Source organism: Euleptes europaea, chromosome 13 (assembly GCF_029931775.1).
Source record: "Euleptes europaea isolate rEulEur1 chromosome 13, rEulEur1.hap1, whole genome shotgun sequence".
NCBI lineage: Eukaryota > Metazoa > Chordata > Lepidosauria > Squamata > Sphaerodactylidae > Euleptes > Euleptes europaea.
The window spans coordinates 41,987,970-42,099,768 of NC_079324.1; the positions used below are offsets into that span (position 1 = coordinate 41,987,970).

General features: G+C 45.1%; 2 protein-coding genes across 3 annotated transcripts; both read right to left on the bottom strand.

The window, feature by feature from the left end:
* Positions 1 to 273: 273 nt before the first annotated feature.
* On the bottom strand, positions 274 to 12,954 carry MLEC (malectin). Its single transcript, XM_056859465.1, has 5 exons — positions 12,621 to 12,954; positions 4,552 to 4,730; positions 3,455 to 3,631; positions 1,507 to 1,564; positions 274 to 612 (listed from the first exon to the last, which is right to left on the bottom strand). Exons 1-5 carry the CDS (start codon positions 12,835 to 12,837, stop codon positions 383 to 385), a joined length of 861 nt encoding a protein of 286 aa, XP_056715443.1. The 5' UTR covers positions 12,838 to 12,954; the 3' UTR covers positions 274 to 382.
* A 6,989-nt stretch (positions 12,955 to 19,943) lies between these two features.
* CABP1 (calcium binding protein 1) lies at positions 19,944 to 59,307 on the bottom strand. 2 transcript variants are annotated; one of them, XM_056859650.1, is made up of 8 exons: positions 59,209 to 59,307; positions 40,749 to 41,024; positions 31,951 to 32,127; positions 29,503 to 29,533; positions 26,806 to 26,949; positions 24,739 to 24,848; positions 24,158 to 24,305; positions 19,944 to 20,500 (listed from the first exon to the last, which is right to left on the bottom strand). In XM_056859650.1, exons 2-8 carry the CDS (start codon positions 40,791 to 40,793, stop codon positions 20,475 to 20,477), a joined length of 681 nt encoding a protein of 226 aa, XP_056715628.1. In that variant the 5' UTR covers positions 40,794 to 41,024; positions 59,209 to 59,307; the 3' UTR covers positions 19,944 to 20,474. The 2 variants fall into 2 exon arrangements, with proteins under 2 accessions (XP_056715628.1, XP_056715627.1); XM_056859649.1 differs by having other exon boundaries at positions 31,951 to 32,130.
* Between the last annotated feature and the right edge of the window lie 52,492 nt (positions 59,308 to 111,799).

Here is a 111,799-nt window from a genome sequence, read left to right on the forward strand (position 1 = left end):
TTAAAAGCCAGCATTAGAACCTCTGCCTTCCCTAGTTAGTATTTCCCCTCTTTTTGACTTCTTCTTCCTTTCCTCAGTGTGGAGGGGCTGAAGTTCAGCAACATGTTTTAACCAGAAGTATCCAGTCTTTGCATCAAGATTCTCTGGACAAGAAAGGTGGCTTCTTGTGGTACAGCTGCGCAGAATCCAGAGCCTTGCTGCTGAGGGAGAGAGGGAAGATGGACACCTTCCTCAAAGACTGTGATACAAACTCACCCTGGATGAGTACCTGGTACTCCTTAACAACCCTTTATTTTCCTTAAATTATGAGAAACGTGGAGAAACCAAAACACCTGCTGTGTCTGGTTTGGCTCTTTCCCTTCCAGCCTTGCTGTTTTGTCTCTCACAATCTGCACAGGCAGAAGAGGGTAGGAATGAAGACACCAAAGGCCACTAAGATAGGGAACATGAGGCTGCTGTTGTCCGAGGCATAGGGGTTTGGTGTGCGGGGGCCTGACTGGACCCGGTTCTTATTGGTCTGCTTTTTAGTGATGGAGCCTTCCTCATACTCCTCTTCATCTTCCTCCTCCTCTTTTTTCTCCAAGCCCGGGTGGGGCTGCAGCTTTGGAACATCTGTGGACGAAAAGAAATGCCAGGATCTGTACCACACATATCCAAGCAGAAGCAGTTCTTCATGCTAGGGAGAAACAATATCACATTTGTAAACATGTATACCATACAGGTACATTCATGAGGGAGTCTGGACAAACAGCAACACCCTGTTGAGCAAACGTGATGGCACACCCAGTTTTGCCTCTGTATAATGTCTACGCAGACCCCAAACTATGTCTGCTAATGAAGAGCTTTCATACTCAACTATAAAACTTGATTCTTGCAGCTGTAATCAAACTGATGAATGCCAAACCAACACACACTATACCATTTGCCTTAAGTGCAAAGGTTTTAGCTTCATTGTCACAAAATATGAAATGGGGGTATATGTGTGCAGATGTGCACATAAAGAAGCCAAAGATTGTTGTGCAGGACCAGTCTTGCAATTTCAGAGGAGCTAATACAAGAAGGGCAACCCGAACAAACAAAACCAGCCTGTGGCTTCTGTACTTATCAGGCAAGAAAAAGAATACAGGAGACAGAACAGCAGGGTCCTGTAATGACCAGTTGCTTGGGGGAGGGGGAGAATAAGGACCAACTTAAAGGGCAAAGTTAGTAGGGCTAATAGAATCCTGTGATCATCAGTTGCCCAACAATGCAATTAACTGGAAATAACAGATGCAAGAAGTAATGGGGAGGACTTGTCGACAAGCTTGACATGATGCAGGACTGTCCTTGGATTGCCTGTGCATTCAGGACGCTGAATGGGGCACAGGAGGGAGTGGGGCCTAAGACAGGGACACTCTCCTTAATGACCAACCTTTCGAGTTCTCCCTTATAGCTGTTTGTGATGACACTCAGGGTAGCTGGGGACCTGGAGAAAGGCTAAAATCAGAGCCATTAAAGGGAACTCACCATCTACTGTTCCCCGGAGGACGTACAGTGCACAGACTTTTGGATTATCATAGTACCCCTGGAGAAATAGAAAGCAGAGATTAGCTTTATTACTAAACATCAGCTTACACAGATCGCCTGTTATATCCCCTTGTACGTGGTACAAGTAAACTTGCACAAGCGCAATTAAATCAAGAGGAAATGCAACTGCCTAGCCCCTTCCTGCAATTCAATGTAACCTGGCTAAAGGCAAAGCAAAACTGTGTATCAGTTCTCCATTGTATGCATAGTCTGTCAAAAGGTCTTCGTTTTATGTGAAGACCTAACCTTTCAGAGGTTCTCACTTTTCTGTGGGGCAAAGTTCAGGTTTGGACAAGGCCCTTGGCAAGATGCAAGCAGCAGGCCTCTCTCCTCTACCACTTATTAGCTCACTAGCACAAGAGGCAGCTCCTCCCTTCTTACAGGAAAAAGGGCAGGCAGTGGCAGCTCTGGTTACCAACCATTACCTAAGCAGGCCCATGGTGATGGAACAGAAGCAGCTGCCCACCTCCTTTCCCCCTGCCCCTTTAATCAATGGAAGCAATTGCTCCTGGCAGTCAACACTGTTTGCTCAGCTCAGGAAGTCAAGCAAGCAACCTTACCTTTTCCCTCTGCTACATAAGAAAGCAGCCGGAGAAGGAAGTGGCAGCATCATTTGCTGAGGCAGGGAAGAGAGGCTACTTCCAGGTGGAGGGCAATCTCTCCAGTGCTTGAAGTGAGACGGGCTTGCAGATAGTTGATAGCAACTCACCCACTCAGGCAAAGGAGCATTAAGGTCCTGCCACCTGCTTGCCTGCCTGCCTCTCAGTAGTGAAAGCTGCCCTAGCCACCAACACTGCTCGCACAGATGGGCAAACAGTGACATCCTCTAGCAAGCTTAAGGGGAAGGAACTAGAGCCATCCACTGCCACCAGTCACAACGTATGTACCAACACAGAAGGGTTAAACCTCTTCAGGAGATCTGACCTCAGCCAACGCTGAGAGGGAAGGCAAGGGGCAATAGCTATGGCTGTGCCAGGGATCAGCAGTGGGATTATTACAGTCCAGGAGCTGTTCAACAAATACTGACACTGGCTTTGATTTATCATAATGGAAATAGAACCAAACCTGAAACATTTACATGCAAGAAGTGCAAGTACCTCCCAAATTTCAGAACATCGCTGTTTGATAAGATTGTAATACTATTTCAGATGGTGGAAAGGAAGGCTCAAGCTCTACTATGAATCATGGAAAAGCAGGGAAATTGCTTTAATGGATTTTCATTAGGATTCACATTGAACAATTTCAATATTACTCTGTTAGAAAGATGAACTCTGATCTTCCAAAACCAGAAGTCACAGGATTGGCAAGAAAGGAAGATTAGCGATGAGTAGCATAACAGCCATCATGAATACAGGCAAGCATATGCAGAGAGGGTAGGGTTGTGTTATACTTGGAAGCACAGCGTGCAATATATTGTACCCTTGATGCAGGATTTGTGTCAAAGGATGCAACATCCAGTATCTGCAGTGGACCATAAGTTATACTGTCCCTATCAACAGTGCCCCCAAGTGCAGGATCCCCCCTAGAAACGAATGAAAGCCATTTACTTCCTTACCTTTCAGGGATATTAATGAGGGCTAAATTTGTTTCCAGCCTCTGTGTTGATTTCAGTTTCCCTCCCCACAATTGAGAATCAAGCCTGCTCCTGCATAAGCTTCATTCTGGTTTCTCTTTTTAGACTACCCTGCACAATGCAGTGGTGTGGACTTAGTAATAGTAAGTAATGAGCAAGCCTGGTCTATCTGTACCTCGCATACCTCATAAACTGCCTCAGAAATATCTACTAAACATATGGTATATAGACATATGTGAAAAACAAACAAAACCCTCCCAACAATTCTGCATTAGATAGGTAAAAAAGGACAATCTTCAAGCCAGAGTCTGTTACCTTGACAAACTCTATGTTGAGCTTCCCTGTGAATGTAGAAACTTCTCCCTGAACACTCAGCTTCCCTTTCTTGATGCTGATAGGAATAACCTCATCATGGGCTGTGCTATGCCCAACTCTGTCGAAGATGTCCAGGTCCTTCACTACCACATGCCCATTCACACGCACATCAAAAACCTTTTGAATGGAGAAAAAACAATCAGAGAAGAGAGGAATTAGGCTTGTTGTTGTTACAGAGAACCGATTGTCAACTGACAGCACTATGGATGGAATAACCAGCAACAGATAACTGGCTTATTTGTTTATTTCTAACTCTCCTTTTGACCTATAAAGCTCTCCAGTGTGGCTTATATAAAATGATGAAATAAAATTAATTTGGAGATGCTTACTCACCCTCTGACATTGGAATACCATGAGGTGGCTGGCATCCCAACCAAACCATAGTTCTTATTAAGCCTTTCTAATTGTTCCCATCCCATTTCATCCTGCATCATTCTCCCCTTCCTGCTGACAAATGGACATGCAATTGCCTGCCTCTGTGCTCTTTATCTTCCTTCCTCTTCAAGGACTGCTTGTCTTTTTAACGTCCAAAGGCAGAAAGGGAGAAACCAGCAAAACAACTAACCTGTCAACTTTTGCTGATTTAGTAGTATTCAGGTTTTCAAGTTAGTGTAGGGGTTAGAGTGCTGGACTAGGACCGAGGAGACCTGGTTCAAATTCCTGCTCAGACTTTCACTGGTGACTGGCCAGAGTTTCCTTGGGCCAGTCACTTGCTCTCAGCCCAGCCTAACTCTCAGGGTTGTTGCGAGGATAAAACAGAGGAGGGGAGAGCCATGTATGCCTCTGTCAGCTCCCAGGGGAAAGGACAGGATAAAAATGTGATAGCCATTACACAAGCTACTCAAGAGGAATGGAAGCAGACATCTTTTTGTGATGCTTGTTGAAAAATTCTGAGTAACAAAAAACCTGTCTGCTGTCCCACCAAGACAGACTAACCTAAAAGAGATTCTGCCTTCTGAATTTCATAACTCAGGTTTTGGTGAGAGCATGCCAAGATATGGCCAACAGAGTCCCATGGGGAGAGCAAGCCTACTTACCTTCTGCTGGGACTGTGCAAAATAGACTTCAGCAAACTTCAACACGAGCACATAATCACCCTCCTCCTTGATGGGAACCTCATATCCAAAAGTTTCCTCATTATAGCGTTCTGTCTGGTATAGAATCTGATCCTCTGGATTGGATCGCAAGATCGGAAGCTTCATGCCATAGTCGGAGGCTGTATTAAAAAAGAAAGAAAACACATTAAACTCTAGCAGCACCTTAACCCGGTGAACCTGGTGACCCAGAGACCACCATGCCACTCATACAACTACCCAATCACCTGTCCTCCCCAACAATTCTATGACTCCCTCTTACAAAAATGATTAAAGTCCTAAAGGGACTTTTTGTAACTTTGCTGGTTCTATACCAAATAAAGGTTGTCTGTCTGTACTAAGGGAGGAGACTGTCCTAATCAGAGACTTCCCATGGTTTATAAATGTTATGATTTAATGCCTGTACCTGGCATTACTGTTGCCAACCAGCAGCTTTGTTATTCTTACAAAAAAGTCCTTGTAAATTTCAAGAAACTAAATAACTCAAGGCCTAGGAGTCCAAAGCCAATCTCCAACGGAAGTGGCTGTCTACTGTATTTCTGCATGAGTCACTGCTCTGACCTGGACTCCTTCCACTAGGAGCAGAAACAGATGAGTGAGGGTACACAGCTCTTACTCTTTCATATTCCAAGCCTACGGGAGAAAGAGCACAGCATGCCTGAATTATAACTTAGAAGTAGTGTGCCTTAGCTCCCAAAAGTTGGAGAATCCTGGAATACGGCTTTCTAGAAGGGAGAAACTGACGTGAGATGCCATGGATAACTATAGCCTATGGGCAAAACAGCTATTAATGGAAATCAAACGGAAAAGGAATACTTCAACAGTAAGCCAAGCACAAAACTCCCAAAGAGAACCCACATAAATGAACAAGAGGAAATTAAAACCAGTCCTAGCCCTCTTGGTGCACACAGATGTGAGCGCAGTAAGGCTGCACACCAGAGCTCCCTGCCCCTCCCCACATATTCTTGTTACTTAAGGCTAAAAATGCAAAGATGGGGGGATAGGTGTGGGATCACTGGCAGAATGCAGCAGATAAAGAACAACCCAATTAATCTCCTGAATGCTGAGAGAGATCTGCGCTCCTGCCAGTTTACAGGTTAGCAAGACAGCATAGCCCAATTTACATCTACAATTACAAGGAGAGAGAAAACTGCAGAGAAACAGAATTTATGGTCACAGAGTAGTCACAAGGAATGGAGACCCAGGCAAAAAACCCGTGCAACCCCTTTAATGGGGCAGATGCACTCAAACGGATGCAGACACCACAAGTTGTATCCAGTTCATTTACAATCTAGCAGTGGAGTTTGATCTGAGAACCGGGTTTGATTCCAATTTCCCCCACATGAGCGGGGGAAGCTAATCTGGTGAACTGGATTTGTTTCCCCACTCCTACACATGAAGCCAGATGGGTGACCCTGGGCAAGTCACAGATCTTAGAGCTCTCTCAGCCCCACCTACCTAACAGGGTGTCTGTTGTGGGGAAGGGAAGGTGATTGTAAGCCAGTTTGAGTCTCCCTTAAGTGGTAGAGGAAGTCGGCATATAAAAACCAACTCTTCTTCCACATTTTTCCAGGCCTTCACATCTCTGCATGAAACTTGCTAGTAACTACAGAAATGAGTAACAAGTGAGATCTACCTAGTTAGCACTTTAATTTAAATCCAGGTTCAGGAGCCACACAGCAATCACCTTCCCTGAGCAGCCGTGCGTGGATCATGTCTGTGAAATGGAAATGCAACTTGAACCCTCATAAAGTTGTTGCAAGGAAAAATGAAATAAATGTTATTGCCAAGGCCTAGGGACAACCAGTTTGAAGCTGAATAAGTGATGACTACACACAACCATCTTCCCAGCCCCAAACACATCCCAGATGTGAATGGAAAACTCAAACCTTCTGCGGCACAGCTAATGGGAAGTGACTCTCCAAGGAAAAGACGGAATCAGATTCAAACCTTGCAGGTGGCTGCTTCCTCCTTCAACAGAAGATGCTCAACCAACCAGCACCTCGGAGAAAGTCCAGCATGGGTCACTAAGAACATGTAGCTCTAGCCATGAGGACAAAAGGCAAGGCTTTGGCTTATCCCACAGAGAACTATTAGTACAGAACAATGTTTACGTTTATTATTCATCTGAAAAAGTGGATACAGGAGAAAATAATATCAGGATATCAAACAGTTGCCAGGCTTGTAATTCAAATTCTGGTTCTGGGAAATTCAGAACACACCCCTGTTCTGAACACAAAAATAGAATTCTTGGCTGGCACAGGAAGGTCAACATCTAGAGTCTGGGTCTTTTCTCCATAAAGCTAGAGTAGATTGAGCACAAGTTTGTTCCCAATGAAAAGTACACAAGGACATACAATTGCATGCTGTCCAAGCCTGTTTCTCCAGAGTCACCTTTCAAGACTTTTATTTCACTACTAGGAGAGAGGAAAAGCTTTTCCTTCTTCAATTACCATCTTATAGAACCTGAAGCATGCAGCAGTAAGCTAGGAGTATTCTAGCCTGCACAAAACACCCTTTAATTCCTGGTAAGGCCCAGATTTTGCAAGCTGAAATCAACCTAGACAAGCCTCCCTGAGGATCTTGGTCCTATTACTACCAACATTTCTTCTAGCAGTACTCCTGTGGCTTTAAGAGCTGTGTGATAAGCAGAAATTCTGTCTGCCAGGAAAAGCTTTACCTGATGCATTATTTGTTATTCGGCTGTTAAAACATTTAGGAGAACTGTCAAGAAAGGACAGTCCTTGGTGAAGATTGGGAAAAGGGACCAATGGAGCATTGGAGTGGAATGCACTTTTACTGAACACTGTGCCTTCAGGCTCTTGAAGTGACAGGCAGTATCTCCAAATGCATTCCTGGAAACTCTTAACATGAAGAAAGCACAGTCACATTAGTAACACAAAGTCAGCCTTACTACCACACTATTATATGCAGATTAATGTACCGAAATTTGTGCAGTCAACATTTGATTTCCTAAGAATCCTGGCTTTTGATAAAAAGTGACAGCAAGTTTCTAGCCCTCGTGGTTGCACAGGAAAATTTGAAGATGTAAAGGAAGATTATCACTAGAGAGATGAAAGCCCGGGGGGAAACCCCCCTCCCCAGACTCCCCTCAATTTTTTCCACCAGAAGTTTTGAGGAACAATTTAAAAATTCCCATGAAACTTTTTAAGTGGCATGCTTAAGAAGAAGAGTTGGTTTTTACATGCTGACTTTCTCTACCACATAAGGGAGACTCAAACTGGCTTACAATCACCTTCCCTTCCCCACAACAGACACCCTGTGAGGTGAGTGAGGCTGAGAGAGCTGTGACTTGCCCAAGGTCACCCAGCTGGCTTCCTGTGTAGGAGTGGGAAAACAAATCCAGTTCACCAGATTAGCCTCCGCCGCTCATGTGGAGGAGTGGGGAATCAAACCCAGTTCTCCAGATCAGACTCCACCGCTCCAAGGTTTAATCAAAATGCTTTCTAAAAGTTCAAAGTATGAACATTTTTAGGTAGGATGATCTATCACATTAGATAATGGTAACTCCTTCATATGCTGTATATAACTCTCAAAATCCAAGATAACATTTTCTGAACCTTCATGAGATGAGTATGCAGGGATGTCTTCATTTGTGGATTGCTGCTTGCCTTCCTCTGATGACTTTGATCTAGGATTTCCATGAAATTAGAAGCCGGTACCCTGGATCTGTTGTCTTCTTGACTTCTTCCCCCTCCCCCACTGTCTACTATTTCACCTCTCCTCAATGGACTGTGATACAGGCACTAAGCTACAGGAAAACAAGCAGTTTATTGCCCTGCCTTGCCAGAGGATAAAAGTCAGAAGGGGAAAGATGGCAAAAACCTGGTACTAGACAGCAATAAACCCTCAAATAACAGAAACTGAACATCTGTGTGCTTAGGTAGAGCTGCCAAGTTTCTGTGCCCTATGCTCTCGATCTAGTATATGTGCAATTTTGTTGTAACAAAACTAAGGCATCTATACTTCAAATCTCATAAATATGCCGCATAGTACAATTGTATATGCCAATGATGCACCTTAACAGTTCTAAAGTAGTAGAATAATTTCAGGGTTGATCAGAAAGTAGATATTAATAGTGCAATGGTCCCCATAACTTCTGCCCCTCTCCAGGAAAAAAAAAAAAAGATGTGTGGAAAACCATTTCCCTACCACGGCTTCAACATTTCAAGAAAATTCATATAAGTTAGGAAACATCTGCATAAATTAGCAAGATTCTGGATAAGAAATATGGATTTCCTTTTACGCTGTTATATAAATGTTAACATTGTACATATATTATTACGGCAATCTTTACAACAGTAAACTTTACAACAGCAACACATTTTACAACAGCAACATATTGTAAAGCAAACTTTACAACAGTCCTAAAATATGGGGCAGTAATATCTACATACAGGAGAAATGGGTGGGGGGAGTCTGAAAGTGAGTGTGTGGCTTGCCCAAAGCCACTTGGGAAGTTCACAGCAGAGGTGAGATTCAAACACACTTTCCTAGTTCGCTGCTCAGTTTGTTTGCTACTACATTTCACTCTCTCTGATGCAACATCATCAAACCTTGATATGGGAAGGTAAAGAGCTTCTGCAACACGATCACAAGAACAGAAGAATACAGCTTTTCAGCAAAAGCCTTTTTGACTTAAAAGCCATGGCTACAAGTTGTTGGAGAATTTTAACTCCTTACTGACAGGCACTATTTGTGGTGGCACTGCCGTTTCTGCTGCTTACACCTACGTCAGGCATAGATAGCTCTCTGACAGTTAGCAGACCCGGAAGCCCACAGCCAACTAAAATATGTGGATGAGAGAATTGGGGAGAACTTCAGACAAGAAAGAAAGCAACCTGTACAGGCACTTTGGTTAAATTAGCACATTGGGAACAACAAATAGCTGGAGCCAAAGACAGTGAAACTAAGGGGTTTATTTCAAGGCAATCAACTGAGTAATGCTAAACATATCCCCCATCCCCCAGAGTCAGCAATGTAATAAGGGTAGAAAACTGAAAGGAGAAAGAATAGTATTTGAGGCACTTTGTAAAGACTGGCTAAGACTCAGCAGGTTCAGTCAGATCCTGAGCAAAGAAAGCTCCCAAGAAAAACATTGAATTGAAAGAAAACAACACCCTCCATTATCCTATAAACCAGAATGTCAAAAACCTCTGACAGAATGTCTGCTAGTAAGTTACAAAGGGGATGCATGCACATCACCCCAACTCTGTATTGTGTACCAACCAAATGGGGACAGACCGCATGCCCAAATTTCAAGTCCTTACATTTACTGATGTCCATTTATAATAGTTCTTGGGACTCCAGAGAAAAAGTCCAACAGTAGCAAGAACTGCAAACATAGCACATGGGGCAAGTGCTGTGGAAATCAACATGCTGGAAACAGTGGAGCAGGGAATAAGAAAGCACAAAACATTCCAGGATGAATACGAAGGGAAAGTAGAACAAGGAAAAAAGTAAAGGGTGACAGGTAACAGGCCAGATGTGATAGCCTTAATACAGTTTAATGCCAATAAATAAGGCTATGAATGAATACATTTTAATCACCTTCCTATTGGCCAAGGGAAGAATGTACTGGTGCTAAAATGTCCATTTGTACAGCAATGAGAATCAGAAGTCATGGTGCAATGACATAAAAGGGATGGTGACAGCATTTCTAGTTAACATATGCCCTAATTTTGCGAAAACGGGAACATGGGACTGGAGGGATTTTCTAAGAGCATCATTTTTTTTTTTTTTGCGCAAGTCACACCTGACTTATGGTGACCCCATGGGGTTTTCAAGGCAAGAGACATTCAGAAGAAGTGTTAGTTTTTATACCCCACTTTTCTCTACCTTTAAGGAGTCCCAACGTGGCTTACAATCACCTTCACTTCCCCTCCCCACAACAGACACCTTGTGAGATAGGTGGGGCTGAGAGTATGGAGAGAACTGTGACTAGCTCAAGGTCACCCAGCAGGCTTCATGTGTAGAAGTGGAGAAACAAACCCGGTTCTAAAGAACAGAGTCCGCTGCTCCTAATCACCACACCATGCTGGCGAGGTTTGCCATTACCTGGACTTTCTGGATGGTCTCCCATCCAAATACTAACCAGGGCTGACGCTGCTTGGCAGCTGAGATCCGACGAGATCAGGCTAGTTTCATACTAAAATAATTTTCTTTTACTTGATGTATTTACTGTCTTTTCATTCAAAGATGTATAGGTATTACCATTCAATAAAAATAAGGCCAAGGCCAATGGTGTAAGAAATATATATATATTATTAGCTAAAAATTCCCTATACCTTTTGCCAATAGGCTTCTTCAGAGGAATCTATTAGTCTTTCAGCGTTCTTTCAACAAGAGTAGTAGCCTATTAGCAAAACACACAGGGAATTTTTAGCTGAGTAATATTTTTTTTTAACTTTACTTGCAACACTGGTCTTGACCTTATTTTTTATCTCTTAGTGACTGGTGCAGTCCTTTTATTTTCTCCTCAGATATTATTGTTAATTATTATAACACTGCCCTGACCTGGATGGCCCAGGCTAGCCTGATCTCGTCAGATCTCAGAAGCTAAGCAGGGTCAGCCTTGGTTAGTATTTGGATGGGAGACCACCAAGGAATACCAGGGTTGCTGTGCAGAGGAAGGCACTGGCAAACCACCTCTGTTAGTCTCTTGCCATGAAAGCCCCAAAAGGGGTCGCCATAAGTCGGCTGCGACTTGAAGGCACTTTACACACACACATTATAACACTATGCTATCACAGATTGTGAAACTATTTTTAGCCAAAACTTCATTATGAGCAAGGCAGGCATTGCCCAATGGCTGCTTCTAATACATGCACCAAGCACATGGCATCTGACAGGAAGAAGACTGGAATAAAAAAGAAAGCATGCCTTTGTTCCTGCTGCACTAGAAAGAATTTAAGTGGATGCCTGAGAAGAGACCGAACTGGTGGTGGTGGCTGTGTGTCAAGAATCTAACTACCACTCTACTGATAGACCAAAAGACCGCCTGACCTATTTTAACTTTCTGTTGTCAAAAATAGCTTGCCAGATGCCTCCAGAAAGCTCACATATAGGGCATCCTCTGATTTGCATGCAGAAGCTGATATTCAGAGACATTTATTTATTTTATTTTCAGCCTGCCTTTCTCACTGAGATCCAAAGCAGAATACAAAAGACAGAAAACAATTCAATCTTGCAGCATAAGACATTCAATGGCTATTAGGGCTACAGAATTTAAACAAAGCAAACAAAACATCTTGCCTCTACACCTGGAACTTCCATTTAGCTAGCATGGCCTTCATCAATGCATCTTCATCCATTCATTTGTTTGATCATTTTAGCAACCATCTAAGATGAGGTCATCCCCATATCTGGCAGCAGTGAGTTCAGCAAGTTAACTTTATGTTATACACTTAAGTACTCTTTTTTCCCTCTGTTTAGGGGCTGCTGCCAACACATTTCATTGGGTGACCAAGTGTTCTAATGTTTAGTAACTACCCCTCTTCCTCAGTCTTCAACCATGTTGTATAAATCTATGCTTCCAATGAATGCCTACTTCACAAACACACCTCCCCAGCACCTGCAAACAAAAATTCCTGTCAGCTACCACTGGAAATGCCCTGACGTGGATGGCCCAGGCTAGCCTGATCTCGTTAGATCTCGTAAGCTAAGCAGGGTCAGCCCTGGTTAGTATTTGGATGGGAGACCACCAAGGAAGTCCAGGGTTGATGTGCAAAGGAAGGCACTGGCAAACTACCTCTGTTAGTCTCTTGCTATGAAAACCCCCCAAAAGGGTCGTCATAAGTCGGCTGCGACTTGAGGGCACTTTACACACACACACCACTGGAAACAAACCTAATTCTCCCCCATAAATCCGCTGACATTTAAAGTCACCCAAGCGGTGGGCCACCCCCTCTTCTCGTGGCACGGAGTCCCACGAGCTAACCACGCGAGGTGGTGGACAGAGGGTCCAAGCAACGGCCTGCCTGAGAGCTCACCTCGTCCCACCCGACCCTCGAGCGGGTCCTTGCGGAAGTGAATGCCGTGGACATCTAGATGGGCCTCGCCACCCGCGTTCACGGCCCAGATCACCTTCTCCGCCAGGCCGGCCCCTTCTGCGGCGTGAGGAGGCGGCGGCAACAGCAGCGGGAGGAGGAGGAGGGCGGCCAGAAGCGGCGGCCCACCGGCCCCGGCCGCCACCGTGGCCGCCACCATCTCCGGCTCTTTCCTCGCCCCTCAGCGCGGCAGCGGTCCCGCCCCGCCGCCCCTTCCGCACATGCCGCCCGCCTCACACCGACACCTCCGTGGTCTCAACCGCAGCAAGTGGGCAGCCGAACCCACTGGCTGTGCCGGCTGCCCACGGCGTCAGCCAATCACCGCGCCACGCCGCGCGGCCTCGCCACCCCGTTGGCTGCCGGAGTTCCTCTATTTGCGTATAGGCACGGCCGCCGGCCCACAGACACGCACGGCAAAGGAACAAGTTGCGTTGAGAACGCAAAGTGCAAGCGAACTGTCTGAGGGAGGATGGCGCGGCCGGCGAGCTCTAAGGAAGTGGGAAGGACCATTTGAACAAGGAGGGTTTTTTTTTTAAAGTCCCCCCACACACACAACTCAGCGCACACTTCCCGCCTTTCTCTTCACATTAGAGCGGATGGCATATTCCACCTTTTGAGGTGATGTCATCCATTTATGATGGAGGGGGGAATAATTCGGCTTTTACCCTATCTTCTATCTGGAGTGGTTGATCTAGGTGTCACATTGTTATTGCAATATATGAGCAAAGGTTACTTTCTTCCTTGCGATACTTCGCATGGAATGAAATTAACCCCGTCGGTTTTCCCTCCTCCCACCTTTCTGATGCGTATTGGTAGAGCCCATGACTGACTGCCCAATCAGAAAAGTCCAGCGCAGCTAGTGTGTGCGGTGCATTATGGGGAGAGTGGTGGCCGGAAGTTAGTTCTTGAGCCGTTGGAGGTCTGGTGGTTGTCGAGGTAACGGACGGTGTCTTCAAAGTAGGGGCGGGGCTAGCTCCCGAGAGCGGGAAGAAGAAATCTGCGCTAATGCTGAGTTCGTCCTCGTAGCTTCTGAGCACACGCAGAATGTCGTTCCTTCACAGCACGAAGTACACTTTTTGTCTTGCAAGCTGCCCAACCTTTAAGAGCAAGTTCATTAGAGTTCTTCTGTGTCGCTTTGCCATAACATAACTCTCAGAAGACCAAAAAAAATAAGCGATTGGTTCTTAGGCACTTTCACACAGCCCAAATCATGCACTTTCAATCCACTTTGAAGGTGGGTTTTACTGTGAACTGGCAAAATCCACTTGCAAACGATCGTTAAGGTGCACTCAAAGTGGATTGAAAGTGCATTATTTGAGCTGTGTGAAATAGTTTTATTTTAACGTTCCCCACACATACTTGCCAATTCGCCTTGGTGAAGCTACTGCCAGCCTCTCGGGAGGAACCTGCCTTTCTCTCCCACCCGCCCATTGTTAACAGCAGTTGGAGAGTTTGGGCAAATTTAACGGGATTTAAATTCTTTGGCGATTGCACAAAATGTAGGGACGCCACACTATGTTCCTGGTTCCTTTTAAATAAGTCTCCAGCTGGAGCCTGAAGTTCTCCCGGAATTACAACTAAGCTCCAGGGTACAGAGTTTAGTTTCTCTGGAGAGAGTGGCAGATTCCAAGGGTGGTCTCTATAGTATTACAGGTTCCAGGTGAAATCCCTCCCCAAATCCCCCCTCCATAGGCACCACCACCAAATCTCCAGGAATTTCCCACATGAGTTGGCAACCCTAACTTGGCAGCCCCAGTTCCAGCAGCCTTCAACCCCCCTTGCTTTTTCAAGCATACAAAATAGTTTATAAAGAACAAGATTAAATTATGATAAATAACATGTAGATGTATTTATTTAAAACAGAAACCTCCCTTTCTCCAAAAAAACAAGGACCCAAGGTGGATAACGGAATAAAACCATATATGACAAAGAGTTTAAAATATCACACTGTTAAAACTGTCAGCATAAATAACATTCATAAGAAACCCTTCCCCCTAAAGATCAACAGGCTTCATAAGTCATCAAGAGACGACAGAGGCTCACTTTAAAAGTTCTGCCTTAAGTCCTTCTGAAATTGCAGGAGACATGGGCATAACTAATTTCTTCTGGAAGGCTGTTCTGTAGGATTGGAATGAAAATAAAATGGGCAGAAATAGAACACAGCCTCTCAGGGTTTGGGATAACCATGAGGAACTGCTGTGCTGAGTGAACTTGCTGCATGGGCTCATAGTAGCAATAAATAATAGTTGTTAACTCAAAATACCTCTACATACAGATTTAAGAGTTAAGAAAAAATCATAAAGTAAGCAGTCCAACTTAAACAAAAGCAACACAAACAACTAAGTCCTCACCTGGCTCTTATGGGAAAAGATAATCCCACAGCTGTGGCAATACCATCAAAAAGGAGCCTCAATGGTAGTCTTGTTTGTGGCACATTGTGGCCTCAACCTTTGCAGTGTTAATTTAATTTTCAGTGGTTTTATATGCTCTTCACTACATAGGATAGATCTTCAAAAGAGGGGTGAAAGTTCTTACTCAATTAGCCGAAAAAGAAAAAAGGCTTCCCTGCCTTGTTGCCTGGAGGTGATGACAACTAGCCCTATGTGACCAGCCAAGCAGCTAAAAGCCTGCAAGCAGTTTGTATCTGGCAGTAGTTAATTTTGTTTCGTTAAATTCATATCCTCTCTTCTGTCCACAAGGGCCCTCAAAATAACTAAAAAACTTAATCAGAAGCGACCAAATCATTACAGTTTAAAAAAAATACAAAATGAGCACAACTATAATAGCTAGATGACACAAAGATTCAGGATTAGACTCGTCTAGGAAGAAGACCTTGTTCAGCCTTTTGAAATTCAGCCAGAAGTTTTCATGGAAAAGTCTTTTGTGGGGAGGAGATTCTGCAGCACAGGGGCCATCACAGCCCTGTACTATAATCCTATCTTGACACATGCCATCATTTATGCCAGGCTCCAGGTGTCTGGAGCAGGGCCTTATGAAACAAGAGAGTTGAACCTGAGTAGGAAGCCATGGTATTGGCAGCAAGGCCAATTGTTTCTGATTGTATGAAAGAGTTGTGAGTAAACAGGGGAAAGCCCCTGAGATGGACCAGAGGGCTGGCTTAGTCACAGAAGCAATTGGGACTTCTTACTAGGGCACTGAACTTCTGGGATCCCTTCCCCAGTAATGCAAAACTATAACCGAGACAGAAAAAAACACCTGTAGGTAGAAGAGGTGGCTGCCATACCATACACTAATTTTCACAAGCAGACTAAACTAATTGTGTCAGGTATTTAAATGCTGCTCTGTATAAGGAAAGGAAAACCTAATCCCCCCTTTTCAGACAATAGTATATACCCTTGAATAACAAAGGGGGCATTTCCCCTCTCCCCCTCCAAAGTTTCCTGCCACAGATGGTGAAATAAAATAACCATATAGCAAACTGGCCAACAATTAAAGTAGATACATGATGATAACAAGAATGAAATGTTATGGCTACTTTGTCATAGGGCTTGTAGGACCCTACATTGCTTATACTCATGGTGCCTCATTTATGTATTGCACAAAATCTTTGCTTCTTTCTTTTGCTCTTATGTGACTCATATCCCTGCCTTTAGCCACACTGATCTAGCACCATCACTTCCATCTGCAATCCTTTTCCTTCTTCAAACAGATGGATATGCACTGACTTCTGAACATGCAAAAAGTGCCTGTCCTGTGGAAATGGCAAGGAGCAGATGGCAGAACTCCCCATCTCAGGCATCTCTGTTTTTAGGAATTGGGCAATCTGCCCCCCTCCAGCCTTTATCCCTATGGAAATATCTCTCAACTTTGTTTAGAATCTTTAAAATTTATCTGAGCATTTCCATCCTGCTGCTTGTGCTGGCATTCAATACTTAGCATGCTGGCTCAGATTTGTAGTAAGGGCATTGTGCCTTCAGAGCCATAAGCACACCTGGCTCTGGTGCCCTTAGTCTGAGAAGGGAGTGAAGATTCTCTTGCTTGGCCTTTGTGTTTGGTTTATTAGTATGTCTATAGTTGCATCAAGGTAACATCATTTAGTAGGGACAGGCCCCTCTCAAGGAGCTTATTCCGTTTTGACAGAGCATGGCAGGAAGAATACAAGGATAAGAGGGGGCAATTGTGAGCTTAGACTTATTCCAATTTCAGAGATCCTTTCCCTTTTTTGTTTCTTTCTCCAGACAGTAACTTATTCAGCAGGTTCTCTAAAGCCCCCAAAGAACATTGCCATTTAAACGTCACCTCAGTAAAATAATTCAGAACAAGAGCATTCACAAGGGCCAAATAATCTATAATAAAACTCAATTGGGACAGGAGGGGGAATTCTCTTCTGCCACTTTTTAGAGCAACTGAATTTGTGCAGCTATTTGCATAATACAAGCTTGGGCACCAGGCAAAGCTATGCAATTATGATTCTTGCTCAGTTGTGGTCATTTTGGATTTTGGAGGAAGTGAAAGGAGTGGGAGTGACTGTCTTGATGTTTATAAAACATGACTGCATCCCCTCCAGCAAGAACAACCAGCAAAGTTGCAGTCGGTTCCCAGTTCCCCTTTTTCAGTTCCTAGTTCTTTATTTTCCATTCTATCCCCAAATAACGATGACAGGTAAACAGTTCTATCCCCCGCCCCCAAATAAGCTAAAGACCAGATCAAATCTTACAGTCACAGATGCTGCTGGGGCAGTTTGCCAACTGTAACCTCCAGAGTCTGTGGCTGTGTGATTTGGTCAGTTCAAAGCCTGTTTTTTGTGCAAAGTGCCCCCAAAGCAGGGTGTCCCTATAGCCCAGGCTAGCCCGATCATATCAGATCACAGAAGCTAAGCAGGGACAGCCCTGGTTAGTGTTTGGATGGGAGATGACCAAGGAATACCAGGGTTGTTCAGCCGAGGAAGGCAATGGCAAACCACCTCCTTTTCCAGAAGAGTCATTGTGCATCAGGGGAGTTGGGAGAGGCCTGATCATGTTATCTAAAATGTCAGAGAAGAAAGTTGGGACACAGTTGCAACCTCCCACTTCTCCAATTGCTGATGGCTCTATTTCACCTGGCATCCCCAGAAGGCAAGAAGCAGGTCTAGTTATATACTGGAAATTGAAGAGAGTTGGACCATATCGCTTGATGAGTTTGAAGCAGGGACAGACTTTGAGCCCAAAGAGCCAAAAGAGCCTGATTTACTTGCTATGCTGTTTGGTTGAATTTAGTTGCTCTTTCTCCAGTTGTGGCCATATTTTCAGAATAGAAACCTAAGAAGAGAACAATTTTGTTCTCTGTACCAGATGCAGTGGATTTAATATTAACCAGAGACAGCTTATCAGTTGGAAGTAGTGGCAGTTGAGAGGGCAGACTGGAGGTGTATCTTGGGGCTCTTGCCAGGATAGGTGCCCATTCAGATGGAGTGGGAGAGTGGTCCAATGTAGCTTCCTGAACAGCCCCCCTCTCCTTGTCCTCACTATCTGATATTCAGAGGGTGTGTGTGGGTGTATGATAGCCTTAGAACATGGAGGGACTCCTCTCTCCCCTCCCTGCATGACTACAATTTCAGGCTATATATGCCTGAAAAGTATCTTGGAGCCCTTTACTCTGGGTTCTCTGGCCCTAAGATCTGCCACTTGAGGTCACCTGCAGGACTTTGACTGACAGCAGTTTCAGGACACACAGAATAAAATACTATTTTATACAACATATAATTACTTTGCAGAAAACTCCATGAGCTGATCTCTTGCTTGGCCAGTTAGTGTTTGGTAAATGGAATAAGTCTCTACACGTGGTGGGCCTGATATGTGTTTCTGCCCCCAAACGTAGAAAGCAATGTGTGAACCAGCGGTATGTGCCATATGAGTATAGAATAAGCTTTGCCTGGTTTCTATGGTCACCCTTCCTTCCTGCCTTGATGTACATGCCATGTCCACATTGCTCAGGAATGACAGGTGCTGAAGGGCCTGGTGCTGTAGAGGGAAAAGAAAGGCTACACGCCAGACAGCTGGAGGAAAGTAGATAAAAAGATCACTGGTTCTGAGACCAGATGTGAGCTACAGAAACTTAGGGGCTGATTCACTCTTTAAGCAGCACACTTCAGCTTCCCTACTGTGCCATTTTAATTGGAGTATGTGAGTTTCTCCAAAATGCCAAATAGCAACCCCCATTACCATCTTGGGTAGGGAAATGGTATGGGGGTGGAATGTTGAATTTCCATCTCCATGTGTATGCATGAATTAAGGAGAACCCACAACTCACATCTGACTGTTACACAGGGTGGGGACCCCACATGTAACCTGTGTATTCTGTAATGTGTGAATTGACCTTTTAAACATCTCAACTAGTGAGGAAGATGGGAGCCTATGAGGCAGAGTAATCAGCAAAGGGAGAGTGGCTGCCAGAGCTGCTGAACAGGATAGAATGGAATGGCCTGTTCTGGACCTGGAACTCCAAGATCCATGTCATAGTGGCATCTGCCATTTGGCCTACATCAGCAAATTTCCTAAGGGAAATGAGGATTTTAATACTGCAATTTAATATACGTTTACTAAGGAATAAGAAAGGGGGGAAGGTGGCATGGTACTGCCCGATCTGGTCAGATATCAGAGGCTAAGCAGGGTTATTACTTGGATGGGAGACCATCAAGGAAGGCTAACCACCCCTGCTTCTTACTTGCCTTAGAAACCCCTTGATGGGGTTGCCATAAGTTGGTTGCGACTTCAGCGCACTTACATATGTAGGGAATGAGGCTCAAAGAGACACCTTTCTGGGAGTTCTCAGAATGGAACGATCAGATTTCCCCCCCCTTTAAATAGGGCCCATGTCTTGTAATGTGTGTGTGTGTGTGTGTGTGTGAAGCCTCCTTATCACGCCATTTTCATCAGAATTGGCCTTGGGAGCTTTTACCTCATTGAAGCAAATATATAGGTAGCTGACAGCAGTCTTGCTTCTGAGTAAACCTGTTCAGATCCATGACTTCAGTAATTCAGAAATGGATGATACCTTGTTGAGTCCTCTGTGCCATCAGGCCACCGCTAAGCTGGTGGTTGCTGGCCCCAAGTGTGTCAAACTTCAAGATTGTCTTGGAAATAAGACCCAACAGTATCCAGCTTCCTCAGCTCCAGATGACCTTTTGGCCCATAGAAAATGGGGAGTTGAAATGATCCACCTATCAGCATCCCTTCTGCCTCTACCCCCCTCCACAGAAGTGTGAGGCCTGTACAAAGTTTGATATATTTATATTTCTCTGATCCCCCCAAAAAACATATATTTGTCTTTTCTCTTATTAACATACCCATAGGAGACACATAAACATTCCAAGGAGGCATAAATAACATTGTACGCACGCACACAGAGGCAGCACACACAGACTCAGTTCACCAGGGAAAAACAGGCGCAGAGCACAGTCTATAGCAGGCACCAATCCCGGATGGCCTCACTGTAAGCCACCAGTTTCGGGAAAACCCTCTTCTCTTGTTGCTTTGCAGCGGTTGGTGGAAGATTAGAGCAGGGAAGGAGGTCTCATCAGGTTGCAAATGCTCCGAGACTGCTCCTGGAGTGCAGCTTTCCCATGGCTAGCTTCTCCAAGGAGCGGATCCAGTTGTAGGAGATTGCAAGTCTTTTCACAGTGTGGAAGGGTGAAGGAGCATCAGGGCCACTTTGGGTCAGAGAGGCAGGTCATTGTATTGCACTGGCTGACGTGCAGCTGGCATGTCAATCTTTGCATAGGAACACTGGGGCTAGATGCTCCATTCAGGCCCTTTTCTACCCTCAGTTGCTGCTTAATTTTCAGCCCCAAAATAATCTTCAGCGGGACATCATTCTGACAAACTCTGTAAGGAAGAAGAGAGAGATGGATGAACCAACAAGCTCATCCTACCCCAGTGAGAGGGAACGAGAGGTCAGAAGAGTACATCCCAACAGGATAAATTTAGCATCCCACCATAGCCAATTCTGTGGACACTAATTAAGGCCCTTTTATATCCTTGCTCATTCTGTCTTTCTATGAGACCTGGGTGGATTCCCACAGAATGGGATCTGATATCAAGTGAATTATCCTACCACGAGACCAACAGCTAAAGCAGAGAAATGTCAAAGCCCTCTCCAATTGCCTAAATTTCCTCCCAGTGAAGGATATGAGAGCAGACAGTTAAGAGAGGAGGAAAGGACGTGGAAGGCTTTGAGGGTAATTATGAGGAGTTTGTGCTGGATCTGGGAGGAGACAGGACGCCATTCTAGGGTTGTAAAGAAGGGCTATCACTTGTCAGAACAATGATGATGATAGATGTGACTAACTCTGCCCATTGACAGAGGCAAGGGGGTGAGGCCAGAGAAGAGGCAGGTACAATTTCTTTTACAATTTATTGATTTTAAATATTCATACCTAACCTTATCTCCACAAACTCAAGGTGGCTAAAAAAAACAATAGTCAAGGTGAGAGATGATCAGAGCCCAAACCCAAGTTTTTGCCAAAGGAACATCAAGGAAGGGACATATTTTTTGTAATGTTACAAAGGCAGAAGCAACATGATCTGGCAACAGACCAGATAATGAGCAGCAAAACAGAGAGAAGAGTCCAAGGCTTTGTGCCTATTAGCAGGGTGAGGATGACTTCGGCAATGGATACAGACAGCAAACAAGGAGAAGGCGGCTTAGAAGGAAGGATGAGAAGTTCAATCTGGGACATATTGCGTTTGAGACAGCAATGTGACATCTAAGTGGAAATATCTGAGGAGCAATTGGAGAGGTAGGATTGGATGGAAGGAAGGCAAAAGTTTGGTTATAGAAAGGTAGAGCTTGATGTCATTGGCATATAGGTGGTACTAAAAGTCACAGGATTTGTCGATGTCATCCAAGGACAGTGCAGAGAGAGAGAATGGAAGAAGACCAAGGAAAGATCCCTGGAAGCCCACCACGGCAGAAAGGGAAAATAGAGGAAGAGCTCCCCATTTGGAAAAGCTGAATGAATTATTAGAGATAGGAACCTCTAATGGACAGCTAAGGACAGAGACAAGAAATCCTTAGGTGTGAAGAAGCAAGGGAGAATGATCCACTGTAGCAAAGGCTGCAGAGAAGTCAAGAATGTGGAGAGAGACTTTTTGATTTGACAGTGAAGGTGCTGTCAGTGATTTTCAGTTGAGGCAGAAGCCAGATTGTAAGAGGTTGAGAGTGTGAATGAGCAGCATGTACTAGGAGTTTGGAGGCCAATGGTGGAAGGGCTGTAGCTTGAGAGGGAGTGTGATGGATACATGCCAATCTGGTGACCTTTGTGATTTTTTTTGCTTTTGACCTTGCATTGTGAAGAACACTGTGACTTTTGAGTTATTTTCATTCCTGGATGATACCAAGACACTGCTATGTTTTGACTATGAATTCTCTCTAGAAAGCTAATGCTAAAAGTGGCTAGTTGTTATGAAATGCCATGGAAAACTGAGATAAGCTTTCAGTGTGAAGATTGTATATATGAAGTGATGGTCAGAACTGAGGAGGGAGAAAAGCATGGACTATTGAAAAGAAAGCATGGGCCAAGGAGAAGAGAGGGGATTATAGCATATGCGCCTTTATATATATATACTCATATTCCTGTAAATAAATATTTTAACCCTGCCTCTCTTGAACCCAGTCTTTTTATGTTGGAACAAATCTTCAACCAGATACCAACCTCCCCTTCTAGCTAGTGAAAGGAATGGTCAAGATAACCAGGCCTCCTTCATTACGATGGCTCTTATTTCTGGCAAACATGTCTCCTTGGAAGGACTATACATCATAGAAGAGTAGGTCATGGGGTGCTCTTCTGAACTGAAGAAGCAGTGGTGTGCTTGAATTGAGAAGGAGACAAAGGTGGAGAGGAGAGAAAATGGGCAGATGGCATCCAGACGTTGGGGGGATATAAGGCAAAGGGGGCATGTAGAATTGTTGGATGATGACAACAGGGTAGTTAACTCATCAACTGAGAAGGGGAGGGGAACTGCAAAAATTAAAGGAGATGTAGGAAGAGGGAGAGCTGGAAGAGGAGGAAAATAGAGAAGTAGATGAGACTGGATGGTTTTAATTTTATCACCGAAGAAGGAGGCAAAATCTTAGTGAAACGAGGCGAGGGAGGTGGAGAGCATGCTGTACTAGAGCATCAAAGATGGGAAAGGGGCACTAAGGATTCCTAGAGTGGGTCTGGCTCAGGAAGCGTATTCACATTGCTTAAACAGGTAGACGGCAAGTTAAGGAGGATGCATTTATAATGAACAAAATCAGCCCACTCTTTTGTTCACTGTCAGAAGCATTCAGCTGTTTGAGAGCATGAACAGAGAATGTAAGTCAGGACTGGAAATGAGGAGGATGAAAGATGCATTTGGAAACAGGAGCAAACGATGAGTCAAGTGTTAAGGACCAGGAATGAGCTGAAGGCAGACACTGCAGAGCTTCAAGACTGAGCAGAAGAAAAAAAGCCACCGAGTCAATGGCTGGCAGGTGATAGAAGTAGCAAGAGGCAGAGTGTGGGGAGGGTGGACTCTTAAAACTCCAGATGACCTTTCCCCGGTAGTCTTTCATGTAGATGTTGAATGGAATGGGTGACAGAGTAGGACCTTGTAGTTACCAACACAAGTGCTACAGGACCATGGCAAAGTCTTCTCACCCCACCTTCTGGAATGATCAGCTAGTTAGGAAATGAACTGCCCAAGCACAGTGCCCCTGATGTCCATTTCAGCCAACCACTCCAGAGAGACTACCATGGTTGATGGTATCAAAAGCAGAGGAGAGGCCCAGGAGGACCAACAGGGTCATACTTCCCCTGTTTCTCTCCCAGTGAAGATATCCATCAGGACAACCATTCTGGCCCAAAACCAGGCTTGAAACTGGATTGAAATGGATCTGGCTAATCTATCTCATCTAAGAAATAGCTTGAGGGATCCAGAGATAAAAACATCATAGAGGATGGCTGCCGCCTGGTTGACGAAGCAGAAATTTTAGAGAAAAGGCAAGCAGAGAGGACAGAGCTAGCACATTGGGATGAGATTTGAATAGAAAGGAGCAGGGCAACTGATTCTCTAATGCTGGAAAAAAGCACCAAATGATGAAGGAGAGTAAATTTAAGGGGAAAGAGTAATTGGTGGGGTGGAGGGTGGAGATGACATCAGGATCATCTACCAGAAAACATGGACTGGTGTCAAATTGGCACTAAATGGGTGATGCTTTTTGGCAGCTGCCTTAGATGGCACCTGTGTGAAAATGGCACTGAAGTAGGCTCTAGCCCTTAGTTTGAGCCCCAGAAGGTGCTGGGGCGGAGATTAGTTGCCTCAAAAGTAGAAAATGAGAAAGGGAGAGACAGACAGACCAGCGTAAGGAATAAGAGTCTGCAGAATGCAGGACAGCACTGGCAGAGTGTCCTGTGACACAAAATCCTAACAGAATGCAGGAGACAACAGTGAAGCCCAGTCCTCATCCCCTGCTAACCCACCTCCCTGCCCCACTGGCAACTGTTTGTTTTCTCTCACCTTCGAAATCCACTCGCCCATCTCCATTCAGGTCTACATCCCGTATTATGTCCTCTATGTCGCGATGTCCCACCTGTTGCCCGAGCAGCTTCTTCATAGCTTCTCGTAGTTCAGTGGTGCTGATCTCTCCATCACCATTGGTGTCAAACTGCACAAAAAAGAAAAAAAGCATCAATCCAGGGGGGGAAAGGGGGCATTTTGCTGTCTCATCTGCTTTCCCTGCAACTTCCAAAGTCGCATTTCTTGATGTATTCCATCATTCTCCAAGGGGTAAAATTCATTAATGCTTGAAGTCAGTCTACTTCTTCAAGCTGAGTAGTATATCCTGGATGTAGGAGCAGAACTGCTTAATTAGACCAAAGACATAATTAGCCCAGCATCCAATTTCCAGCAGTGGCCAGAGATACTTCCAGGAAGCCTGCAAGTAGAGTGTGAAGGCAAAAGTCTTCCCCTATTATCCTTCCACCACATATATGGCCTATGAATGCAGGGGTTTCATTTAGCTGTCATGGCTGACAGACCTATGCTCTGTGAACCCTGTAGGCAAGTAATTCACTGGAGGAGATTCCATAAGTTCTCACCTCTCTGAAAGCATCTCGTAATTCCTTGACCCCAATCATGTCTGCCGTCTCTGCCAGAAGCTTTGGTCCCATCAGCTCCACAAAGTCATCAAAATCTACATGGCCACCCACTAGAGACACCAAGACAAAAGAAAGTAAGCTAGAAATGCTCAGTTCAAACCAGCTGAGCATCAATATTCGAGCATATGCTTCCCAACTGACAAGTCAATTCATACAACCAAACTAGTTTGTGGACAGCAAAAACTGAATGAATCCATGCAGACTGGCATGTGCCAAAATGATCCTGAATTCATGCCCAGCTTACAACTTAGTACATTTTTGGCCATTCTAATATTCAACACAGCCTCCACCCCCACTTCCTGCCTACTTGAGAATGCTGCAGACAAAAGGAAAACAATTTCTAACTTCAAAGTATAGAAGGACAAAACATTAACATCAAGGTGTAAAGTCTACTAAAACATGATGTTCATAGTCAAATACTATAGGCAATGATGATGAGAGTATTTATTGACAATAATTACAAATAACATTTATATGATAAATTTAACTTTCAAACTATTGTTGTTATAGTTTAATATGCTTATTGTAATTTCAATTGACTTTATACCTTTTTTCTTTTAGACTCTGTACATATATTTCATTCAACAGTCTCAGCATGCCAATTGGATTATGTGAATTATTCCAAAGTCTGTTGCATGTTCAAGAGCTCAGAACAGAGAAATAGTAGTACTAGAGCATCCTCCCTCTGTAGTCACTCTAGGACTTCCATCTTTCCTATGAGTCTATGATATACCAAAGAGTTCAACTTCAACTTCTAAAGCTGCCATTTCCTCCTGGGCCCTGATCTCTGTAGTCTGGATCTCAAGTGTCATTCTGGGAGAACAAAAGTTGGAAAATATTTCTTTCTGCAGCTGTGATTCTGTATAGCATGGTTGCATATGTGGAAATGCAGATCAGGAACTTGCCCATAAATGCAAGTCTCATCCCAGAGTAACTGCTGATTATAAAGAACAAATTGAACTGCTTCAGCCCTTTCTTTTCGCTGGCTCATCTTCAGAACTAATTGCAACCTTTGTGTTATCTGGGAAGAAAGTGAAAGTGCTGTGATTGATTGCTATCTGTTTGTATTTATGTATGTATATAATGTTCTGTATATCAATATAATGTGTGTCAGTAGGCATCCTGAACTTCCTAGCTTGTCTGAATAAAACAACAAAGAGCAAAAGTGGATATTGGAAACATTTGGAAATAGAAGGAAATAGCAGAAGGATGAAACAAGTCAGAAATTGGGTTGTAAATGCATTCCCCCTCTATCTCAGTTTTGCACAGCTGGCTCATTTCACTGGACACAAAGTATGAGGGCTGAATCTCAGTTTTCACCTGCCATGCTATGGACAGCTATGGACCAGCAATCTCCAAATACCCTTCCTCTTTGACCTCACATCCAAGAGGAGAGCAACGGCTGCACAGTAATTCCAACTTTTCTTACCCAGCACCAACTACCAGCATCTGCCAGAAATCCCCCTTCTCCCACCCTCCTTTGAATCCTGTCACCCTAATGCACCCCTATCACAGCCTAATACCAATGAGGTAGCTGGAATGGAAGACAACCCCCCACCCTGCACATTAAGGCCCTCCTTCCCCACAGCCAAGAAAAAAACATCATATCATAAATCTCCTTCAATCTGGCAACCAATGTGCTCAGCCGCAAACTCAGAGAGTCATTGGCCTCAGGCAACCGGAACGTTGAACAGAGAGGCAGACTGGCAAAAATAGCTTGCTAAGGCAGGTCCAACAGAGGAAGGTCAATCATGATACGTATTACGACCATTTGGTTAGGAATGACAGAGCACAAGGCAGCGCAGTTGTCAACACAATGCATCCCTTGCACTTTATCGTTGTGCAGACTGCGCATGAATGCACGCCTTAGGTAAAACTGGACTGGAAATCCCTGCTGGTGTAGGCATCGCCTTGCAAAAAGGGCAGGAGAAACAGATAAAATGGCTATGTTTGGTTAGAAAGGGGCAGAAGCTTCACAGAGACATAGTTCAGACAGCATGTACTCACGATTCATGTTGATCTGTTGGGACAATTCTATAAGCTCCATTTCAGTAGGCATGTAACCCATGGTCCGCATACAGTTCCCCAAGTCCCGGCAGTTGATGTAGCCATCCTTGTCTTTGTCAAACTCCTTGAAGGCTTCCCTCAGCTCTGTGGTAAAGGAGGGGGAATTGCAATCAGTGAAGGAGGAAGAGTCAGCAGCTCTGAAACTGCTCCAGGCTTGATCCCAGTTTCCCTATGAAGAATCTGTCTCTGTGTGCCTATCAGACAAATACATGTAATAGGCTGGAGCCAGAATCCTGCACTGGATCTTTGGCACTGAAACAGCTATGTGAGCAGGTCTAAGCAATGCACTCTGATCTTCCCGAGAACAAGGAAAGTGCAGGGGATAAGTGTGCAAGCTGAAAAGTCCTCTGTGCAAGTCTAGCGATGACCTCTTTAGGAGACCTTAGGTGAGCTGATTCTCGGGCTGGCGTATTTTGAAGAGAGCAGAAAGTGGACTCTGTTCCCATGGTGAACACACACACACACACACATATTTTATCCCATTGCCACCTTTGGTCAATGAGGTTTGGATGGATGGATGGATGGATGGGGTGCCACTGTTGAAAATTCCTTTCTCTAGGACCCACCCATCTTGCCTCTGAAGGGAGATGAATTCAAAGCAGGGCTTCTGGTGAAGATCTTGACAGGTAGCTACATGTGGAAGCAGATGGCCTTTCAATTACCCTGGTCCCAAACCATTTAGACTTTTAGAGGTAATGGCCAGGACTTTGAACTGTACCCATAAGTGCAGAGGATCACTGTGGTTCTTTGAGAACTGGTGCAGTGTGTTCCCAATACTTTGTGCCAGTCAACGGTCTCACTGCTGTATTTTGCACCAATTAAAGCTTCCAACCAGCTTTCAAAGGCACCCCTAAGTAGCATGCAATGCAGAAGTCCAATCAAGATGTAACTAGAGCATGGATAACTGTGATCATGTTTTTCAAGGAAATATGAAGGAACTATTTATCACAGAGGAGAACATGTCTCGTCCACCTGTGGGCACTAACTAATAACACTACCAAGCTGTGAAACTGTTCCTTCAAGGAGAGTGCAACCCAGTCCAAAATGACTCCTTAATCTCCAATTGACCCTATTGACCAGTAGCACCATCATCTTGCTTCAGTTAAACTTCAGTTTATTGACCTCATCCAGCCCATTATTGCCTTCAAGCAATGTTTCAAAATATCCATTCCCCTGAATTAGTTGAAAAGGAGAGGTGGAACTAGGTATCATCAGCATATTGATAATACCCCACTCCACATATCTGGACAGTTTCTCCCATGAGTTTCATGTAGATGAAAAATAACATGGGAGAATTAGAGGGAACTCTCTAGGACCGCAAAGCACAAACGATATGAATCCCATGTCCCGCAGTACCACATTCTGCTACCAGTCAGCCTGGTGGGACCAAAACCACTGGAGCATGGTGCCTCTGGTACTCATCTCACCTACCATGATCAATGGTATTGATATGAGGTCCAAGATTATGAACAAAGATGCATTCTCCCTATCTCTCTAAAGTGAACATTGACCGACAAGGCTATGAAGGCAGTTTCAGTTCCAAAACCAGGTTGGAAACGGGGGTGAAGTAGGTGTAAGTAACCTGTCCCATCCAAAACAGCCTAGAGTTGTGTTGCCACCTCAGGCAAAAGGACCTTACCCCAAAAAGGGGGAATTTGCCATCTGGCAATAATGATTGAGATCATTTGGGTCTGGGAAAAGCTTCTTCAAGAGGAGCTTCTCAACTGCCTCCTGCAAAGTGGTTGGAGCTGTTCCCTGCCTTAAAGGTATTAATCACTCTCCAGATCCAATGCCAGTCCCTCACCCTAGCAATCTGGTATCAGTCAAGATGTGCAAAGGTCAAGCACCACAATGACAGAAGGTTACCCAAGCAATTGTTAGTAGTCTGAGCTCCAGGAACAATCCAGTGCCAACCTGCTGAAGTTGAGGTGACCAAATCACAGTGGATACAAGCAATTTTACCCATGAACGAAAAGAGTCACACTGAGTTTTAGCATTATCCAATTTAACACCATCAGGGGGCAAATTAAGATGCCTCCTTGCTATTTGGAACCACTGAGATAGACAATTTTGCACAGACATAATGGTAACAGAGGAGTGTTGCCACTCACCATTACCATTATAGAGTGGGTACAAATACATTCTATGGTCTCTCTTGAATACTATTGTCACAAGTTTTCCCCCCACTTGTGCTCTAGTTGTCCGCCAACTTCTTTCATCACTCAAAGCTGCTCAGTACACCAAGGAGATGAATGGGTTCTGCGAAAAGGAAGAGGGCCTCTGGGAGTGATTGTGTCAACCATCCGAGTCATCTCTATGTTTCACTGACTGAAATAAATGTATGTGAGGCTCTTGGGAGGCCTGTCTTCAGTGGTTGCTTCAGCTGGTGGATTTGGAACGTGCAGCTGGCATCAGAGGCTGGCACAGTTGGGCACAGTTTTCTCAGCTTAGACCCATCAAGGGAGCCCACCATCACTTAAGAGCCTGTGCCATCATCTTGGCCTTCCATTGGTAAATCAGCCTTTCCTCCTCTGCCATTTTCCCAACCCGAAACAATCCCAGGGGGTCTTATGCACTGGACCATTGCAAAAAAAAAAAAAAAAAAATCCTGTTGTCAAGGCCAGGACAAATGCTTACCTTCTATTTCTTCTGGACGCAGCTCTCTGTCCTGAAAGGAAAGAACACACCATTAAAACCATCTCTTTCAGAGGAAAGTGGTGTCAGGATAATATGGTTGAGGGTGAGCATGGTTGAGGGCAGAAGAGCACCAAGAAGAAACAGAAAAGAAAGGCCATGTTCACAACATCCCTGGCAAGACACTGACACCCAGCAAGAGAGTCCAATGTGGCTGTCTGGTTGTTTTGAAGCTCACCCCATTGCAGTGTAACTGCTCCAAGTCTTATAGTCAGGTGTCCTGCAAGCTCACTGTGATCTTGACTCCACAGAACTGTGTCAGCTCTGTAGGGACTTCCACTTTTTATATTTTTCCTCTAGTAACAAAAACGGGTAGATACTAAGGCGGTGGCATTTATGACCTTTTCCAGAGCTTGCATGGCTTCTTAGAGCTCTCTGCTGAACTGTAAATAGCTCTACCCTGCCATACCCAACAAACCAGCTCCCTTAACACTGGGGCCTCATGCCAGTTGAGACCAAGAGAGCCCGAGGTTCTTTGAAAGTAAGGCCCATGGCTCCATCTGTCCTGGGCTGATCCCACCATCTACATGAGATGGCAAAGACCAAAAGTTTCAGGTGAGCATTTGTGTTTGTCTGCAGGAGAAGAGCAAGAATCAAGTCCAATAGCACCGTAAAGACCAACAAGATTTCCAGGGTATAAGCTTTCTGATGAAGGGAGCTTTGACTCTTGAAAGTTTATACCCTGGAAATCTTGCTGGGCTTTAAGGTGCTACCGGACTCAGATCTTGCTCAAAGACAGAAAGGCAACCTTGCGCAATAATGGGAGCATTTGTGGACAAGAAGAACAAGAGAAATAGTCACTGCTGTTGGGAAATATCCCAAGTCGTCCACATGTGTTTTCAAGGGACTGGTGCGTGGGCAGTGTCCGATTATCAAGAGCACAGGAAAACTCCAGTGGCTATAGCAAGAGGAGTGTGGAAATGCACTGCTTCCTGGTTAGTCTGCCCACCCCCCAAAACACCCTTCCATAACTTGGCTGCCAGGCAATTGAGAGCAACTAAATAACATTCCCAATTTCCAGTCCCTCCCCTTGACTTCCTTGTTTCCTAAGACTGCTTCACTCCCACCACAGGTTTCCAGAAAGGCTGTCCTCTCTTTGCCGGAGCATATGCAGCTAATTTTCCACAGTTTGCTTTACTGGCTAAATTACTGCAACTGCTCTAAGGAGTGTGCTTCGAACCAAGGCAAATGAGTTGGCTTATGTCTGCAGAGGAAGGCTACGCCAGAGCAGAGATCCCCTTGGTGTTTCTAACCTTCATCTCTGTGTCAGGCAGGCATCCAGCAGAGACGCATCCTGTGGCCCCAACCTTCACTATGCTGGTAATTTCAAAAAAACATTACTTCCTGCTTCTTCTGCTTTTGTTAAAGCCGAACAGTAATAATCTTTTAGGGCCAGATGCTGGGGAAGGGAAACTTGCCGCCTTTGTGTTGGCAACCAGTTGCAGAAGCAGGATCAATAGAAGCTCTTTTCCTGGCCTTCCCCAAGGATCCCAAGGATTTGCCAAGTATTAGTGTCCTGAATGCCAGAGTGGCTATTATTCTCATTGACAGAGCATGAGCATTTGCTCTTTTTCACACAGTAAAATGTCTTGGCGGTTCAGCAGCAGAGCCGGGAATAGAATCCCAATTCTAGTGCTGGCCCGTCTAGGAGGCAGAGTGAAGCGGCTGCTTCAGGCAGGCTGATTTTAGGTACCTGTGAGGCTGGCCAGGGATCAGTCCCACAGCAGAAGTCCTATCCATTTCAGTGAAAAAGAACTTCCCAGGGAATTGCACCAGAGGATTAAGTGAGCCCCCCACCCTGTGCATGCCTACCATATCAAATCCATCCTCTCCAGGCGCTTGTCTCACATATCTGATATGGCATCTCCATATACCTGTCAGGCACTGCAGCTTGGTGCCAATGTATATATTTGAATTTCCACATGGGTAGTCTGCCTTGGAAACGTCGGGATGTGACGTCACCCCATGGGTCAGGAATGACCTGGTGCTTGCACAGGGGACCTTTACCTTTATTTGTACATGAGCAAGAGGCCTGTCTGATCCTCGATTTCCATTTGGGAGGCATGATGGAGTGGGCATGGCTGAGTGGTAGGGCACCTGCTTAGCATGCAGAAAGTCCCAGGTTCAACACCCACCATCTCCAGTTAAAGGGGTCAGGTAGTTGTGGGTGTGTAAGATGTCCCCCTGAGACCCTGGAAAGATGCTGCCAGTCTGAGTAGATGTACTTGCTTGACCAATGGTCTGATTCAGTATGGCAGCTTCACGTGTTCATGTGTTCAGGACCTTTGAGACACAGGGTGACATGTTTGTGCTTGATTTTACACGAGTGGTGCACTCCACACCCTTTGGGCTTTGCTCTGCATGTTGCCCATCAGGGTGCAACTTACGTACTGGCTGCCTGTTTTCTGCGAAGCCCTTCCTCAGGAAGATGCATGCTGGCCCCAGGAGGTTGTGCATCACGGCGCAGTTCTGGGCCAGCACCATGAGTGGGCCCTGGTACTCGAAGCCCGACGGCCCCTCCTCACTCGTCTGGACAGCCTTATAACATGTCTTCTCTTCATGGTGGATCTTCTTGGCCAGATCGATAGCAAGTAAACAATACAATAGAGGAAGTTACCTCCCTATTCCTCCCAGTCTTGCTCTTATTTAAATGAGCAGAGAAGCTAGACCAAGGGTGAAGACAGACGCATCATCCTTAAAAGCCACCCAAGTAGGTCCTTCACTGGTAACATGAGCCCAGCTTCACAACATGCCTTTGACACCTACATATCTTGCCAAGAGGAAATACTAGATGAGCTCTACAGCATGCCTTTTCCTTTGTGTGCTTCAGGCAGGCTGTCTGTCCTTTTAAGCTTAATAGGATATCCTTCGTCTTAATGTTACAAAGTTGTTCAAGGTCTGGGGGGCAGGGAAGAGAATTATGATGGTGATGTCATGGGTGGCAGCCAGTCGGTGCTCATCACCCCCTAGTGCCTCCTCTCCCTGACATGCTGCCCCCCTCCCAGATTGTTTCAGGACAGAATGATGTATGATCATTTATGGGACAGCAAAGGTGCATTCAGATAATTTCCACCACACTGAACATACATCTGTCTTCACCCCAATAAGCCTTGCATCCCTTCTGTCTTTTGGTAATGCCCCCACCCCTTCAGTTTGTTACAGCTTTCAGCTTTGAGCCAGGTTCACTTCCAACAGGAGATGAAAGCCTAGTTTGCCTGGAAGGTCTTTCCTTTGAAATGATATCAAAAACCTTCTTAGCTCTGCACACATCTCTATAGCAATAGACTAAAAAGAGGGCAGACGGGAGAAAGAGAGAGATTCTCTTATCTTTTCTATTGCCAGCCCCTAAACAATGGGGGATTCATGCCTACGCTGTGAGACACAGGTGTAACTCTTTGTGCATTCAGGAGGAGGCTAATAAGAGAACCATCTCTAGGGGCCTCCCACTGAATCTGAGTTGAGCAGTCTGCACGTTCAGGCAATACTGATTCACCACCTGCCTATTAGTAATCGCAGTACTTCTTACATTTACCAATATGCTACTACAGGCAGGGCTTCCTGTGCATGCAGGATCTTACCATGGCAAGGACAGAAATGGACATGGAATTTGGCTTCCTGGGAATTTGACTGCCGTTTACAACAAAAACATACATCAAATTTCTAGTCCTCATGGAAGCGAAGGTAAACTTGAAAACAAATTGGGAATAGGCTTGAAATGTATTTATTTTATTTATTTATATCCCGCCTTTCACCCCAATGGGATCCCAAAGCGACTTACATCATTCTCCTCTCCTCCGTTTAATCCTTATAATAGCTCTGTGAGGTAGATTAGGTTTCGAGCGTGCGACTGGCCCAAGCTCACCCAGCAAGCTTCCATGGCACGAGTGGGGATTCGAACCTGGATTTCCCAGATCCTAGTCCGACACTTTACCCACTACGCTATGCTGAAATCTCAGGCTAAACTAAACATTGAGCAACCTGAGAATGCTGTTGCCTGCATCTCTGATGCATGCCTCCTCTCCCCCTGTAATATGCTGCAGAAAAACATTGTGCGGCATGACGGCAGGACACTCAGAGCTTCCTGGCTCCACCTCACTGAAGCTGCTGCTGTTGGGGTATAAAAACTCCAAATACAATGGTCCTTTATGCATGGCTGTTTCACTCGCTGTCACCCCTCCAATGACTTCGGGTCTTTGTGTGGATTATGCATGCCGTTTCCAACTGTCAGATGTCGCCTCGCTCTCCCCCTGCCTTTTCCTGCGTTTTGTCTGTATTTTCAAATTCAAGATAAAACAGGCCTGTGAAAATGCGGGCAAAATGTGGGGAAAAGCAGGGGGAGAGCAAGGCGACCTCTAATGGTTGGAAACTGCACGCATAATCAATACAAAGACTCGAAGTTGTCAGAGGGGAGGTGGTGAGTGAAACAACCATGCATAAAAGACCAGTGATGTCATGGCAATGTTCATTGTACTGTCTTTGTACTGTCATGGCAATGTTCTTTGTACTCTCTAGTTAGGGCCTATGAAGTCAGAGATGGCAGTGCAAGAGAACAGAGGGCACAGGATAGGTGCCCACTCAGTCAAGTTGCAGGTTCTGCCCAATTTCCACATGCACAGTGCCTGATTCAGATCAAGACCACGATACGCTTGGAGAAGGGGCTTCTCCTCCACACAGTTTTACCAGTCTGAAACAGCCCTGATGGGTTCTATTCAGCCCACTGGGAAACTCACATGTTCTGTGGATTTCCCCAGCAAGCCGAAAGCATCCATACACCCACACCCACTGGGGCTGTTACAGGTTGGATAAATGGCATGGGGGGCGGGGGGAGGCCAAAGCCATGCACAGCATAGTCATGATCGGAGTCAGGCACTGATTATGCAGGAATTGAGGAGAACCCATAGCTTACCTCTGTCTGTTGCACAAGGTGGAGACCCCACACCCAACCTATGTAATATGTGAATTGGCCACATGACCAAGGGCCTGGGGGCTCCATACTCAGCGGTATTCCTGCCATTCCTTGTGGTGAACAGTAAGAAATGCAAAAGATTCAGAGATTGAGAATTTGGCTTTTCTTCTTGCAGAATTAAAATTTTTAATTCCCTTCAGAAGATAACATTTAAAAAAATAATTCCAGCTCTACTCATGGGAGGCAGATGGGAGATGAGCCTTCAGATGCAGGAAAAGCAGAATGTCAGACATTCGCACATGTTGCTCTTTCAAAGGGTCTCCAGAACATCCCATGAGAGGCTTCCCCCCACCACAAACAACATATCTGCATCACAGCTCCAGCAGTGTCCTCTCAGGGACATGTAGGATTGCCAGCTCCAAGTTGGGAAATACCTGGAGATTTTTGGGGTGGAGCCTGAGGAGGGCGGGGTTTGGAGAGGGGAGGGACTTCAATGCCATAGACTCCAATTGCCAAAGCGGAACTGAACTCTATCGACTGGAGATCAGTTGTATTAGCGGGAGATTTCCAGCTAGTACCTGGAGGTTGGCAACCCTAGGGGCATGAGTCCCAAGTGGCAAATCTAAAATGTAGTAGGAGGTGGCCTTTATACTGGATAAAATTGGTACAAGCAAAATTACTGTTTAAGTGGCCAAATGGTATATGCCGGCCACTGCTCTTCTTTTTCCACGAGTACAGTATACCCTGTTTGGTCAAGTAAAATTGGCTTAGGACTGCCTTGGTGCAAGGTGGCATAAACAAACCCAAAAAAGGCAATGAGCAGCCTCCTGAGAGTCTCAGTATTCATTTAATTTAGAAGTAAAGGCAAGTTTCTAGCCCTTAATGTTGTGAAGACAGGCTTGAAACATTGAGGGTAATGCCTGTTAATATTTCAGACATAAAAACATAAGAAAGGCCCTGCTGGATCAGACCAAGGCCCATCAAGTCCAGCAGTCTGTTCCCACAGTGGCCAACCAGGTGCCTCTAGGAAGCCACTAACAACATGAGTGCAGCAGCACCATCCTGCCTGTGTGCCACCGCACCCGAAATAATAGGCATGCTCCTCTGATACTAGAGAGAATAGGTATGCAGCATGACTAGTATCCATTCTAACTAACAGCCATGAATACCCCTCTCCTCCATGAATATGCCCACTCCCCTCTTAAAGCCCTCCAAGCTGGCAGCCATCACCACATCCTGGGGCAGGGAGCTCCACAATTTAACTATGAGTTGTGTGAAAAAATACTTCCTTTTATCTGTTTTGAATCTCTCACCCTCCAGCTTTAGCAGATGACCCCGTGTTCTAATATTATGGGAGAGGGAGAAAAACTTCAATGCCTCTCCCATAATACATACACACATGCATGTGTGTATGTATTATGGGATACTTGCATGTGTATGAGAAGCATTTCTAGTGATCAAAGGACAAGGGTTTCTTTCAGTGCTTCATTTTTTTAAAGCAAAAAGTGTTAACAAAATGAACGGTGAGAGTGAGCTGGTAGAGTTCGCTATGAAGTTAATGGCTACCAAAAAGCATAGTAGGCCCTAGATTGTTCAGGTGATTGTAGCACTAGTCGCATTGGTTCTCCTGCAGTTCCCGACTCCTGGCTGGCCATTCGTCCATAGTCTTAACATTCACAGCATCACATTTTACAGGGTGCCATTTTTTGTAGCCTGCACCTTCCAGCACTCAGGGGCTCCAGAATGGAATCCAATAATGGAAGCTCCAACCCCACTGGAGAGCCAGCAGCTAGCCTTATATAGAAATGCGTGGCAGAGGCTCTGTCAGAAACGCTTCATCCGAACATTCCCATGCGGCTATAAAAAGCCAGCGATGTTCAGTGGGACCTTTGGATTTTACGCAGTAAACATTCACAATCCTGTCGTTGCTTTCACGAGAGACAAAAGAACTCCTTGCCAACAGCTCATTTTCCTCAGAGCACATCTGTCTACTGTGCACAATATCCTTAAAAAAATGAGCACTCCAGCTGAACCCTGCAAGTTTCTTTTGACACGGACGAGGACACACACAGAGGGTGGGATTTGCATGCGCAACTGTGTTTCTTAGCTGAGTGTGTCAATTGTTTTTTGCATGACACACATTGAGCCTGATCGCAGTTGGCTTTTTGGGTGGACACAGTCTCGAGGCAATCTGCCGCGATTATGATGCTATTGTCAGGAATAGGGCAAGAATAGTATCAAGGCCACAACTGTGAACAAAAGCACACCAGGAGAGAAAGAAAAAGCTTAGAATAAAAGAGCCCTCAAGATCACATCTGCCAACATATAATTGATGGGGAAATCCTCTGCATACCAGACAAAATATTAAATTACTCTAGAGAAAATTGTTTTTAAGAGAGTTTCAGATTATGTGAGGGATATTTCACATCCCATATGTTTCTTTCATCCCACGGTGACCTTAGTCCAAAGAGCAACAAAACCTGCCAAAGCTATTTAATCAGGGGCAACAGGGGGATCAGCCAACACACCAGGAGCAGCTTTTCCTCTTTCAAATTGCCTTTAGTTCTCTGAAAAATAATCTGTCAAGTACTGGACCTGGAAAACTGCTGAAAACTCCAGTGACTATTGGATGCTTGAACACTAGGATTGTCAGCTGCTCAGTCACTGTTTTGGAGAAACCATCTGTTCTTCAACTGATTACTAAATTAAATAAATGTGCATATTACCCAAACTTCAATACAAATGCCTTTCTGAGATACTGAAGGAAGAGCAAGACAGCTCGTGTTAACAAAACAAGCTACTGCACACTGGTAGGAGGAATGTTTTCTTTTTTATTCCCTATGATATTCAGATATCAATACCAATATGGCTTAAAAACCAAACATGTGCATCAATAAAAATTTGGCCCTACTGATTAATCAAAAAGAAGAAGAAGAAGAAGAAGAAAGAAGAAAGAAGAAGAGTTGGTTTTTATATGCCGACTTTCTCTACCACTTAAGGGAGACTCAAACCGGCTTACAATCACCTTCCCTTCCCCTCCCCACAACAGACACCCTGTAAGGTGGGTGGGGCTGAGAGAGTGTGACTGGCCCAAGGTCACCCAGTTGGCTTCGTGTGTAGGAATGGGGAAACAAATCCAGTTCACCAGATTAGCCTCTGCCGCTCATGTGGAGGAGTGGGGAATCAAACCCGGTTCTTCAGATCAGAATCTACTGCTCCAAACCACCGCTCTTAACCACTACACCACGCTGGCTCTAAAACTCTAACTTATCCACCAATTAAATCTTTTGGTTCTGTTTGGTAGGCATCATTTCAGTGTAGCAAACGAGCTGAAAATGCAGACTTTGGATCATACATGGAGCCACTGAAGCCAAAAAGAGAGAGCTGTCTCTCTCTGACCTCCCTATGAACACAGCCAGGCACACCAGAGAAAAAGGCCGGCCAATTAGTTTCCTGTCAATGCTAGAAGCATTATCAAGGCTGCAGAAAGAATCAGCACAGACAGGTGGGGAAGGGGTGCTACCTACAGCCTATTGTGATTTTTTAAAGCAGGCAGAGTGCAGATTTAAATATTTGTGAAGGAGAGGAATGGGCCTATTTTGGGGGAAACCCAACAGGGGAGCTAAAGGATCCTTTGCAATGTTGCATAAGGCACAACCGCTTATGTCACTGTGGATAGGCTTTTCATCCTGAAGTGTGGCTGCTTAGCACAGCAGATAAAAAATAAGGCCAAGGCTGATGGTGCTAAGTAGGTAAATTTTTTTTTTATTACTCAATTAAAATTCCATACACGTTTTGCCCAAGAGGCTTCTTTGGGGGAATCTGTTAGTTTTGCATTGGCTACAGACTCTTTGAAAAACCACTGTAAGACTAACAGCCTTTGGGGCAAAAAAATATTTTTTTAATCTCCTGAGCCTTTTATTTCACCTTGCTGCCTAGCATAGCAAAATGCCTTTAACTGCTCCTGAGGCAGGATAGTTTGCTCTCTTCCCACCTATGGGGCTGGTGGGGCTTGGGTCTCAAGAAGTGAAGGGCAGTGGCCTCTAGGATTCTACAATGTGATCTCAGTGGATTGATAGATTCCTACTAAGCCCAGGTTCTGGGGCTGGTATAGAATGTAGGAGGGGGAAGGTAAGCCTTTTGCTTATGTATTTCCACCTCTGCCTAACTTATCTTGGAGTTGTTGCCCTGGCACTGGGGGCAGAGTGTGCCCCAATGATGCACTAAAATGCCTTCTATATAGAAGGGTGTACTTGAGCATCGGTTGCTTGTTCGTCTTCTTCTGGGGCATGTCACTTGCAGGGCTCATGTTCTCCCCCTACCATTCCATTTGCAAACCACCTCTCACTTTACTTCCTTACAACGTGAAGGTCGTGCAAGTCATCAGCTATGAAGAAAACCAATTGGACTGGATTTACCCTAAGACCAACTGTAGAACGTAAAGTGCCCAGAGCTCTGCTGTCATAATCTTTTGCAATCCCTCTACTCCTAATTTGTTTAGAATGCAAACAGCATCATTTTAAAAGTCTCTGCTGGGAAGGGGTTAACGTGGCTCAGAGAGGAAAGAAAGCTCACTCTTGCTGATCAGATGTTCTAGAGACTATTATGGGCCGTTTCACACATTGCACACAGGCTCACTGTTGAGTGCCCACTCAACAAGGACCTGCATCCAATTTCAGCTCCTATGACTATGTGCTTGTGCTTCAAGGAACGCTTGCGCCTATCTTCACTCAATATCCTGCTATGACAAACAGAGGCTGCTGGTCCCCCTGCATGGAGCCAGTACCTGACCATGTTTGAAGGCCTGCTTGTACCTACCTCAGAGGCAGGTCTCAGTTTTACATTTTATACCATTTTATATCCTGTCTCAGAATAACATTTCCTTTTTGGTGCTTTTGTGAGTTGGTACAACGTTGCTTTTATTTATGAACTGTATCTGTTGCATTCTGTACAAAAGGCACTTGGTGATTACAAGAAGAAACTGGAAGACAATTCAAGCTATTAATCCAGCTAAAACCCATCCAGACCACTCGTAAAAAAACCGAGCTTCTTGGAAGCAGTAATAGCTGGCTTAATGTTAACTGCTCAAAAACAGTTTGGGCACATTAAAGGAAGTTTAACCAGGTGCCAACACGAAAATATGGATTTATTTATTGTGAGTTTTTCCCTCAGCAAATAGTTTTTAAGTTTGAGTCTAGAGGATGAAAAGGAATATGTGGAAGAAGCTACTCTCTAGTCTGCACAAGACCCAGGCCAACGTTTCCACAGAAAAATAAAGCCACCCTCCTACAAAGAGATCTGAAAAGGACAAATGAAGATCAGCACGTGAATGCTCTGCGTGTCTACCAGGGATAGCAGGACAGAAGAAACACAAACTGCAAATCTCGCTGACCTAAGAGGAAACTTAGGGGGTTGGGGGAGCTGAGTGCCAGGGAAGGAGGAGAAATCACACCTTAGAGCACGCAAGAGCTCACCAGCATGTACTTGTCCAAATGGGGATGGCAGATCATGATTCTACTACTCTGTAAAAGTATGAGAGGAAGAGGATGAACAAGTGTGGTGTAGACAGCACAAGCTACTTACCATAGTAAGTGCAATTACTATAATAAGTAAACAGCAGCATACAAATTATCCTGGTCAACTGCGACCTTGCTGGGAACATATGCTAATTTACAAGCCTCCACCTCCACTGAGGCTCAAATGGACCTATTTTCTTGCATCCCTCTGTGACATTGACATACGTGCGCAGATCCCTGCACAAAACCAAGACTATGATTGAATTCGTAGACAAATCAGTACTTTTGTACAAAATGTGGACACTTGTATTTTTTAACAAAGGGGAGCACTAACGTCTTCTTAATAAACAACAGAGGGCAAAGTCTACTAGGATTTCTTCGGGGCACTGAAATGAAAGAGAGCTGCATCGTGATGCATTTCATTTCAATGGAGTTCACACAGGAGAACTTCCCAAAGGATTGGTGCCCCACACATTGCAAACACATACACACGACTGCACAGCCCTACACACGACACAAAATTGCACATGGAAAGAGCCATGTCTGCATGCATGCAGGTATTAAATCAGGGACCCTGATTATTATTTTTTTAGTACAGTGCACCTTTGCCAGGCCAGTCTTATAAAAAAAAGGACTCACATGGGGAGTCTGACTGATACATCTCACCTTCCTCCCACCAATCCCTCCCTCTCTTCCCCGACATCATCACCCATCCAAAAGATGCTGGCTCAAGACATGTGTGACACACGTCCAGGCAGGGAACATACCTTTTTCGAGAGGTTTCTCAGTGGAGACTTCACACAGTTGCCCATAATATGTTGAAGCTGCCTTGCCAGTAGACTCGGTTATAAAGGAAACTGGGTAATTGATTCCATTAAAGGCAGTCTTTAGGAGCAAAGTGAGACACAGGCAGCACCAGTCAAATCCAAATAAGAACTGGCTGCTACTGGTGGGGCTTCCCTCTTCAGAGAGCTTTCTCTCTCTCTCTTTCTCTATCTCTCACTCTCTCTTTGTTTTGGTTTTTTAAACTTTATGGTCACTTTCTTGAAGAGATGAAGCAGGAAGGGAAGGGAGGGGAGAGAAACAGAGAGAGGGAGGGACAGAGAAAGGAAGAGAAAGGACAGAGAGGGAGGTGGGTGTATAATCTACATCAGATTAAAGTTCAGATCCCTCCCACCACACTCAATATGCAGGGAACTGCTTTGACTCTCCAAAGACAGCCAAGCCAAGGAAAATTAAGAGCAGAGAGGTACCACAAGAAGTGACTTTTCGTATGCAGGCCAGGAAATCCTGCTATTTTGGACCCGCTTTGTGTCTGAAATAATTTTACTTCTGAATCTCCTAAAATGCGGAATGTTTTTATTACCAAAGAGGCCAGCTGGGTGGAAAGCAATCCACTTAGGAAACAACAGCAGCACTAGAAGAGGGACGGGGTACTGGAATCGAGTTCACTTCTAGTTAGAAAATAGCACAAGGTTGCTGCCTGGCTTTTCTCTTCCTCAGCCTATACAGGGCAGAGAATACAGTGACGAGTGAGAACCCTGGCTTTTGTGTGTATAACTGTTTAAAGTACAGAGAAATCAATATGTTATACTGTGCATAGAAGCTTCGATTGGTTTAATTGTTGAGTTTAAAGCTTTAATTGCTGATGGCTAAAGATCAGAGTTAAGGGTTCATGTTCCAAAGCTTTTGAATCTGGTGAGTTGTTTTGAGTGGGGGAGAAAGAGAAAATCTTAAAGGCAGCCTTACCTTCTACAAGTGATAAGTGGCAATCTTTGTCTATGAAACGGCAGCTTACCTCACACTTCTTTCAGTATCTGAAAATGACATCTTTACTGCTGTCTGGAGACTATGTAGATTGATTTGGATTCAATTAGTCAATTACGCGGTGAAAGACAGGCCTTTTATGCATGGATGTTTCCCCACAGTCATCCCGGCCGACTGATTCGGGGCTTCCTTTTGATTATGCATGCCTTTTCCTGCCCGTCAGAGGTCGCCTCACTCCCCGCATGTTTTGCCCGCATTTTCCAGATTCTGGCTAAAACGGCATCTGGAAAACACGGGCAAAGTGTGCAGGGAGAGCAAGGTGACCTCTGACGGGCGGAAAAGGCATGCATAATCGAAAGGACTCCCCGAGGCAGTCAGCTGGGGTGACTGCAGGGAAACGACCCTGCATAAAAGGCCACAGTCAACTCAACAGGTAGCTTTGGATTTTAGGAAGCCCTTTTCTCCGCTCACTTGTTTATAAACTAAGCACCATGTCTTCAGGGGACCCGGCCCCACACCTGTTGGGTCACACTATCATCCCACATAAACTCAGTGTGTGTCCTACCACACATCAAGATATTATTGTTGTTGTTGAAAATAACCCCACTCTGCTATTCCATATAGGATCTCCCAGGAAATTTACAACAAACCAGTTAGAATATAAACATTGGCACAACATACACAATAAAATAAAGGAAAGACACAACAATAACCAGCAGTCAAAGCTGCCATGAAATCACTTTCAGCATCAGCAAAGCAAAATTAATGGGGGGGGGGGTTTCATTCCACATTTATGGCCACATGACAGGGGGACAAAAAAGGCCACCTGACATTGAGTGATGGAGATGACTGAGAGGGACCTTCAAAGATGACCTCATGTAGGGTAACAGCTGAGTACAGAAGTGATTGGTCTTACCTCTCCTGTGGAGCTTGCCCCTGCAGCCATGCATAGTAGTGGCTCGATTGCTGTTTGAAATCTTTTCGATAGAGTTCCCCAAACACCATTTGCAAAGCAGTGAACTGAATGTTCTTTGATCAGTTGACAGCTTTATGTTCAACAAAAGTCATTTTTGCTGAAATCGGGAAACAGTTCCATGAGCCACTTATCTCAACAAAGAACCCTTCCTACAGTTGGGTGGCTTGAGGTTTGATGAGAACGATGGTCCAAATTTAACTTTTATCATTGATAAGAACAATCTTGCTTGGGGCAGATCTAAACAACACATCTATGTTGGGTTTATACCAGTTTGCAGCCTGGTATTGCAGTAACTCCAGGCAGCAATTTCTGAACACAGCTCCAGCTCTTCAAAACAGATAACTAGACAGGGAAGCAGATCAGGCAGCCAGATAGGCAAGACTCCAAGCAGCAGACAATGATGGGGAGCCAGGCACCCACCAGCCTGGAGACCAACCAGCGGCTTATTGAAACATGTCCCCTCAACTGCCAGCAGGAAGCCAGCAGTTAGCAAACCGAGGGTGAGATTGAGGCATTAAAGCAGCCCAAAGGACCAAGCCAAAGGGCTTGATTCTGGCAGGACATCTTGAACACAACTCCTTCTTCAGGCCTTCCTTCTGCTCTTAGCAATGTGGTTCACCATGCTGAAGCTCTATCACATTAGCTGAACATCTGAGGCTGCCTTATAGAGAGTCGAGTCATCTAGTTGATATTGTCTACTCTGACTGGCAGCAGCTCTCTAATGACTCCAGCAGAGAGAGAGAGAGATCCTTTTAACTGGGCATACCAGAAGTTGAATCTGGAATGTCCTGTGTGCGAACCATGTAATTTAGCACTGACCTATCACTGAGTAGCTGAATATACGAGGCTGTCTTATGTTGAATTAGCTGTTGGTCCAATAAGCATAGTCTACTCCAAGTAGTTTTCAGCCTTTCCGGGCTCAAGACCAATCTTTAATCCTGATTTTTATCACAAGACCAATTTTTAATCCAATATATTATTTTTGCCTTTGTCATCCTCCTACTATCTCCTCTCACTGTGACCCTCCTTAGGTCAGGTTACAACTCAGTAATCAGTCACAGCTGGCCAGATAACACCAATGGAGGGGGCAGAGCTAAACTCCACTTTCAAAATGACATGAGTCAGCTGACTGTTGTTTGCTGTGATGCTCCCTTTTGCTTGCAAGTCAGGAATAGGATACTCACTCAGATTAGGTTTACACAGCAGAGAGGGGTGTGTTCAAAACAACATCCACGGAGTATCCACGGAGATACAAGGGTGGGGGACACTGGCTTCAGAACAGGGGAGCTCATGTAGTCCACAATTTCAACCAACAAATAGAACCAACTCCAGCAGGGTCTCCACCCCAGGAGACCAAACCAATGCACACAAACATCAGAAAGGGGAAGCAGACCGTTCCACTGTAATGCATACACTCCATACACAACATGCACCATTCCCCAACCCCTTTAGCCCTTTAAAGGTCTTTGCCCCCCCCCCCTTTTTTTCTGCGGAAGTGCACTGTAGCTCAGCAGGGAAAGAGAAAAGGAGGGGAAAGGGGGGCTTTCAGGCAGTTGGGAGCCCCCAGGACAATCACCATTACATCTGCACATTTGTGCAGGTACCACGGGAAAAAGTGGAGGAGTGGGGATAGATGCTATTACTGCCCACCTCTGCACTGCTTGCTGCTACTGCAGTGGTAGGAGTGTGTTTTCACTCCCCTGTCTAGAAGCAGCCTCTGTCAGTTCACTACAATTGCATTGGAGGAGGGAAATCACCTCCCATCAGACTGAAAAAAGATGGGGGGGGGGACCAAAAGAGCAGAAAATGCTGGACTGCATCAGACTGACAACAGCGTTGACTGAATTCCTCATAAAAACAGAGTGAACAAATGATGCCTATTCCCAACTCTACTGCTAGTATGGAAGAACCCTGTTCTACATAAGTGATTTGCTGTTCTCTGAAAATGGTAACAAGAAATTAGGCCTGGGAGAAAACAGAGAAAAAGAGACATGGAAGCACGTCACCAGGCAACATAGATCTCTCCCCTCAGATCTGGAATGGACAGTACCGAGCCAGGGATTTGAGTCCTTTATGGGAATTCTTGCTCACAAGGACAGCAGAGAAGGAGGATGACCTGACAGCACATAAAGGAAGGAGACATTCAGATTTCAGCCTTGCTATAACAAATGCAATGATGGACAAGTGGGTTTTGGCAGGGAGCTAAGTTTAAAGAGCTAACCCTGCAGGCTTAAGAGTAGCAACAAATAGTTGCTCAGAACCTAGAGTGATCAAAGTCTTCCTAACCATCAGGACTCCCAAGGAGAATTCCTCTCTGCCTGTGTATTTGGCAGACCATCTTCCAGGCCTGAAATCGCTTGGAAGAACTCCCTCCCATGCGTAGCTTCTTCCACCAGGCCTGAACAAAATGTGACCCAGCAAACCAAACATCCTCCATACACACACATCCAATGTGGTGTCTCCTTTACAAATTCCTTCTCGTGTCCCAAGCAGGCAGCAAAAGCAGGTGGGCTCTTGAGACTGACAAGCAGCATTTGACATTCTGGGTCACAAGTTCAGCAGGCCTGCCATACCACAGATTACCTCATGATAGAGTAGAGGCTGGGGGGTTACAGGGCATCGTGAGAGCTTAGTGGGGGAGCAGAAAGGTGCCAGGCCACTGCAGTGACAGGGGAGAGGGACTAGAGCAGGAGGAGGTAGAGAAAGTTGGGTGTCTCGTGCAGGAGCAGGAGACCTGGGGTAGCAGGAAGGGGCAACTCCTTGCTGCATCAAACATCAGCCTTTTTTGGAAGACCATGCCTACATCTACACCAGGGCTTTTTCCACATGGAGATTTCCCCCTGGGTGGAGCACAGCATGCCTCCATTTTATTTGGGGGCTTCCACACGATATGGCACATCAGCATGACATTCACAAAGCACCCATGGTATGAGTGGGTGTATGTCTACTACAGACTGGATTAACAGTAATTCTCTCTTGCAGAGAGCTCTGGGTTATGTAGTTTGTGCAGGAGGGGCATGCTCAGGTTCTCTAACAGAGAACTGTATATTATGCTTACTAGAAGAGGCATGGGAGCAGAGTTCCTGTGGTTTCCTTCCTGCACATATGTGAACGATCCAGGTGGACCGGGCCAATGACACGGATCCCTCCCACATTCACTGCATAGGAACAGAAAGAACCATATTAGCTGTCCAGCCTTCCTGACTCTTTCATGAGCCATTACTAAAGCAGCTTTGGGGAGGGGAAGGTCTCTTGAGACACTGCTGCTAAGCTAGATTTGACTCAAAGGGTGCCTCCTTTGATCATCTCCTGCAATTGCTTGAACTCAGAAATCAAATGCAAAGAGGAGAGGGTATCTCTAGGACAGCCACTGAATACTATGACCAACACACAATGTTCCTGCGATGCTTGAGGTGACAGGTTTTCCTGCTTTATGTTTTTTTTTAAAGTTCTCTGGCTTCAAAAGGTTTACGGAAGACAAAAATCAGGCCAACAGATCCTTTCTGCATTCCTCTCTTGGCTTCATTAGCAAAGGGATCAATTATTTACAGAAACATGTGCCCCTGATTTCCCCCAAAATAACAAGCTCCCCCCCTCCTCCTCCTCCTCCTCTTCTCCTCCTCCTCCTCCTTCTTCTTCTTTGGCGCTGCAAAAATGTTGGCTATTTAACAAGCGTTGTCATTGGCAGATAATAGTTTTATTAGTTTGGCTAATACTTTGCATTAGAATGTATTTTTTTACTCTAAGTGTTATTTTACCATACAAAATAAGTTTTCCCATTACAATACATATTTGTTGTGTTCTTAGTTCAATAGGAATTACTTTTTGAGGGGGGGATCATACACAAAAGGCTGACCAATCTGTTGTTCTGCAGAAAGCTTGTCCATCAGGCCTTGCTGCTCATGTGCTTGTTTCTCATCATGAATGTGACCAGTTCTACTACGCAATGAGCCAAAGTATGCACAACTGGCAGAAACACACAGAAGAGAGGCTGGGCTCAGCACCGAAAAGAACTGGATGGCTGGTACTTGCAGGGCTTCAGCATCTTTGGCTTGAAGGTTTCCTACGGCTTGAAGCCTTGGTCAGGAACTAGGTCACAGTGGGAATGGAGGTGGCACCTCCTCTCTCAGTTGCTGCCGGCACTCCACACACAGCCTGCTTTGGCCTTGGTGCCTCCATCTGCTGATCTTGAAGTAAAGCCAGCATATGCATACGCAGGGCTACTCCAAGGAAAACCTGACTTCCGTGATTGGCATAGATGCTGCACATTTGTATAATTTTGCAGTTGTGCAAAAATTTATTCTTTTACTGTTCATCATGAGGAGGAAGTTCTGCACCAGGCAGCAGAATTGTCCAGTCCAAAGGGAGCTTACTTCTGGCCTGGGAGATTTGCAAAGGTTATCAGTATAGCCATGTGGGTTAGAAAGGTGTGTTTCTAAAAAGCATGATCTTGTGTCTTTTTAAACCCCTCCATTAGGAAATCCAGCTGCACAGTGATATATCTGACACATTTAAGCTCTGCCTGCAAATGTTTAGGGAGTCAAGCAAACCCTACCTTTTAGCAGGTCTCTAATGAATACTGTGACATGAAGATGCCTTTTGGCCCTTTCATACAGGTTAACATGAGAAACCTGCTTCTAGCCTGAACACAGCAAAATAGCTTGTTGTTAAAATATACAATTCAGCCAGTTCCCTGAGGGAGAACGGTGTGAAAGGAGCCGTCCTTGACCTTGGAGGTTGGCGGCCACCTCCAAAACCTTGGTAGTACAAAGGGGAGATATACATTTCCAAAACAAACAGAGAAAGGTCCCATCTGACTTTCATCTTGCTCTGCATTCCAGAGGTAACAAAATGTGTACGAAACAAAATCCCAAGTGCCATAAGTGAAGTTAAAAGGACAGAAGGAAGCAGCCAGGCACCCTCAGATCATGTCTGGACTCACACTCTGCTGAGAACTCCACCCCAAGTATCTTTTCCTTCTGTTTTAAATGATACCTATATTGGGAGTCAGTTTTGGGCTAAAAAGCAAAATTTAAGCTCCAATGAAGTATATCAGATAGTTACAACACAGTTATGAGTGGTGAGAAATTGCTTCCTCTCAGAATTCATACTAGGAGAACCTCTCTGCTCCTGAGGTAGCAAAGCATAGGACAGCTAGTTTGCCAAAAGCCCTAAGCAGCTACAAGGATGTGATGTTTTCTTTTACAAAATAGATTCTGCTTTGACCGGCTGCTTAGTTTCCTGCCTGTCCTGCCCTCACTCTCAAATACTACAGTATTAGTATTATAAGTACTACAGAATTCTCTAGGACTCTGTTCTCACAAGGAAACTGATTATGTGAAAGGGTGCCTCCAGGAACTTCCTATCACTGAGGCTGTTTATGCTTGGTAATTAGCAGCGAGATCCAGGCTGAAGTTCTCCGCATTTTTTTAAAATTTCTTCATGCTGAACAGTTATTCCAGCCTTCACTGCGAAGCCAGCGCATACCTGCTTCACATTTCTTAAGAGCCCCTTTAATGCGACCTTTTGTATTTGCTCCACCCCCGCATTGAAGCATTCACTGAAGAAAGCATGCACAATCCCAGCCGTGGTTTAGCTATGCAAACGACTATTGCTAATGGCTATGCAAACAAAGGAAGGAAGGTGCAGGCAAGTGGAGGGTGGTGGAATTTGTTTGACTTTCTCCTCTTGCACCAGGACTGTGAATAGTCATTTTAAAGATTGGATTTAAAAAATCAGCATTGAGCGAGGAGCAGAATCGATCCTGCATAAATGGCCTTAGAGCTGTAGAAATAATATATTACAGCACAGGTGGGCAGAGCAGAAGCATGTGCCACTCAGGTTTCTTCAGTCTGCCATTCCTGCAATGTTTAAATCACTTTGATGAGACTAGAGGTGACCTATTCAATATGGAAATTTGCCGTGACATTGGACAGCTAAATCATGTTCTTGGGAAGGTCAACACAGTTCAGCGCATGCTCAGGTGCTCCCTGATCAGTTTGTTCTGTTCCCCCTTCTTCCTCCTTTTCTCTAGCCATGCGTGGCACAGTTGATTTGCGGAAGATTGCCAACATCAAAGCCGATGGCAGCCGAAGCTGTTTTTAGATGGAAATCTAAAGATTTTGGGCACTTTCCAGTTTACATTGATTTATTTAGAGAATATGTATGCTGCCTTCCCAAGTTGGTTCACAAATGAAAAAACAAAACAAAATAAATAACAGATGTATTTTTATCATTCTATATTCTGTCTCCCCACACACACACATGGGATTCAAACCGATCAACGAGCATGCCACATTTAAACTCAGATATAATCAAATTATCTCAAAGGCCTTTGGGAATTGTCTGTCAAGGTCCTGGGGAAATCTTGAGTTGATTAAATTAATGAGCTTGTCTCACTCAGCTCATTTCTTGACTTTCACTTAGCTCCGTCAGTCTCTTATGCTTTGGGCAAACTTCCCATCAGCAGATTTGTTGTCCTGCTGCCCCACAAGTAGATGAAATAGCAGGATATTACAATATGGTATATTCTGGTGACTACCAGCAGAGGGTGTCTTAGTGACACCAAAAGAGCCCCGTCCAGAGCCAGAAGCAGAGCTGAGATGTGAGGGAGGTGATTGATTTTAAGAGAAATTTCAGTTCACTGCAGTAGTGACAAAGAATCTTGAAGCATCTTAAAGGTATCTAAGAGACCCAGCGTGGTGTAGTGGTTAAGAGCGGTGGTTTGGAGCAGTGGACTCTAATCTGGAGAACCAAGTTTGATTCCCCACTTCTCCACATGAGTGGCAGACGCTAATGTGGTGAACCCGGTTGGTTTCCCTACTTCTACACATAAGGCCAGCTGGGTGACCTTGGGCTAGTCACAGTTCTCTTGGAACCCGCTCAGCCACACCTACCTCACAAGGTGTCTCTTGTGAGGAGGGGAAGGGAAGGTGATTGTAATCTGGTATGATTCTCCCTTAAGTGGTAGAGAAAGTTGGCATATAATAGGAAAGGCAATGCCTTTTTCATACACAACTTACAGCACTCTGGAGGTGTTGGGGGGGGGGGAAAGGTAATGCAGCCTTCAATTGATTCTCTAATACAGTTATTCTCAAACTGTGGGTCAGGACCGAAAAGTGGGTCACAACTTTCTTCCAACCAGGAGGGAGAAAGTGAAATATGGTTAGCTGGAAGAAGTGGCTCTTGGAGGCTTACAACAGGTTTGGATTTTTACACATAATGTATGAAATGACCATGAAATACATCCTGTTGTTCAATAATGTGATATATTAATAAATAATTAAAAAATTAAAAACACACATTATCAATCTGTTCAGTGTTAAATGATGAAAGATTCTTTTGTCTTATGTTGTGGAGGGGGGAAGCAGTGTGGCGTTATTTTGCAAGTGAGGCCCAAAAGGTAGAATCAGTTTAGAAATGGGTCCCACTTCCAAAATTCTGAGCACCACCATCCTAATGGGGAAATGTTTGGGGAAAATATCTGAGTCCTAAGGTATCGTGGGAGGACGCATGATTACAGCTGCCTTGATGAAACTAAGAAGATTCCACAGGTGCCCTATGAGAGGACAGGTTCTAACACACTCAGCAATTGAAACAGAAAGCAGCTGGAAATAAATTTAAAAGACAGTTGTGTTTTTTTACCTTTTTTAATAGGGTTGCCAGCTTGGGGTTGGGAAATACTTGGAGATTTTTTTGGGGGGGAGCCTGAGGAGGGCGAGATTTCAAAAGGGGAGGGACTTCAATGCCATAGAGTCCAATTGCCAAAGTGGCCATTTTCTCCAGGGGAACTGATCTCTGTCGCCTGGAGATAAATTGTAATAGTGGGAGGTCTCCAGCCACCACCTGGAAGTTGGCAACCCTGCTTGTTTAAGTAGCCAAAAAGGAGACTCTGTGTGCTCAGGATTTATTGGGGTGGAGGGGCTGTGCTTCAGTGGTAGAGCATCTGCTTTGTATGGAGAAGGTCTCAGGTTCAGTCCCCAGTATCTTCGGTTAAAAAATGATCATGTAGTAGATGACTGGAAAGACCTCTACCTGACATCCCGGAGACCTGCTGCCAGTCAGAGTAGACAATACTGACCTTGATAGACTGGCTCAGTGTAAGGCAGTTTTGTGTGACGGGGGCCTTTTCAGGATTTAATGTAATCTAATCCTGGGACATGAAGCAAAACTGAAGATGATAGAAGTCTTGGGCACATGTCCACATACATCAAAACTGCTGGAAAACCCAACATTTCACCACTGCTTTTGCATTCCGTTATAGTGTGGAACTTTCAAGTAATTCTCTCAAAAGGCTGTTTTTATGATGCTGCAGTTAATGATGGCCTCTTGACCTTGCCTATCCACTTGCACAGACAAAGGGCCTAGCAACTTGCTTGTTTTCAACAATCAAAATTAAGATGCTTTTGGGACTCAGGAGCATGTTTTGTGATTTTTGGCTCACACACACACACACACACACACACACACACACACACAACTGCAGCAAACACATAGCCCTGGTTGCAAGCCTTCTTTTCAGAAATGACTAGAAATAGTTTGCTACAGGTAGACTAATTTGCCAGAGATTGCCAGAGCCTACCTATAGCAGAATCTACAGGACAGATGTAAACATCCTTTTCACAAGAATAAAACGTGTTCCCAATCCCCAGTACTCTGTTCACATATCACTGTACTATGTTACTAAAGCAATGCGGAGTGGTGATTAATATCACATTGCTTCTGATGCAACTGCCAAAGTATTTTTATCGCCTGACAATACCAAAGCTCAGAAGAGCTTTTACTTTGGCAAGAATGAATGCCCTTTCTCGGGCGGTTTTGGAGGGTAGATACAAAAAAGTGCCATACTCAAATAGAACATGAAGATGCTCACATGTCAAAGTTGCAACTATTGAACATATGATCATGGAGTGCCCTATATTTAATGACCAGTGGACCAGTTTAATTACTCCTTTATTTAAAAATTAGGAAATGTCCAACAAGGCATCTGGCAGTACAAAGATGCAGGTGACTTGGCTACTATTAGATACAAATGCTTCTGTTACTCTATCTGTGGCAAAATTTATAAGGGCAATAATTAAATACCAAAATAATAACACTAAGTAAGGCTTAGTAAGGCTTTATTTTCTGCTCAAGCCTATAGCTGTATGAGCAGAGATAGATAGATAGATAGATAGATAGATAGATAGATAGATAGATAGATAGATAGATAGATAGATATCCCTCCAGTGGCAAACTGCCATTACCAACTTCATAGGCTGTAGCGATGTATATTTCCCAACCTAAACCAGCAAAAACTCTCTGTGGCCATTTATGCTTGGTAATTAGCAGCACGTTCCAGGCTGAAGTGCCCTGCATATTTTTTTTATTTCTTCATGCTGAACTGTTATTCTAGACGTCACTGCGAAGCCGGCGCATACCAGCTTCGCATTTCTTAAGAGCCCCTTTAACACGACCTTTTGTATTTGCTCCACCCCCGCATCGAAGCATTCACTGAAGGAGGCATGCAGAATCCCAGCCACGCTTAGCTATGCAAACAACTATTGCTAAACGAAGGAACGAAGGAGCAGGTGAGTGAGGGGTGTGGAATTTTTTACTTTCTCCTCTTGTGTCGGGACCGTGAATAGTCATTTTAAAGGTCGGATTTTAAAAATCAGCATTGAGCGAGGAGCAGAATCGACCCTGCATAAATGGCCTACGGGTCTCTGTTTTCATGATAGCCATGCAAATGCTGACGCTCAGAACCAGCCTTGCAGAGCAAGGGACCTTGGTGTGTGCAGCTATATCAGAGGCTCTGGCAGTGTGCACTCAGTCTGCATAAGGAAGGAAGGGCACCTCAACCTCCTCTTCATTACCAGACTCCAAAAATCTTCTTGAGATCCTAGCTGCTATAGTTACAAATAGGATGTTGGGTAGCCTGCACTTCTGCCCCAGATAACATTTTACTTGGGTAGTCAAGGCATGGAAGACACCAGGAGGCTCAACAGTGCCTGCTGCCAGCTAAGAGAAGACCAGCTGCTGTCAGGGGTCAACTAAGACCCTCCTGCTTAGCCCCACTTCCTTACTAACCTGCTTCTCCTCTGTTTAATGTGCTATTTAGTATTTTATTCTCATTTTGAAAATTATCTTTGTTAGCTGCTCTGAGAAAGTCTATAAAAAGCAGGCAATACATTCCATAAGTAAACCAATAAATGCATTGACAACTCTGGTCTGGCTCTCAGTTTGAATACCTGAGTGTCACCTAATAACCCAGTAGCACTGCTTAATAACCAAGTTGCTGACAAACTACTCAGACTGCTTCCCACACCTCACCCAGGTAGCAGCAGCCAGCTAATAACTGGTGGGGGAGGGAGATGTGGTGTAGGGGAGGCCTTTCCTCCATATTCTGTCCCCAAAACATGAGGGCTTGATACACCAGAAGGCTCTCTTCTTGTACAAGCTCTACCTGAAATTAACAGGAGCTGCAGAAGAACTTGCACAGGAGAAGTTCCCTGTCGATTGAGACCACGGTGTCAACACCCCCCCCCCCGGGCCTTGCTGTGCCACCCTCGGTTGCACCCAGACTCCAGTGCCTGAGGCAGTCTCCTCCCTTTGCCTCCAGGTATCACCACTATAACGTGAAGTTTATATATTGAACACAATGGCATTTCAGAAGAAGAAGAGTTGGTTTTTATATGACAACTTTCTCTACCACTTAAGGAAGACTCAAACTGGCTTACAATCACCTCCCCCTCCCCACAACAGACACCCTGTGAGGTAGGTGGGGCTGAGCTCGTAATAGAACTGTAACTTGCCCAAGGTCACCCAGCTGACTTCGTGTGTAGGCATGGGGAAACAAATCCAGTTCACCAGATTAGCCTCCACAGTTCATGGGAAGGAGTGGGGAATCAAGCCCGGTTCTCCAGATCAGAGTCCACCGCTCCAAACCACCACTCTTAACCACTACACTACGCTGGCATTTCAGTCTCTTCCAGAGATGCGATTCCATAATCAGCACTCTGCTAATGCTCTCTGTTTACAGTAAGCAATTACTCCACCAAATCAATGTCCTAACCTGTCATTAACCTAATGCAAGACCACAGCTTACAATCATGCATGATGACAGCACATCTGCTTACCCATATATCACTCTGCTGTGGAAACAAGCAAGCCGCGCCAAGATGGTTGGTTTTGCCAAAAGGACCCCAAACTCAATTATTTAAACAGTCACTGCATTGCTGGGGCTTCTTGACCAGATTGTGCCTCTCTGAGCTCATTGCACCTGTGCCATGTTTCTCCTTAGGTGAACCTGGCTGCTTGGGAAATCTTCTAGCCCTGGGATGCTTTTTCCAGACTGGACACATCAGAAGAGCATTTTGTGGGAAGTCATTCCGAAAGCTTCTGCTCAGAGACCTCAATGAAATTGGCAACGGAACAGAACAGCTCTCTTCCCTCCATAGCCTTTAGTCCATTGGGAGACTTTTAAAAAAATCTGCTTTGCCAGCCGGCACTCAAGTGGAGCAGCTTCTGCAGTGTAGTTAGTCCTACAGTCCTTATCATTATGGTATCTTGGAGGTGCTCAGTATTCCCCTTGACTCCTGCAAGTAGTTTTCCAGAACTACTTATTTCCAGAGCATGTTGATGGAAGATTTTAACCATCCTATCTCCTAATCCCAGCAACTTCATCAAGTGGTTCCATTCCATGCCCCCTCCCACCCCCGTATCATGCACTCCTTGTTTCTACAATATTTTCTGGGATCCTACAACTATCCATTACCCCTGCAATACTATATTCCTGCATCCCAGTGTCTGCCTGCTCCATTGGGTGAGTGTGACAAACTCTTTCAAAGCTCCCCTGTGCTTTTAAGGAGTCCTTTTCATTTGTATTCATGGGAGGGAGGGGCCAGCAACATTTTCTTCTGCAGCAAAGTTTCAAGTGCATTTGTGGACTCCTCGACAAGTGAAGCCGCTCAGACATTTTGAAGGAACTTTACTATTACTTTCCATGGGACTTGCTCAGGAGAACTTCTTCGGGGGTTCTACCCACTGTGCTGTCCTTCAGCGCATCCAAAATTTACCACCTCATGTTAGGGTCACCGCTCATGCTTGTGACTGTTCCTGTTTCCACTTGCATAACTGAACTTGTCAGACTTACAGTGCAATCCTATGTAGAGTTATACCCTTCTAATTCCATTGAAGTCAGCGGACTTAAAAGAGTGTAACTCTACTTAGAATTGTACTGTAAGACAATCTTTTATGCCACTGGCCAGAGTAGGTATAGCACTTAAGGATTGTTTCCAAAAGTGATAAATGAAGTGCTTCTGGAAAGTTCACAAGTAAGGCAGAAAAGCCACAGCCATCCCATCCCTTGCCTTCCTTCATCTGGTAAGCAGAGCCGTACTGCCTCTGAACAATGGAGGTTCCATTGAGCTGCCATGGCTAAAAGAAGTCAACTGGTCTTGTAGGAATGTATCTAACCTTTTTAAAAAAGCCACCAAAGGCCTGGTTGACATCTGCAGCAGAATGAGGTGGTAGAATGCAGGGATGGCAGAAAGGAATGTATCACTTCAGGCTACAGATTTTGAGGGGGGAAAGTCAGATTTTTTTATTGCCCTTCTGCAGGGAAAACAAAAACTCGCTGTGAACAGAAAACCAGCACAGCAGACAAGGTGCTGAGCAAGAATCTTCTCTTCCTTGATGTGCTTGTTTTCTATTTTAATGGGAGTTCCCCCCCATACAGGAGACCATTCTACTGTGGCAGCTCCCTACCTGTAATTTGCAGTGGTACAATCCATTCTAGCACCTCTTGCTGCTGTGCTTGTGTACACAGCCCAGGCTGGAGTCCAGCCCACCCTTGCAAAGGTATCACTGCAGAGCCTGTTGCGACTGTGTGAGTCCTTTAAAATGAATGAGGAGAAAGAGATGCTGCCCTCACCACTGGTCCAGCTATTTTTGGTTTCCAGTAATGGCTCAACCTGCAATTCCTGTCTGCTTAGCAGAAGGGAATTCTGCTAAGGGATTCGTAAGGGAATCTTGTCAAATTCCACTGCTACCGAGCCTCAGACAAATGTCCATTTGGACAGCATCTGTAGGAACGGTCCCAAGCCTCCATCACTCTTATATCACAACCTTCCTCTAAGGGGGCAGCATCAATGATACTGGCAGGCAGTGACCGAGTCCACCACCACACTATAAGCCTCCTGACCGAATTAAGATTTGAACCCAGTGCAGTCCAAATCTGACAATTAATTAATTGCGCCATGCTGACTCACATTTTATTTGCATGCATGATGAGACACATCTGAGACACTGTCAGGGCAAGCAGTGTCTTCTAAGTCCATTCAAAGCAATGGGTTTAGCAGGGCCCAGTTCTGTTTAGGATGACACTTTTTCCCAAAGGAAAGTACCACATGACCAGAGGTTTCCTACCTCCTTCCCTTGTTGACTCTGCCCAAGCCTGATGATCCCCTCTGATAAATGCACCTAGTCTCTGTCATCCCCTCATGCTCCCTCTGAATCTTAACTTTCAATGACAACATGCTGGGTATCAAATGTTGTACCAGTGGGAACCATAGAATTATAGAGTTGGAAGGGACAACCAGGGTCATCTAGTCCCACCCCCTGCACAATGCAGGAATTTCACAACTACCTCCCCCCCACACACCCAGTGACCCCTACTCCATGCCCAGAAGATGGCCAAGATGCCCTCCCTCTCATGGACTACCTAAGGTCAAAGAATCAGCATTGCTGACAGATGGCCATCTAACCTCTGCTTAAAAACCTCCAGGGAAGGAGCACTTACCACCTCCCGAGGAAGCCTGTTCCACTGAGGAACTGCTCTAACTGTTAGAAAATTATTCCTAATGTCTAGATGGAAACTCTTTTGATTTAATTTCAACCTGTTGGTTCTGGTCTGCCCTTCATGGGCAACAGCAAACAGCTTGGCACCATCCTCTATATGACAGCCCTTCAAGTACTTGAAGATGGTTATCATGTCCCCTCTCAGCCTACTCCTCTTCAGGCTAAACATACCCAGCTCCTTCAACCTTACCTCATAGGACTTGGTCTCCAGACCAAGTTGTTCCTTTATTAAGTCTTCAGAGCTTGAAAAGGTTGGGGGCCCTTAATGAAATCCACAAATCCCACTTCCTGATTCCCCTCTATTTTAAGTCCTCCTGCTAGTCTTCATAAGCCCACCCACACACACAGCTCTGTTCCTACAGGGTGCTGGACAAGTTATTCATGTTGAATAGATTCCATTATAGGCTAAAGCAAGGAAGCATTTCCCTGCGGCAACAATCCTCTTCCCCTTTGTTCTCATGATACTTGTGGTAGGAGCTGGGATCCAGTGAGGGACTCCCTAGAGCTAGGTTCCCTCATCAAAAACTCCCCCAGGGAAGGGTTATCACCTGAGATAGAGGGCGGGTGGCAGCAGTGCAGGGTGGATTATCCCTTTCACCAAAGTCCCCTGGGCCAGCACTAAGTCCCCTTGCGTCTCCATACCGTGGGAGGAAACCTACCTTCCAGCGTCCCATGTAATGCCAGCAGGTGGCTCTTGAACAGAAGGGGCAAATCACGGTCCTTTCCGGAGCCTTCTAAAACACCAGGGAAGGGGGACCCTTTACAAGAGGCACCCCTCTCGTGCATGCCCTGGCCCTTCTGGAGACCTCGCTCTTCCAACGCCGCCCCTATGCAGCCTACACAGAGAAAACCGCAAGCAGGCTTTCCCTTGGCACTGAACAAATAGTCCTTTCTGGCTTCCAGGCGCAGGAGCTTTGAAAAACCTGCATCCCACGGTGCCAGGAAGAGCAAACCACAGTTCGCCGCATCGGGCCCTGCTGGGCATCCCGACTGTCTGAAGGCTGCAGAACTGGGACAGAAGGATTTTGCTCCCGCACGCAGCGGCGCGCACACCATGCCACAGTCTCTGGCAGCTACGAGCATCAGAGCATTGGGAGAGCGACTGCGCAGAAGCGGACCGGGAGCCGAAGTGAGCAAATACGGCAGACACCGAAGTCTGCGGGCATCCCCACCCCCCGCCCCAATCTGGTCCTGGGCTTTGTTCTTTCCTCCAGGAAACACCACCATAAAAGTCGTTTTGGATGCGACTTGCATGCTTGCAGCGGGCCTCTCTGGCATTCAGTCCGGCGGCGGATGGTAGGGGTCCCAAAGGGAAAGAAGCAAGTGCCCACGCGACTGGGAGCGCAACCCAGCGGGAGAAACTCTCCCGCGGGAGCCCCGTCGAAGCGGACGGCAAGAGCACGCCGGCATGCTGGCGCAGCTCGTTTCTTGGGACGGGGTTTGCACCGGGGGGCGGGGGGGAATCCGGCTGGATTTTGTCCCATGTTTACCAAAGCATTCGTGTGTGGGTGTTGGGGAGTGCGCCATCTGTTGCCCCTGGCACCGAAATATGAAACCTGCCCCCCCCCAATTCTAACTGCACACTGGCGAGAGGCACTTTCATATATGACACTAAATGTGCCTATGAGCTTGTGGCACCTCAATGGTGCGCACGTGTGAATGCCGTTCGGGGGCGGGGTGGATTAAAGTTGAAGAGCTCTTTTTGCTTTGCTCGGTCCAGTGTTACACGCCAGTCAACACGTGGGGCAGGGGGATCCCAATCCCTCTCTTGGAATCCAGTTGCCTTCTCAGCTCCCGCGAAGACGGGAAGGAGCGGGGCTCGACAGTCACCCGCCGTCTCAAAAACAGCTTTCCTTCTCGTTCCTCCCAACCCGAGCCTCAGGGCCACCCTGGGCTTTTTATGCATTGGAGGGGTTGCCGCTGTGTAGATGCACCTTTGCCCCATCCAAAGTCTCAACACTCAAAAATAAGCCCCCACGCAGAGTTTTGAGAATTTGGATGGGGAAAACGGGCATCTAGAGAGCGGCAAATCCAAGGCAAAACCTCCCAGGCATAAATAGCCCTGGATGTCCAGGGATAGAAAATCCAAACCGCGTCGCTTTCCTTCGGGCCGAATGAAGAGGGGTCGCGGTCCGCTCCCACGGCGGGGGAGCCCCTTGCCCAAGAGCACTTCCCGAGAGAGAATGCCCCGAGCCCCGGCTGCTTCACGCCTCCTGCCGCAGCCCTCCTGGAGCAGGAGCCGCGCTCCGTTCTGCCGGACTCCCCGGGACCCGCTCACCGCCTACCAGCTAGTCCCGGCGGCTCCCCCCACCACCCCTGCCGCTCCTGCGACTTTTGCACCCCCAGCGGGGCCGTCTTTGCAGGGGAGGTTTCGCCTTGGATTGGCCACTCTTTTGGGTGCGCCTTTCCCCCATCAGAGAAGCCCCCAGGCCGAGTTTGGAGAATCCGGATGGGGGAAAGGCGCATCCAGAGAGCGGCCAATCCCAGGCGAAACCTGCCGTGCCCCAACGGCTCAGGTCCCGCCGACGTTTTCTGCCGGGCAGCCCGGGAAGCAGCGCATTTCCAGAGCAGAGTTTTCCGACTGCCCCGCTCCTCCCCGAGGGCGATGCGAGCGAGCGAGCGGGCCGGGGAGGCGGCGCCCTTACCTGCCCGAAGACCGAGCTGAGGATGGGGCGGAGCTGGTGGAAGAGCGGGTCGGCTTCCCCCCGTCGGCGGCCGCCGTCGGCCTTGGTGGCGGGGCTCCTCTCGCCGCCCTTGCGGGACGCGCCTTCGGGGAGCTGGAGGGACTCTCCGCTGGCCCTTCGGCCGGCGCCGGACTCCGCCTCCGCGCGCGGCGACGACGACGACTCGTGCTGCCCGAGCGAGCGGGAGGTCGCCCTGCCGCCGCTGCCCCGCCTGGGCAGCCCGCCGCCCGGCTGGCACAGGGGCCTCCGCGAGCTGAGCTCGGGCGGGGCGGGCTCGGGGCCGCCTCTCGCCTCCCGCCCGGGGTCCCGCTCCGAGCCCCGTCGCCCGCTGCCCCCCGCCGCCCGCTGCAGGACAGGGCGGGCGTCGCTCCGGCCGCCCTGCGCGCTCATGGTCGGCGCGGCCGCTCAGGCGAGCATCTCTTAAGGCGGCGGCGGCGGGAGGAGGCGGAGGAGGCGGAGGCGAGGGCGCCGCGGGGAAGGCAGTCCCAGAGGCGAGGCGGGGCGGCGGCGCTCCGGGCACCTCCGCCGGGGAGCGCCTCGCCTTTCAGCACCGCGGCCCATGTGACAGCTCCCGGCGAGGCGCCGCCGCCCCTCCCCGGCCGGGCAGCCCGCCCGCCGCAGGGCCGGCCTGGCTGCCGAGGGACTGACTGCGGGCCAGACAGCCCGCAGCCAGCCGCAGCCGCCGCCCCCCGCACGCAGCGGCTGCCGGCAGGCGGAGGGAAGAAGCGCCTCCGCTGGGCGCGCGAGAAGCGGGGAGGTGAGTGCCCGGGCCGGCCCTGGGTCCCGCGAGGCCGGCTCCCCGAGCCCAAGGGGGAAGCCGAGCCGGCCTCGGGCCGAGACAAGAGGCTCCTTCGCCGCAACAAACTTCAAGGCCGTCCATGACCAGGGGAGTTGGTGCCTGGGGTTTGCTGCTCTCTAGACGCACGGTTGCCCCATCCCGATTCTCCAAACTCTGCACGGGAGCTGATGGTTGAGTGCTGAGAATTTGGATGGGGCAAATGTGCGTCTAGAGAGCAGCAAACCCCAGGTGAAACCTCCCCTGCCTCCAGGGTTTCCCTCTTTTCTCCCCCACCCGCCCCCCTTGCCGCAGCCACCGGCTCTCCGCCCTCACCTGTGGAGTCCGCCGGCTTCCCCGGGCGTGGCAGATGGGACTAAAGTCCGGCCATGGCGGGGAAGGGGAGAGGCGCCCGGGGAAGGGATCGCCTGGCGGTCCGGGGGCGGCAGGCTCCAAAGGCGGCTGCTTGCGCATTTCATCCGGCACGTGCGAAGGGCTCTAAGCCCTGTCGTGCTCTGACCGACACTCCGCCTCCCAAGGCGCCAGCTCGGGGCGGCTGACAAAACCAGGGGTGGGTCTGAGATGAGGAGAGCGGGGAGGACAGACAAGTGGCCCATGTGGTACCTAAGTGTGCATGGAAGGCAGAGAGAGGGGAGGGGCCGTGGCTCAGTGGTAGAGCCTCTGCTTGGCATGCAGCCGGTCCCAGGTTCAATCCCCGGCATCTCCAGTTAAAGGGACCAGGCAAGTGGGTGATGTGAAAGACCTCTGCCTGAGACCCTGGAAAGCCGCTGCCTGTCTGAGTAGACAATACAGACTTTGATGGACCAAGGGTCTGGTTCAGTATACAGCAGTTCATGTGTGTTCATGTGTCCTATGCAGCACAATCCACTCCAAATATCTCCTGCACCAGAAATGGGGTCAGGCACTGGCCCAGCTCCTGCTCATTTTAGTTTGAGCTGACCAAGAGCATTGTCTGGTGGACTGGGCTCCCTGTTAATTCCTTGTTAGTGGGAGCTGGCGCCATTTGGATTTCCCACCTCAGGTAGGGCAGTTTTGTGGGCCCCATGTGGTTGGACAGCTCAGCCCAGATCTAGCTGTTTCCCACTAGCAAGTGACTATAATTGTAGACTCTCCGCTGAGCAAGCAGATCCATTATAAAGCGCAAGAAGCTCACACGTGAATGCACCATCACTTATCAGCTAACGTTATGCAGTGTAATGAATCTTGGGTTAACCCTCCCCCAGGAGTTTGAGGAACTGGTATTACACTGTAATCAGATGCTCCCTAGTAAGAGCAAGTAAGGAAAATGTCCACCTAGAAATCTGAGATCAGCCACCAAAGGTCACACTTCATCCTTCTCCATCTCTCTCATGTTTCTCATTGGCCTACATGCCGGCTGATATCTCAGTTGGCTTAGTTTCACAAATGTCTAGTTTTCATTTGATTCTATAGTAACCCAGAGGGTCAAACTGGGGGCAGACACTTCTTGGGAGGTGCTCACAGGGCAACTGAAGCGGGGACTGAAATTAAAGGAAGCGACAGGATCCTGAAACAGGTGAAGTCTTTCTCCTCTCACCAGGTAAGACCTGGATGGATTGAATGCCCCTGGACAAAATACTTTCTCTGGTTACAAATAATGGAAAAAGGGTGTTTGCGACTGCACCGTCACTGTCCCATCATTCCTGTGCTATTCAGCAAGAAAGATCAGAAAGCAGTAGACACTCCTTGTTTCTAGCACTAGACACTGCCTCCGACTATGGAGGTTCCATTTTATTATCATGGCTAATAGCCATTAATGGGAGGGAAGGCAGCATGGTATACCCTAATCTCATCAGATTTCGGAAGCTAAGCAGGATCAATACTTGGAAGGGAAACCTCCAAGGAAGGCTGTGAAGAGGAAGGCAATGGCAAACCACCTCTGCTTCCCACTTGCCTTGAAAGCCCTTTGTTGGGGTCATCATAAGTTACCTGTGACTTGACGGCACTTTTCACACAATAGCCAACAAATAAGTGTATCCTCCTGGATGATCTGTCTAATCCCTTTGAAGGCCTTCAAAGCTAGTGGCCATGGCTGTGAGTTTCAGTGAAGACTGTTGTGGTCAATGTCAAAATTAATTTGGAAAAGTTTCTTTTCCATTATGTTCCTAGCCAGTGCAACATTGAAAAAGCCATCCTAGCTGGAGTTTTCCCGTGGTCCTGAACTGCTTAAGAGCCTGGAGCTATCAACAGTATTTCTGCAAATTGTGCAGGTGAGACTACCAACAGGCAGGTTTGCTGCCTCAGTCGACCAAGCGCTGCAGACTTGGAAGTAGCTGCCTTATTAACGGAAAGGAGATCGCTGAGGCATCGTCTTTGAGTTGATGGAAATAGCAAGGGCTGGACATCCATTGGGTATCAGTGTTTCCTGGGAGTCATGCTTCAGTAAGAAGGGCCACAAACTTTAACTGGGTTAATTGGTACATTAATCAATTAAAGCTTTATCCAACTAAAGGTTTAGTTGATTAATTTTTTGGGGAGATCAATTTTAATCAGTGGACTACAAATTATAAACACATACTTTAATTTGCTAGACTTTTTCCTGTTCAGCAATGGGAAAAGAAAAATGTTTAATTATAATGAGGAATAGATTTTGTTTATGAGGTGAAATATTTTACACTATTTTCCATTGGCAATAATAGCAGGTGTTCGGTGTTATGCACATATATTTCATCAGTTAAAGGACTGATGGCTATTCAACTAAAATTCCTTAATTGGAACTCCAGCTCCAGACACTTTTTGAAAAGGTATTGAAACCTTCCTGTGAATGGGATTTTTTAAGAGACTTCTGAACTAGGTTTCTCAATTTTAAAACCCACAGTCCTAGCACCTAGAGGATGCCTTTACCAAGAATGGGAATTATTGCTTTAAAATCAATACAAGGATGAAGTGCTTTGCGGATTGCTTTTTCCTAACTGAAGGGAACAAATTAATTTAAAAACTGACCTACGTAAAAGAGTGCTTTGGAGAACATGCAGAGCATTTCTTCCTCATCAAGAATGGAAATAAAGTGATTTAACAACAAGCCCCAGATAGTTGCTGTGTGAAAAGAGAAAGGCATGGAAATAGAGGGTGGAAAGACCCTCCAAGTAGGCCAGGAACTCAGAGCATTCTGAGAACTCGAAAAACATGCCTTCTGACTACTGCTTTAAAAGAGCTTCGCTTCTCTCCTATTGTAGACATTGATTAATCTTGGGATCAGAGGGTAACGCGAGAGGCTGCATGTTACCATCAGAATAGAAAAGAGCTTGCTGCTCTGGAGGAGCCCAGCAATCAAACCCAGGCAAGAAGAGAGGGGGGGGGGAATCTAACATTACTAAGCTGCTAAGATGGATTCTTTGCCATCTGGCAGAGCAAAAAAAAAAGAGAGAGAGAGAGCAGAATAATCAAGACACAATATATTACATAATATGTTCATTCACTGCCTTCTGAGGTAGAACGAATGTTTCATCAAGAAATATAGTCCAGAAGTAAGAGGCAAAATACCTTGCACTAGCAGGATGCTGCATCTCATGGCATTTTGCTGGTGCAGGAAAACCAACCAGGGAATTAGCTCAGAGCAGCAGCTCAGGTTAGTATAACTGTGCCAGAGGGAGGGCTCTGCAGACTAGATGTGGGTGGGGCTGGACTGGGAGATGGGAAGACTCAAGATGCTTCCACATGTGAGGCTCGTTGGGTTCAGATACACATGGCACCTTGCATCTAATTAACACAGGGCAAAGATCACTGGAAAGTTCTCCTGCAGAGGTCCTATTTAAATAAATAGGAATGGCATACAAACATGATATAGCTCCTGTTAGTTTGCATAGCTGTTGCATAGCTCCTGTTCATTTTAATGGGGCCTGTACAGGGGAACATCTAGGCCCAGTATTAATGGGGAAGGTGAATTTTCCCACCTCAACCAATTACTGCAATGTTTTGACTCAGCAGACTGAACTGTCTCAAAAATAATAATAATGCCTGAACACCTTTTCACTACCTGTCATTTAACAGGTGATTTTCAGTGTATGGAAATTGAGTTGTTTCTAAACAGTCTGCCAGTTCTTTTGAGATCTCCCCGAGGTGGTCAGGAAAGCTCCCACTCTCCTGGCCTTATTGAAACTATGCAAAACTCAACTATTCAAGAAAGTTTTTCTGCGCAGGGTTGGCCCTGGCTAGTATTTGGATGGGAGACCTCCAAGGAATACCAGGGTCATGACATGAAGAAGAATTGGTTTTTATATGGTGACTTTCTCTACCATTTAAGGGAGACTCAAACTGGCTTACAATCATCTTCCCTTCCCCTCCCCACAACAGACATCCTGTGAGGTGGGTGGGGCTGAGAGAGTGTGACAGGCCCAAGGTCACCCAGCTGGCTTCATGTGTAGCAGTGGGGAAACAAATCCAGTTCACCAGATTAGCCTCCGCTACTCACACGGAGGAGTGGGGAATCAAACCCGGTTCTCCAGATCAGAATCCACCGCTCTTAACCACTACACCACAAAGGTATGCAATGGCAAAACACCTCTGAAAGTATATTGCCTTAAAACCCCCATGGGGTCACTATAAGTCAGCTGTGAATTGATGGCCAAAAAAAAAGACAAAAGGATTGCACTGTACAGGTTTCACAAACTTACTTGGATAAATAATTGAAACTGTGGTCTATACTGCTGCATATAGTTTATTGCAAGTAGGATCCTATTATATAATTTCTGTACTGCTTAATGTGTCATGTTACTACTTATGCAATGCTTCAGTTCTTTCAGGTGGTTCTATTCTAAAATTCTAACACACTGGTTATTGAATGTCCCATTTTGTCGACTGTACTGACTCACTTTGTGTAATCTGCCTTGGGTCCCTGTGAGAAAGGTGGACTATAAATAACTAGGGTTGCCAACGTCCAGGTGGTGGCTGGAGATCTCCTGCTATTAAAACTGATCTCCAGGCGACAGAGATCAGTTGACCTGGAGAAAATGCCAACTTTGGAAGGGGGACTCTATGGCATTATACCCCATTGAAGTCCCTCCCACCCCCAAACCCTGCCCTCCTCAGGCTCCACCCCTAAAATCTCCAGGTATTTCCCAACCCAGACCTGGCAATCCTATAAATAACATCAATTAATAAATCAATCAGTTAAGCCTTTGAGTAAACAATGTTAGTTACAGCAGGCAGGTAATTTCAGTACACATAGATGCGGCAGTAATTAACAGATGTAAACCTCTAGGACTAAGTATGCCTCTCAAAACAGGAAGATAGATACCACGTTAGTTGATGCAAGAGGATTCCTGAGACCTGAAGCTCTCTTGATCTATTGAACTTTGAAAATTGCTGTAGTATATTTAAAAAACCCAAAATTGGGGGTCTGATGGGGGAGCTCTTGAGCTTTCCACTGACAAGCAAAGGAACTTTAAAAATTCCTTCTGCCTGAGAAAGTAAGAGGGGACAGAGGAGTTTTCGCCAAAGTAACATGACTGTGACAGGCAGTGCAATCCTAAGGTGGGGGTAGTTGCACTGGGGATGGCACAGCCATGGTATAGCTGAGCCTCCTCCTGAGCGGCTTGCTGCGCCAGGGCCAGCAAGCCAAAAAGGAACACTCCCCCAACCCCATGAGCTGCGCCACCGTTTTTGCTGGCATAAGTTTGTGCCAGCAAAAGTGGGCATTCCCAGGGCGAAAGGGCTCAGGGAGCTGACTAAAGCCAGCCCCACCCTGAGAACTCCCCCTTGGTGCTGGTGTGAGCCCCTGTGCTGGGGGTGCACTGCTGTCATGGCTGCACCAGGGCCCATGCGTGGTGCTGCTGCACCACTCCCTGGCGCCGGTGTAAATGCCCCTTATTCCGGCTCAAGTGGCATTTATGCCGGTGCCAAGGTCACGCCTCCTCCTAAGCCCTTTTGCCCCTCTCTTAGAATTGCACTATTAGAAGCAGAGCACCTGCCTTGCATGCAGAAAGTCCCAGGTTCAAACCCTGGCATCTCCAGTTAAAAGGACCAGATAGAAGGTGATATGAAGGACATTAATCTGAGACCTGGGAGAGCTGCTGCCACTCAGAGGACAGGCCTGACCTTGATAGACTAATGGTCTGACTCAATAAGAGGCAGCTTCAAGTGTGTTCATGACAGACCGTTTTAAATGAAGAACCCCAGCCACTGACAGTCCTCAAATATCTTTGTGGTGGTTTTATTGTATTTATTTGTTTTACAAAAATGTATACCCTGTCTTTCTGCCCTCAAGGGCCACCAAGGCACCTAACAAATTAAAACATATATAATAATGTTTTGATTTATACATAGAAGAAAAATACAGCCAAGAAATTATAAAAGGTCAAGCATATACAGAAACAGAAAACTCAGTTTAACATCACCTTTGTGAAAGAGAAAATAATGTAGAAGGGCTTTGTCACCAGACTGATTATTTCAGAACAACAAATAAAGACTATTTCTGAATGAAATTATTTTCAGATACTTGGCCCTCACATGACCATTTCAGAAAAACGGCCATGTCCCAAACCTTTTAAAAATTCTTCCGTAAGTAGAGAACGTATTTTCTTTCCATTTAAAAATACTGTAATTTTAGCAGCTATCAATCAATAGATAATCAGATTATCTCCTTCTACTATAGATATCAGGAACCTTGACTGCAGAATCTGCTTTTTTTTCTGTAATACCAATTTTGAATGCTTTTTATTTCATCCCAACTCCAAAATATGCACATATAAGATCGACATGAGCAACCCATTCCTTGAAGTCGGGGGCCGAAATGCCTTTGGAGCCAGCGTGACCCTGCATCAGTGTAGGTGCCACCTTATCACAGAATAAGGTGGCATCTAAGCTGGCACGGGGGCAAGCATGCCACTCCGGCATGGGGGGGGCACGTTCCTGGGAGTGGAACTGTCTTTAGGCAGCTTCCACAGCCCTTTCACCTTGGGAATGGCCCCTTGACCAGCGGTGGGGCTGCACCACCTTTTTCAGTGGTACAGCCTTGCTGTTTCACCTTGGGAATGGTCCCTTGACCAGCGGTGGGGCTGCACCACCTTTTTCAGTGGTACAGCCTTGCTGTTTTCAATGGGGCATTTCCCCCATTTTTCCTTTTTGAAGTTTAAAACATTCTTTTTTCCCCTCTGCGGTGGCTGGGAAGCCTCTGAGGAGGTGGTGCGGCTCCATTCCTCCTGGCCACTGCAGATCTCCCCTCCCTTCAGGATTGCGCTCTTAATGTGCCAACTCTCCATCATCAACTGTTAGGCCACTGTGAAAACTAAATGCTGAACTAGATGGACCCCTGGTCTGATCCAGAAGATTACTTCTTCCTTAGTGGTTCTTCAGAAGAGCCACTGAAGTTGGAGGAAGGTGCTTTAGGCTGAAGGCAGGCTTCTAACTTTGTGGAGCAAAGTGGCTGGATCCATCCCAATATTCCTCTTCCCATTATTATTATTTTTGCCTAAACAAATATAGAACTAATAAAAAGAGAATTAATTTTCTTATTCTATCATAATTGACCATCCAAGAACTTAATGTCTTGGGAATCTGCTTCCTGCGTATGAGTTCATGTGCCTTTTGAAATAATTTTCATAAGTCAAAGTAATCTATACATTTGAAGTTCTGTGCTCTTATCCCAGCACCTGAGCAGCTGCCAGGTGGTGAGCAAGTTGGCTGCAGAGAAAGGAAATACAGCTGCCACCCAAGAACAGAACACGCTGGCCACAGTGGGGTAGTGGTGGTTTCACTCCCCTTTCTCCACAGCTAGCTGGTCCTCCTCTGGACCCCTTGGCAATCTCACTGTCTCTTGCCTGACCTGCCATGCCTCATGCTGAAGAGAGAGCAGGAAGACAGAGAGGGAAGCCCTTCCCCTTACTCCAGATACACAAGGGCTGGCAAAGGTTCAAAGGGGGTGGGGTCAGACAGCCCTATATGTGCAGTGGTACTCTGGTAATTTAAAAAGTTTTATTTACATACTTAATATTAGTTACGTTATATTATTCAATATGTGTGTTAGGTGGGACGGTGCACAAGGCACTCTACCCGCACAGTGTGATTCCCCCCTCCGCCTCTTGCAGTAGCTTGAAATGCCCCCCAAACCCTTTATTTCTCATATTGATGCAGAAAGATACACCTATAATGCTCCGTTGTGCTTGAGACTGGCTAAGATAACAAAACTGAAACATCACTGGCTAACATATTTAAATCCCCCAAGTCTCATGTAACCAAATAAAAAAATTAATGGCCAAACAAGCTCTGCTTGTTGGTTAATCACACTTGGCCTGATCATATAAGGGGGGAATAGGAAGGGAGGAGTTCATGTTTACAGCAGATCATGACAGGTTTTCTAACCAAGAGGGAAGGGAAAGATGTTACATTAACAAACGTTTTCAAGTTATTGACATTTGTAAAATGGGCTCATAAAATCTTCTTGCTCAATGTTAGAGGCTTGAATCAGTTTGTCAGAAGATTTCCCTAAGCAAACAAAAGTCTGATATAGTAAATGGTGCAAGAAATACATCAAAGTCGGAAGCAATCAGCTTTATTGAGAACTAAATGGTTCCCCAAACAACATACATCCACCGGGCACTTTGAAATCAAAAGGGTAGCCGCTCCATTTTCAAACACCTTATCCATTTCTGTTTGTGGCAGGCACTTGTTTCTAAAGGGCAGACTGTTGGATTAAATAGTCACTATAAGAATTGTGTCTGCATCTAAAAATCCTAGTGAATTCTTTGCAAATATGTTGAAACAGCTCAGTACCTTCCAAGAAGGAACACTTCTCCCAGGAGGAGACTTTAATACTGCTCTCTCTGAAAATGTGGATAGATCTAGTCTGAGACACAGTACCTATAGCACAGAAAGGGGGGAATTATGGCTGGGAAAAATTATGTGTGTCCCATGGGAGCTTTTCATTCACCAGATTAATAATTTCTTGGGAGTATTCAACAGCTGGATTACAGCAGAAATCCTGGGAACAAGATCTCCAGAAGTAACTAGACGAGGAAATTTGGGTCAAAATACAGAAATCATGTCCATTAAGGTCTATATGTATATCCACTGACTACAGACTGTGTATTTTAGCAGATTTTTTTGCCAGATAAAAGTAAATGATGCATGGTTACTAATCTGGTTAGACGTGGAAAGAAGGCAAATGTTAGCATGTTTGATAGACCTGCTAAAGGCACAAAGACATTTGACCAGGGACCTCCAAAATGTCAGAACTATGATTTGATACTCACCAGGAATAGACCCCCAAGACAATCATTTAAAAACTAATCATAGAACAGATTCTGCCAACTAAGTTTGAACTAATTTTCTAAAGGCTGCCAGAAATGGCAGAACAGGACCTGAGGCCACTTAATAACATACCCCCATACAAGAAAAAAGCACTTCCTTGAAAAATTATTGACATGTGTTTCCTAGAATAAAGGAATAATAATAGTAGTAGTAATAGTAATAATAATAATAATAATACCACCCTCTTAGATATTAATTAGGACCCATATACCAGCTGGCTGAACCATATGCTGATGGCAAAAGCCATCCAACCTAAATATAAGGAAGAGATGTCTGAGTTGCCAGCTGCCCGGAGGGAAAAATTATTGCCAGCTGCCCGGAGGTAAAAATTCTTGTCCCTTTATTAAAGAGTCCTAATGGGATGTTATTTACCAGGTGATGTCATTTACCTTTATGCCTAGAAAAGCTTTAGCTGCCCATTTCCACACATTAAGGCTCTATTAAAGGGACAGGTCATACTTCTCCAGGCTGGCTGATAATCCTACTTGATACTCAGTGAACTCTCACTGTATTTATTTATTTAGTCCACCTTTCTCACTGACACTCAGAGTGGATTACACTATGTAAATCAATGCAATCAATAGGATGATACATCTAATAAGCAATGTAATAGGACTAAGGATTTTGAATATGATAGGTCAAGTAACTAAAAAAGAAACAAAGTCTGATGAGTGGAAATACTCCAGAAGGGAAGAAATTGGCAAAATCAGCACAGGTTATAGGGTGGCACAGAATGTTAATTTTTTTTTTGCTATGATGAAGATACAGATCTGATGACAAGTCTCATGTTGCTGTTTCATTTAAAACACTGCCATCCAGCGCCAAAGCACTCTGTCCAAGCAGCTGACTTGCTGGTTTCAAATTTGTCATTTAATCTGCAATTTCCATGATTCGTTCATGCCTTTTTTATGTATCATCCAGTGAACCCATTGCTTCCCAGCATTTTCTCCTTTGTTTTTCCTCCCCCCCCATCTGATCTGTGGCAAATTTTTAAAACTTAAAACACAATCACAACAGCAAGTATTCCCACGTGGACAGTCAAAGTACAATCGAGGCTTCCCAGGGTACTGCCTCTTTAAATTTTCAGTCTTCTCTCCCAGCATGGTTAATGACATCCTGCTATCCTGCTGGCTGCCTGGTGATCATGAATCAATTGCAAATTATCAGCTCTTGTGGGGTGGGGAGAGCATGGCTGGTAATAAAGAAGCTATACAGAAGTCTCCTTCACCCAGGGGAACAAAAGCCTGATTCTGAACCTTTGATTTATGAGTCAGGGGAGAAAAATGGAAGCCCAAAGAAAACATGAAATAATTTATCAGCCTGAAAATAATGTAACAAAAGGAGAATTGTAGGGAGCAGCAGAACCTTTGCTGAAGGGGTTGTACTTCAAAGTAGGATACAGTAAGAACTTGCTTGTGGAAATGGATTTTTATGGTGCATTTAGCACTTTATTAAGTGGAACTCTCCTTTCAATTCCATCTGCAGCTGAAAGGAACCACTGACCAGAGCAAAAAAAAAAAAAAAAGCTTGTAGCATGAACCACCTTAGCATTTACTTCCTAGCTGAGCAGGCCTTTCAACTCCAGTCCTCCCAGAAATAATAAAAAAAAGGTACTGGTGGGAAAATGGATGAGCAAGTCTCTTTATCTGAAATGGCAGAATCTACTTGAACCTCTCCACTTGCCATTTTCTTCTCTGTGGGCCTCCTTATTTTTTAATTCCCTAGGTACAGAATGGTTGAAAGTGCCATACTAATCAAATCAAACCTAACCATGATTGTAGGTCAACAGAGAAAAATGGTCCAAGGTGTAACACCCTGGAACTTAGCTGAAGATGCTTTCTGAGAGAGATGGACAGGAAAATTGTTTTGTTGAACCAATTCTAGTGATTCATGGATAGGATTACAAGGTATAAATTTATATGGGAAAGAAAAACTAATACAAACTGTATTTATTAGAGATGGAGACCATTTGTTTTGTACTGGAACAAAGGTCACCCTGAGGAGAATGTAAGATTAGAGGTATTATCTTCTGTGTAAATAATATATTGGTAATGAGGAAATTCATTGGGAGTTCGCTTGTTCTCTTACGTATGAAATGACAGATGTGGTACTTTTGGTGAATTTGTGATGTATTGTTGATACACATTTTGCACTTTTGTGTGTATGTCTGCCCCCCCGCCCCAGTAAATTAAACTCAACATTTATCCAGGAAAAATAAGATTTAGCCATAAACATTATATAGGATTTGTCATTGGGTGTGATCACCTAGCAGAAATGTTTTATTTTCTCTTTGTGAAGTCAATAACTAAGTACTCCAATAATAAAGGAAACCAATTACAAAAGAAAAGTTTTGTTCAGAACCCCTATGCATAGCAAAAAGTCCTTTTTAAAGTAAGTTGCCCTGTGTGCAGTTTGACCAATAGAGTGGTGATTTGATTATGTGTTATCGGGGAGTTTAGGTCCCTTTTGGTTGTTGTTGTTGTCAAGTCGCAACCAATGTATGGCAACCCCACAGGGTTTTCAAGGCAAGGGACTAACAGAGTTGGGTTGTCATTGTCTGCCTCTGCGTAGTGACCTTGGTATTTCTTGGTGGTCTCCTATCCAAATACTAACCAGGGCTGACCCAGCTTAGCTTCCGAGATCTGATGAGATTGGGCTATCCAGGTCAGGGTGTTCATGCCCGTACCTGGGATTAAATAGGTTTTCCTCTACCTGTCATGAATGACACAGGGCTATCCACTGACACTTGAAGAGTTAGTAAAGTGTCAGCAACTGAAGGAAACAAAAAACAACAACACCCTACCCCATTTGGATTTTGCAGTGCTCAGAATAGGGCAGGCGGGCCTGAAGAACATTAATCACCTTTGCTTTTTAACTGCTCCTGCCTTGTTGTCTTTAACAGCCTTGTGGGACACACAAAACTTTAACAGGTGATGCATTTGCTTATATGGAGAGAAAAGCTGCACCCATTGCTAAAGGGTGGTGGTGGTGGCAGTCCTGGTCTGAAGCGTTTGTTCGACAGCAACATCAGTGCAATTGAGGCTATACCACTGCTGCAATACTTGTTCCACCTGTAGATTTGTAAGGAAACAAATGCTTGCAAAGGGATGAGTGTACAAAAGTGTCATGGCTTCCCTTTCTGTGTGGTGAAGGCACAGGTTGATGATAAGCTCCCTATGGAGGAGGCTCTCAAAGCTCTTAGTACTAATTTTAACTCTCTGCCAGTTGGCTGGTCAGTATTTTGTTGCTGTACTGGTTCAGTGTAATGACAGTGAAAGAGAAACATTTCCACTGCATCTTGTACTGGGCTAACTTTCTTGCTCTAATGCTGGAACACTAGGACAAATTGCACCTGCCTGAAATTCTCCCTTCTATGGGGCTCTTAAATGGACAGAGGGCCTGTTTGCATAATGTACTTTGCACATACAAAATATCAACATGCTGTGCCTTCCAAAGCTAAATTTTGCAACTTTAGTACATTATGGAAATCAGCATCATGTACATAATTTATTCTGTTATTTTTATAATTGTTCAGATGCTATTCTTAGTTTGTTATTTCTATGGAGGTAGGACCCTGACCTGAATAGGCCAGGCTAGCCTGATCTCATCAGATCTCAGAAGCGAAGCAGGGTCGACCCTAGCAAGTATTTGGATGGGAGACCTCCAAGGAATACCAGGGGCGTGACGTGGAGCCAGGCAATAGCAAACCACCTCTGAATGTCTCTTGCCTTGAAAACCCCAACAGGGGTCACCATAAGTCAGATGTGACTTGATAGTAAAAAAAACGGAGGTAGGGTTGCCAACTCTGGGTTGGGAAATTCCTGGAGATTTAGGGCTGGCACCTGGAAATGGCAGTGTTTGGGGAGGGGAGGGTCCTCAGCGGGGTATCATGCTATAGAATCCATCCTCCAAAGCTGCCATTTTCTCCAGGGGAACTGATCTCTGGAAATGTACTTCTGGAAGATCTCCAGGCCTCACCTGTAGGTTGACAACCCTGTGGGGGGCAAGCAGGAGTGCTCAGTGCCATCAGTTTTGGAAGAATACAGCTGTCCAGCCATAGCTCTGTGAGGGTGGGGGGAGGGATACAGCTCAGCACTCTAATGGCTGGAGAGCACTCTGCTGTTGCCACCCTTCGGATTTTGCTTCACAGGAGGAAGAATAATAATCCCTGTAGCATTACAAAGGCATTATTGTTTTGTCATCTCTAATCCCTTTACTCAAATTCACTTTTATTACTTACACATGTGCAGTGCCTGAGAGGAGAGCCAACCATCAGGGGAATACTGGTCAGGTGGGCCCGAAGGCAGCTCTGCAGAAGAAAAGAGCACTGAGGGTTGCCAGATTGGGATTTTGAAAAGGCCTAATCTGTGAGCAAGGTTATGTGCGGCCAAACCTGGAGATGTCAGGCAGAGGAGTCTAATGCATCTGGCTGTGAAGTCAACAGCAAAAAATATTGAATTTCCCCAAGTTTAAAATACTGGAAGCCAAAATACCAAATGGACAGGTAAAATACCTACTAGGTGGCAATTGTCAGAGTGTTATGTAATCCTGTCCCACTCTGTGGAAAGGTCTGTGCCACAGTGCTTACTGTTAAGTCAGGATTGGCCCAATATGTTTTGCTGCCTGAAGTGGAAAATCCAACAGATCTCCCAGTCCACATGGGGCCCAGTGAAGATTACCAGGAGCAGAGCATGAGGTCTCCCGGAGTGAAGGATACCCACAAGATTCTGCCTCCTGAGGAATTTTGCATTCTTTTTTTTAAAGTATGTTTCTAGTTTTCCTTCAAGCTTCATATAAATAGATCTGGTTGTGGTGAACAGTGGTGTGAAGAAGGCCTTTTGTGTGCCTCCAGAGGCACTCCCCCCCCCCACTTTCGTATGTTGCAGAAGTGATTTTTGGCTCACATCTGAGTCATTTTGACTTGGGGGCAAAGCAGGGTCATCACTTCCAGTGAGTGGTGGAGCTTGGGTGCAATTAGAATGGATGTCTGTGCGCATGAGACATTTTTGCAGCTGTGCTGGGGACGGGGTACAGGTGTTGTGCAGCAAAAATGCATTATTATGGACACATCCTGAATCAAGCTTAGAAGGAAACAGTAACTACAGCCATCCTGAAATTAACAGAGGGTGCTTCCACACAGAAATGGCTTTCCATGTGGCCTTCACTGAAGAAAAAGAAGAGTTGGTTTTGATATGCTGACTTTCTCTACCACTTAAGGGAGACTCAAACCGGCTTACAATCCCCTTCCCTTCCCCTACCCACAACAGAATGCAGAATCATTCACAGTGGCATTGGAATGTTCGCATGCCATTTTTCTCCGTACTTTCCTTGCCTCAGCCCTCCACAGCTGCCATTCCCCCTACTCCACCAGAGGGCCTTTTCATACATTTAAAAAGAATTAGTAATTGACATATTGCCTCTCTCTTTTTTTTTACTGTCAAGTCACAGTTGACTTATGGCGACCTCGTAGGGTTTTCAAGGCAGGAGAGGTTCAGAGGTGGTTTGCTGTTGCCTGCCTCCAAGTCTTCTTGACCCTGGTATTCTTTGGAAGTCTCCCATCCAAATACTTTCCAGGGTTGAGGCTGAGAGTGTGTGACTGGCCCAAGGTAATCCAACAAGTTTCCATGGCAGAGTGGGGATTCGAACCTGGGTTTCCCAGATCTGAGCCCAAAACCTTAACTACTACACCATGCTGGTCCTCTATTTCCTCTATAGTAATGTGTTAGGTCCTTTTTTAAAGCATGAAATAGCCCTCCAGTGATGTGGGAGGAAGAGGAATGGAGGCTGCAGGGGCCTGGAACAAAGAAATGGTGTTGTGGGCAGAATATGGAAAAATCTGCACCTCCCATCCACGCTGGTGCAAGCATGCTTTAGCTGCAGCCTTTCAAAAAAAATATATTGTGCCAAAGTTGGCTTTAGGAATGATCACAGCAAAGCCAGGGCAGGAGAAAGCCCAGACAGTATATGACTGCACCCAAGTGCTGTGTGGGTGCTGGGGAAAAAAGGCTGCTCCTGTTCAGGAGCCCTGATAGAGCAAAATACCCACTTGGAAGCAGCTGGAGTGACTATCCAGCCAATCCAAGGAGAACATGAGGCAGGCCCTCTCGTTCATGCTCTGAGCTATATTGGTTAAAGCCATGACATTCTTTCTGCAGTCTCAGGGTGGCAGCTTGCGCTTTGCATTGTTGCAAGTGAGAAGATCAAAAGGAACAACTGCTTGTGCCACAATTTTTTCCTGGGCACAAAGTAGGCCGGGGGTGGCACCCTGGCATAGCATGGTCATTTTTGATCAGCTAGCAATGACACACATGGACACATTGCCAGGATGCACTGCGACAAAGAGAAAGGAGGTGCCCAACTGAAAGAGCAAGAATAGGCAGCTGATACCATCAAGACCGGATTTTGGGGGGAAAGTTCAAGGTATCTGCAGAGGGCCCCCCCAAAGGCTTTGCATTATCATAAAAAACAGGGGTCCCCAACATAGTGCCCATGGATACAATGGCACCCGTCAACACCTTTCCTAGTGCCTGCCAAGTGTTTTTAGAAAGTGGGCAGGGCCAGCTGGGTTTTGCACAGCAAGGTTTTTGAATGGCCACTGGAGATCTGATTGGCTGTGCAGATTTTAAAAAATGTTTCTTTGAGAGCAGCTGCCACCACATTTCAAGGATGTTCACTGTGTGAGTAAAGGTAAGCTGTAGCAGCCATTTTTGTGGCTGGCTCCACCTCCTGTAGCAGCCATTTTGTGGTTGCACCCATCACACTATGTCAGAATTCCAAAGGTGCCCACAGGCTCAAAATGGTTGGGGACCCTGATCTAAAAAGTTGCCCTTTCAGATCATCAAGTAGGGCTGCCAAACCTGGGTTGGGAAATTCCTGGAGATTTGTGGGTGCAGCCTTGGGAGGGAAGGTTTGGCGAGGGGAGGGAACTCTCCAGGGATGCGATGCCATAGATTCCACCCTCCAAGGCAGTCATTATCTCCAAGAGAACTGATCTCTGTCATCTGGAGATGAGCTGTAATTCCAGATCTCCAGCTGCCACCTGGAGGTTGGCAATCCTGTAATTAAGTCCAGCGTCTAAAATCATTTAAGTGTATCACTGCCTTTTCAAAGATGGTGCTGGCTTTAACATGCACACTAACTTAAAAAGAAATAAGCATCTTTATTCTTCTTACATGAAATGTATGTAAATTTAACCAAATAATCAATTCACGCTCATATTATTCATTGCCTAAGATTGCTTGGACCAGGTGACAATGCTAATTAATTTTTTCCAGTGCTGTCTTACAAGGTTTTTAAAGTAACAACAGAATTCTATATTTATTTCCCAGTGGTGGCTCAAAGCCAAGGAATAAGCACCCAATTTATCTCTCTCCATTGTTTTAGACTAGATCAGGTATCTCCAGTCTTTTCAGGCTGCAGAACCAATCTTTACATTCAACTTGTTTAATTTTTTAAGTATATATATAATACCCAAACTGTGGGTCAGATCACACTAGTGGATCCCAAGAGGCCTAAAGCATGCCTGGAAAAATCAAGCCACCGTACCAGATGCACCCACTGCTATATGTCTCTCAGAGCAAAGAGGTCCATGCAGCACTTATTCCTTGCCTTCCCTGACCACCAATGTATGGGTAGTGACATCCACCCAAGGGAGGAAGTAAGGATACTCCCTGATTCCATGATGCAGCTCCTGCTTCAGCTATCAGACAAAGGAAAGTCCAGAAGTACCCCCATTGCCAGAAAGTTCTGTCCCTTCATTGAGCCCTGACCAGGTGGGCACAAAAGCACCCTAATGGCCAAATACGGCAGGTTCAGGAGGAGGCCCCCCAATGCAACCTTGTACCTGCTGCTTTGGTGTATAGCCCTTTGTATTATTTTGTGTTAAAATGAAGCATAGCAGCAGCAGCAGCAAACAAGCAGAGATAAACCGAGGAACAGGAACAAAGAATGGAACATGGCAGCAATGTGACAGTTTGTCCTTTGCACATTTACTTGGGAGTAAGTCCCATGGGTCAAAACGGAGCTTGCTTTTGAGTAGACATGGTCAAGCAGCATAGATTGAGGATACTGGCACTAGCTACATCAACATCACTCAGGTGGATGGTGCACAAAAGCATGATGCAGCATAAACAGCCAGTGTGGTATAATGGCTTGAATGCTGGAACGGGATCTGAGAAGCCCAGGTTTGAATCTCCACTCTCTCATGAAAACTTGCTGGGTGATTTTAGATGAGTCTCAGACTCTTCGCCTTCACAGGGTTGTTGTGAGGATAAAATGGAGGAGAATAATATAAGCTGTTTTGAGTCCCCAGAAAGTTGAGAGTGTAAATGAAACAAATGAATAAATAAGAAGTGGGAAGTGTTTCCTGTTCCTCACAAAGCTGTTGTTGCATTTGTAACAGCCCCCAACATGTTCTGCAAAAGATGAAGAGATTTGCTTTTAAAATATCTATTTAAACAGGCTTAAACACTTGAAGTGCCTTGCATACATTCAGTGGCTTCCTGCGTAAGGGACTAATCACATGATAGGATATACAGGCACAGAGCGGGAGCTCTTTCCAGTCACTTTAGCTCTGACAGAGCCAAGCATGGATCAGGGGGTTACATAACCCCTTTCACTTTTAGATATCACTGAAATACATTACAATTCAGAGAGAATATTAACACATGACTTTAAACATGACAAGGCTCCAGCTATTAAAGGGATTAAACTTTTTTTTTGCATTGGTGCAGGGGAATGAGTATCCAAATGGTTTTCATATTTCTGAGCAACACAACCCCATGGCTGGCCTGAGGAACCCAACAGGGTATAAAGGGGGATGGCCTTCCTTTCTCGTGAAGCTACAGAATCTGAGATTGAGAGAAAAGGTCTCCAGATAACAATTTTGGGATAGCTGTATTAGACTGCTGCAGCAAAATCCAGCAGAAGTCCAGTGGTGCCTTAAAGACTAACAGCATTTATTTCATCTTAAAATGATGCATCTGATGAAGTGAGTTCTGCCTCACAAAACCTGATGCTGAAATAAATGCGGTTAGTCTTTAAGGCGCCACTGAACTTCTCCCTTTGGAGGCTCTATTTAGCTCTCATTATGTCAGATAGGGCTTCTGACAGCTCCGTCCTCAAACAAGATGGTTCCCCCGCAAACAAGATGGAGTTCTCCGTGCACTCCTTCCCCCCGGTTTTGCACACGAGCTCCGGCCAGAGATTTACAATTGTATTGAGACCCGCCCGTGTAAATCTTCGATCTGATATCGGGTCCCGCGCACAAAGCCGAGAGCTCAGCCATCTCCTTCTGATTGCTCATGATTGTTTCTGTTTTAGTTTTACTTAAGTCGTTACCGGCAGGAAATGACTACATTGTCTCTTTGTTTCTGTAACCCTATTGTATCAGCCCTATAAATGTATCCCCACTCCTCCTGTCATGTATTCCAACCTTGCGTGTCTCTTACTGAAATCATTGACTTCTGAAATAAATCTTTGAATCGCTGCTCTGCCTGGATTGAAGGTCTATTGCTGAAACGATGTGAATTTGCTGGAGCCTGGCACATTATCTCTTGGTTACACTTTTCTCTCACACTTTTCCCAAGGAGGTCACGGTGGCATACATGACTCATCCTTCCTCCATTTTAAATTCACAACAGTCTTGTGAGGTAGGTTAGGCTGACAGACGGTGACTGGCCCAAGGTTATCTAATGAGCTTCATGCTCCATAGGGATTTGAAACCAGGTATTCCAAGTCCTAGGAGCCCCGTGGCGCAGAGTGGTAAGCTGCAGTACTGCAGTCAAAATCTCTGCTCACGACCTGAGTTCGACCCCGACGGAAGTTGGTTTCAGGTAGCAGGCTCAAGGTTGACTCAGCCTTCCATCGTTCCGAGGTCGGTAAAATGAGGACCCTGGCACACCACCCCGTAAACACCGTCTGCCTAGTAAACCTCGGATGTGACGTCACCCCATGGGTCAGGAATGACCCGGTGCTTGCACAGGGGACCTTTACCTTGTATTCCAAGTCCTATTCCAACACTCTGAAAGTAGTTCTCTCCAAAAGCTATTAGAGCTCTCCACCTTCCCAATGACCTTGTCTAGCACACCACCATCCTTGGCGGATAGACATGGTCAACTTGGTGGGGCACAAACTATACAGGCCTGAAGCAGGTGGTTTCCTTGAAGTCAGTCCACACTTGACCAGTCTCTGGAGCACCTCGTGCCAGCTGGGGGAGGTCCTGATGTGGAGAGTCTACACTAGAACTGTCTGATTTGCATCCATGCCCAAGGTAAGTGTCCTTCACTATTGCTAGGATCCCAAAGCAAGAGTAAGAAAGACCACCCAAGAGGGATCATCAGTAAAGACATCTTAAATGAAACTATGTCCAGCAAGCAAGTTAAGAACTGCCTGATAGGCCCCGCTCTATGTGCCCTTGCTTTCAGAGGGTAGGCAGGTGGCAATCAGAAACAGGGCTTTTTCAGTAGTGGCACCTCTCATGTGGAATGCCCTTCCCCTTCTGGCTCACCTGGTGCCTATGTTGCTTTCTTTTAGGCATCAGGCCAAAATGTTTCTGTTCACCCAGGCTTTAGTTAAGGGGTTGTTGTTGCTGACCTGGAGATCAGATACCCCACTTCTCCACATGAGCGGCGGAGGCTGATCTGGTGAACTGGATTTGTTTCCACACTCCTACACACAAAGCCAGCTGGGTGACCTTGGGCAAGTTACAGCTCTGTTAGAGCTCTCTGAGCCCCACCTACCTCACAGGGTGTCTGTTGTGGGGAGGGGAAGGGAAGGTGATTGGAGGCTGGTTTGAGTCTCCCTTAAGTGGTAGAGAAAGTCGGCATATAAAAACCAACTCTTCTTTTTCTTCTTCTTTAATGCTATTTTAGCCTGGAAATAGTTTTTAAGATGTCTGTAGTTTGTTTTTATGATCTGTGGATTTTTTAAAAACATTGTCTTTTAATAAATATCTTTTAATGCTTTGTTTTTATTTTTTTTATTTTGTAAGCTGCCTCGGGCAGGTTCTTGGAAAGGCAGCATAATTTTTTTCTAAACAAACAAACAAACAAACAAATGATGCTCAGTTCTCATGGAGAGGGTAGATTATTAGCAAATGTAATGCAAACAAGCCCTGGCCCTCCCCCAACTGCATGTATGCCCCTCCCACAAAGTCTTTGGAGAGCCAAATGAAGGAAATAATTTAGTTTGAATCCATCAAGCATTAAAATCTCTTTGCTTAGAGATTGATGTTAAAAATGAGCCCTAGACTGGAATTAGAAGCTCTCTGGCTGGACTGTCAAAGGGATTTTCCTCAGATAGAAAATAAGTGGGACTGGAATTGCAGGTTGCAAATCCCTCCTGAGCTTCTGAGAGGTTCCTGTGTTTTTTAGGCTCCCTTCTATGGTACTGACAGCTCAGGATCTTGGGGATAGACCAAAGAGGCCAAATCACACAGGTTTTGCAGGGGCTGGCTTGCTAAATGCAGTGTGTGGTGGTTATGATGCAGCTGTAGCTGTACATCTCAGGGCTTCCCTGAAAAGACAAATGAGACTGCTTTAGACCAAAACAGGGTCAGCTTTCAGAGATGGCCTTACCATGAGGCAAAGTGAGACAGCCACTTTAGCCAGGAAAGTTTGCACAGTGGAGTAGGGCAGAAAAACCGATCCAACTTATGGGCCAAATACTCCAGTGGGAAGTTATCCTGGGCCAGCCTTACAGAAACAAATGGGAGGACATAGTAGCAATGTCAATGTATTTCTTAAAACTAAGAGTGGGAAATATCAATCTGGAAAAAGTGCTGAGTGGGTAACGATCTATTTGGTTCAAGCTGCAAACTCACCAAAAAGTTTTTTAAAAATACTTTATTTATTTAAAAATTGTACTTCACTTGGGCAGACCATTCCATACAATTGGTGCCTTAACCTCCTGATGAATTGAGGATGTGGTAGATAGGATGCATTACCAATAAAGTTTGCTTTGAGGGCCCTAGATGATGAAACAAAGGTGAAAAACCCCTTTCAGGTATGTGGGGTCCAAGTAATGTAGGGCTTTAATGTTAAGAACCAGCATCATTAAGTGAGGTCAGAAGCAAATAGGCACATAACGAAGCTGTTCCAAGACAGAGACACTCTGGACAACACTCGTCGATAGACAGTCTGCTGAGTTTTGTAGCTGTTGAGACTTCTAGGTTGTCTTAAAGGGCAGCTGCACACAAGACCACGTAGGATGTATTTATTTTATATTGATCCCAACCTTTCTCCAAGAAGCTCATAGTGGCAATACATGGTCTCTTCCATCGCTTTTATCCTCCCAATGAACTTGTGAAATAGCTAAGATTGAGTACGAGTGACTGGGATGAGAACACCCAGTGAGCAACATTGCACAGGGAATAATCCAACCTGAAGATTACAGACACTTGGATCAACATGGCCAGATCAATTGGGTCTAGAAGTGAGAATAACTTGGAAACTAAATGCATGTGCAAGAATGCACCCTGCCAACCTGTCCATCCAAAAACAAGGTTGTTTGAAGAATCCCCAGACTTTTAATCTGAATTGACAGGGATAGCTTTACTATGTATGAAACGGACAAATCAAGATATGTGCATGTTGGGGGAGGGGAGGATCCAGGAAGGGAATGTCAAGAAACTACAGTACCAGGAATAACTTTATCCATGTTACTAATGAGCACCATTAAGGATCAGGCCAGCGTGATGCTGAAACTTTATTGTGCCCTGGTGGCTTCCTTGTTCTTTGAGGACCACCAGTTTTTTTTCCCCTTACAGAATCCTTATGAGAACAGAGCTGGCCCTACAATGAGGTAAGGTGATGCATCCATCCTAGGCATGGGATTTGGGGCAATAGAGTGGGTACCTATGGAGTACCTATGGAGTACTCCTGAAAAACCTCACTGAATTTGCAGGAGCATGACAGCTTACCTCAATGATGCATGGCCAGAAGCAGTACCTGGAAGAATGTGTCCTATGTTTATCAGTGGGAGTGAGTTGGTGTCATTTGGATTTTCCACCTCAGACCCCAAAATATCCTGGTCCTACCTTGTTAACAGATGGCTGATGAGTGCCATGGGTTCTGACAAAACAACCCCCTTTAACGTTTCTTAAGTGGCTAGAGACATTCTACTGTTGACTAAGGATCCACTGTTCAGAATGATACCTTCTGGTCGTAAGGGTTGGAATACTGAACTCCTGTTATGGAGGATGGGTGAGAGAGAAACAAGCATATTGGCAGCTTGATACTAAGAAAACAGAGTTTTTAGCTGAATTCAAGGGCTCTCTGAGAATCAGCTACTGCCCTGATTGTGTACTTGTAAATAAAAATTACAAAGGCACTTGAAATCTCTGGTACTCTCTTATTGGAAAGAAACACTATCCTTTTCATTGTTAGGGAAGTGAGGGAGGTCTTAAGAGAGAAGCAAACAGCAATGCCTTAGCAGAGGGCAATAGAAAGTGAACATCAGCCACCACTGGATAGATGCCTTGGCAGCACACACTGCTCTTTGCAGGAGGCCATCGTGTTTCTTTCCTCCCTTGTTTTCCTTTTGGAAATCAAATATCTCTCCTGGTATTCAAGATGCTACCTCTGCGGCTGCACTGAACCTGAAAAGCCAATTATAAATAGCTTCTCCCTGCAGCTCCCTAATGAGCCACTGAGGTGGAATGAGTCAGTTTTGCTGGCTCTGTGGTGCTCCCAAAACCATCGGTCTGAAAGTGTGGCTGCCAGAAGCAAACACTGTTCTCTTTCCAAGAGCAGTGGTCCAGCTAGGCCAGGGGATGCTTTGTTAATAGGACCCCAACATACACAGCTCTAAATATTGTCGAAGGCTTTCACAGTCAGAGTTCATTGGTTCTTGTAGGTTATCCGGGCTATGTAACCGTGGTCTTGGTATTTTCTTTCCTGACGTTTCGCCAGCAGCTGTGACAGGCATCTTCAGAGGAGTAACACTGAAGGACAGTGTCTCTGTCCTTCAGTGTTACTGTCCTTTAGTGTTACTCCTCTGAAGATGCCTGCCACAGCTGCTGGCGAAACGTCAGGAAAGAAAATACCAAGACCACGGTTACACAGCCCGGATAACCTACAAGAACCAATACACAGCTCTGCTACCAGCCCCTCTCCTAGTTTGAGATTTTTTTGCTATGTTGGTTTTATATTATTTGGAATGCACTGCTGGAGACGAACCATTTTGAAGAGAGCTAAAAGTGGAACAAGAGAGGCATCACTTCCCATGGGGTAAACACATTTTCTCATCCCAGCATTGGTTAAATAGGTTTTGAAAGCTTTTGATGCAATACAAAACTCAGCAAAACCTATTGCACCAGTGGAATGCATATACACACTGTGATGAAACTGCCTTTAGCTCTCTAACCCACCCACCCCTACCTTTTTTCTGTCTTCAGCCTGGGTTTATGCAAGTCCATCCCTTCCTTGTGTCTTTATCTCCCTCTAAGCAGATCCCAATAGTCCAAGTTATGTACCATGATAATCCCACAGCTAGGAATGTAGGTTACACCTACCTGTGTGAAAGATGCTAAAGCTAGGTTTCAGCTATACAGTCTGGCAGGGGGAAACAGAGTTTGGAATATAGCTAGTGAAAAAGAAATGAAGTTTGTTTTGCAGCTTGATAGCAAGAAGAAAGCCTTATGGGGGAGGCTAAGACCATGGTAATTGCTAGCACTGTTGATCACTCCCCTTCCTCTATGTGTACTTTAATAAATAATGAACGCTTTTTAAAAAAACCTCCAGATCTGCAGTAAATGCATAGAAAATGGCCTTAAAGGCAGCCTCTTGAGTCTCTTATCATTCAGGAGCAAGTGAGGATTGCAAAATACTAGAAACTCTGCTGATCTGTGCCAGCTGATGACCAGGAAAAAAAAGGCGAAGAAGCACAACTAGGTCAGTCAAAAGAAAACAGGCCAATTTTGTCCAGCTTCTGAATGTTCTAGCTGCTCTGAAGGACTTCTTTTCAATAAAGACCTCTAAGGTCTAAATAGGTCTGAAACAAACAGGATGGGTTCTTGTAGGTTATCCGGGCTGTGTAACCATGGTCTTGGTATTTTCTTTCCTGATGTTTCGCCAGCAGCTGTGGCAGGCATCTGGCAGGAAGATGCCTGTTACAGCTGCTGGCGAAACGTCAGGAAAGACAATACCAAGACCACGGTTACACAGCCCGGATAACCTACAAGAACCAATGAACTCTGACCGTGAAAGCCTTCGACAAAACAGGATGGGATTTAACTGTATTCATTTTCGGGTTTGCTGATCCACTGATAAACTGGGGGTGGAGTCGTATTGTTTAAGAAAAAGAGTATATAGGCAAGGAGAGCAAAACCCTACTCCTTCTCCCTTCCATCACCCCACTGCATTGCTTTCCATCCAGATCTAAAACTAAAAGAAAGTTTTTGGTAATTTCAGTACCGCTTCTTCTCATCACTGTTTTCCTGCTCTGGCGGTTGTTGATTTCATAACAGCAAGGCCAGAGAGAATCCAGAGGACTATATTTGTTTATTCAGAACATTTTCATGCTGTCTCTCCAGAGATCAGCTTGAGGCAGTTTAAAACCAAAATGATACAATTAAACTATGCGGCCATTAAAAACAAGCCACTGAAAACAAGCCAGAGCATTAAAATGGCATAAAACATGACACTCCTCATGCCAGAGCAGACCATAATTTTTTTTTTTAATCAAACCCTTCAGTTAAAACTATAAACTGGATTGAGGTACACATGAACACATGAAGCTGCCTTATACTGAATCAGACTCTTGGTCCATCAAAGTCAGTATTGTCTACTCAGACCGGCAGCGGCTCTCCAGGGTCTCAGGTACAGGTCTTTCACATCACCTACTTGCCTAGTCCCTTTAACTGGAGATGCCGGGGGCGGGGATTGAACCTGGGACCTTCTGCATGCCAAGCAGATGCTCTACCACTGAGCCACGCCCCCTCTGCAATTGTGTCCCAAACCATGTTGAACAGACACAAACACTCGAAGCTGCCTTATACTGAATCAGACCCTTGGTCCATCCAAGTCAGTATTGCCTACTCAGACCGGCAGTGGCTCTCCAGGGTCTCAGGCTGAGGTCTTTCACATCACCTACTTGCCTAGTCCCTTTAACTGGAGATGCTAGGAATTGAACCTAGGACCTTCTGCATGCCAAGTAGAGGCTCTACCACTGAGCCATAACCCCTCCCCTAAATTACAATTTAGGTACAATTTCTCTTAAAGAGATACACAGAAGGCTGCAATTTGGCATTTTGGGAGGCATGCCCCTCTTTTTTTGCCTTGGTTACAGAGTTCTAAACGTTTCCTATTACCCTGGTGTCTTTGTTCAGGCAGGCAGCCCCTTTGTCTGCTCCATGTGGCAATGGCAGCCCTCACGAGGAGGCTTGCATGTGAGAGCTCCTTCCTCTAGAATGGACCTTGCAAAAAGGACCACCAAAATGGACCACTCTCCTTCCATGCCAAAGGATTTTTCTCCCCATTTGTCCACCCACTTGTGGGTTAAAGAACCTTTTCTTGAAACCTCCAGGAAGATACTAGACAGCCTTTCACACTCCCAAGTCTCTGTATCTCTTATAAGGATTTCCAGTTACGGTGTGTGCTGACCATTTCATTGTCTTTGGCCAGGAAGGCCATTACTGTTTCCAAAGCTTTGATGGCTAATACTTGGAGTACTTGAGAGCCAGCGTGGTGTAGTAGTTAAGAGTGGTAGCAGACTCTAATCTGGAGAACCCATTCGATTTCCCACTCCTGCACATGAAGCCTGCTGGGTGGCTTGGGCCAGTCACTGTTCTCTCAGAACTTTCTCAGCCCATGTGGAGGTAGGCAATGGCAAACTACCTCTGAACTCTCTTGCCTTGAAAACCCAATGGGGTTGCCATAAGTAAACTGTGACTTGAGAGCACTTTCCACCACCACACTTGGAGTGGCTTGGGAGCAACTGACTTCCTGCTTGTCTCCAGCTAAGAGAGAGAAGAACTTTTAAAACGCAATGTGGAGGTTTCCTTGAGCACAAACCTCCAAATAAAATGCATTTCTCCACAGTCTTCTTGCTCTGTGTGGAAACCTTACAAAATTTCCAAATGCCTTCTAGTTCCTGTAGTGGGCAGGCAGAATAAGCACCCCTCCCCAGCAGAAGAACAGCCTGGAGAAACTGTAGCTGCAAGAGTGCTATTAATAAATGTTTGCAGTCATTTAATCATTTTGCTAAATTGCCATCTTATTCCTGCAAGCCCTGGAGTATTAGTGGTGCTGCCTCCTCCCCAACCTCCTCCTCGTGCTCGGGCATGTGAGTGAGAGTGAACAGCAGGGAAATGCTCATCTGAGAGGGCTGCCGCAGAGCTCGAGGAAAACCAGTCCTGACAGGTGACTCTTTCAATCTCCTCTGTTCAGAAGCCATCAGCCCTGTTACTTGCACACCCATTAACTACACTTTCCATGGCTGTCATTCAGCAGGGCTTGCTTCTGCAGATTCTGTTGCTTACCCTCTTTTTTCCCCACAGAAAGAATCCTCTCCATCACCAGAAGGAGGTGAGGATCCTCCTACCTGGCAGTCATTTGCCCAAATGATTGTAAAGCCACTGCCCTTAGAGGAAGCAATTAAATGGGAAGTCATGTCCTGTCACTTGGAAGTTATTAATAACCAGTGAAGGGCCATAACATGCCATGGAAGGGGGAGGATAGGCTTGAGGCGAGGGCTCCAGCCTCTTCTGTTTCCCTTGTCTCACCTTACTTCTTTGTTTTGTGTGTATGTAAAGTGCTGTCAAGTCACATCTGACTTATGGCGACCCCATACGGTTTTCAAGGCAAGAGATGTTGGGAGGTGGTTTGCCATTGTCTGCCTCCACGTGGGCTGAGAGAGTTCTGAGAGAATTGTGACTGGTCCAAGGTCATCCAGCAGGCTTAGGGTTGCCAGGTACCCCCATGAAACTGGCAAGAGCTTCGTGGGGGCGGGACTGGGGATGGTGATCCACGTGTGTGGTGCAATGACATCACTTCCAGATTTACCCCTGAAATGCCAGCATCACGCAGAACACCCTAGCAAGTGATAGAGTGTCCCTGGCGTGATGCCGGTGCTTCCGGGATAAACCTGGAAGCAACGCCAATGTGCTGTGTGTGCGGATCACTGACCACACCCCCTCAGCTGACCAGTTTCCACCTACTGACCAGCTGAGGGATGGTGGGCAGCCTGGTTAATTGGCAGGCAATTGCCAGCCATAACCAGGCATATGCGAACCCTAAACAGGCTTAATGTAAGGAGTGGGGAATCGAACCCAGTTCTCCAGATTAGAGGCTGCTGCTCTTAACCACTACACCACGCTGGCTCTCTTTTTTTAGCCCCTCCCAATTAAGCATCATTTTTGAACTCCCCTCCTCTTGTGACCAAATGTGTCACTTTGTATTAATTAAGACAGACCCTTGACTGCCATGGCAGCCATGAAGTCCTGAGCAGTTCCAGACAGCACTGGCTTGGTATAGATGTTGAAGTCCCCCCCACCCAAAAAAAAAAACAGCCAGGGGGTTTCCACCAACAGTGTCAAGACCAGCTAAGCCAGCTCAGGTGAAGAGAAAATTAGGCAACTGTACACCAGTAGAATTCCAGTGCTGTCTTGAGAGTTCAACATGAGAAAATTTGGAGAACATGAAACAGGCCATCTGGTCAGGGCAATGGACTCATGATAGACCAAAGCAATGCCACTCCCCCCACCCAGCTACTAGGTCACACATACTGTTTTACCAAGAAATCTGGCAAGCATAGTTGAGACAACCCTACAGTTGAACCAGATGTCCAATAAGACCCCTTCCACGATCTCACACCTAACAACTAAATGATTTAGTTCCAAAAGAACAATTTTTAAATCACAGTGGGTAGCCGTGTTAGTCTGTTTGTAGTAGTCAAAAAGGGCAAGAGTCCAGTAGCACCTTAAAGACTAACAAAAATATTTTCTAGTAGGGTATGAGCTTTCGTGGCTCACGAAAGCTCATACCCTACTAGAAAATATTTTTGTTAGTCTTTAAGGTGCTACTGGACTCTTGCCCTTTTAAATTTTTAAATCAGTTTTAGATGCAAGTTCAGTGATGATTTAGGTACTTCTCTGGTTCCAATGCAATGCCTTGATTGCACAGTCAGATTCCTCTGAGCTCCACTTAACATGTATCTAAAATTAGTGCTTTATGCCAGCTGAAATGCTACAGGACACTGACTAACAGTGCAGTCCTAAGCAGTTATACCCTTCTAAGTTTGTTGAAGTCAATGGGCTTAGGATGACATTGTCATGGCATAGCTTAAAGATGCACCCACACTGAAGATCCTACGAGGGTATAATATCGCCCTAGTGTGGACACCAAAGTTGGGTGGTCTTGGATACATTTCAATATTTATTTATAAAAACAACCTGTACGTTGCCTTTCTATCCAACAGGGTCTCCAACACAGTGAACAGACAATGTTAAAATACAGATAAATATATATAAAATGTTTAAAACAATCAATAAAACATATTGAACACAGAAATACACTGACACACAAAAGGGAGGAGGGCCAGTGAGAGTTAGTGAGGGAATGCCAAACCAAGCAAAGTCTTTAACCACTGGTGGAAGCAATGACAGAGGGAGACAAATGAATCCCAGAAGTCCAGAGTTTGGGCACCAATACCAATAAGTCCCTTTCTCAGGATGCTACCCATCTAGCCTCAGTTGATGGGGACACCTGAACCAGGACCTCTGAAGATGACCTGAGTGATCACGTAGGTTCATCTGGAAGTAGTAGTAGAAGAAGAGTTGGTTTCTATATGCCGACTTTCTCTACCACTTAAGGTAGACTCAAACCGGCTTACAATCACCTTCCCTTCCCCTCCTCACGGCAGACACCCTGTGAGGTAGGTGGGGCTGAGGGAGCTCTAACAGAGCTGTAACTTGCCCAAGGTCACCCAACTGGCTTTATGTGTAGGAGTGGAAAAACAAATCTAGTTCACAAGATTAGCCTCCGCCGCTCATATGAAGGGGTGGGGAATCAAACCCGGTTCTCCAGATCAGACTCCACCGCTCCAAACCACCACTCTTAACCACTACACCACGCTGGTTCTCTTAAGGTGGTCCTTAAGGTATGCTGGACCCAAGCCAAGTCAGGCTTTAAAGATCAATACACGCACCTTGAATTGAGCCTGGAAGCAAACTGAGGGCCAGTGTAGGTGGAACAAGACTTGAGTTATATGGTCCCTCCAATCCATTCCAGTCAACATTTTGGCTGCAGCTTTCTGTACCAACTGTAGCTTCCAGATACTCTTCAAGGACAGTCCCACATAGAGCGCATCGCAGTACAGCTTAGTCATTATTCCAAATTCTCTCAGACCCTAGTCCTTACTCTGACGATAGCATAATCATAATATTATGCTGTTGAAAGAGATGGTATAAATTAAAATAATCTATTAAACTCTGTAGATAGAAAATAATGACACCCCATAATCACCTATGGCTCTGGTTGTGCAATCCCAATGGAGCACAGAAGTCAAACTAGCTCTGCAGCCAACACCAATACTCTCAGAATATAACCCCCTTTTTAAGGACAGTCATAACTCACATAATAGGGCATGTAGCTTGTGGCAGTGTTTTCTCTGACTGCATGTTGAGCAAAGCTAGTGAATATAAGAGGTGAATTTGATAATGGAAACTGTTACATGCATAAGTATGCCTTTCTCCTCATGCTCTCTCACGTACTATAGTTCCATAAAATAGGTAGTCATGACTTTAGTAATCATGATCCAAATACTGCCCTATTTGGAAATATCATAAATGCTTAAAATCAAAACAAACCTGTTTCTGACATTTGGGAGCAGGTAGAAGCCTTCTGATCTGATGGTTATTCTGGTGCCCCGTTGTCTGGTTTTGATTTCCCAAGCAGAAGCCCTGGTGTTGTGTTAAGAACATAAGAACATAAGAAAGGCCCTGCTGGATTAGACCAAGGCCCATCAAGTCCAGCAGTCTGTTCACACAGTGGCCAACCAGGTGCTTTTAGGAAGCCACAAACAAGACGACTGCAGCAGCACCATCCTGCCTGCGTTCCACCGCACCCAAAATAATAGGCATGCTCCTCTGATACTAGAGAGAATAGGTATGCAGCATGACCAGTATCCATTCTAACTAATAACCATGAATACCCCTCTCCTCCATGAATATGTCCACTCCCCTCTTAAAGCCCTCCAAGCTGGCAGCCATCACCACATCCTGGGGCAGAGAGTTCCACAATTTAACTATGCGTTGTGTGAACAAATATTTCCTTTTATCTGTTTTGAATCTCTCGCTCTCCAGCTTTAGCAGATGACCCCGTGTTCTAGTATTATGGGAGAGGGAGGAAAAACTTCTCCCTGTCCACTCTCTCCAAACCATGCATAATTTTATAGACCTCTATCATGTCTCCCCTTAGCCGCCTTATGTATGTGTGAAGGAGAGAGAGAGATTCAGCTTCAGCATTTATACACATTATAGTGACAACATTCTACAGACAACTTCCTGTTTAATGAACCCATCCAGCTGGCATTTTTGTGCTCAGCATTTCCACCTTGTAATAATAATTGCACTGTCTCTCTGACTTTGGGAGGCCTATTTCCTTCCCCCCCCCACAAATCTCCTTTCTTCCAAGGAAATCATAGTGGCATACTTTTATCTCCTCTATTTTATTCTCACAACCATCTTGTGAGATGTTGGGTTAGATTGAGAAACACTGGGCCAAGATTATCTAGCGACTTCACAGCCAAGTGGGAATCTGAACTCAGCCTCTCCAGTCCTAGGGTCTCCCTATGTCCTGGACCAACAGTGTAACCACTATCCTACATTGCCTGTCTGTATGAGTCTATATCAGGGGTCGGCAAACTCATTAGTCAAAAGAGCCAAATATCAACAGTACAACGATTGAGATTTCTTTTGAGAGCCAAATTTCTTAAACTTAAACTATATAGGTAGGTACACTGTTTATTAACTTAATAAACTTTAATTAAAGTTTTAAGTCTTAATTAAACTATAGGTACACTGAATAAAACTTGATATCATAGTTAATAATGATCTTTTTAATTGATAAAAATTAAATTGTAAGTCCCTGCCATTTCCCCCTCCCCGTCCGGAGTCCTCATCTGGAGGCCTGGTCTACAGCCATAAAAGCCTATTGGTAGATCTGGCCTCCGGCTGAGTGCCATTGGGAGGCCAGGTCTACCCATTGGCTTTCTTGGCAGTAGACCTGGCCTCTGGAGGCCCATAGAAGCCAATTGGTAGACCTGGCCTCTGAAGGGGGACTTTTTCCCCCTCCTCAGAGTACGGGTCTACCGACAAGAAAGCCAGTGGGTAGACATGGCCTCTGAGGAGGGAAAAAAGTAAGTAAGGCATCCATAAAATTAAATCATGACAATGACTGACAAACACTGTACATTTTCCCCATCTGCGTTCTCAAAACTCTGCAGGGGGGCTTATTGTTGAGTTGTGCATCTGAGTGGCAAATCCAAGGCAAAACCTCCCATTCACAAACGGCCAATAACCCCCATGCAGAGTTTTGAGAATCTGGATGGGGAAAATGTGCATCTGAGTGGCAAATCCAATGCAAAACCTCCCATTCACAAATGGCCAATAACCCCCATGCAGAGTTTTGAGAATCTGGATGGGGAAAATGTGCATCTGAGTGGCAAATCCAAGACCTCCTCCTCCTCGCCGCTGCCTGGGCTCCTTCCTACCTTCCCTCAAGACCCGACCCAGGACTGCCCCGGGGGGACACTGATGGGCCCCGCGCCCCACTTACTTCCGAGCCCAGGGAACAGGCGGCAGAGCGCGGCGGGAGCATGGCGTGGACGGAGCCAAGCCGCGATGCTGGGCTGAGCAGGGAGGAACGAGCGACGGGGGCCCCGACAGCCATCCCCGACAGGAGGGCGGGCTGGAAAGGCATTCTCCCGGCCAGCATGCCGGGGCTGAGAGGCGAGGCCAAGAGCAACCCGGGGCAGGGCAACGCCCCAGCGGGCCGGCGCACAGACGCCAACGGCTCCAGCACCTTACAACAAGGGAGAGGGGAGCCAAAGCGGGGCGGCCTAGAGGAGGCCCCAGGGGGAGGTAGCTCTCGGGCCGGCCGGCGGGAACACGGGCCCGGACAGACACCAGACGCCCCCCCCCGACCAGACCACCCGCCGGAGAGGAAAGGGGCGGGGCTGGAAACCGGGAGGGCCCTTGGAAGTTCGGGGAAGGTGGAAGGGGCGGGAAGCGCTTCAAACCCCCGCCGGCCAGCTGGGTGGGACTGGAAAGAGCAGCACTCAAGGGCTCAAAGAGCCACATGCGGCTTGGGAGCCGTGCTTTTGCGACCCGTGGTCTATATAATCATGAGCATTTCTGAACTATTCCATGATTGAAGACTGGGTTACATGCCAGGCCGGCAGGAAAAGCTTTGCTTGTATCTGCTGGCAAACTGGCCGGGTAGATAAGGAACACAGGGATGTGTGCCATGAAAAAAAATCAGAATTTTTTGGATCCTATATCAGTGAGTTGGAAAATATTGGTATTCCTGGTTATTCAGGTCCCAAATTTGGTTTGGTAACTGGATACGGGGTTTCAGGATTCTGGTATTATTCAGGTCCATTATTCCCTATGGGGAATCTTTCCAGGGTATGGAGAGGCTGTTTTTAAAAATAATGGCACCAAAATTGCAGGAGGACTGCCTGTCACCTCAAGACCACCCAAGTTTCAAGTAGACTAGGTCAAGGGATTCAGTTCTATGGGCCCTGGAACAAGGTGCCCCCAAGCTATCCTCCATTGTTTCCTGGCGGGGGGGGGAGGGATTCCATGCTTTTTCCAGGACAAAGAATAGCCAACGACACAAGAGCAGGAAAGCAACCACTGCCCAAAACCCTCCCAATGTACACAAAACCAACATGCTCGACAGAACCAATGCAGAACCAAGGAATCTCAGCAGAACAACAGGTCCATGTCAAACTAGAAACAATCAATGCCAAACTAAAGAATCCCAGCCAATGTCAAATCAGAGAATTCAACACAAACTGACGGAACACAATGTCACAAGACCAACGGAATCAATTTCAAATGAAGGCATCCAAGCCAAACCAACCTGGAAAGCCAATACCAAGATCTGACAAGAAGACAATGACACAGACACACTAAAATTGAAGACAAACAGTCCTGAGAGCCTTCAAACCCTGGCCCCGATATTACCAGATACTCCTAAAAATTTCTGGATTTTTTGGAGCCCATTTACCAGTTTCCCCAAAAATCCTGCATACCTTCTGGATACCCAAAAATATTTTCAGACTAGAAATATCTGAATGCACATCCCTATATAGAAGCATAAAGGCTGTATCTCCTCCTTCCTCCCTGTGAGTTGGGCAATGCCAGCCAGCCCAGTTACCCTGCTGTACACAGAGGGAAATGCTTTCTTTGCACTAGTTGGCAGAGCTATGGGGATGGTGTGGTGTGTGTGTGTGTGTGGGGGAATAGAGCTCGATGTCCCGGTTTTGGCCCTCCCTCGTGGAGACAGGCAACCTGCCTAAAGAAAGACTGGGGTGGGGGATAGAGGTAAAGGCTAAGACTTCCTCTTCCAATAATCAACACACAAACACACACATCATGCCAGAAAAGATGCAAGAGATCAGTACTAAAGAAGGGTCAGATCATTTCTATATGTAAGAGTGCTGATTCAGCATCTCTCAATGTTTATAATTTCATATACATATCCTAAACTACACTTTTTCCTCCAATACAAATGGCCAGTTTCAGCTGCTACTAGCCCTAAAGGAGAACAAGAAAAACAACGCTGTCTCATGTGTAATGAAAACAGGGTTTGGGGTTTTAGATCTCTTAGGAACCAGACTAGATTAACAAAATCTTTCATCCAAATGGAGTTTTTTGGCATGGAGTGAACAAAGGAGCCCAAGAGAAGAATCAGCCACATGCAGAGAGAGAGAAATTCTTGATTCCAATGTTTTATTAGAGTGCTGGCAGTAACACAACGCACAGCCCTCTTTATTTATCTTTCTCTTACAGTGCTTCCTAAAAACTTGGCAGTCAAAGTAGAATGAGCAGAGCATACACAGAGGATACCATTTCTCTTCTTTACTGTTGAAACAGTTTTTCTTACTGCTATTCTTCATCAATACTAGATTTAATGGAACACACTCTCAGCCTTCCAAGGTCAAACAAATTTAGAGTTTATCATGTTTTGACTTGCAGGGAAGATGCTCAGATTGGGCAGTTTCAGGTTCTTTCTCTGTTGTAAGTATTACTGTACATGGTTGGGTACATTTGAGCTCTAGACATGTATCTGTGTGTCAGGATGGAACTTGGGAGTCCAAAAGTCAGATTTAAAAAAAAATTCATAACTTGGCATGCATACAAATTAATCCATGTCTGTTTATTTTTTTAGAGACTGTTTATTTTTATTTTTTTACCAAACAGCTGCTCTTAATTTGAAATGACACTAGTCTTGGGGCGAAAACACACGGTCGCTTTAGCCTTCTTTATTCCCTGTTTCAGCCAGGATTCAGTCAGGATCGAACGCATGAGTTTTGCCGAACATGCGATCAATCCTGGCTGAAACAGGGAATAAAGGAGGCTAAAGCGACCATGCGTTTTCGCCCTTGGATTTGAAACAGTGGGTGAATATTAATCAATGATTTCCCAATTCTATGCAATGGCCCCCAAGGGAGGGCATAAATCCAGCAAATGGTGAACACAGGTTTAAGAATGGGTACCTGTTAATAAGGGCTGAATTCATCAAGGTCATTTCAACCTTCCCTTTCAATCTTCTGGGACTTCCAACATATTTTTTTTGATACTTCCCATATCACACTGGGTACTTTCTATATTTCAATACTTTTCTTCAAAAGATATACTGCACCTTTCTAGTATATTCCACTTCTCCAGTATCTTGCAGTACACAAGTTTATCTCTGGACTGGGGATGGACTTAGAGATGTGAGACATTTTGCAATACAGAAATCACCTGCTTATTGTCAGGTTAATTTTTCTGGAACTTTTTTTTCATACAAATCAGATTGACAGAAAACAGTATATACACCTACATTAATGTGATGACAATACAGCACAATCCAAAGCCCTACCTCTTCCATATCCTCCAATGTACCTGCTCTATATATTGCCTCAGCCACTCTTTCACCACCCACAGCTGCTAGCAGCAGTACAGAAATGTGTGGGGGTGGGTGGGGGTAGCAGAAGCTCAGAACTCAGTGGTGCTGGAGGAGTCTGGCAGCACTCCTTCCTGGTGGAACTTTCTAACTGGTCTGCAGTTACTGCTCTCTTTCTGGTGTTTTCAACAACATATATTTGTTACACTTATATGGCAGCCTGCCTCTCTACCACGTCTTCAGAAACAGAGGAAAAAAGAGGGTTATGCTAGAAGAATATACCAGGAAAAGAGTGTGGTTTAAATTTTTGATTGGGGATGGCCCCTGTGAAAATTAACTTGCCTTTCTTGGTTCTGGCTCCTTACTCAGAAATGCCGCCAAAACACCAAGAAGCAGACTAAAACCCTGATATATGGTTCAAACCCTTAGACCTGATTATAAGAATTCAAAGTGCCTGAGTTCAGATGCTAGAACCAGAAGTATAGCAAGCATAAGGCAATGTTCTGCTTACCAGGCTGGTACAAGGCCAGGCTCCCTATATTTATCCCAGTCCTGGCCAAGCCTGCCTATTTTAGGGGTCCCTCCAGCTCATTTGCAGGCTCTTCTTGCCTGAAGAAGGTGCAGGGGCTTGAATACACATACTCTGTGGTAACTTAACTAGGCTATGTTCCTTCCAACTGTGAACCAAGAGGTCTTTAGTCAAATCCTGGATTCTCTAATGCAGATCTCCAATAGTAAATATTGTTAACAGGAGAAAAAACAAAGCAGCATGGTTATAAAGGATTCTTCTGTAGCTACCTCACTACTGTAAGTCTGCTTCATCATTATGCGTACCTAAAGACTTGGAGTCCTGATAATTTGCCTCCCTTGTTGGGAATGTGATTTATCTTTCACTGTAGATTCCCATTAGCTTTGGTGGTGTTTGTTATCTCTTCCTTTCTCCCTCCTGACCATCATCCATCTTAATTTCAAGGGCATTTGGGATAAGGCTGCTTTAAAAAGAAAAAAAAGGGCAAACAGCACAGCTTATATAATGCACTTATTGCTTATTAATGATTTTTGGGAAAGGAATCTGCTGTGCATTGTGGGAATTATGCAAAACAAGGCTCAGCTGTAATTTTGGTGATTCTTACACAGAAGCTTAATGTGTGGGGATTACTGTATCCTAGCAGACACAGAGCCTTCAGCTGACAGAACAGCCTCACATCCTCTAGCTAGAAGGCACAACAGGTGCCCCATTTTGGGGAACCTGCTTTTCGGAGATCAAAGAATTAAGGCAAAATGACTTTAGTTACTTAGGATATTTGATAGTCTCTACATAGAAAAGCAAGAAGGAATGACTGCTGTTAACATGAGAAGCTTATGGATTTAAAGGAAAAGAACACACTTGACTGGATACTGATAATAAGAGTATTAAAATACCATCCGCCAGGGAAACAGCCCCGATTGTTCAAGCGGTGTCAGAAACTGAGAGCCAAGTCACACATTCTCAGCCTAACCTACTTCACAGGGTTGTTGTTGTGGAGATGTAATGGAGGAGGAGAGAATTATATTGTAAGCTGCTTTGGGTCCCCACTGGGGGGAAAGTGGAGTATAAAATCTAAATAAACAAACACAGCAGTGCTGTTTACATGAATATGGTAGGCAGTTGCCTGGAATCTACTGCCCAGATATTAGCATGTATTTGTATGATGAAGGGCATTCAGTTCCTCAAGGGGCTGGCAAGCCTGGCAAGTGACCTGCCAGTAGCAGGCACAAATTGTCCCCCAAGCTTACATCCCTGTGGGGCTGCTGGTGGAATCTGTCAACAGGAGGCTGCAAAATAGATTTTTATTTATTTCATGGCATTTGCTTTTTTTTTTTGTCCCTTACGAAGTGCAAATTTAGAAAGTGACAGCTATTTCCAGCTCCTCTGACTCAAGTGCAAACATGTCTTGAAAGAACCGATAATATTCAACATATTTTGAAAGCCCCCAAAAGTGGGTCAGGTGCCACTGGGGCTCACTGTCTCCTTCAGCCTAATTGCGGCAGATGTCTTCTCTCCTTCTGCACTGGACTCTGGCTGCTTTTGAATTTACATATCTGCCAAATCTGTTCAGCAACAAGGAAAGGTGAAAGCAGGATTCCTCCCTCACCCCAACGACCTATGCTTGCAGGGTACAGTCCATTTGCACCTTTTCCTATGGACATTCACTTGTTAGTGGTCTGTAATAGCTGGAATTTGACCAAGGCTAGAACAGACAGATGGACAGCTCTTTGTCTGTATTGGTCAGGCCCAAATGTTAGATTTGTGCACCCCAGCTTGTCAGTGATTGGCATCTTTTCGGCACTAAACTGACACCAACACAAGCTGAAGCCCTTTGGCTACCACAGTCCCAGCCTAACACATAACTAATCCATTGCAGTTTCGCCTCTTTACTACAAAGGTTATTTCTGCCCTGCTGCAAATCACTGTAGGAAGTGTGGATTGTATGAGCTCGTCCACGGTTGCCAGGCTCATCCCCCAGTTGTGTGAATGATGGCTGAACAGACCAATGGATTTAATTAGCGGGATAACTGAACCACGGTAGTCTTGCAGTGTGCCCGGCTTTCAGCAATACTGGGATTTACTTGCTTCAGAAGCTTCCATGGAAAGAGAAGAGGAAGACAAAGGTATCAGGGATTGGGGGGGTGTTGTATATTTATTTATGCCCTTTCTTCCACAGTGGGGACCCAAAATGACTTACAACACTGTTCTCCCCACCTCCATTTTATCCTAACAACCACCCTGCTAGGTAGGTTCAGAAATTCCCAAGGCCTTCATGTAGACATGACAGGATGTACACTAGGCTGAGACCAAGTCTCAGACAATTAGATTCTCAGGTTAATCAGCATGGTGTAGTGGTAATCAGTATGGCATAGTCCTATTGAGTCTGGGAGACCCTGGTTCAAATCCCCACTGTACCATTAAGCTTGCTGGGTGACCCTGGGCCAGTCACTCTCTTTCAGTCTAACCTACCACACAAAGGAGAGGGTAAAATGGTGGAGGGGAGACTGATGCATGTCCCCCACCCCAAGCTCCTTGGATGAAAGGTAGGATAAAAAATGTATTAAATAAAATAAATACAGGCAAAACAGAAAGCCTCCCCCTGTTGTTGTTCTTTCCGGTGCTGGTATTCAGGGGGTTACTGCTCTTGAACATGGAAGTTCCTTTTAACCATCACAGCTATTTACAAGTGGAGATCTGTGAAGAATCGTGGGGAGGAGAATTCCCATTTTCCACCTACCCCAGCCTCATTGCTACAGCCATTGTCTCCAGCTTACCTCTCTCTGCCTGCCACTGTACCACACAACTTCTGGCTTCCCTCACCCCACCAAGCACTTACACTCACCGACTCTGGTTCCCACAGTCACTGTTGCCTGCCTACCGGTATTCATTTCCCTTTCCACCCCTGCTGGAGTGGTGGTGGTAGGGAAGGATTTCCCTCCTTGGCTGCTGCAGGTGGCCATCATGAGTTTGTATGGCATTTGGGGTTGGTTCAGCAATCCCATATGCTGTCTGAACTTCAGCATACATTTTTTTATATCTGTTGTTGCTCCCAAATTTATTATTTTTCTTTATGAAACATATTTTTCTGCAAACCTGGAAGTTCCCCTGGGTTTGCAAAGGCCTATATTGTAACTGTGGCTATCCCCATTTTGAAGATTTTAAACCCCACAGGGGGCAGCCCTTGGCAATTGGATACCAAGATATGCCTATCCTCCATAAATGTATTGTTTAGTTAGAAAAGTTATACCATCTTTCTGCTCTGATCAGAGCCACCAACGTGACTAACAGATTAAAGGCATACATAATAAAGCACATCTTAAAAACCATTAAAACCAAATATATAATTAAAACAATTAAAACTAAAGCTAAAATACACATGCAAAAACATAAAAACAACAATTAAAACACTGGGCAGGAAGAAGGAATCACTGAGGGATAGCTAGACGAAACAAAAAAGTCTTCACCCACTGGTGGAAAATGGCGGGGACAGACGAGTCTCTCTGGGAAGAGAGTTCCAGAGTTTTGGTGCCAAAACTGAGAACCATCTCCCAGATTGCCACCTGCTTAATCTCAGAAGGTGGGAGCACCTGAAGTAGGGCCTTGGAAGATGGTTGTAGTGGCTGAGTAGGTTATATATCGCATGAAGAACTTATTTTTGTTTGTCCTGAATTTGCTGCCCATCAACTTTATTTGGTGCCCCAGTTCTAGTATTACGGCGAATGAAAAAGCTTCTATCCACTTTCTCCATGCTACGCAGAGTTTTATAAACCTCTATCATGTTCCCCCTTAAAATATGAAATATGAGGTTTTCTTGAAGACGTCAGTGAATTGAAGAGGCTTGGTGCAAAACAGAAACACTTGCTTATTGTTTTGTGATACTTTGGTTGATCCTAATTTTAAAAAAGATGTGCTACTAATTGTTTTTGTTATTTTTCTAAAAAAACCACTTCACTCCACATGCATTGCAATTAACTTGTGGGACTTGCTGGCACAGGATGAGGTGATGGCTACTAGCTTGGATAGCTTCAAAGGAGGATTAGACAAATTCAAGGAGGATAGTATTACTGCTGGTAGTCATGAAGACATACATATCCTGGATAAGCATCTGTGTGAATGAGGCTCACTCTTACGAGCATGCATACTCAAGTGAATTTGGACCATGTTGGAAAATGCATTCCAGATTATGACTCTACAGACTATGGGCTTCTCCATCGTGTCCTGAAACATTTTTCCCCTCTCTTCCTCTTTCCCTTTTTTGCTGTTTTACTGAACATCCAGCCTGACAACAAACTCAAGGGAATTCGAACACTTGCTCATCATTTTGTGTTGTTTATTGGTACTAATAAAAAAAGGTATTATGCTGTTGGTGTTTATGTACTCTTGGAGAAAGAGAATCTGCTGTAATTGCCCTCACGTGTGATTCACTTAATTGCCACAAGTTTCCCGTGTGAGTAGTAACAGTAGCATCAAAACAGACCAGAAGTGATATCACATTAGCCTGACCTAAGCTGCAGGATGTGCCAAAAATCAAGGACAGAATCTAGAACTCCCATCTGCAACCCCAGGCTCTGAGCTCCACACACACGGATGAGAACACCAGAGCTCCGACAAATGTTTGTGGCAGCTTTGGCAGATGGGCTGATGCACTTGAAGGCCCCCTAGCAGCAATGGCAGATGTTCTTTCAGATGGGGAAACCAGAGGGAGGGGGGAAGGGAAAAAGGTAAAATGGCCTTTTTAAAGGAAAGATGTTGAATCGTTTTCATCAAATCGGTAGCTGGTTTGCAAGGCTAGTGACTGGATGCAACGCAATGTCTGGAGAAAGCCTTTATTCTTAGCTGGATAAGTCAGAGAAGGATTTGTACTGAATCAATGGGGCTCTGAGCCCAAAACAAGGGATGTATGGACAGATAAGACAAAGGGAGAAAGGGAGGCGGAGTGCATGGGCCTGTGGGAACCCATACAGCAAACATTTATGTGCATTAGGCTCTAGGCCAATGTGCCCAAAGAATGTTCATTTCTGTTTCAGTGATCTCGCAAAATGAGAAGGGGGTGGAAGGATAAGAAAAAGCTTCAGGCAACAGCAGACGGAGGCTTTAAATGACTGTTTTAATTTTAGCCAGATTGTTTCGTATGTTCAGTTGAGGAGGTTATTCTAGGCTGCAAATATGCCTTTGGTGGAACAACAGTGCAAAAAGGATGTTAGTTGTCTCCCTCAAACCACACAAGCCTTTCATAAACACCAACAATGACAAGTTCAAACACACACACACCATCCAGCAAGAACCTCTTCGGTCAACCAGGTAATAGCATTCTGCGCTGGTGGTATCTGCAGAATTTGCCTTTATCAATGTTCTGGAAGTCTCTAGAGGCATGTTTGTGTAATTTTTTTTCTAGGGATATGTTCTATGCTCCTATGTTTGTGTTGTTGTAAAGTGGGTGGGCAGGGAGATATTGGTGGTTAAAAGCTGCAATGTGACAAAATACAATCAATCATGGTCAGAGTCACTCTGCAATATGCCCGCCTTTCCAAATCCCCAAGCAGACCACATTTCCATTCTTTATTTAGATAGATATTTATACCCTGCTTTTCTCCCCAATGGGGACCCAAAGCGACTTACAACTTCATTGTCCATCCTCTACTTTATCCTCACAGCAACAACAACCTTGTGGGGTAGATTAGGGTGAAAGTGATTGGCCCACCCTAACTACCATGTCCCATTGGCTCTAAAGATGAGAAAGAGCTGAAATGAACATGGACAAATACTTGAAAGTTCTCCAAAATGTACACTTTCACCATTCACATTCCACTGTAATAGGAAATTCAATCCCACACTTTGTGAAATGTCACTTCCAAGATTGAACGCTCAGTATCAATAACATACTATGAACCACAGTTTACTAGTGTATATCAACCATGTATTGCACACTTTCCAATATTGCCAAACATTAATAACATTTCTTGCCTGCTAACAAATACTGTCAAATATCAACCGTCAAGCAGAAAGTTAATGAAATCAAATGTTGTTAGATGACTAATACAGATATCAGCTTTCCAGCAGACATTTTAAGAGTGTTCAAAGAATGTCCAGGAGATACTTTATACCAACATTCTCCAACACTAAGGACAGTGTTTTGGAGCAAATTCGCTGTCAGCTGTTCAAAACAAGCATTTTGACAGTCAATGGGCTTAGAAGGGCATAGCTCTGTTCAAGGTTGTGTTGCAAACGTGTTAGTCTTTATGGTGCTACAAGACTCCTTTGCGCTTTTTTTTTTTTAAGAATGGTTGTAGCACTGCAAAAACTCAGAGCAAAATGTAGATGATGTCATTTGTGATGTGCACTGTATGAAAATGCCACACCCAATGGTGCTTGGCATACCAGTTTCCACCTGACAGCCTCAGGCCAAGATAAGTGCAGAGCAAAATTAAGATAGGCAGAAGCTTGAGGGCAACAATACCCTACCTCTGGGTATTAAACACTCACTTTGGTTAAAGAAACCTTGTTTCTGGGTTGTCTTGCTTCTCTTCACTATGAATAAGCAGCAAACGTCTCTTTAGCAGCTGTTTATACTTGGATCCAAGGCTCTTTGTTCCAAGTATACTAAAACTAAAAAAAAAGCAGAATCATACCTTGAATGGAATTGTGTAGATTTTTTTCTAGATGTCAAAAACTGGAGCTGCTGCTAGATTCAGCTAAAGGGCCCGGTTGATAGAAAAGTAATTACATTGTATTGGGGGGATAGAGAGTTGTTGTTTTTTCAATTGTGCATAAATGGGAGAGCTCTGGCAGATTGCTGGTATATCCTGTGATTAATTTTAATGGGTTCTAATCTCCCTTCCATTGATCTCACTAGTATAAACTATAATGATCCTTACCATTTATATGGTGCATTATTCAAAGTGCTTCTGAAATATTAGCTTATTGTAATCCTTTCAACAACTCTACAAGGCAGGTCAGAATCACTGGCCTCATTTGGCACACGGTGAGGGGAGAGAGCTGAGAGTGGTTTGTCTGATGTCTCCTTCATAACACTCCAAGGAAAGATTCAAGCCAGGGACTTCCCAATTAATAGGTTGGTCTAGAGCTCAACAAATCCCAGGCTCCAGGTCACATGGCACCTAGAGATGTCACTGCAGCACCTAGTATTTTCAGCAATGTATTTATTTTAGTGGCTCTTAGCAATTCTCAGTGGAATTAGAGCCAATCAAATGGGCGGAAGGGTTTCTCTTTGACCACCAAAAAGGCCATATTTGGTATCAAGGGGCCTGCATGGACAAAAGCCATGCGGAAGGGGGGCAGTAATAAGGAGGGGAATTGACCAAGACCAATTTTTTTTAAAAAAAGTGGATTCAACCCAAATGCATTTATTATTTTGTATTAGAATATTTTGTTATATGACATAAATATAAATGTGCATTAAGGGCTTGTCATTACTTGTTTATATTTAAACTTAATTTTATACTAATCAGTGGTGGTGGATGAACTCATTTCTTTACAAGATGCTTTCTATACTGAGTCCAATATTCACTTAAATAAAACTTTTAAAAGCAAAAATGGAATGATTATTTCGTTTATTTATTAAAATATCATAGGGTCTTCAGGGGGGCAAACATCAAAATATTAAAATATTTCTACATTAAAAGAACATTTAAAATGTGTAAACACACAAACACACATTAGGAGAAACTGCAGAGAAGTTAGGCTAGTGTTAGAGGTTAGCTGTAAGACAACCAGGGTTACCCTTGTGTGTGTGTTAAGTGCCAACAAGTCGCTTCCGACTCATGGCGACCCTATGAATGAAAGTCCTCCAAAATGTCCTATCTTTGACAGCCTTGCTCAGATCTTGCAAATTGAGGGCTGTGGCTTCCTTTATTGAGTCTGTCCATCTCTTGTTGGGTCTTCCTCTTTTCCTATAGCCCTCAACCTTTCCTAGCATGACTGTCTTTTCCAGTGACTCTTGCCGTCTCATGATGTGACCAAAATATGATAGCCTCAGTTTAGTCATTTTAGCTTCTAGGGTCAGTTCAGGCTTTGATCTATAACCCACTGATTTGTTTTTTTGGCAGTCCTTGGAATCTGCAACACTCTCCTCCAACACCATATTTCAAAGGAATCTATTTTCTTCCTATCAGCTTTCTTCACTGTCCAGCTTTCACACCCAAACATAGTAATAGGAAATATGATGGCATGAATTAATCTAGTCTTGGAAGCTTGCTGGATGATTTTGGGCCAAACACACACTTTCAGCCTAACCTACCTCACAGGATTGCTGTAATGATAAAATGGAGGAGAGAAAAGAATGAAAGATGCTTTGGGTCGGAGGGAGGGAGGGAGGGAAAGAGAGAAAGAGAGAGAGAGAGAGAGAGGAAAGAAAGAAAGAAAGAAAGAAAGAAAGAAAGCATGCTCAATGCACTCCTTAAACACTACTGAAAGTGGCTTCTCTCTGTGTAATATAAGGTGGCATGATGAAGTGGGAGTTTCAGTAGGTGCATCCGGGGATGAGAAAAGCTTTTTTGCAGAATCCACAATTTACGTATAGCATTCACTGCTATATGATGTAGTGATGGCCACTACTTTAGGTGTTTTTTTTTTAAGGATTCAAAAGAACACCAATGGTGGTTAGTTAAATGGAATTTTTTTACTCAGAAGCAGTGCACAATGTGATGGGTACAATGATTATTTCTAGACCCCACTTGTGAGTTTCCTACAGGCATCTGGGTTGCTGCTGTTGGAAACATTGCACCGGGCTAGATAAGCCTTGGTTTGATCCAGCTGGGTAGTCCTTTAATTTCTTAACCTGCCTCTGCTGTAATCTGTGACTTCTACATAATGACTAAAGATACAGGAGCCCTGCTCCCCTTTGCCTGGGACTGCCCTGTGGAAATGTATTGCTTTCTGATCAGACTAGTTTCTGTTCTCATTTGCATTTGTTACTTAGCCAAAAATAGTGTGCCCTTTAGTTCTAGGAATAGCCTAAAACATGCAGAGCCTAGTCCAGTAAAATGACCTTAATTATATAGGTATGCATGTGGTTCTAATGATTCCTGTTGATTTTAATTACTGCAATCTTTTATGTGTTATATGCCTACTACTGTTATGACCTATGGTTAAACAATTATTACCATGAATTATTTTGTATCTGTATCGTAAGGTTGGCATACAGGGATGCAAACTCAAATGTCCAAAAGAGAAACTTGGATCCAAACACTGACAATAATTGTCTTTTTTTAAAGCACACATTAAAATATAAATGATATCCTATGGGAAACGAAGGGGGCTCTCTAAAAATTCCTTTGCTTCAGCTTTCAGTGTCTCTCCTAATTAGACTCCTGGGCTGAAAATAGAAGCCTTTTGCTGAGCATTGAGCACTGAGCTCAAAGCCATGCACAGTGCACATGTCCTATCAGATTACAGGACAGAGTGCACTCATGCGCCCCAGTGTGCTAGAGACCCAGCTGTGTCTTTGTAAAACAAGAAAAGGGAATAAGGCAGCAGGGATGAGTACAACCTGAGCCCATTGATTCATAAGACAGAACAGAGGGTATCATATGAGGGGGGGAATATACAGACAGAGATTTCAGGTGGGTTGTACCTCTCAGTATTGAGGAAGGCTCATCAGGATCTCAGATAAAGAGTCTAGTTGATCCATGGGTTGAGAACAGGTAAAATGCTCAGTGCGGCCATGAACAGAAGGAACAGAATTGACAATCAAAGGTGTAAAGAGGGCTTGACACAGGAGCTTGTCTGAGACCATGACTGTTCGCAAGACTTAGTTCTCTTCAAGCATGGAAGGGAATATTGTTGAAGGCTTTCACGGTCAGAGTTCATTGGTTCTTGTGGGTTATCCGGGCTGTGTAACCGTGGTCTTGGTATTTTCTTTCCTGACGTTTCGCCAGAAGCTGTGGCAGGCATCTTCAGAGGAGTAACACTGAAGGACAGGGTCTCTCAGTGTCAAGTGTGTTGGATGAGTAATATATAGTCAGAAAGGGGTGGGTTTGAGCTGAAGGGCATTGCAGGACAATGATTCAGCTCAAACCCACCCCTTTCTGACTATATATTACTCTTCCTACACACTTGACACTGAGAGACCCTGTCCTTCAGTGTTACTCCTCTGAAGATGCCTGCCACAGCTGCTGGCGAAACGTCAGGAAAGAAAATACCAAGACCACGGTTACACAGCCCGGATAACCCACAAGAACCAATGGAACGGAATATTTGTATTTATTTATTGCATTCATGTTCTATTTGCCTTTCCTTTTAAAACTTGCAGATCAGCTTAGAAGGTTCCCTGGAAATCCAGGCACAACCCAAAATATGTTCCCATTTAGCTTCAACAGTACTAGAACAACAGCTGCATCAGGTACTCCCAGGCTATTCACGGGGCCCAGAGGCAACACCATCCCCTCTTCCCAGAAGCTTGGTATAAATACTGGAAACTGAGCCATCTGCCCTTGTCTGATCAACAGAATAGGACTAACAGTGCTTCAGGCTCCCACTGCTTTGGCTGCTCCACACCCTCCAGGCCTGCTGTAGCTAGATGCTCACAGATTCAGATAGATCTTGATGGGCAAATTCTTTGTGGATAACCTTGGAATGAGGGTTAGTAGTATTTTATTGTGATTATGTGTGTTGACAGTGGATGTGACAATCTCTATGAGCTTAACATTTGAAATAAGTGACGCAATACACACACTATAGAAATTTAAAAGGCTTTTTTTTAAAGTGGAAGGTCTGCTCCAATTAATTGAACCGAAGGAACCACAGGCTCTGGCAAAAGAAATGGAAGTCAATAATTAGGCATGCAAAAAGAGAATTTGAGTAACAGGTTGGGTTAGGGTTAGGGTTACGAACAATAAACATTTCTTTATATCTGGAGCAGGAAACCAGCCAGAGAAGAAGTTGGGCCTTTGGGTGACAAAGGAATAAAAGGTTTGCTAAAGGAAGATGGGGAGAAGGCAGAGAAGCTCAATGAATTTTTTGCTTCTGTGTTCACTGTGGAAAGTGTGGTGCGTGCACCCATGTCACAGCCACTATTTCCAGGAAGGGAGTCTGAAGAACTGAGTCAAATTGAGGTGATAAGAGATGAAGCTGGGGAAATTAAAAACTCTTGCTGGCTTTACTCAGGGAGTTAGCTTTAATGCTGCTCAGTCACTTTTTTGATATTAAAGGCCAGCAGTCTGGTTCCATTTTGGTTCAAGCAGAGTCCATCTCTTTTGGATCAGCTTCTCTCCAAAATTTCTCCAGAGTCTCACAAATCTAAACCTTTCCTCCCAACACCAATGTTCTGTTACATGCTTTGTGATTACCTAAAGATATACACACTACTGACCTGAAGAAGAAGTAGAGTTGGTTTTTATTTGCCGACTTTCTCTACCACTTAAGGAAGAATCAAACCAGTTTACAATCACCGTCCCCTCCCCACAACAGACACTCTGTGAGGTAGGTGGGTCTGAGAGAGCTCTAAGAGAACTGTGACTAGCCCAAGGTCACCCAGCTGGCTTCATGTGTAGGAGTGGGGAAACCAACCCAGTTCACCAGATTAGAGTCCGCTACTCATGTGAAAGAGTGGGGAATCAAACTTGGTTCTCCAGATTAGAGTCCACCACTCTTAGCCACCACACCATGCTGAACTGGTGTGAGCCTATATGACTGTGTGGGGTGTGTTGTTTGGATTTTCTGTTTCAAGCACCAACATACCTTGGATATCCTGTTTCTTCCACATTCTTCCTGCTGATGCCTTTGGACTTTGGACCAGACAGTCTCAAAAGAAGCAGAGATGTTCCACAGAGTCAAGGCTATTCTTCGCCTTTGTGAACTTTCCAAGCATATGTAGATGCCCTGAGACAGAGATGAACATCAGGGAAGCATCTTTTCGTATCACAGCTCATTGCCACAAGCACAGACAGGCAAACGTTTGGAGTGGAACCACGTTTCCTGTGGGTTGAAACAGAAAGAAAAATTGAAGCCACAGCACATCACTGCTCTCATTCCATTCATATAATTTCAATAATTTTCTCTGAAAAGCTGTATACATCATAAACTATTATGGGAGGGTCAGCAGAAGACCCAGCAAACATCCCAGGAAGGCTAAAAGTAGAAACATCCCTTTCAGCTTTGTCAAGTCTATTTTTTAAATGTCCTTTACAACATTTAAATAAAGAAAGCCTGTACAGGGCATTTTGTTGTTTTGCTTTTTGTTGCAGCAGGCTAACATATCTATTCCACAGGAATGCGGCAGCAGGGGGAGAGTTGCCTTTAATATGTTACCCAAATATAAACAGCCACTATGGCAAAAAATAAAATATAGACTATTGTATCATGTTTTAAATATAATATATTGTAACACCGCATTTTGTTGTTTTGCTTTTTGTTGCAGCAGGCTAACATAGCTATTCCACAGGAATGCGGCGGCAGGGGGGGGGAGTTGCCTTTAATGTTACCAGCAGTTCAAAATCATTACGCCAGCTACAGCATGTGAAACTGTATACCACAATGGTGTCTTAGTGCCCATTTTATTTTATTTACATATCTGTAACACTTGTATACCACTTTTCAACCATAATACTCCTCTAAGGGCATCATAATTCAGTTGACAGGCTGAGCACTGTGGATCAGTAGTAGAGAACATGTCATCTCTGCAGAAGGTCCCAAGTTCAATCCCTGGCATCTCCAGTTAAAGGTCTCAGGTGACAGGAGGGAAACACATTGGTGAGCTACTGCCAGTCAAAGGAGTGAGCTGGGCTATCAGTCTGAGATGGGAGATATTATCAATCTGGGCTAATGTTCAACTGCCATGACTTGGCTCTCCCTCTATAGCAGTGATAGGAGAGGTATGAGAGGGGTTAGATAATCTGCAGAGTCCTCTCCTGACATCCAGGTGCTTGGAGCAGATGGTAGCAATGACATTTAGTAGTTAGAGGCTGTTTCTATTGCACTTAATAAAACTTACTGGAATTATACCCCAATTTTCTCTATCGAAAGGAGTCTCAAACCGGTTTACAATCACAATCCCTTCCTCTCCCCACAACAGGCACCTTGTGAGGTAGGTGGGGCTGAGAGTGTTTAAAGAAAACTGTGACTGGTCCAAGGTCACTCAGCAGACTTCATGTACAGGAGTGGGGAAACCAACCCAGTCCACCAAATCAGAGTCCGCAACTCATATGGAGGAGTGGGGGATCAAACCTGGTTCTCCAGATTAGAGTCTACATCATGCTGGTTCTACAGTACGCTTATACCAAAGATGGCTGAGCATTCAGCAGTTCAGCCAATGAATTATTTTGTCCAAGTTGACCATAGGAATCTGGCCAGTATTACACAGGTACACCTCCACTCTTCTCCATGCACTGAGTGTTTTTTTGATGCTGTCAGTGCAGGTATTGTAAGAATTGTATCAGCATGGTGATTTAAGTGGTCCAGTAGATTCCAGACCACCTGTGACTTTCCTCCCTGTTTCTGTTTTCCACCATCTTTGCTTTAACAATCTGAGTGACCTTTGGGAAGAAGGACAGCTGCATCAGAAGTCTACCCAAGTCCATCACAGTGGTGAGCATCAAGAGCCTCTTCAAGTTCTTCTATTGCAAAATTCTGTCCCACATGCAGTGGTGATGGAAGTGTTTTCCAATTTGACAGTTGGTCCATGCCAGGATGGTTGAATCAGTATTTGGTTTCTGATACAATACTGATGACAGCAAAGAAATAGTTCCAATTATGTTTCTTCACATTCAGGACTGCTCATGGCTTTTGAGTCCTTGTCTGCTGAAAATATGCTGGCAGTTTTTGAACTCTTGGAGTTTTGGGCTCCTTCAACTTTAAACTCAGAATCTCAGTGGCATTCTTTGTGAATTTTTTGAAAGTGCTGTGAGATCTTAGATTTGTCAAGAGAAGTATTTCTGCTGCTTTGCCCATACTGCCCTTTACTTAGTATTCTGAAGGATTCTGACAAGATCCTTGTGTGTCTGAAAATTACTTTGGATCAGAATGGATTGACTTAAATCAAGGTCAGGGTCTCTTTTGCAATCTGCAGGTTTTTATAGACAAATGCTGATTGGAATCAGCCCTAGAGGGTAATTCTTTCCAGTGTTCCTTTCTGCTTTGTCTGATTTTTCCCGCTCGTTGGTACACCTGTCCTTTCCTGCCTTGCCCCCAGCTCACAAAAAACGGGGGAGCAAATAATCTCAACTAGAAGCAAGGGCTAATAGTAGTAACTGGGCATATCTGTGTCCTCTATACAATGGAAGGTAAATGACCATGTTGTTTGACTTTTAGAACTAGAGTACTGAGCCAATTGCAGACATCAGGTAGTTACTAGATATAAAATAGGAGCAAAAGGTTACCTAGGTGGATCACTGGGGTGATCTGTGTGGTCACTTACCAGTCCCTGGCTTTTAGTATTAAGCCATAATGTACTCACTAATTTTTGCAGTACATGGTTGCCGAAACAAGTGCTTTCCCCACTTATGAAAGATTTCTTATGTTCAGATTTCATCTTGAACCAATTTCTTTCAAGAGACATTATGGCTAAAAAGCAATCTGATCGATTTTCTACTTTTAGATCATAAGTTTGTTATTCCAAGAATCTTCTCGTGCCCTTTCAATGCTGAACTCCTACCCTTTTGAACAGACCCTGGATCTTCATGGATCTTTTGCGGCCCTTCTCACAATTCTCAAGGAAAACAGGTATGCACTCTGGTAGCCGAGGTTGGACACAAAGGATGGAAGCTGGTTGATTTGTGCATCTCTTTGGCATTTTCTATAGTTGAGGAAGATCTTGGACTTGTCCTTCATAGACAATGGGATCTCAGGGAAGTCCAATTTGGGGAAAAGGTGTGGAGTTTGGCTAGTTACCTTTCATCCACTTTGCAAATGGCTGCTGCTGACCTTTGGATAATATAATTTTTGTTCTAAATTGTGAAATAGGACCATGCCTGCTTTTAAGCCTGCCATAAATCTGTTTTACCTGGTATAGTTCACTTCCCCATAGGGCAAATCCAAAAGGGTTTTGTTAGTCTGTGGCAGCAGGCCCTTAAGAGTATATCTCACAATTAATTTGTTGCTCTTGAAGGTGCCACAGGAAAATGTTCTGCCTCCCCTTCCCCAGGTTAGGAACTATTTTACATTTCCTCTGAGGGGGGAAAGCACTATACATGTTAAAAGGTACTCATATCGTAGGCCTGTGTCCTGGGAAGAGGTTCTGCCAGTTACACTTCAAATCAGGCACCCGTGGGTCTGTACGGCTGCGGAAGCATTAGGTGTCCAGTGTGTGTAAGTGCCATCAAGTCGCTTCCAACTCATGGCGACCCTATGAATGAAAGTCCTCCAAAATGTCCTATCTTTGACAGCCTTGCTCAGATCTTGCAAACTGAGGGCTGTGGCTTCCTTTATTGAGTCCATCCATCTCTTGTTGGGTCTTCCTCCTTTCCTGCTGCCCTCAACCTTTCCTAGCATGACTGTCTTTTCCAGTGACTCTTGTTGTCTCATGGCGTGACCAAAATACGATAGCCGCAGTTTAGTCATTTTAGCTTCTAGGGTCATTTCAGGCTTGATTTGAACTATAACCCACTGATTTGTTTGTTTGGCTGTCCACAGTATCCGCAACACTCTCCCCCGACACCACTTTCTTCCTATCAGCTTTCTTCACTGTCCAGCTTTCACACCCATACATAGTAATAGGGAATACGATGGCATGAACTAAGGGCACTTCCACACAGCCCAAATAATGCACTTTCAATCCACTTTCAGTGCACCTTAACGATCGTTTGCAAGTAGATTTTGCCAGTTCACACAGTAAAACCCACCTTCAAAGTGCATTTAAAGTGGATTGAAACATCTTGGTGTTATTAGCAAGCA

Bases quoted from the DNA above. Each gene is read 5' to 3' on its own strand.
- CABP1 (XM_056859649.1), bottom strand. From the start codon at position 40,793: ATGGGCAACTGTGTGAAGTCTCCACTGAGAAACCTCTCGAAAAAG. The intron at 24,306-24,738 runs GTGAGAACTTAT...TTTTTTGTGCAG, and splicing joins TACGAGATGCTTTCAGAGAG to TTTGACACCAATGGTGATGG. The intron at 20,501-24,157 runs GTGAGAGAAAAC...TCTTCCTTACAG, and splicing joins TGGGCGAGTGGATTTCGAAG to AGTTTGTCAGAATGATGTCC.
- MLEC (XM_056859465.1), bottom strand. From the start codon at position 12,837: ATGGTGGCGGCCACGGTGGCGGCCGGGGCCGGTGGGCCGCCGCTTCTG. The intron at 3,632-4,551 runs GTAAGTAGGCTT...TCCATTCAAAAG, and splicing joins TTGCACAGTCCCAGCAGAAG to GTTTTTGATGTGCGTGTGAA. The intron at 1,565-3,454 runs GTAACAGACTCT...CTATTTCTCCAG, and splicing joins TCAACATAGAGTTTGTCAAG to GGGTACTATGATAATCCAAA.